Source organism: Engystomops pustulosus, chromosome 4 (assembly GCF_040894005.1).
Source record: "Engystomops pustulosus chromosome 4, aEngPut4.maternal, whole genome shotgun sequence".
In the NCBI taxonomy this organism is placed as follows: Eukaryota; Metazoa; Chordata; class Amphibia; order Anura; family Leptodactylidae; genus Engystomops; species Engystomops pustulosus.
The window spans coordinates 184,286,800-184,430,978 of NC_092414.1; the positions used below are offsets into that span (position 1 = coordinate 184,286,800).

Sequence of the window (144,179 nt, forward strand, 5' to 3'; positions counted from 1 at the left end):
AGTTACTATAATACGTGGGGTAATTCACAATGTTGTGACCACATACACCTCACACATCATGTACTGGTATAGAAACAGCTTCTATGTTATATATGAGAGGATTATTACCTTAGAAATCACTATTAGCACAGGACTTCATGTTTCCTCATTTATTTGCTACCGGTTATCCTACACATGGCAGTCATGACTGTAATATATGTCATCTCATTACACACTGTGGATATGTTATTCGGTAACATTCTTTTATATAACACTATGAACATGGCTGAGGGTGCGGTCACACGTCGCGTTTACCGCATGCGTTAAAAAACGCATTGGAATAGCTGGAGAGTGATTTGCCTAATTAAACACCTCTTAACACTTGTGTTTACAAAACGCATGCGTTAACCGCGATGTTAACGCATGCGTTAACAATGCGTTAACAACCGCATGCGTTAACCGCGATGTTAACGCATGCGTTAACAATGCGTTAACGGTTGCGTTTTGTAAACACAGGTGTTAGCAGCTGTTTAATTAGGCAAATCACTCTCCAGCTATTGCAATGCGTTTTTAAACGCATGCGGTAAACGCGACGTGTGACAGCACCCTGAAGGATTAACTGCTCAGGGTGCTGTCACACGTCGCGTTTACTGCATGCGTTTAAAAACGCATTGCTACAGCTGAAGGGATATTTCCCTAATTAAACAGCTGTTAACGCTTGCGTTTACAAAACGCATGCGTTAACATCGCGGTTAACGCATGCGGTTGTTAACGCAAGCGTTAACATCGCGGTTAACGCATGCGTTTTGTAAACGCAAGCGTTAACAGCTGTTTAATTAGGGAAATATCCCTTCAGCTGTAGCAATGCGTTTTTAAACGCGTGCAGTAAACGCGACGTGTGACCGCACCCTCAGGGGGATGTCACACATGGCATTTTAAGGCCATTTTTGGGCCGTTTTTAGTTAGTGCGTTTTCAGATCGTTAAAAAACGCATCCGTGGTGTTTTTTTTTTTTAAAGTCCGGTTTTCTGAATTTGCGCAATTAAAAACAAAAACTCACGTGTTTACGATCTGAAAACGCACTAACTAAAAACGGCCTAAAAACGCCATGTGTGACATCACCCTTAGGCCGGCGCCACACGTGGCGCTTTTGTCTGCGCTTGCAAACGCAAACGCAGACAAAGTCGCGCCCACCGGGGCCGGCCTCGGCCCGATCGCATCGGCGTTTCTATGGAAACGCCTGCGATCGGGAACGAGATGCCGGTGTTTTGCGTTAAATTAACTGTGCCGTTTTTAAGTCCATCAAAAACGCATGCGCTAAAGTTTTTTGAAAACTCATCTGTTTTTGACCAGTTTTAATTAAGATAATTGGTAAAAACCTGTCAAAAACGCATGCGTTTTTAACGGACTGCTTAAATGGACCAAAAACGAGTACAAAACGCCATGTGTGGCATCACCCTTAGGGCACTGTCACACGTTGCGTTTGCAGACGCAGACCAAACCGCGCCCACCGGGCGGTCCGCGGTCCAATCACATTGGCGTTTTCAATAGAAACATAGAGAAACGCCGATGCGATTGGACCGCGGACCGCCCGGTGGGCGCGGTTTGGTCTGCGTCTGCGTTTGCAAACGCAACGTGTGACAGCGCCCTTACAGTCTGCAAGCAGGGCTGTGGGGTTAGTAAGACAAGCCTAATACATTGTTAACGCATGTGTTAACAAATGTAAACAGTAATGTAATTAGGCAAATCACCTCTGCTCAGCTGTTGTAATGCGTTTTAAACGCAATGAAAACGCAGGACACAATGCAACATGTGAACGCGCCCTCAGGGCGCATTCACATGATGCGTTGCATCGGGTGTTTTGATGCGTTTTTGACGAAGTCAAAAGGCTTCAGCCTTTCTCACATGTTGAAGTAACAATGCATTTTAGCAAATGAAATGGAAATGCAATGTTACTTCAACATGTGATCAAGGTTGAAGGTCATGGAATGTGTCTAAAACGCATCCAAAGACACAACGCATCTTGTGAACGTGCCCTCAAGCCCTTCTATTTATCGAACTTAAGACTCCAGTTCCACCAAAATGGAGTCTACCTCCACAGTCCTGATTTCCTGGTCACTCTAGAAGCGGCACATGGAGGAGAGAAGACGCTGCAGTGTGGTGCAGAGTGGAGAAGCATTCCACTGTACATACAGCAATGATACAGCATGCTCTTTCTTTTCTTTTAAAGGAAACCTACCATTTGATTTGATGCATTATGAAACAAACATACCTTGAGAATGCTGTAGCTACACTGATGCAGGATCATATCTTGGTTAATCCCTGTGCTGAGTGGTTTTGCTGATAAAACAGATAAAACATTTTGATAATGAAGCTCTCTCCCTTCTATGGCTGCTTCAGCACTTGCTTTCCCACTTCTCATAGCAGGAAAGTTTTTTTTTTTTTTTTCTCTGCAGGAGATGATGATGATGACTTTTCCTCCCTGCCAGACAGAATAATCAATTGCTGCACCATCCCCCAGCTGCTGTGTGTGAGTGATCCAGCTCAGGTTGATTAGTCGTGCTTGACAAACTGCCATTTGTAATTCCAAGCTCCCTTGTGTAATGTGTTTATCTTGGCAGCCATGCTGATCCAGCTTTCCCAATGTCCTGAATGTTATAATTGTCTTTTCAGCAAAACCACTCAACTCAGGGATTAACCAAGATATGATCCTGCATCAGTGTAGCTACAGCATTTCATAATTCATGAAATCAAATGGTAGGTTTCCTTTAACAGTACGGTGGGCAATAAGGCCATTCAAATTAAAATTAACGGGGTTGCAACATCCCCCACCAGGGCCTAGCCTTTTCTTGGGTCCTGGAGGCAGCTGGGGCCCAGAATACCGGAGTGGGTGGCGGTTGCGGCCTAGGGCACGCTGTGGTCACAGTGCTTGGTATGGGGACCGGAGGGCTGTCCTACACACTGGCAGGTCTCCAGCAGGTGGTGTGTGCAAGAAAATATAGAGGGAGAGGCTGATGTACTGGTTCTTCCTGGGGCAACCCCCTAGTGTTTGTAATATATGTCCCTGGGTAATGGATGGGGAGCCCGTGATGGTGATACAGCCATATCCAGGGATCATATGGAGGCAACGTTCTACAAAATAACTTGGTCTTTTAACAGATTCCAGATTACTGGAGATTCCGGATTACTGGAGTGGTAATGAAGAGTGATCCTCAGGATTAGTTCAACACCCAGGTAGTAGATGCAGGCTGGGAGGTAGCTCTGTCCAATCTGTGGATGCTGCAGCTATGAGTCCTGGTATCCACTCCTGTGTGCTACACACTATTTCTCTGCTCTCTCACAGGATGTGCTCTACAGTGAGAGCTGAGGCCTGTGGTCAGAGCATGTGCTTTAAGCAGTCTCTGGTACTTACTGACCCTCTGGACCTGACCTAGCCCCTCCCTGTCCAGGGTTTTTTTTTTACCCTGGTCAGATGGTGGCTTACTCTTTTAGAACTCCCCCAGTCCCCACAGAGCATAGTACATACGCTGCCAAAGTGTTTTTGTATTAAAAATTGGTTTTACAGAAAAAAAGATATGTTATATTGTACCTTTCATTAGAATGTGCTGTGTAACTAGGCAGTTGCCTATTGGGAGGGGCTGGAAAGGAGCAGTCCCCCCCCACCCTTGGGAAACAGCTCCTCCATGTGACCTTTTCAAATATATGAAAATGCTCATCACTGGGCTTAGCGACGCCCCCTGCTCCTCTACTGCCTATCCCGAGTGTGGGGTGTTATTCATATATTTGAAAAGGTCACATGTTTCCCAAGGGTGGGGGGGGGACTGCTCCTTTCCAGCCCCTCCCATTGGGCAACTGCCTAGTTGCTACTGGCTACGTCCCCATTCACAATGTGGAGTTGTGCAGTATCCTCACATTTTTCACCTCCTAAGTCGGCATGTTTCGGCTATTTTGCAGATATGGTGTACAAAAACAGTGTGGAGGACGCATCTAGCTAATATTATAAAGAAAAAAAATCTATATTCTGTAGCGTTTTACAAGTTGTATGAAGATCCGGAAGGCGTTATCACATGCAGTACAAATGGTTATAAAAACGAGTTCCATAAATGTTTTCTTCTATTTTAATTCAAAGTATGTTTTACAATAGTATCTATATGCGTGAGAAAACCTTTAGGTTTCTAAAGAGGAAAGATATTTATCTATGCTCTATTAACTGATGCTTGTTGTGTGTGTATTTATTCAAATTCATGGTTACTCTACTATGATGCCCTTTCAACACGTATAGCCAAGGTGGTAGTTGCGAATAGCACCCTCTCCCTGTCAGGATCTGTCTGGTGAACCTGTGCAACTCACCCAGAAGATAATGCTTGGAGAACGTAGTGTAATTGCAGCTGTAGGCAATGGATAACTGGTATATGTAATTATCCAATTATGTATCTGTATTGCAAGCTGGAAGGTGATTGGAGATGTGCTACCACCTGACCAGGGGAGTATATAAACCCCTGCTGGGCGGAAGCACATGGTTCAGTCCTTAGCACATGGTTTGTCAGAGAAGTTTTAGTCTGCAGAGTGAGCAGCACACCTTCAGTGCTGCCACAGTCACTAATCCCTGGAACTTCTAGTGCCCCAGGCCTACTGCCTGGCACACGAGGCAAGTCCGGAGACTTAAGCCCTGAACTGCAGCTTCCACCACCTGTACTCAGTTCCACCTGAACCTCCCTCAGCCTGTATCTATTATCAGGCTGTATGTAACTTTCCTGCGGACCATTCTCCATGACCTTTCCAGCTTAAGAAATCTGGTGTTACCGGTTCTGGCCATTGCCTGACATTGAATAAAGAACTGTAAGTTGATCTGCACAACGTTGCTTCCGTCTGATCTCTGGAAAGGGCTGCATCACCCAGGGACTCATCCTACAGACACTGCAGGGTTGCTGCAGGGAGAACCAGTACATCAGCCTCTCCATATTTTTTTGCACATACCACCTGCTGGAGACCTGCCAGGCTGTAGGAGAGCCCTCCAGTCCCCATACCAAGCACCGTGACCACAGCGTGCCCAAGTCCGCACTAGTCAGCCACTACGGTATTCTGGGCCCCAGATGCCTCCAGGCCACCAAGAAAAGGCTAGGCCCTGGTGGGGGATGTTGCACCCTGCTTCACTGTGACTCCCATCCCTTCACCTGACTCCTCCTCTAATTGTTTTAGTCTTGTGCTGTGGCCATTTAGACACCATCAAATAAAGTGTTCCGTGCATCTTTTTGGGACACAGTGGGGCAGATTTACTTACCCGGTCCATTCGCAATCCAGCGGCACGTTCTCTGCGGTGGATTCGGGTCTTCTGGCGATTCACTAAGGCAGTTCCTCCGACGTTCACCAGGTGTTGCTGCTGCGCCGAGGTCCGCCGGAGTTCACGATCCTATTCCTGGTGAAAGTAAGCGCATGTCCAGCGACACTTTTTTTTTTTTTTTTTAATGCGGCGGTTTCTCTGAATCCGTCAGGTTTTCGTTTGGCCACGCCCCCAGATTTCCTTCGCGTGCATGCTGGCGCCGATGCGCCACAATCCGATCGCGTGCGCCAAAAACCTGGGGCAATTCAGGAAAAATTGGCGCAAATCGGAAATATTCGGGTAACACGTCGGGAAAACGCGAATCGGGCCCTTAGTAAATGACCCAAAGTGTTTCTTCTAGTTTGAGTTGATAAAGGTGACATGAGGGTTCATACCATATCCAAATGTCATTTAAAACAGTGTTTTCTGCATCAAAATCTTCACCAAATATCACAAATTTTCATAGTTTATATGGTTGAAAAAAGACACATGTCCACAAAGTTCAACCAAGGAAGGGAACGGATTGGATGAGGAAGGGATTTAGGGGAAACAATTTGATATAGCATAATCATCAATATTATTTATGTGTAAAAAGACATCTAGACCCTTCTTGAAGCTCTCTGCTGTCCCTGCACCTGAGGCAGGCTATTCCACAGATTGACAGTTTTCATAGTAAAAAAAAAAAAAAGCCATGTCGCCGCTTGTGAGTAAACCTTGTTTTCTCCATATGGCGACAGTGCTCCCTTTTGATTTAATCGGGAGCAACTTTCCACCATATTTTTTTTGTATGGACCATTCATATATTTATATAAATTAATCATGTCCCCTCGTAGTCGTCTCTTTTTCCAGACTAAAAAAATCTAGTTATTTTAATCTTTCCTCATAACTGAGACCCTCCATACCCCTTATCATTTGTGTGGTTCTTTGTTGTACCCTCTCCAGCTCCAGGGCCTCCTTTTTATGGACCGGAGCCCAGAACTGGACAGCATATTCCAGGTGAGGCCAAACCAATGCCTTGTACAGTGGTAATATTACATCCTATCCCGAAAGTCCATACCACTTTTGATACATGACAAGATCTTGGTGGCTTTAGAGGCAGCTGATTGATGTTACATGCTGTTATTTAATTTATGATCTACTAATACGCCGCTGGGTCCTTCTCAACAAGGGACTCTCCCAGATTTGCTACCCCAAGGACATATGTTTCCTGTAGATTATTTCCGCCCAGGTTACATTTATCCACATTAAACCTCATTTGCCAAGTGGATGACCAAACACAGTTTATCCACATCACCCTGTAGTCTATGAACATCCTCCATAGACTGATTTTGTGGAAAATTTCACTCCATGTACTAAATCTGAAGCTTGTGTCGGTGCTTTATGCTGTTTTGCCTTCATTTCAGGACAAGAGTCAAGATTCTCAGTCACCGAAAATGCCAGAGATGCCACCGTTCTACGTTACACCCCCTGCTGAGCTCCTGGGAGATGTTCTCAAGGAGCATTACAACAGCCTGCCCTACATGGCCTCCATCAATAAGATGAAGCGACTGCCAACTGGACACTACTTGTGTTTGGAGAACTTTGAAGAAGTTCTAGAAAGAAGGCAGGCCGCCAATGCCAAGGAACGGGAGCGGGTGAGGGCTTGCCACAACACACTAAGACACTAAGACGGCACAAGGTTTACAAATGCAGCATCTCCCCCCCCCCCCCCCACCTTTTGGGCTTGGGGCAGTGGCCTGGTGCTCGCCCGGGTCATGGTTGCCTAGTACACGTCAAACAAGTCTCATCTATGCCGCCCATGTGTCCAACAGGTGGCTTTCAAGAAAGGAGGCAGATGCTGCAGATGTATGGAAACCGTTCTCCCTGGGGCACTCCCTACGCACATGTGTGTAAGGATCCCCCGGTAGAGGGGAGGCCTGTGATGTTATAGGGCTTCCAGAGATCACACCGGAACAGTGGTTGTAAACATTAACTTGGGGTTCCTTTATTCCTGAACACAGAAAATGTAACAATCAAAGATAACAGTTCAACTGGTGCAGTCACTGATTGGATGTATCTGGCAAAGGGAGCTCACCAGGGTCTAACTGGGGTACCTGGGGCCCACCAGTGAAATTTATTTTGGGGGCCTACCTACTACTACATAGAAATAATCCGGGATAAGGTAATTTCTAATAAATAGCGGGGGCAGTGAAACAAAGGATAAGCTAATACCTTTCTACTTCTTCGTCTCTTGGTGTGAGTACAGCGCTGCAATGGTGATGTTATCATGGGGCATTAATGTTAGGAATTGTATAAGAATTACCACTGCTTTCCTGGGATTTCTGCTACTGGCTGGACTGTAGTTAGAGATGTAAGTGTAAGCACTCCACGCCTACCTACTAATAAGAAAATGCTAAAAACCTTTACAAGAACCGATGGCAATAACCCCACACTATAGCTATCCCACGTCTGTCTCTCTGACCCTGTGGATAGAACAGTACATGAGCTGAAGGATAGTTAGTGAATACAATACTGATCTGACACAGAAAGCAGTAGGGTCTAGTACCTCAAAGGTGACATGTCTTCTCCTTCGCGTCCAGAATTGTCATAAAATCTGGTTGTAGAGTTTTCCAGCAGATATCTTCAGCTCCGGGCAGTACATCCCCCTCACTGCGCCCCCCAAAATACCAAAGTTACTTCCGGTACAATGTCACATGGATACCAGAAATTTTCTACACTCTAAAGAATCTACTTAACAAACCCAGTGTGTGCCCCCAGCATATCAAAGATGACATTGTTACCCCCAAATACATTACTATAATACAGTCCCTGTATAAATACTGTACCACTAAAACACTATGGGGCACATTTACTTATCCAGTCCCTGTGCGATCCCCGAAGTGAAGTCTGCCGGGATTCGTGCGCCCGATATCCTGCATGTGTCGCTTCCCCACTGAGGTCCGCCAGAGTTCACCTTCTTCTTCCCGGTGCATGTGAGTAAATGTCTTGCAACACAATTTGAATTTTAAATGCCGCACTTGGTCCGAATCAGTCCGGTTGTCTGACTGACTATCGCATGAAAATCTGTGCCAAAATCCGATCGCGTGCACCAAAAAACCCTGTTAAATGCATCGCAAAACGGAAATGGCCTGGAAACCCTACGGAAATGCGGTCCGTGGACCCTTAGTAAATGTGCCCCTATGTGTTCTCCACCCCAATTACCTGATACATTGTTCCCCTGTGATTTTTTTTTTTATACATGCCCCCCGTGATTAATTAATTTACCCTTTTTAATGCCCCTTTATAATTGTTTATACAGTGCCCCTACTAAAGAAAGTGTTACACATTTGTGGTGCAGACAATTCTTAAATACATGTGCAAGCAGTTTGCACTAAAAAGAAAGTCACACTGGTGCATGGCCCTTCATAAATGTGTCCCCTGATGAAATTTAAATACTGGACAACCTCATTTACTATAAAAATTTCCCACCCCCCCAATTTTACATTCTGAACCCCTTTCATAAATTATATACTGGGCACCCTCAATATACTCGCTGGCCCCCTTATTATACACACTGGCACCACCACCCCCGCACATTATACACACTGTCCCCTCATTATTAATACTAAACCTGCTCCCCATGATTTTTTAACAAAGGGCCCAGCCACTCTTACTGACATAAGAAGAAAATAAAATGATATACTCACCTTGTTCTGTTGAGGTGGGAAGGGCTGCACGTGATGATTTCATGATGCGGCCGCGCATCAGGTGCCATGTACGGCGGAAAGGCTCCCAGCTGTGTCAGTCAGGAGAAGTGATAATACTCAAGCGGCTGGTTCCGGCCAGATTGAGTATTATTGCAGCCATTGGCAGGGGCCTCCTATGGGTACGAAAAGAGGCCCCTGCCATAGTGGAAGGAGTCAGGGCCCACCGGGGGATTCACCACCCTACCGGTGGGCCAGACAGACCCTGGAGCTCACAGCCTGGTATATAGGTAGCTTTAGGTTGGAGAGATAAGGAGCTGCGATAGCAGTGCTCCATGGCAGGCTCTTAAAGGTAGAGTCCTGATATCTGTAGGCCAGGTGTCTGGACAGCATGTCTCAGACACATGTGTTTCTTACTCCATCTTAGAAAGAACTGGAACTTTTACCGATTTGGCAAGCTCTGTGCAGCGCTGCGTAATCTGTGTTCGCTATATAAATAAATGAATTATTATTATTATCTTTCCAGCCACCAGGGAGTTGATATAAATCTCACCTTGGGTGGAGAGTTAAGAGATTATTCAACCAGCACCCTTAAAAAATACAAAATAAACATTAGTAACATTTCCTTCCCAGGCAAATTGTACATATTAAAGGACACTTCCTATAAAACTTTTCAGATTGCAGGATTAGCTGGCCAAACTTCTCCTACATCTTAAGGACATTGAAAGCAGATAAATGTACCCTGTCCGGCGGGCCTTTTACACAAACATATTACATTAATGTATGCCAAACCTTCAAATATTGGCTGTGCCAACAACCTGAAATGTGGTGGTGTGTGCACTTGGAGTCACATGATCAATCTGAAGTAAAAAAAAAATGGAATGAGTTTGCTTTCGGTCACAAAAAATTCGCCAAATTTTGCTTTTGAATACAGAAGACTGATGTCAGATCAGATACAAGTTCTTGGGTTAGAGTAAATGTAACGTTATAGTGATTTTACTAAATTATTATATGTGATTCCCCCTTTGAAAACAGACAGAACTGTGCTGCGCGCCCTTTTCTTTCCCAAGGTTATGGCATTTTCTGTTCTGAAAGTGTTTGACAAAAATCTTTCACTAGGGGTGAAGTGGGGGGAGACTAATGTCTGTCTGTCCACGGCCTCGGGCTGAGGCCAGTTAGCTTGCCCAGAGATCCCACGATGCCTTGTGTTCTCTTTGCCATTTTAGTATTAAATCCATTTAGTTTCCCACAAGTAAATCCACTGAACACTGCACAGTGTATATTCAGGATGTATATGGTGACTGTGTGAGCAGTAAGTGTTAATAGCTTATCTAGACAGAGCTGATACTGCTGATGACAAGGTGGAGGAAGTGAGCAGCATGAAGATCAGAGAGGGACTGTGATTCTACAGAAGTTTCTCTGACTGGGATGGAGGGACTGATAGGGAACAGCGAGATCTTGTACCCCACTATTCTGTGCAAGAGTCATCTGCATTCACTGTTGTGCAAACACTTCCAGCTGTGCTGCATTCACTGTTGCATGGCCTCCTCCCATGTGAGCAGGGCGCAGCAGCTCCTCACCTCCCAGGAAACCGACCAGAAACAAAGTGTAACAACATACCGTTTCATAATGTTTATCAGCACATGGAGAGGATGCAGCCGTTGCAGCAATGCGGTAATGTGAGGGCTATAGCAAATAAACTACTGCATATAGATAATAAAGATATTAGGCAAAGTTGTTTTACATCCCAAGAGCTATTGATTTGTGAAAAGTGTAAAAACCTTTACAGTTACTCTTTAAAGTAAGATGCACAGTAATGCATATATACACACCATCTTTTTTTGGTAATAATTCGCATCCTTACAGATCAGAAATATCAACAGCGGGTTTTCCAAGCTGAAGACAATCGTACCACTAATTCCCAAAGACAGAAAACCAAGCAAGGTGGACACTTTAAAAGCAGCCTCAGAATATATACGCCTTCTTCATGATATTCTGGAAGAAACTGGGGGATTTGAGGTAAGAAGTAGGACAGATCTGATCTGCCAAATCAATCCCTTTAAATTAAAGAATTAAAGGAAATCTACCTTCAAAATCAAGCATGAGAAACCAGGGACACTTGCTTGTAAATGCAGGCACCGTGACTTTGGTCATCATCTTATTTGTTATCCATGGCCTCCTTTCTCCTAAAATCAACTATTAAAATTATGCTAATTGACTACAAGGGCTCTGGGGGTGTTACCAGAGCACATCTGTGCTTCATCTTCACAGGCTTTTACACTCTCTCTGTTGTATATTGTTCAATCTTTTCTCTTCTGTATGTTCATTCCCAGGTGACGCTGAGGTTTTACCCTTCTTTGTCCATTGTTTTCGTTATTTTAGAAAGTAGAAGATGTTCCTGACGTAGAAGCTCCTGAGCGGTACCTGAGACCATTCCCTCTGAGACCTGAGGTCATGAGCTCCATTTCTGCTGAGATCCATGTTAAACCTCTTGGAGATATCCAGGCAGGAATGCCATTTATGGTGAAGACTGAAGACCCCACGGGTTTATGGAGGGCCTCTGGCATGTTTCCGGGCTATCTAGGGTTCTTACAGATTCAGAAGGATGGCAAACTGGTAGGAATATGACTTGTGTTATAACTAGCACAAAGCCTGCACCATTTTCTGCATTATTGTTTTAATATTCAAGATGATCATTGAAATAAGTTATGTTTTACATTTTCTTTTTAGGCCTTTCAGAGCAGTCGTTAGCCTTGTATCATAAATATATGGTGAGTACAAAGAAACAGCTGCTGTCTAAGTCACTAGAATCTGTAACCACTTGACATTTATAGCAGAACGTCATGAAGCCTGTACGGAGAGAGCTCACAGGTTGGCACCGATCATGTTGGTTAGGGTGTTGGCGCATAACCGCGCCCTACCCTTGGCGACCTAAATCGAACCTGTAAGCAAACCAACAACCGTTTCTTTCATGACCTAATGTGGTGGCCTCATTTAGAAAATCAACTCTGTGATCTAAATCGGTTGTATAAAGGCAGAGAGGCACTTCAGAAAAGCCCCATCACTGTGATTTATAGTGCAGTGTCAAAGGGCATTACAAGCCAGCTCTCCTGAATGATCACAGAAGAGGGGACACTCTAAGGAGGGGAGAGCTTGACTTCAATGCTGAGCTCTCTGCCTCCCTGACAACTAATTTACATTTTGCTTCAAAGTTAATTTTCTAAATGATGCCACCACGCTGGGCCTGTTTAATCCCTGAATTGAGTGGTTTTGCTGAAAAAAAAAAAAAACACAAAATGATGATAATGAGGCTCTGTTGCTCCTGTGGCTGTCCCTCTTACCATAATTATGCACTGCTCCAGAGAACGCTGAATTCACTGTGTTGTCCCTGACAGGCAGAAGTAATCAATCCCTGCACCACTCCCCCAGTGCTGTGTATGAGTCATCCAGCTTGGGTGATAAGTCCTGTCTGGACAGTTCAGAAACCTCTGTTTTTAGGCACCCAGCGTTTTTTCAGAAAAACAACTCTAATCAGTAATTAAACCAGATATGTTTCTGCATGATTGTAGCTACAGAATTCTCAAGGTATGTTTGGTTCACAATACATAAAAACAAATGGTAGATACTCGGGTGTCAACCCTTAACATGCTGCTGGCAAAGCTGCGGGGAGCATATAACGGCCAAAAAAATCCATAGAATGAAAGATTGGAGCGGCATTAGCCATAACGGTCCAATGTTCTTCTTTATTTAGTAAACTTATATGAACAAGTTAATACATCAGAGGGAAGGGAGGACACACAGGACATCACAAAAACCCCAATGGGCGTTTCGCTTTACAACACGGATTGTGTGCTTTCTGCTTTCTTACCTTGTTTCTCTATAGACTTGTATGGGGAGTTTTTCATGTGTGTGTGACTTGCAAAAGTAGAGAATACTGCGTTTCGGGCACATTTAAAAAAGGTCTGACATAACTCACTGACAATAGGTCAAAGTTCAATGCGAGTTCTGGTGCTCTCTGGTATATTATCAGAGCCCCACAGTGCTGCAGATTCACAGGCTATCACACTGTTCAGGATCACTTCACCTCCTCCCACTGTGCGCTGAAAACTTCCTCTGCTGCAGTGAGTTTATATTGGGCATTGACCCTGGCAACACCAAAAAAAGAGATTTCCAGCTTGTGAAGGTCCAACAGAATTCAGGATATATATACACCCCTGCCCTTCTCTTCTGGCTCCTTACCATAACTGTAAAAAAAATATTTTTAGAAGGAAGCAAGCCATGGATAACAAATAAAAAAATTGTCACTGTGCTTGGATTTCCTTCAGAGGCAATCTGAAAGGTAGGGATGGTACTGTCACCAGACACAAGAGGAGGTCTTGTTCCTTTATTGGGAGAGTCGGGTTTAGCAGATTGAGTGTCCTGCCACTGCATTCACATTCTCACAATTTTTGCTCCTTGGCGTAGTGGATTTTTTGTTTTGCTGGATCACCTGAGGAAAAACCCATTCTACTGGTTTTAACATTAAAAACATAAATGTATTCTTGCTTATTTCTTTATCGTTTGAGCTCCAATTTATTGACGGACAAGTGACACTAGGTGGCAGCATTGTACACATTATCATTTTGTGTCCTTTGGTTATTACTTTATAAGCTTTTGTATTTTTTTTCATTTAATGTAAAATGTTGCAAGGTCTGGAAGTTACTCCAGAATTGTGTAACATTTTAAACAAAGATAGAAGGTGGATCCGTCAGTGGCACAATTTAACCCCATGGTTCAATCGGCCAGAATATCCAGGTATAGGCTACATGCACAGCATATTGTGCATAGCTGTATAAGGGCTGAAAACAATGGACCCGTATTTTTTGGTGTCCTACTTTTCTCCTGTTTCTACCCCATATGGACGAAAATATGTTCTGTGTGTCACTCGTGTATATATATCCATATGTTCATATAAGATATGAAAGACCGGCAAAGTTCCAGTCAACGGATCTGCAAATACCTGTGTGGCATCAGTATTTTTTTCTCCGTTCTATGGATTATTATAGGAAGGCGCAGGCCTCAAAGAAGGGCAGGAATATGCCTAAATAATATGCTTTAAAAATAAAAATACATTAAAGTTGTGAATGTGGTCTAAAGATGCAAACCACAGTCTTTGTGGTCTGTTGTTTGCTGGCTGTGTCATTGCCGTGTGATGCCAGCTCATACACTGAAGGTAGAAAAGACTGCGGCCTGAGCCGCATTAAAAGGCATGAATAAGACCAGCTGTAAGATGTGTATATATATATATATATATATATATGACTTCTACATCAGCAGATTGCACCTACACACTAGCAATAGAAGCTGAAATGGACTGGTTTGTGCTGCATTTTTATGCTGGGTTTTTGTTGATGCTCAAACTGTTCCTTGCAAACCATGAATTCCATGTTGGAGTCTCCAGCAAATAATGTGTATGGTATTTGGTTAAATCCCATTTACTATATTATTCTTTGGATTTTACCATATATGAATTCACCCTTCTGCACCGTATACATTACCTTCTCAGTTAGGCTGCGTTCTCATTTGGTGTTTACATTGCATTTTGAAACGCAATACAACGGCTCAGGATAGGGGGATTTGCTGAATGACATTGCTGTTAACATTTGTGTTTCCAAAGCTCGCATCATGTTAACATTGTGTTTTATAAACACAAATGTTAACAGCAGTATAATTTGGCAAATCCCCTTCTCCTGAGCTGTAGTATTGTCTTACATATAGAGCATAGATCATATCTGGAATATTTTACCTTTTTACAAAACAGACCCATGTTTTATTCTTTCAGGTTCCTGTGGAGATGACATGAATTCTGGAGACATATATTTTCTTTTGTTATGACATTATTATATATTATTTAAAAAGAAATGCAAAATTGCTATATTAAGTTAAAATAAATCTATTTGTGGCAGCAGATATTCTGTATGTGTATATATTTTCTCCTAGAGGGTGTGTGGATACATAGGCGCATCGAGCACAATTGTCTTAGATACTTTCTTTAAATGGATACACTAAAAGATTTACAGGGGAAGGAGGGGTTTTTTGTTTTTTTTGTAAGTGGTCAGCCTAAAATCCAATTGGCCTGTATTTTATCCACACTACTATTACTGCTACGTTCTACCTAAATTTTCTCAGTACTGCAGAAATGAATCCTTCTTTGTTGGGTCTCGTGCACACAGCCACCATTCACTTCTATTTTGCATGGAAATTGGCCTCAAACGTTCCTGTTTTGGCGCACACATTTGTGTGAATGAGGCCGAACACGGTATCAATATAGCATATGTACAGATGGTCATGGTGGGTGAGTTCTGTTCCTCCAACTGTCCTCTGTTATTGGACATTACCTGAGAGCAATGATCGAGACATTGACACATTGGGGCTCATTTACTAAGGCCCCTTCCACACTTGCGTTGCAGTTCACGTCAGGGTGCAATGCGTGAAAAACTGACGTTTTTGGCTGTGTGTGTTGTTCGCGTTTTGCTTGTGTTTTTGGTGCGTTTTTAAATTGGTACTTCATGACTTTGTTTCACATCACCTAGCAACCCATCCGTTTGAAACGCATTGCAAAACGCATTGCACCTGCAATGCTCGCAAGTGACATGTGAAACGCAAAGGTAGAGCATGCTGTGATTTTGACACGGGTCAAAACAAAAGCATACAGGCACGGACAAGCCCATTGGAAACAATGGGACAGTGTGCAATGCAAGTTCTGCGCGTCAAAAGCATGTGCAGAACTCGCGCGTGAAAAACGCTAGTGTGGAAGGGGCCTAAGGGTCGGGCTACTCACTTTTGTCGGACTGTTTCGAGGATTGCACGGCTTGGACAGGAATTTAAAGGGGTTATCCGGGTTTAAAAATTTCTTTATGGCCGGGCTGGGGAGGGCTAGTTAAACATAATAAACATGGACTTACCTCCTCCGGCGCTGCCGATGTCCCGCGCCGCGGTCACTTCAAGCTTCAAGCCGCGCACAGGGAGCTTCCGGTCCGCGTTGTGGACTGCTCCTCCCATCCGTCCCTATCTCTCAGCGTTGTAAGCGCTGGGAGATGGTGCGCATGGGAGCTTCCGGACGGCCGGAAGCTCCCTGTGCGCCCTTGTACTGAAACCGGCGCACGAAGAAGACGGGCCGCGGCGCGGGACATCGGCAGCACCGGAGGAGGTAAGTACATGTTTATTATGTTTAAATAGCCCTCCCCAGCCCGGACAGAAAACATTTTTTAAACCCGGATAACCCCTTTAACAAGTGTCTGCACTGGGATTTTGGCCCACACAAAAATTATCCTTTAAGGATAATCCTACTGATGTTCGTTTGATAAAAAACACAATTTTACTTTACTGACCTCCATCTCAGAAAAAAAAAAATTTTTCAGACACAAAACAAACTTGTAACCTTTGGACCAAAGCATGGAGGTAAAATGGATAGTCCGCGAAACAGGTGGAAAGTTAAATATCATATGTATTTATATAGACGTGTAATTATCATGATCAGTCGGCAAGAGGAGGGGAATGGGTGGAAGAGCATGACTACAGGTGTGTATGGATTGTAGTCTGTTCCTATGGTGACACACATATTTACAAAGGAACTGTGGACACATTAAAAAAAAAAACCAAACCATCTTCTCAATTGCTTCACCTAATCTATGTCCCCAGCCGCAAGAATAAACCCAACTACCCCACACACTGCTTTGGGGTGAATTGTTAGCCTGAAAACTGCTGTGTATGAATATTTCCTATTTCATACTATTTCAGAACTTCAGCTAACCCCATTCAGATGAGAACAGGCTTCACAAATCCACCATGTGTGAATACCGCCCAGCACAGGAGATTAGATCTCGCTCAATTACTTCTCTACGTCTTGTGTAGTAACCGATATATTGCCGGCTGCATCTTTGCTCAGCGCTGTACATAGCTTTTTCCTTGTTTGTTTTTTGATGTTTCCTTTATGGAAATTTAGAAATAGAATTTGTTTGCGTATTACGCCATTAACCCTTTCCCTGCTGAGGATGCAGCCCTGGCTAAGGTTTGCTTACGGTAACCCTTTCATTGCTGCAGAGCATCGCTGGTCCACATTAGTGTCGGGGATATTCCCTGGTCTATTGTGATGAGGTTGTATGGAGCATCCCAGGGATGCTGCCGGGTGGGTGGGTGTGGTAGGGGGAGGGCAGACATAGATCACTGTCACTGCCTTTTGTTTGCCAGCTGTACCGAGAGAGGGGCTGGGCTTGTGCTCCATAGCCAGAAACCAGGAGGAGATAACATGGGCTTCCCAACCTGCAGGAGATAACATTCCCATTGCAGAGATTAAAGGTATGTCTCCATCCTTATTTGATATAACGTCTGATCCTGCGGTGTACGGTACAGATTTGGGACCAGATTTGCTCTATCCCTTCTTAACCTGCTGTGTACAGATGTAGTAGATTGATGCATGACTTATCTATTGATTACTTGTCCTTTATATATCACCTGCATATTCCGCAGGGCTGTACAGAGATTGTCATCACTCACATCAGTCCCTGTACTCAATAGGGAGGATAATCTGCTTCCCCCACCTGTGTAATAAGGCCATTTCCCCGAGAAGCCATTACATTCTCTTATATGAAGAATAGATCATGCTATCCCATTCGCTCTCAATAATTATTTTGGGTGGCAGGTGGGTGTATTTTTGTTGCCATTTTGGATTACAATCTGAGTATAAAAATAATAACGTTGCTGGGAAATAAAGCACCCTGCTGAGATCCTTTACATGAATGCAGTACCGACGGCGGCCACTAGGGAGCATGCAGAATGCAGAGGGATCTGCTCACGACAATAAAATGTATTTTATATTAGTAAAAATCACGACATGATAAGACATGCCCATATGCTTTGTTGTGAAGCATTTGTTGCATTGCAGTGGTCCTATGGTACCATGTAGTTCTATGTACTGGACCAGCACCAGACCTGGAGATACCTGCTGCTCCTGTCTAACGAGGGAGTATTTTATCCGCTGCAGTATCTGTACTATTTATCAAGACGTGAAAATGAATGTAGAGTCCCTTGTTAACCCTTAATTTACTGCACTGTAAAAAAGAGGGTGTGACCGTATTGGTCTGCCAACTGTGAATGCAACAGCCTGGATGTGACTGTATACTGGGAGAGACTGGTGCATTATTAAGCAATTTATTAGCTATTTATTGTGTCAGGTTGCTAATTCTTTTCTAAAGTTATGTTTTCTTGGGAAGTTTAAATGTTGGAAGTTAAAACCAAGATTACTGCCGTGCTAAATAGTTATCTGCGCAGTTATACAACAAGTTACGCTCATGTAGGTTCCTTTAATAGGATACATTTTAGGCTTTTGGTTCGTCTTCCATTAGACCCAACAACACAACCATTGGTCGGGGTTCCCAGTGGTGTGATGCCTATAGGATGAAATACGATAACTAAGTTGTTATATAAAATATACTGTATATAAAGTTTAAGTTCCTAACCTAAGGAGCAGAATTCTGCAAGTACCAATAACTTTTGGATAGTCGCTGCGCCTGTCTATTCTGGGGCCAGGGTCATATTTCTGGATGTGCATAGTTGTTTCGCCTGCAGCGTTGCATGAGGTCATCTGTTGCAGCGCAGTAATGGATTTCAAGGCTGTATCTCTTTAACTCATTACCAGCTAAGGATACATTTACTGGTAATACTGGACAACCTGATACATCCTCATATCTCACCAATATGGTCACTGAGAATTGTCTGTATAATAATAGAACTGATTCCCTTATGTCCTGGAACGTTTATTATTAGATACATCCAAAAAGGAGCTTTTCATATCTGCAACTATGGGAGGAGGGGGTAGCCTCAAGGTAAGTCTCTTGGCAAATTTCATGGTTATGCAGGTGAATAATCTCAACAGGTGTGTAGATAGTACAGGCAGTCCCCGGGTTACGTACAAGATAGGTTCTGTAGGTCTGTTCTTAAATTACAATTGTAAAATGTACAGTTCCAAATTTAATACAAATGCAAAAAAAAAATCCAATTTTTTTTTTTTTTTTTTTTTGTCTCTGACATTTGGATTTTAAAAATGTTGGATTGTCATAAAAAACAGGATTAATAATAAAGCTTAATAGCAGACACCTTTTTAATAACTGTTATAGCTGTTTATTGTAGCCTGGGCCTAAAGTACAGTAAATTACCAATTACCAAAGGTCCGTATGTAACTAGAGGTCGGGTGTTAAGTAGGGGACCACCTGTATTGGAAAATTATACAAATATCATAAAAATGAAACCATCTTGGATGGCTACAAATAACTTGGTGTATTACTTGGTGTATTAATCACAAGGGGTCTAACGATCATGTGATTGGGGTCCCTTAGTCCCCCATGTAAACAGAGCATAACACCAGATCTGTTTTCACATCTGCAGAGATCTAAGTCCGATGAAAATGAATAGTGTAGGGGTCAAGCTTGTGGGTCACGTCTACATTCACATAGACCCCCATTATCGTGATTCCTGGGGGTCACAGCTGTTAGACCTCCAGCAATCAAATGCTTAGGTGGAGTAAATACCCTTCAATGTGTAATAACATAGTTAAAGTTTGCAAGATCTTGCATCTGCAATACAGTCCAGCGTGAAGCCAATAGTCCACACCCATACAGACATTGATATGGATGGAAGCAGCTGGACATGGAGGACAAGCAAGGTTAATAGTCAGTCATATGTCACTGTACATGCCAGGTCAGCCATTCTAACTACATACATGTGAATATATTGCTCTTAAGAACAGTGTTTCTTAATAATGACTGTATATATTAACCCAATGTCATAAGTTGCCAGGGCTAATGGATTAAGAAGCCGGTAATGCAATATGTGTTCTTAGCTGTGGATATAGGGCACCTTCACAGGGAAAGCCTTGCAGAGCTTATACTACAAATGCTATAATCAATTTATTTATTTTTTTAAAATTTTTAGAGTTTTTTTTCATTCTGCCAGCAGGAAACGAGAACTCACCCCCTACTTATGTGCAATGAGCAATACATTATCCTTCAAGCTCCCCTATTCTCCATGTGTGTCACTGCCTATAGGAGTGGGTTACATATAATTCACCCTCCAATCTGACTCACTCGAGTTATTTTAGACGCTCGCCTATGTGATCTTCCCACGCAGCTGTGTGAATAGCAATCTGCCAGCTCCTCCTGACGATCCGAAAGTCTCTGCTGTGCGAAACCATCACATTGACTTTTAATTGAAAAATTAACACTTAAAAAAAGGGGAATGAGCTGGTCGTTCCTCTACACGAGGGCATCTGTGACTGTTCCTGGTGGCAAACCCCAGAGCACAGGCTTATTCCCTCTGTACCTTGGAGCAATCATTTCTTTACCTACTTGAGATTGTATGTGGAATATTCTCAGTATAGGATTTATACATAGAACTAGCTATTTTTTGTGTAGGTAATGGACTTGCCTGTATAATGCTGCACACTTTGACAAATAACATCACCCTCTAAGCCTGGAATAATAATTTTGTATAGCGCCATCATTTTCTGACTTTACAGATAACATATACAAATAAAATGAGACATTACACTAATATCAAATGAAACAATAGGAATGAGGGCCCTGCTCGTAAGAGCTTACAGTCTATGAGGATGAGGAGGTGACACAAGAGCTTACAGTCTATGAGGATGAGGGGTGACACAAGAGCTTACAGTCTATGAGAATGAGGGGGTGACACAAGAGCTTACAGTCTATGAGGATGAGGAGGTGACACAAGAGCTTACAGTCTATGAGGATGAGGGTGTGACACAAGAGCTTACAGTCTATGAGGATGAGTGGGTGACACAAGAGCTTACAGTCTATGAGAATGAGGGGGTGACACAAGAGCTTACAGTCTATGAGAATGAAGGGGTGACACAAGAGCTTACAGTCTATGAGAATGAAGGGGTGACACAAGAGCTTACAGTCTATGAGGATGAGGGGGTGACACAAGAGCTTACAGTCTATGAGGATGAGGGGGTGACACAAGAGCTTACAGTCTATGAGGATGAGGGGGTGACACAAGAGCTTACAGTCTATGAGGATGAGGGGGTGACACAAGAGCTTACAGTCTATGAGGATGAGGGGGTGACACAAGAGCTTACAGTCTATGAGGATGAGGGGGTGACACAAGAGCTTACAGTCTATGAGGATGAGGGGGTGACACAAGAGCTTACAGTCTATGAGGATGAGGGGGTGACACAAGAGCTTACAGTCTATGAGGATGAGGGGGTGACACAAGAGCTTACAGTCTATGAGGATGAGGGGGTGACACAAGAGCTTACAGTCTATGAGGATGAGGGGGTGACACAAGAGCTTACAGTCTATGAGGATGAGGAGGTGACACAAGAGCTTACAGTCTATGAGGATGAGGGTGTGACACAAGAGCTTACAGTCTATGAGGATGAGTGGGTGACACAAGAGCTTACAGTCTATGAGAATGAGGGGGTGACGCAAGAGCTTACAGTCTATGAGAATGAAGGGGTGACGCAAGAGCTTACAGTCTATGAGGATGAGGGGGTGACGCAAGAGCTTACAGTCTATGAGGATGAGGGGGTGACGCAAGAGCTTACAGTCTATGAGGATGAGGGGGTGACGCAAGAGCTTACAGTCTATGAGGATGAGGGGGTGACGCAAGAGCTTACAGTCTATGAGGATGAGGGGGTGACGCAAGAGCTTACAGTCTATGAGGATGAGGGGGTGACGCAAGAGCTTACAGTCTATGAGGATGAGGGGGTGACGCAAGAGCTTACAGTCGATGAGGGGGTGACGCAAGAGCTTACAGTCTATGAGGATGAGGGGGTGACGCAAGAGCTTACAGTCTATGAGGATGAGGGGGTGACGCAAGAGCTTACAGTCTATGAGGATGAGGGGGTGACGCAAGAGCTTACAGTCTATGAGGATGAGGGGGTGACGCAAGAGCTTACAGTCTGAGGATGAGGGGGTGACGCAAGAGCTTACAGTCTATGAGGGTTAAGGGGTGACACAAGAGCTTACAGTCTATGAGGATGAGAGGGTGACACAAGAGCTTACAGTCTGAGGATGAGGGGGTGATACAAGAGCTTACAGTCTATGAGGATGAGAGGGTGACACAAGAGCTTACAGTCTATGAGGATGAGGGGGATACAAGAGCTTACAGTCTATGAGGATGAGGGGGTGACACAAGAGCTTACAGTTTACTAGGATGAGAGGGTGACACAAGAGCTTACAGTCTGAGGATGAGGGGGTGACACGAGCTTACAGTATGAGGATGAGGAGGTGACACAAGAGCTTACAGTATGAGGATGAGGAGGTGACACAAGAGCTTACAGTCTATGAGGATGAGGGGGTGACACAAGCTTACAGTCTATGAGGATGAGGGGCGACACAAGAGCTTACAGTCTATGATGATGAGAGGGTGACACTAGACCGTACAGTCTATGAGGGTGAGGAGGTGACACAAGAGGTATAAGAGCTTGTATAATGGTCCAGACATTTATTATAAGCAATTGGTAGAAAAATAATTTAATAAAAATGTTGCTGCTTGAACCATCAGCCATCATATAAAGATATCAATGGGACTGCAGAGAAGCCTGGAGCTTATGGTGTTTGCTGGATAAAAAGCGAGTTAGTTGCAAGCAGTTAGAGAATGTGATAGGCCTGTCTAAAGATTTCTAAGAGAACATTTTGAAGCTTTGGTATTAGTCTGATAGACCAGGGTAGGACATTCGAGAGAATTGGTGCAGCTCAGGAGAAGTCCTGGAGATGTGAGTGAGAGGTTTGATTTTTAAGAAGAAAATAAATTATAATCTAAGATCACTGGCAGATCGAAGAGCATGGGTTGGGCTATAGACTGAGATGAAAGAGGAGAGGTAGGGAGATGCAGCATTTTGCAGAGCTTTCTGGATGTGGATGACTAATTTAAACTGTATTTGTAATGGGACGGGCAACCAGTGCAGTGAAATCCGTGTAGCATTTGGTAGACAGTGGAAAGACCAGTTCCATTTTGGAAAGATTAAGTCTCAAGAAGAGCGAGGACATGATGTTAGAGATGGCAGAGAGACAGTCGCTGGTGTTCTGCAGTAAGGTGGGAGTGATATTACGTGCACACTTCTAAAGCTGGGTAGCATCAGCACAGAGATGATCCTGACAAACAAATCTGCTGATAGATTGTCTAATGGGGGCAGTATAGAGGTAAAAGAGAAGAGGACCTAGGACTGAGCCCTGAAGAACCCCGACAGTCTGAGGAAGAGGAGAAGAGGGAGATCTGGAGAAGGAGACACTGGGTGCGGTCAGAGAGATGGGAATAAAACCAAGAGAGTGCAGTGTCCTTGAGGCCAGGGGAGGGAAGCCTCCTGAGGAGGAGCTGGTGGTCCATCGTATCAAACGCTGCTGAGAGGAGAGAATAGTCACTTTTAGATTTAGCAGTGAGGAGATCATTGGAGACTTTAGTAAGAGCAGTTTCAGTGGAGTGCATAGTACAAAAAGGAGATTGAAGGGGGTCAAGGAGGGAGTTAGCTGAGAGGTAGTGGGTAAGTCAAGAATAGACCAGGCGTTCCAGGAGTTTGGAGATGAAATGGAGATTAGAAACTGGTTGGTAGTTAGGAGCACTGGATGGGTTCGGGGAGGGTTTCTTTAGTAATGTGGTAACAACCGCTAGCTTGAAGGAAGAAAGACGCCAGAAGAGAGATTTTTAATATTTTAATGAGGTGAGAAGTGACCACTAGAGAGAGGGACTGTAGGATATGTGAGGGGATTGGGTCACTGGTGCAGATAATGTCGTGAGCAGAAGAAAGCCTGGATACTACTTCCTCTGTGACCGGCTCAAAGGAAGGGAGCAACCAGGGTGAGGTACTGGAAGGAAGGGGATCAATGGAGGGAATGGATTGGGAAACTTCCTGACAAATGCAATCAATTTTATCTTTAAAGTAGGTGGCCAGATCTTCAGCGCCAAGGTCTGAAACAAGTGGCTGTCCATCTGGTGTTCGTAAGGAATAAAGAGTATTGTAAGCGAGGTCTGCATCACTAATCTTGTATCTGCTCTGTTTGATGAGATGGAGGCAGAGTTATAGAAATAAGCAGAAATCATGTAAAGGTTGAATTCCTGCATGAGAATCCACAGCAAATAGTTAAAAAAAAAAAAAAATGAAAATATGTTTGGATAATTTGTTCCAGTACCCTGCTAAAGTATTATGCTCTGGATTTTGCATGCATAGAAAATCCAAGCATAATACTCATGTGGAAATTGCAAAAGAGCTTAAAGGGGTTGTCCTACTAAATATAAAGCTGTACTCAACTCCTCCGTCGCTCCCGGTGTCCCACTCTGCTGTCCATTGGAGCCATGCCCCTGTTTGTTTACAGGGCACGGAAGCTCCAACAACTTCTGGGCAACCGGGTACACCTATGTCCTTTCCCACCGCTGTGTTTGGCTTGTGCAAGGTTTAAAGGAAACCTACTAGAGATGAGCGAACACTAAAATGCTCGGGTACTCGTTATTCGAGACGAACTTTTCCCGATGCTCGAGTGCTCGTCTCGAATAACGAACCCCATTGAAGTCAATGGGAGACTCGAGCATTTTTCAAGGGGACCAAGGCTCTGCACAGGGAAGCTTGGCCAAACACCTGGGAACCTCAGAAAAGGATGGAAACACCACGGAAATGGACAGGAAACAGCAGGGGCAGCATGCATGGATGCCTCTGAGGCTGCTTAAACGCACCATTATGCCAAAATTATGGGCAACAGCATGGCCATGACAGAGTGACAGAATGAAGCTAGATAGCATCTAAAACATGCAATAATTGACCCTGACACTATAGGGGACGGCATGCAGAGGCAGCGGCAGCAGGCTAGAGAGTGTCATGGCGACATACCCTAAATGGACTCAGGCTTCAAACCAATGGGTGGCAGAGAGGAACCAAAGGAGGTGAGCAAGAAGTGCTCAAATAATATCGGTACATGATAAAAGTTTGCCAGTATATTTTGTGGATTACACAGCAGGGTGGCGACAAAGTTAACATGGAAGCCATGAAAACAACCCAAAATTCTGCCTGACACAGCTCGTTTGATAAGGGGACCATGTATGGAGGCAGTGAACTAGTAGTAGATTAAAGGTGCTGCAGTTAAAACTATGTTAGTTGGATCTTGGCATGGAGCTGGCGCTCCGCTGCCAGGCGAGCTTTCGCCAATCCAAGCCCCTGTCTCTAGGCTACTCCCCAAACAGCACTTTTGTATAAGATCAAGTGTAGTAGCGTTCTTATAAGTTTAGGATATGCCGGGTGAGGGGAATGTAAACAGATACGCAAGAAGCGCATGATGCGCATGGAGCTGGCGCTCCGCTGCCAGGCGAGCTTTCGCCAATCCAAGCCCCTGTCTCTAGGCTACTCCCCAAACAGCACTTTTGTATAAGATCAAGTGTAGTAGCGTTCTTATAAGTTTAGGATATGCCGGGTGAGGGGAATGTAAACAGATGCGCAAGAAGCGCATGATGCGCATGGAGCTGGCGCTCCGCTGCCAGGCGAGCTTTCGCAAATCCAAGCCCCTGTCTCTAGGCTACTCCCCAAACAGCACTTTTGTATAAGATCAAGTGTAGTAGCGTTCTTATAAGTTTAGGATATGCCGGGTGAGGGGAATGTAAACAGATGCGCAAGAAGCGCATGATGCGCATGGAGCTGGCGCTCCGCTGCCAGGCGAGCTTTCGCAAATCCAAGCCCCTGTCTCTAGGCTACTCCCCAAACAGCACTTTTGTATAAGATCAAGTGTAGTAGCGTTCTTATAAGTTTAGGATATGGCGGGTGAGGGGAATGTAAACAGATGCGCAAGAAGCGCTGAAATAATATCCCTAAATGGTAAAAGTTTGCAAGTATATTTTGTGGATTACACAGCAGGGTGGCGACAAAGTTAACAACTTTGATGTGGAATCCATGAAAACAACCCAAATTTCTGCCTGACACACCTCGTTTGATAAAGGGACGATGTATGGAGGCAGCTATATGGACGACTTTTGGAGGTAGCAATGGAGACAACGTGTGGAGGCTGCTATGGAGACAATTTAATTTGGATAGTGCCTGTATGTGGCAGTCCCAAACATTTTTCAAACCAGAGGAGCAGGTAGGTGGCCCTCCAGTAAAATGGGATAGATTGAGTGCCTGTATGTGGCAGTCCCAAAAATTGTTCAAACCAGAGGAGCAGGTAGGTGGCCCTCCAGTAAAATGGGATAGATTGAGTGCCTGTATGTGGCAGTCCCAAAAATGTTTCAAACCAGAGGAGCAGGTAGGTGGCCCTCCAGTAAAATGGAATAGATTGAGTGCCTGTATGTGGCAGTCCCAAAAATTCTTCAAACCAGAGGAGCAGGTAGGTGGCCCTCCAGTAAAATGGAATAGATTGAGTGCCTGTATGTGGCAGTCCCAAAAATTGTTCAAACCAGAGGACCGGGTAGGTGGCCCTCCAGAAAAATGGAATAGATTGAGTGCCTGTATGTGGCACTCACAAAAATTGTTTCAAACAGAGGACCGGGTAGGTGGCCCTCCAGAAAAATTAAATGCATGAAGTATAGCAAGAGCCAGTGGGCCCTGTCAAAAAATAGCCATTTTCCTCTGCTTTACTGTACAAAGAGGAGGAGAAGGAGGAAAATGAGGAGGAGGAGGAGGAGTGGATCAATTATTCAGGTTGAGCTTCCTTCACCTGGTGGAGATTGGAAATTCTGAGAAATCCAGCCTTTATTCATTTTAATAAGCGTCAGCCTGTCAGCGCTGTCAGTCGACAGGCGTGTACGCTTATCGGTGATGATGCCACCAGCTGCACTGAAAACCCGCTCGGACAAGACGCTAGCGGCAGGGCAGGCAAGAACCTCCAAGGCGTACAGCGCCAGTTCGTGCCACATGTCCAGCTTTGAAACCCAGTAGTTGTAGGGAGCTGTGTGATCATTTAGGACGATGGTATGGTCAGCTACGTACTCCCTCACCATCTTTCTGTAAAGATCAGCCCTACTCTGCCGAGACTGGGGACAGGTGACAGTGTCTTGCTGGGGTGACATAAAGCTGGCAAAAGCCTTGTAAAGCGTACCCTTGCCAGTGCTGGACAAGCTGCCTGCTCGCCTACTCTCCCTCGCTACTTGTCCCGCAGAACTACGCACTCTGCCGCTAGCGCTGTCAGAAGGGAAATACTGTTTCAGCTTGTGCACCAGGGCCTGCTGGTATTCATGCATTCTCACACTCCTTTCCTCTGCAGGGATGAGAGTGGCAAGATTTTGCTTGTACCGTGGGTCCAGGAGAGTGAACACCCAGTAATCGGTGCTGGAATAAATTCTTTGAACGCGAGGGTCACGGGATAGGCAGCCTAGCATGAAATCTGCCATATGCGCCAGAGTACCAACGCGTAAGAATTCACTCCCCTCACTGGCCTGACTGTCCATTTCCTCCTCCTCCAACTCCTCCAACTCCTCTTCTTCTGCCCATACACGCTGAACAGTGAAGGACTCAACAATGGTCCCCTCTTGTGTCTCGCCAACATTCTCCTCCTCTTCCTCCTCATCCTCCTCCACCTCCACCTCCTCCGATATGCGCTGAGAAACAGACCTCAGGGTGCTTTGGCTATCAACAAGGGAATATTCTTCCCCCGTCTCTTGTGACGAGCGCAAAGCTTCCGACTTCATGCTGACCAGAGAGTTTTTCAACAGGCCAAGCAGCGGGATGGTGAGGCTGATGATGGCGGCATCGCCACTGACCATCTGTGTTGACTCCTCAAAGTTACTCAGCACCTGACAGATATCAGACATCCACGTCCACTCCTCATTGTAGACTTGAGGAAGCTGACTGACCTGACTACCAGTTCTGGTGGAAGTTGACATCTGGCAGTCTACAATCGCTCTGCGCTGCTGGTAAACTCTGGATAACATGGTCAGTGTTGAATTCCACCTCGTGGGCACGTCGCACAACAGTCGGTGAGCGGGCAGTTGGAGGCGGCGCTGCGCTGCCCTGAGAGTGGCAGCATCTGGGCTGGACTTCCTGAAATGCGCACAGATGCGGCGCACCTTCGTGAGCAAATCAGACAGATTGGGGTATGTCTTGAGGAAACGCTGAACTATCAGATTTAACACATGGGCCAGGCATGGCACATGTGTCAGTCTGCCGAGTTGCAGAGCCGCCACCAGGTTACGGCCGTTGTCACACACAACCATTCCCGGCTTGAGGTTCAGCGGTGCCAGCCACAGATCAGTCTGCGCCGTGATGCCCTGTAATAGCTCTTGGGCGGTGTGCCTTTTGTCGCCTAGGCTCAGCAGTTTGAGCACCGCCTGCTGTCGCTTAGCGACGGCACTGCTGCTGTGCCTAGAGCTACCGACTGATGGCGCCGTGCCCACGGATGGTAGTTCGGAGGAGGAGGTGGAGGAGGGGTGGGAGGAGGAGGAGGCATAGTAGGCCTGAAACACCTGGACCGAGGTAGGCCCCGCAATCCTCGGCGTCGGCAGTATATGAGCAGCCCCAGGGTCAGTCTCGGTCCCAGCCTCCACCAAGTTAACCCAATGTGCCGTCAGCGATATATAGTGGCCCTGCCCGGCAGCACTCGTCCACGTGTCCGTGGTCAGGTGGACCTTGTCAGAAACGGCGTTGGTCAGGGCACGGATGATGTTGTCTGACACGTGCTGGTGCAGGGCTGGGACGGCACATCGGGAAAAGTAGTGGCGGCTGGGGACCGAATACCGAGGGGCGGCCGCCGCCATGAGGTTGCGAAAGGCCTCGGTCTCTACTAGCCTATAGGGCAGCATCTCCAGGCTAAGCAATCTGGAGATGTGCACATTAAGGGCTTGGGCGTGCGGGTGGGTTGCACTATATTTGCGTTTCCGCTCCAGCGTCTGGGGTATGGAGAGCTGAACGCTGGTGGATGCTGTGGAGGATCGTGGAGGCGACGATGGGGTTTTTGGGCCAGGGTCCTGGGCAGGGGGCTGACTAGCAGCTGACACAGGGGAAGGAGCAGTGGTGTGCACGGCCGGAGGTGAACGGGCTTGTTGCCACTGAGTGGGGTGCTTAGCATTCATATGCCTGCGCATACTGGTGGTAGTTAAGCTAGTAGTGGTGGAACCCCTGCTGAGCCTGGTTTGGCAAATGTTGCACACCACAGTCCGTCGGTCATCCGGTGTTTCCTTAAAGAACCTCCACACTTCTGAAGATCTAGCCCTCGCCGCAAGAGCCCTCACCACGGGAGCTTCACTAGTTGACAGTGGCGCTGATGCACCAGCTCTGGCCCTGCCTCTCCGTCTGGCCCCACCACTGCCTCTTCCAACCTGTTCAGGTCGAGGACTCTCCTCCGTCTCAGAAGCACTGTGTTCACCCGGCCTCTCAACCCAGCTTGGGTCTGTCACCTCATCATCCTCCGATCCCTCAGTCTGCTCCCCCCTCGGACTTCCTGCCCTGACAACAACTTCCCCACTGTCTGACAACCGTGTCTCCTCATCGTCGGACACCTCTTTACACACTTCCACTACGTCAAGAAGGTCATCATCACCCACAGACTGTGACTGGTGGAAAACCTGGGCATCGGAAAATTGCTCAGCAGCAACCGGACAAGTGGTTTGTGACTGTGGGAAGGGTCCAGAAAACAGTTCCTCAGAGTATGCCGGTTCAAATGGCAAATTTTCCTGGGAGGGGGCAGACTGGGGGGGAGGAGGCTGAGGTGCAGGAGCTGGAGGAGTGGGGATTTCGGTGACATGGGTGGACTGCGTGGAAGACTGACTGGTGGTGGACAAATTGCTCGAAGCATTGTCAGCAATCCACGACATCACCTGTTCGCACTGTTCTGGCCTCAACAGTGCTCTACCACGAGTCCCAGTAACTTCAGACATGAACCTAGGGAGTGTAGCTCTGCGGCGTTCCCCTGCTCCCTCATCAGCAGGTGGTGTCTCACCCCGCCCAGGACCACGGCCTCTGACCCCTGCAGTAGTTGGACGCCCACGTCCCCGCCCTCGTCCTCTACCCCTAGCCCTGGGGTTAAACATTTTTAAAATGAGAGTTATAACTTTTTTTTTTTTTTTACTTTTTTTTTTTTTTTTTGTGTGTTTTTTTTGTGTTTTTTGTTTTTTTTTGTGTTTTTTGTTTTTTTTTGAGTTTTTAGAACCAAACAATCCTATCCTATTGCTATGGCTATTTTCTAGCCAAGTATCAAAGGAAGCACACTACTATGCCAGATGAGATGACACTGAGTTATTGCCTAATAGAAATCCAACCCCTACTGAATTTTCCCACTTCAGCCTTTGCTATGGATATGTGCGCCACTAAGCGCAGAACACAGCGGTCGCAAGTCTCACTACAAATTGCTCAGAATTGGCAAGTACATGCACTGCAGAAACTACAGCCACCAGCAGATCAACCAGAAATCAAATATATAGAACGCTACTGTAGGCTTCAAGAAGCTGTTTGTATTCTCCTATGGCTATTTTCTAGCCAAGTATCAAAGGAAGCACACTACTATGCCAGATGAGATGACACTGAGTTATTGCCTAATAGAAATCCAACCCCTACTGAATTTTCCCACTTCGGTCTTTGCTATGGATATGTGTGCCACTAAGAGCTAAACACAACGGTAGCAAGTCCCCCTGCTAATTCCTCACAAAATGGTAAAAGATGCAAATTAAAATAAAAAAAGTAGAACGTTATTGTAGCCCTAAGAAGGGCTGTTGGGTTCTTTGAGAATCACTCCTGCCTAACAGTAAGCTAATAGAACACCCTAACGCTTTCCCTGACCAGCAGCAGCTCTCTCCCTAGCGGCATCCAGAGACAGAATGATCCGAGCAGCGCGGCCAGCGGCTAGTCTATCCCAGGGTCACCTGATCTGGCCAGCCAACCACTGCTATCGACGTGTAAGGGTACCACGTCATGCTGGGTGGAGTGCAGAGTCTCCTGGCTTGTGATTGGCTCTGTTTCTGGCCGCCAAAAAGCAAAACGGCGGGAGCTGCCATTTTCTCGAGCGGGCAAAGTATTCGTCCGAGCAACGAGCAGTTTCGAGTACCCTAATGCTCGACCGAGCATCAAGCTCGGACGAGCATGTTCGCTCATCTCTAAAACCTACCACTTAAAACTGGTAGGTTTATACACATATACATGGCACCAGCTCAGTGTGAGCTGGTGCCAGAGCATATTTTTGTTAGGGGAACAAAGCCCCTATCGCGTGCGCCAGATTCTAAAGTGCTGGAGAGCCGGTGACGTCACCGAGCTCTCTGGCACACGCGCGTCTGCGCAACTTGGCACGCATGGTGCGCTGTGCCCAAGTGCGGTGCGCCGAGTTATAAGTTAATATAACTTATAATTCTGCGATAGGGGCTTTGTTCCCCTAACAAAAATATGCTCTGGCACCAGCTCACCCTGAGCTGGTGCCATGTATATGTGTATAAACCTACCACTTTTAGTGGTAGGTTTCCTTTAAGTGTCCACAGGGACTGAGGTGAAGCAGGGGCTAAAGGCTAGAGGGGATTTAATCCTAAATATAGGTGTGTGTCAAACTTCTCATACATGGTGTATCCTATACCATCCTTAATTTTACTAATGACTATGAGATTCACACTACTGAGCATACAAGCATTGATATGTTATTTATTGCACATACGCTCTGCTATTAGTTTTGGATAGAGACCATTCCGATTCACAGTTCTAGGAATTATTTCTAACTAAATGGCAATTGCATCGTTGTGCCATCATCCAGTGTCTGTCTCCGTAATCAAAAATGCATAGCTAAATGCAAAAACAATGGTAAAAACGCAGATGTGTTTAGAATAGCGTTTTTTCCAGCTGTGTTTGCACTGCATTTTAAAACCTGTTCACATTATGCACTTGAATTGCATGCGGTAAGTAGCCACAGGTGTTAAATACACTTGTTGCTACACAATCTATGCCTACCCTAGCTCCCCTTCATAGGGTGGCCCGATCACATTGTGACTCTTATATTGTCGGTCCCCTCTCATCTACCTTCATATGGTGGTCTCATTTCTCCCTCATAATGTGGCCCCCTCTCATCTTCCTCTCATATTATGGCCCCATCTCATCTGCCCCCCATATTGTGGCCCCATCTCATCTGCCACTCACATTGTGGGCCCCCCATTTTTTTTCTTACATATTGTAGGTCCTCTCTTATTTTCCCCACTTATCTCCCAAACATATTGTGGCCTACCATGAGTGTATTTCACTTAGAAGAGGCAGAGTGATGGTATAGAGAGCTGACTGCTCACAGATGGCCATTGGCACTAAGGGGGTAACAAGACTCTTGCATATGCTGTATGTGATGTGCAATACCTGGTTCTTCTCTGGAAAGCCTAGAAGTTACTTCATTGTCACCTGTGTATAATATGTACTGTAGAGCAGTAAGGCAACAATATATCCCAGGATTTATTGGATGTCTTTTACCTATGAGACTGCACACAGCGCTGGCACTAATAGCCTGCGGCTTTCAGAATATGCCAGGAACCTGTCGCTCAATTTTCTTATGTTTTAGGAGTCCAAAGGGTAACCATTTTAAGTAGCAAGTTAAAATGACAAAAGATCAGACACATCCTGCCTAATGAATACTCTTTATTCTGCTCCATTTACACAAATTAATGACCCTAGTGGGAATTTTAGAGACTCATTAACTTACTGTAGACCTTAAATATCTGATTCTGAGCTGGTTTCTCCATGCATGGATATACTTGTATAAAGTGTTTGTTTCTGGCTACTTAAAGGGGTTGTCCGTGGTTAGAAAACCTGGCTACTTTCTTCCAAAAACAGCGCCAAACTTGACTGTGGTTTGTGCCGGTAATGCAGTTCAGCTGAATAGAAATGAATGGAGCTTGTCATAGTTGTCATACCGTGCTCTACCCACGGCCAAATGTACAGCCGTGTTTGAAGGAAAGCAGACATATTTTTTTAAACTCCTAACAACCTATTTAAGGCTGAATGTTAAAGGCATCATCAGTACCAAGTAATTGTGTGGTAACTGACAATACTAAATAAGCACAATAGAAGGTCTTACAAATCATACACTTAGTTGTATACTGTATTGATATAACTTTGCTTGGTCTTTGAAGCTATGATTTGGCCACTTTATAATAATAATGTTTCAGTACTGTGTGATGGCATTGATGTGTGGCTACTACTTTTCCCATTGAATCTTGCTTTCATGATTGTGAAGGACTGTGTAATTATGCAAAATGTAATTTGGTTACTTGTACTGATGAATATTTCAATGGTGAATTAAGTACTTTAAGTACCACATATTATAGATGGGGTAGACAGAGGAAAAAGTATTCTACAATCTATGGTTGAAGACTAATCTCAACCCTCCAACTATACCAATGTTATCACCTCCCTTACTGATTTGTGAGCATGAGAACTATACAGAATATAGTATGAATTATGTCATATATCTACGCTATGACATCAACGCCTTATTACATGAGGGACAGGCGTGTAAAGGTCAACTTATATGGTACTTTAGAATATAGCATGGGGCTACAGAATCACTATTCCCCCCCCCCCCCTTCTGTATTAATCCTACCTGGTTATTGGTCATTGAAGACTACTCCAGAAAACTAAAAATGTATTCTATTTTTTTCTTCTGATTTCTATATTTTATAAATAATGAGGAAAAATTATGAATGTATTTTTATTTAAAATTTTTCTGTACAATTTTACAAAAAATTGTCTTGCCCAACCCACGGGCTGTTTAAGCCAGGGGATTGCAGGACTGGCTGTGCACTATAGCTTTAAGAGGAGCACGGCCCGCCCCCGCACACCCTCCCACCAGGCACCAGTATCCTTGACCCTCTCTTAGTTAGCACAAGATCACCTGACTGATACTGGAAGCGGGGCCTGGAATGCTAGGTGAAAGTAGGTAGGGTCTAAGGTTCCCCGTTGGGCCACATAGTTTTTTCTCTCAACATACTTGTTTGTGCCTTTATTTCAAGCCAGGTGGGAAAGCTGGGTACATTAATGTTAGTATGGCCAGTCTTCCATGATATGCAAATGAAGCAGGTACAAAGGCAAGAAGTGAGTGCATGAGAATCGTACTATAGGAACGAGTTGTGTTGAGTGAAGTGCGCAGCTTCTGTTCTGGTGGACCAGGCATGGCCATTTATTATACAAATGATAATATTGTGATATCAACTTTTGGGGAAATTACAAACTATAACTTCAGAGTTATATAGTTAAATGGCTAATCCCACGAAGACCAGTTCCTTAAATATACTCAGGATAACAAAATAACACATTCTCTAATTCACTGTTATTAACAACATTTCACAGATAAAATTCCAACCTGTCTCCATCAGTTCTGGTGTTTACATTTTGGTTGTTCCAGGCTATGACTATAAAATCATGACTATGGTCGGCAGGTTCCTCTAGCTTCTTATACTGCAGGGGCAGGAGGCGGAGAATACTACTGACACTTTCTGTCCAGCAGCGGTGTGCAGACAAGTGAACATAAGCTCTGGATCTGAGGGGAGAGGGGGCATATAGTGCTGACTGTGTGTTTTATACGCGAGGTAGCAGAGCTGAGTGTCATTGTGTCTTATATCTATCTCATCTTTCGTTTTCTGTGTCAGATACTAGTAGAGTGTTCAAAAGCTAAATAAAAGTGTAGATAAACCTGTACCCTGATAATCTAAGCACATTGTCAGCACACAGCATCTCATAGCACAGATAGATAACGAAGTGTCTGCTTAGAGAGGCCCTGCCCACACTCTGGAATGTTACACTGACCATCACTGAGTGATGGGAGCTAAAACAGCAATAAAAGCAGAGGAAAAGTGTAAAGTAAGGGGTTAAAAATGATCTTTATTGTGTAAACCCCACTAGGGCATTAAAATTTGAGGACTTTCTTTTGTTGGCAAACACCTTTTAAAATTAAAAGTTTGAAATAATTGTTTTTTCGGGAGTTCAAAGTAATTTGTAATGCAATAACCAATAAAGATTAAATGCATCAAATACTTTTTGTCAGGTTTCAGAGGTAGTGGACCCACCACAAGTGATGCCGTAAGCCAACACCTGGGAACGGAGTCTAAGTGGCACCCGGTTTTCACCAGAGCCCGCCGCAAAGGGGGTTGGACTTCATGCTGCGGTGTACCATCAGGTCGCTCCACTTGGCTTGTGGTGGCGGCCAAGGCAAAGTACAGAATCATGAGGTTGAGGCAGACTTGTGGTCAGGCAGGAGGTCAGGACAGGCTGCACAGGAATGGAGTCAGGGACAAGGCAGAAGATCAGGACAGGCAGCAGATAATCAGAGTCAGGAACAGGAAATCACAATAATCACAGGAATAAAGCAGGGAAGCTTTCTCAGAGGCACGGGGCACAAAGATCCGGCAGGGGACACAGTAAACGGGCCGGTTATTTAACAGGGAAGGACAGCCAGCGCCAATTATTGGTGTGCTAGGCCTTTAAATCTCCGAACGCCAGCGCACCCTAGGAGGTGGGGATGCCCGCTTCAGAGAAAGAGACTGCCGGTGGAACCTCGGACAGGTTAGAAGGGCTGCTACTGAGATGAGGGGCACAGAGGCAAACGGGTGTGCCTGCATCCCAGGAAATCGGTCGCAGGAGCACCCATGACACTTTATGCAAAGATCTCATTTTGTCTGGCTTAACAGAGAAAGAGGGCCAGGCCCTGAACTAACCCGCAATCTCTGTCCCTGCCAGGCAGCAACTGGTCATTGTTCCCTACTGTGAGTATGTGCTCAGAACAGATGACTAATGAACATGAGACAGACAGACTGGCGAGGTACAGAATCATGAGGCAAAAAGTAGTCTAAAAATGAAGCGAGGGTCAGCAGAATAGAGAAGGTATAATTACAAGGATCAACATACGAGTTTAACCAGCCCTGAGTAAAGTGAAGAATAGTTATATATGGAGTTCCTGGACACTGCCCCAGCAGCTGATTAGTTCAGCTGTCCATCACTCAAACCACAGCGGACACACACACTAAAGCTCCAAGATAAAATCACCCAGCTTTCCAGAGAACATATACCCATCTCAGCGAAGTAAATAAACTGCAGAGCAACCCTGGGTATGGTTCATGAGAAACTTTTTAACTCCTATCCTTTGGGGTACATCTGTGTCGTGACTATAGTTGGGCTACAGTGCCTGCAGGGAGTGTGTGATTCTCTCGTATCATTGGTACGGACTACTTTAAACTCCCTCCTTTCTGTAACAATGCCTCCTCTGATTGGCTGCGGTGCCAATCGCAAGACTTACCAAGTAGTCAGTGCAGGAAGAGATCATCTGTAAAAAAAAAAATATATATACAATCCAGTAATTGTGATACATCTACCAAGTAATGGAGAGTGTGGATGATTGCTATAATATTATTTATCATTTTCTCTTAGAGCATCCAAATTATAGGGAACACATTAAATTAAAAGCAACAATATAACAGCTTATAAAATAGACTTTATTGATATATCTAAGGACAAGGACTACAGAGCAATAGAATTTGTCTGCCTTCATAGCACAGGGTTAACCCTGCTCCCCTGTAATGTCTGTCTGGCAGGCTGACAGACGAAACTGGAATTGCTGCATTATTAATTTTCATTTGTATTTACCACTTGGTTCCATCACAAAACATCCATTTCTCATTAAGCACGGATTGTCTGCATGCGGAAGCTGTTCCAATCCTATAATTATGTCTGTTCTTCAATCTTCTCGTTTCTCAAACACACATTTTGGGATAATTAGATTTTCCACTTAAAAGGCACAATGTGAGGGACTGACCACCTTAAAGAAAAGAAGAATGGTACAAAGCAACGTAACCATGCAGGGTCATGTATCGGTTTCTAAATTCATCCATACAATTTGCCATTGTAGTAGAGACTTGAACCCTCATCCTAAAAGCCAAGCAGGGGTAGAGTATAGCTACACAGAGACAATTTGCTGCATCCATTTCTGTAACAGTCCCTTTCATCCAAATATCTTACGTTGTTGAAACTATCCAATGTCCTGGTCTGGAAAACGTCTATGTAACCATACCTTTGTGTGTGTTGTTAATAGCAGCACGATTGTGAAAAAATACATTTATATTCCAGGACTGTAGCTGGACTTGGAGCACTGGGAAGTCTCCTCGCACTGCTGTGTTCTTTGATCTCTGCATTATACTGCTTCCCAGCTCTAATATCTAACCAGAAGCCTCCTACTGCTCTTAGGGTGCATTCAAACGCGGTAGGTGACCCCTCCTCCCTCTATAGAAAACAGCGGCGCACGGCCGTACACTCGCCGAAAAATAGAGCATGCTCTATCTCTTTGCGGTGTGCAGCCCGTATCCCCCGTGCCGCTATTGCCGTACATGTGGCCGAAAATTTGCAGCCGCATGCACGGCCCTGCAGACAGCAGTGTGAATGAGCCCTTACTCAGTCTATGTTCAGTGATGAGATCTCACACCACAGTGCACCAGCTACAATCCTGGCATATATATGCACTTTTCACAGCCCTGCTGCTACTAAGAACATGGCTACGCATATCTCCAAGGCTTTAATCGGTATCATGTTGACCATGGGTAAGGGTGCTTGGACGCACCAGAGACCCCTCTATTTTCCCTTTGAATGTTTGAATAAAGGAATAAATGTGTATAAAGCAAGTGAGCCGGACCTGGAATTACTTAGATGCTGACCTTCAGCGTTGAGGATTGATTCTACTACTATCAGCGTAACGGGGTGACCTGGAAAATCCTATTTTCATCATCTGCTTCCTAACACTGTCTGCAGCTTCACATGGTCACATACTGCTGGTTGACTCCCTTTCACAGAAAGATCCTGGAGCATACAATGATATATTGCCGCTAGGGTACATGTCTTCATCTTTGATACAATTACAAAAGCCCATTTACCACTTCACAGCGACCTTGTATGAGCCTGTCCCTACACTAAGGCCACTCATAGCGTGTACTGACTGGAACGTCTGGCCTGAACACTGAGCAACCACAACTCCCCTCAGCTTTCGGTTGTCAGCATGTATGTTTAGTTGCGGTTGTCAGCATTCAGGTTGGAAGTTCCCTGCGAGCACATGCAAGTTGGACGCATCACACTCGCAAGTGTATAAAGTTCTTAATAGGTGGCAAGAAAACAAATAGACAAAGTCTTTTTTTCAGCTCCCCAAACATTTGGACTGCCGATGAAAGATCAGACGCACGGAGAGAGAAGGTCGGGCCGCTCTGAGACAAATGAAACAAAAAAGTTTTGGGAACTCCAGCGGAGATCAAAAAATGAAAAATGGGAAAACGATTAAAAATGAACAGTTAATCAAACGATTAAAAAGCCATGTGCACATGGAGGCAAAAGAAAGCTATGACGTGTTTTGGAAGTTAATCCTTAGTCTTATCGGTGATTAACTTCCGAAACGCGTCATTGATTTCTTTTGCACCACAGCAACAGCATATGCCATATAGTACCGCACCATATAAACAGACCTTGAATACTCTATATAGTCACAGAACAGGTAGGGGACCACTAAAAACTCCTGGACGGAATAGGTCAGAGTGCAGGTACCATGCTAAAACATAATAAATTAAAGGAAACCTACCATGAGGAAGTAGATGTGATGGTAGATTCCTCCTGCACTAATCTGCCCTAATCTACTTATTTTAGTAATATATAAACCAACTGCAGAGGTTACTTGGGCGTGGATTAGCCTTAGGTCCCAGTGCCCGGCCAGGCTAGTACACGCCCCAGTAGCCTCTGTAGTTACTTTACATATTACTAAAGTTTACTAAAGTTTTTAACAAATTAGGTTCCAGGATTATTAAATTACAGATTAGGGCTGAGGAAGGCAGGAGGAATCTACCATCACATCTACTTCTGATAGTAGATTCCTCATGGTAAGTTTCCTTTAAGGAACTCGTCCCTTCCTCGTCAGGTGTAATGAAAAATAACAGAAAAGACCACGTTATTGGCCAGGGGTGTCCACTGGACATCATTGATATTCATCATACAATCCAGCAGACAGAACATTGGCTAATAAATGAGAGAAGGAGTGTAAGATTATTGTCCCTGAAGTTTATGACCTATTGAATTTCATTGGGTTCAATTTGAAAAAATGCTGTATGTGTTATTTATATGGTTATATTGGTCATCAATCTATAGTAGCATCAAAAGATGAGCCTTTATTTTGACCTATCCTTGTATCATCAGATCAATATGCATGGCCTTTCCCTGTGACATTTCAACAAGATGCTGTTGATGAGTCTGTTCCTATTATGTGTCAGTAATGTTTTGGTATAGGGAATGGGCCGTGGGTAGGACCGGCTCATTAACATCTTCATGCACCCTGTGGCTGCTCAGTGACACATGTAACAACAGTGCAAATACGGAAAAGCTCCGAGCAGTAGGACTAAATAAGTAAGGGATCATCAGGCCTTCAGAAATATTCAAAAATAATTAAATTGGCCAAAAGTGTAAAATAACTAGAATCGGGAATGCAGCTGATTTTTTTTTTCCCATTGGACGTATATGTCGCAATATGTCTGTTTACATGGCATATTACGATTACAGGTAAGGGAGAGTCTAAAATTATTTTTAAAAATTACAAATCAGGTTGGGTTTTGTAAAATTGGTATTATTGTCCAAGCTCACAGTACACAAAAGTCTTAAAGGGGTATTCTCATCTGGGCACTTACATTCAGTTTCACTAATCTGCCATATATAAACATTTCTTCAATTAGATGTTATTAAAAAAAAATGGTCCTGTGTGAAGATAATTTCTCATAAATGTAGCCATGTTGTCCCTTAGAAACGAGATAGTTTCCTCGGATACGGCCACGTCTGATAGATTGAGTGCACAAAGAAACAAAAGGTTATTGTATATAAAATGTCCTGGAGTTACTACATGTCGCACAGCCGTCCTGTGGTAATGATTGCTGAATCCAGGTGGTCCGGCAGGACTTTATAGCGAAAGTCTGACCACCGCTGCCAGAGTGTGATGTGGTTGTATCCGAGGAAGCTATCTGGTTTCTAAGGGACAACATGACTACATTTATGAGAAATTATCTTCACACAGGAACATTTTTATAATCAACATCCAATTGAAGAAATGTTTACAAATGGCAAATGAATTTAATTAAATGTAAATGCCCAGATGGGAAAACCCCTTTAAATTGGCCATTGACACCTCTGCCTCCTCCTTAAGTCCTGGTGCAAAGTTGCGTGATCATCTGGCCTATTAAAGGTACCAGACCCACTTACCCCATTAGTAATTAGCCAACCCAGATCTGCTTGGACTATCATCTAAGTCATGCCCCACAAGACATCTAGACATACCCTCCACCAGATGGTTGACATATTTTTAAATACGCAACTTCCTCACCTCTCTGAACCTTAGTACAGCTCTACTATGCCTTTCCCCCTCTGCACCCTAACACACAATTCCCTTGGTCTACTCCATGCTGATTCGGAAGGGGATGATGGACCCCCGGCCTACATTCCCTGCTGTGTGAGAACAGGAGCTACATGAATCAGTCTTGACTGAGCAGTGGCTAAAAACCCATGTCTTGACCCATAAGGAATCAGTTTCCTGCAGATTACAGATACTTAACTACAAGATACTTACCCAATGGTACAGAACCCACTTAAATAGCATAGAATGTTCCCAGAAGTCTCTGACTTATGCAGGTGATCCGGAGACGCGGTGAGCACCATGTCCCGACACATTCGGTAGGAGTGCCCCCCAATCCAGAATCTCTGGCAGGATATTTACCATCTGTATAATGATATCTGCTGCCAGAGGGTTCACCCTTCTCTAGAGCTGGCACTTCTATCCATGTTCCCTAGCACCAAGGACCTACTCAGGCACTTCATTATGGTCATGAGACAAATAATCCCTAGTCTATGGAGGTCCACTCAGGCCCCCCCTAGGGTGCAAGGGATAGAGGCCCTTTATTATGTCATGCAAATGGAGGTGTTGCGTGACATTGATAGGAATTACGAATCATTTTATACAACCTGGTCCCCCTGGCTTTTTTTTCCGATCCTCGGTTCCACCATTGAACGTGGCTACCAGAGTCTTGAGCGAACGATTAGAACTTCGACCAGCTCTGCGTGTCTCCACACTACCCCTCTGCCTCTCCTTCCTTGTGTCATGTTGTGTTTGTAGTGCCTTTCCCCAAACCAGTTAGACTACTTTGTGTGCTCAGTTATTGCTTTTACTGCACATTGTTGTTGTTGCCAATTCCATGTTTTATATCGCACTGTTTTTGTACCTGCAGTTACCGATTGTACCCTCTAGCCTATGTAATATGGTACACAAACCGATAACTGTATATGTCACTTGTTACTCTGCATTATTCAATACATTTCTATTGAACAATAAATTAGCCATTGAGAACAATTTATGTAAATCTAATTGATTGTTAGACAAAATACTCAAAGCCAGTGGATTGCATCTATCAGTTGTTTTACATCTGATCCAGACCATGGAAATATGGCTCTTCTGTCCCGTGTCTAGAGCTACAGCAGCTAAAAGCCAAAATGCTACATTTCACTTTTTGCGATTGTTCTGGGAGAAAACTGCTCAGGACTGCAGAACACATGTGAACGGGAACTTTATCAGACTGTCAGGCTTTCTCCAGCTCATTCAGTGATAGAAGCTGCTTAAAAAAGTGCAAAACAATTTGAATGAATGGGACATTGATATTGACATGGATTTTACTTGCAGAAAACCTGTATCAATCTCTATTGTGTAACTGGAGCCTAAGAATCAGTTAATTGCTATCCTGGAAATTACTATAAGCCAATTATTGGAATAAAAAAGCCACAATTTGTTTGGAGTCCGTGCTTGTCCTACTCCATAGTAAAGTATAAATGCCATAAAACATAATACAAAAAAAGCTTAATTTTATTTGTACCTGTAAAGTAATGTAAAATACTGGATTGTAACCACGACGAAAGACAACCCGATATAGTCACAGAATTTTGTGCAGGTTTTGTCTAGTTGCTGCTGTCCCCATTGAGCTGTATTCCGTATATATCTGTGCCACGTAATAAGTGGCCTCCAGGAGCGTGTCACAACTCCTCTCTAGTAGGAAGAAAACTCCCAACATGATGAAGGTTGTAGCCTCATAATAGCTCTATCACATGAGGTTGTAATTGGCAGACCACAACCCTTCACCTTATATAACCTATAATTCTAGTTTATAATATTTGTAAGTGCTCAGATTAGTTCAGCACTTTGGACAGCGCTCAATCTCTGAATAACTATAGTGACTGATAGTTATTAATGTTAATGGCTAATCCTGCAGCTGATCTAGGTCCAGCATATGCCAGTTTTGTGTTGTGGGTGCTCTGTGTCCGACAAGACAAAAAAAATGTGCACCTAAAAGAACGTGTTACTGCTTAGCCAGAGTTTGCGCCACAATTCTGATGCATGGCCAAACTGCACCAAACGCAATAGGTGCAAATAGGCAAATGAATTAAATTAAATGTAAATGCCCAGGAAAACCCCTTCAATTCACATTCTCCATTCTTTAGTGTGTCAGGTCGGATGCCGGTGCCCCCTGTCACTGCAGGCCCCATTGCAGCTGCTATGGCTGCTGCCACTGTATGTGGAGAGTCTATGAACCTGCTTACCCTTCTACATTTATGTGGTGGGTATATGAACCCACATAGACATTGAAGGGTGAGCTTGTAGCTGCTATTTCATATACCCTCCACATAGACGTAGAATGGTTAGTATGCATCTGCAGGATCATATACCCACAACATAGACGTAGAATGGTTAGTATGCATCTGCAGCTTCATATACCCACAACATAGACGTAGAATGGTTAGTATGCATCTGCAGGTTCATATACCCACAACATAGACATAGAGTGGTTAGTATGCATCTGCAGCTTCATATACCCACCGCATAGACGTAGAATGGTTAGTATGCATCTGCAGGTTCATATACCCACCACATAGACATACAATGGTTAGTATGAATCTGCAGCTTCATATACCCACCACATAGACGTAGAATGGTTAGTATGCATCTGCAGCTTCATATACCCACCACATAGACGTAGACAAGTTCGCCATAATATAGCATTACCACATGTATCATCCATCAGATACAGATGTAGAAGACTGCATATACTACAGGTCCATACTCCACTACATAGACAATATGCATCAGCAGGACTATTTCCCATCATATAGCTATAAAAAAAAAAGATAAGAATTGGTACATCTAAAGACCCACCATGACAGGGTATCCGGCACATAGCCTTATAACAGCAGGGGGTAGACTTTCGGCTGATTGTGTAGTGATGCTTATGGTAAGTAATGTGGACAGTAATCCCATACAGTAATTCTTTGTACTTGCTCTTTCATGGTTTCATTAGTTTTCCTAATATAACATGAATTTCACATCCTTAGAAAAGTCGCTGCTAGACGGGTCGCGATTCAGGGAACATAAAAGGATTATTTATACCTCAGGAGCTCTGCGGCCGCTGCAGGCAACATGCATCTAAAAGCAGCGGGTTATATTTGTATCTACTCCAGTATATGTAATTCATACATATGTATACAATGACTCATGTACAGAACATAGAAGTGTAGAGATCTGTCTAGCTCTAAGTGCTGGAGCTAAATAATATATACTGTATGGATACATATAATACAATCACTGTAGCTTTTATTGTAAGTGGAATTCATCATTATTAACCCAACCTATGCCGCTCCTCATCCTCTATCTGCCTCGTAAGAGAACCTTTTACCACTTCCTATGACTCCAATTATCTTAATTCCCATAAATATTGATCCACTGATTCCGATGCAGTTGAAATTTATTCTCCAGCCCCCTCTCATGCTGAGAAGTCAGTGCCATTATTTTCAGCACACAATGGGGCTTATTAACTAAGGGTTCCGTGGCCGCGGTTTTCCGATGTTTTCAGGGATCGCGCCTCCGGGACAGGTATTTAGCAGGCGATTGTGTCGCACGCGATCAAATTTAGGCGCAATCTTTAGGCGCCGGCTTTCATGCAACACAAATCGGGGGGCGTGCCGTCGGACGATCCGACCGATTCGGACTGAGCGCGGGATTAAACTTTAAAATTGTGTCACAAGATAATGCACTTACATGCACCAGGAAAAAGAAGGTCAATTTCGGCAGACCTGAGCGAGGAAGCGACACATGCAGGAAATCGGGTGCACGATCTTATTGAATCGCGCCAGAGAGCATCGTCGTCGGACAATGCACTTTCTGGAACTCCTCCGGACCGGGTAAGTAAATATACCCCAATAAGCAAATTAGCCCTGGCATTGTCCAGTGGGCGGTCCTAAATGGCAGCTCCACCACCCTGACACTAGGGAGACCTATTAGTACATTAGGTATAGAAACTAACTATTAAAAAAGAAATTAAAAAGTTGGAATTGGTGGGGGTGATGAAAGGTCATCTTGGATGAACGAGGCCATTTTTTTATCTCCATGTGAAGTTTCTGCGTCATTATGATTCATTTGTTGGTCCGTGAAAGAAAGTTTATAGTGTTTGGGCAGTAGATTTAGGGCTCTTTCAGTCTAGTGTTTTCCACGTTTGTATGTTATCCATGATTTTTGTGGTTAGAATGCTGAGGTGAGAAAAAAACGCAGCATGCACTTTTGTATGCCTGTGGACCATAGACTACCATACAAAAATTTTAGCACCTTCTTAATAAGGACGCTTACTTCTAGATCCATGAACCGTGACTTTGGTAATATTTGTTATCCATGGCCTCCTTCCTTCCAAAATGAACTTTTAAAATGAAGCTAATGAGCCAGAAGAGGTGTTACTCGAGCCCATTCATGTTGTAGCTTCACAGACTGTTACACTGTGCAGGAGCACCTTCCCATCCCACTGTGTGCTGAAGCTTCCTATGCTGCAGTGAGGTTACATCAGGAAGGGGAGAGGGAGACAATGTAGCAGCCTGTGAAGCTGCAAGATGTAGGGGCTTTGGCAACACCCCAGGAGCCTTTTTGGCTCAAGCATAATTAAAAAAAATGGTTTTTGAAGGAAGGAGGCCACAGATTACACATTTAAGAAGATTATTATAGTCACGGTGCCTGGATCTATGAGTAAGTGTCCCTGGTTTGTTATGCTTTACTCTGATGGTAGATTTCCTTTAATGACATTGCTGTATATTTAGGGTTGTTGAAAAATTTAGAATTAAAATTGTTTTTAAAGCATTCTTCCTGTGCCTAAAATTAATGTATATATTTTTGTAATTTTGTAAGAATTTTTTTTAATTTTCTCTCCATTTTGACTCGGATAACCACAAAATGACCAAACCTAAGTAAGTGGATGCATTAGTTTAACAAATTGCTCTGTAAGCAGTGTCCTCATCCTCCCATCAATCCTGAATCCTCTGCATAGAGATGTTCTGTCAGTCATTTATCTTCTTTAAGAGGATCCCGGGTGAAGTCGCAGGCAGAGCGCTGTATAATCCTGAGAGAGCGGCCTGTCCCGATGGGAGCCGCGTCTACCTAGCAACATTGGCAGCCGGTTTGCTCTGCCTTGGCAACAGCCAGGGTGCGCCAGCAAGTGATCTGTACTGCCCGGCCTGCTGCTTCTCTCTTGTATAATGTCACTTCACCCGCCATTAATTACACTCTCAAAATAACACATTCAGACCCTCGGGCGCAAGTACAACGGCACAATCCCCAAATGGCTTGCAAAATGACTATCCAGGAGCGCGATTGTGAGTCGTTGTGAAGGGTTACGCTAATAACATTGTTCTGTCTTCATTTGGTGGTGACTTTACATTTTCTCTGGACAGTTTAATTGTAGGCTTTCACCCAGTGATTCCCAGAGTTTTGCAGCTATTTGCTTTATGTGTACAAGGGTAGGTATTAAAGGGGTTGTCCCAAGTTTTCAAGTTACCCTCTATTCACGGGACATAACGGGATAACAAGGTGCTTAGTGAGGGTCCAACTTCTGGGACCAGAGCGCTGCGCTTGACAATTTCCGATGCTCCCATATTGAATGTGGCGGCAGAGCACATGCTTGTCTTTCCATTACACCTACTAGTGAGAAATGGCCCCCCATTCTATGGATTGCTGGGGGGCCTACTCTCTTGATAGGTGGGGATCCCAGCATCCCTTGGGACAACCTCTTTAATGGAAGTCTAAAATGTTTGGTCTACTTCAGGATTGGTCACATTTTGCAGCAGAGCAACTCCTTCACTTACCGCAAGTGCAAGTGTTTTTTGTCATCCTCATCCTAATTTAGAAGGCATCTGGCATCTAGCATGTCACATATCCAATAAACATATGCGCCGGTGGGTGTGCTCTGAATCATAAGCATGTGTTTCTTATGTGTCTCAATGTCAGTGTCTCTGCTTTCATAAAGAACGACACACTTATTTACCAGGACACATATGTACAATTTATATATGATCTGGAAGCAGGGGCATTGTTGCCCATAATGCAACACACAACTTCACTAGGAGAGACCTCTGCATGGGGCCCCCTTTATATAATATATTTGTATACTCACACATGTGAGTTACAATCACACACATTTATATACACATTTTATACACGTACAGCATATCCACACTATATACACACTTACAGTATTTACACACCACATATACAAACATACAGCATGTACACACATACATACTGTACCATATATACCCATGCAGCATATACACATTACATTTGAACACACACATACAGCAAATTTATACTTACATACAATACCATATACAGACATAGAGCATATACAAACACATACAGTATATACATGTATATACATACACTGAGTAGCTACACATAGTAGCTACTATGGCTGCTACCTCCTTCCTTCTAAAATCAACTTTTAGAATTATGTTAATGAATCAGAAGGGATCCTGGGGAGAATAGGTGATTCCAGAGCCCCTCTGTGCTCTGGTTTCTCAGGCTGTTACACTGCGTAGTTATCACTTCCCCCCTCCCATGTAAAGAGGAAATGTCCCTGGTTTATCATGATGGATTTTGATGGTGCATTTCTATTAAAAACGAAAAAGGCTGAAGCATTTCGGATAATGGCTTCTACATTTGGGTCTCTTAATCACATTATGAAATGCCTGTGTTTGAGGCGTCTCATATAACATTACATTGGTCGATAATGGTAAGTGAGCTGAATGGCGCACATCCTCTTAGAGAGTCCATAATGTGTCTCTTTATACAAATTATGGAACATCCTGTAATGTTTCTACCTTTTTGCTCACAAACAATAGTTCCAGAGAGTGGAGTAGGATGGGGACATAATCATGTCCTAGGCGCCCATTATGATGACCGCATACTGCTGCAGGTACAAGTTACATTGTGTGTAAGCGGGTGCGGGTGACTTCTGCTATGCATTGACTAGGAGGGTTTAACCTACTAAAACCGTATGTGAATTCATCCCAAGAAAATTAGGACAATGGGACAAGGATTTGATCATCCCTGTGATGCACATTGGGGTAGAGACAGAAGTGGGTCCGGATGGCCTCATTCTTTGTTTTTGTGACTATTTCATTTATGGTGCCCTCAATATCAATCTTTCCCTATAGAATAAAAGAGATTCCTCAAAATCTAATGTGGGCTGATGTTCGACCAAACTTTGACAAAATGAAACGGCCACAGAGATCTGGTAATTTTAGGGCCCCTTTATTGATTTCAGAAACACAGTGCCACACATAGAAGTGTGGCGGTGCCCGGTACTGCTACTCGCTTGTCACCTCCAGCTAAGATCACACACACAAGGATGTTTGATTTTGCTTTTTTTAAGATTCTCTTTGGGAGAGCGGGTTGTAAAAATGTGGGTGGAGTAGGCAATGACTTTATCTCACAAAAAACAGCCATCTGTCCTCCCTCTGTCACAGATTACAGAGTAGAGTCTCAGCAGAATGGTGACACATGTGATCCTGGGATGTACACATCACGTCTTCTCATGGGACGGCCATCTGAGCTCAGGACAGGTTGTCTGCACTAGACGGACCCCAATTACTTGGCCCCTTGCCTGTTATCCTATACCATGAGTGAGTAATTGATCAGTCGTGCCTATAGCATTAGGGAATATGGGGATGTGGGACACTAGAGCCTATGTAATGTTACATATTCATGTTGTATTGATGCAATATGTCCTTCAGATGTGATAATGCATTGAAATCATTTATACATTTTAGAAATTTATGACAGTTACCGTAAACCATGAAGACATTTTACCAACTACATGTGTATCACTGGGTGTTTAGGAATCCCAATTTGTAAATTACTTTGCTGATACAGTATATACTGCAAGGTTGGATTCACATAAAATGCTTTACTGAGTATTTGGTGTACATTTTTTAAATGTTATTTTTAGGGCGAATAAGGGTATAAGCAACACAAAAAATAGTGAAACTGCACAAAGTAGGATAAAATCACACATACAGGCACATGTGCTAGGGTTTTATGGCATTGTGCTGGCTTTCCTGGTGATATTTTATATACCGTATATATATATATATATATACATACATACATATATTTTTAATTTCTGTTTTTATTTCTGCCTTCCATGCATCTTTAGATTTTATGCTAGTTTTCTCTTTTAAACATTGCTTTATTTATGTTATTCTTTTGTTTAATTGTGTTTCAATGAGGTGCTCAAACACCACGTCATATTTTAATATTCAATGATCCCACGGTGACAATTTAGTACGGCATCCATAGTTACTCGGGTGTTCCACTATAGGATAGCAGTTCATCAGGCTAGTTTTGGAGTTGGAAGGGTTAAAATTTTAAGGAAGATTAGTCAATTAGAAAACATGAGTGTATGAAGTGCTATAAGATGTTACTATATAGCTCACATACAGAAAGCTAAGAGGCGTTTTCTATGCAGACTTCTATATAAAGTCAGTTCCTGCCTTTGTTCTGATTTTCCTTTATGTTTATCTTGCACATTTGGGTTTCACTCCGTGATTCTATATTATTTATGTTCCTTCAGGTCATGTGATGTTGGTTTTTTGCACTTCATACATGGTCATATCATATGAAGGTTACGTTTTTTGTTTAATTCATTTTTTTTTGTGTTTGCATCGATTTATTCTATTTTTTATTCATTATTTTATCTATTTTTGAGCTAGATTTATATGACTGCTGTATCGTAGACCGTCATGTATGTCTATGTAAAGCATTATGGGCAGTGTTGGACTTCATCACATTCCTTCTCTGTCGCTAATCTCTCCGCAGCTTGACAGTGTCCTACTTGTTTCACACCACATGGCGGTAGTTAAAAGCAAATGTTATCAGCCATTTCATGCCTGTGAGAAACTGCTGTCTACTTCTACTCAATGGACAATATTGGACAGATATCCCTTTGTGTGAATGGCCCCTCTCATCTACAAGCACTGATCCCTTCGTCCTTAGTGTATATCTATATGGGATTCCCTTTATTTTAAGGGGTGCTGTAGTCCCTGGGTCCATAATATGTGTCTTCTCAGTGTAATAGAGACTGTATATGTTATGTATTATGCATAGGTGGCACAGCGTGGTACAAATGGCACATTGTATATCTAGATCCTTTATATTCCTGATCCCGTACATCGTCTTTGTAAGTCAGGAAACACGTTGGCTGCCATTCAGGAGTAGTGACATATGAGGCTGGGATCAGCTGGAGTGGCGTGTGTCTCTTGGGTTGGCACGGTAGGTGCGTTTGGCTGGCATCAGCTGTGCTTATACTTGTAATGTGTGTGTGTAGGAGAGAGCGCTACGAGCATCCATCGCCTTCTGTGTCCTAGCAACTCCAGAGATGCTGCATCCCTGGAAGAGCGGGAGGAGGAGGCGACAGAGGAGTGGGAATTGTGCGGAGTAACCGCTTCACCGCCAGACCCAGGGCCTCATATGGTGATCTGTCATCTCATTACTGAAGATGGAGTCGTCATGCTGGATTTATTGTTCTGATCTCTTTAAATGTCACCATGGACAATACTAGACACATTTCACCCTGATAACCTTTGTCCTGTATCATAAAATGTCTCTATCTGTCACAGCAGCCATGCATTATGCCTGTCTGTCGTTTTAACCCTTCATTACTTGTGCAAATGAATAGCGAAGAGGGTGAGGTTGGTAAACACTGATGTGCATTGTCCGACCGGAATGCACTAAGATTGTGCGCCCAATATCCTGCATGTGTCACTTCCCCGCTCAGGTGCGTCAGAGTTCACCTTCTTCTTCCTGGTGCATGTAAGTGGTTGTTTTTGCAACACAATTCGAATGTTAAATCCAGCACTCAGTCCGGATCAGTCAGATCGTACAACGGCATGCCCCGATTTCTGTCGCATGAAAGCCAGCGCAGCTGCGCCAAAATCTGATCGCGTGCAACACAATCCCCTTCTAAATAGCTGTCCTAACAGTGCAAATCCCGAAAACGTCTGGAAGTCTGATGAAAATGCGATCTGCGGACCCTTAGTAAATAAGCCCCATCATGAAGACATCCAAGTTAGAGTCTCATAAATAAATAGAAAAGCGGATGCCCAAGGAAAATCCATATATAAATTACATCTTTATAAGTTCATCAAATACATAAAAACACTTAAAACAGCACACAAAAGTGCCTCAAGCAAACAAATGACCCCAGTATCCAACAATATACACACAGGGGTCCTGAGGAAGCCTGTGCAAACAGGTGAAATGCGTGGGCTTTACTTGCCCCCAGTACCCAGAATTGATATGTTGTCTACCTAGGTAACTATGGTGTTATTATTTAATTATATACTGACTGCATGTATACCACACTTGTGGATCTGTTATCTATTGTACTTATCTTACATGGTTACCACTATATGTGTGTATATTGTTGGATACTGGGGTCATTTGTTTGCTTGAGGCACTTTTGTATGCTTTTTTAATAGCTACATCCAGGGGAGTAACTAAAGGGGTAGCAGCGATGGGGCCCGTAGTTTCAGGTGGCCCGGCATCTGGGATATTGGGTGTATATATGCTGTATGTCTGTATATGGTGATGTGTACATGCTCTATATGTGTGCATATGTGATGTGTATATGTTGTATGTTTCATGGGTGCATATGGTGCAGTTTGAATGTGTGTACAGTACAGACCAAAAGTTTGAACACACCATCTCATTCCTAGAGTTTTCTGTATTTCATGACTATAAAAATTGTAGATTCACACTGAAGGCATCACAACTATGAAATTACACATGTGGAATTATATACTTAACAAAAAGTGTGAAAAAAAATGAAAATATGTCTCATATTCTAGGTTCTTCAAAGTAGCCACCTTTTGATTACTGCTTTGCAAACTCTTGGCTTCTCTTGATAAGATTCAAGAGGTAGTTACCAGAAATGATCTTCTAACAGTCTAGAGCAGTGATGGCAAACCTTTTAGACACCGAGTGCCCAAACTACAACAAAGACGCACTTATTTATCGCAAAGTGCCAACACAGAAATCTAATTTGTGATTTATACTCCCTTCTCTGTCACAGTTTTCATTGATACCAGCACCCTGGGGACACCAATAAAGCAGAAAATAGTCCCAGGTAGAGCTGTCACTTTAAAATAGCTCTGTGCACAGCAAGTCCTGGGCTGTTTGGGACTGCAGGAAGATACCTGGAGTCATCTCTGGTGATGGCCTGAGATGCCCACTGAAAGGGCTCTGAGTGCCACCTCTGGCACCAGTGCCATAGGTTAGCCATCACTGGTCTAGAAGGAGTTCCCAGAGATGCTTACCACTTATTGGCCCTTTTGCCTTAACTCTGCGCTCCAGCTCACCCCAAACCATCTCGATTGGGTTCAGGGCTGGTGGCGAAGTATGGTAAACCAAGTCTAGCAGTTAACAGACTGCACCATTCCTTTGTTGCGAAAAAACTGACATGTGCGCCAGTGTGCCCGGGCACCAATAACACCATGTGCAGCACACAAGTCACTGTCTAGTTAGCATTGTGTTTCATTCTATTTCCAATTTTCATTACCACCTAAAAGAAACAATTCTGTAGCATCCTGACTTGTAACTCTACAGTTTGCTGTTCCTCTATTCTTCCAAGAAATGTATAAGTTGACAACTAGGTCACCTCCACTTATCAATTAATTAATTTCCTTCTAGGAGGAGAAATGGAGATATGTAGACTCATTCCAGATTTCCTGGAGGATACATGTATTTACTAAAATAGACAAGCCAGAAGAACCTTTTAAGAACCGTTTTACCCTATTAAACTACCACCCCTTTTAGGTAGAGTATGTACGGTCCTTTTTAAAATTCCCTCCTTTATGTTAAAAATTGACATCAAAGTCATGTGAAAATCAACTGAGAACAGTCAGTTTTTGTTGAGTCTCTTTTAGGGGCTGGGGTGGGGTCACTTCAGACACACATATATTTGGCTCTACAGAAGCTAGAGCTATGATGTCATGATAAAGATGAAAATCCCATCATTCAAACTGCATGTGCTACAAAACCGTTGATACAGACATTAGTAATTAAGCCTTTAGCTGCCTATTTTGCAGGTTATGTAGCTCACAGAACTACAAGCCTGATGTGATTTCAAAGATGAGATTCTCATCTTTACAATGACTCCAGAAACATAGAGTAGCTGCAATAGAGCGGTATTAGTCATAATCTCTTGCTGCAGGTCCCTATTTACAGACATGTAAGAAAAGATACATAGAGAGTTTACAGACAGTACTAGAGTAAGTGATTAATCAATTGAGGAACATTCAGGGATTATTATTAAGGCAATAAAGGCACATAGACAATTTATGTAAAAGAGTTGCCAACCCCTTTAAGGTCTATGATTAAGAGTCTGCATTGGCTCAGATAGATGCCTTTTACTGTACCTTTCTGTAGTTGGTCTTGTTGGTCTAAAATTCATTATTTTAGGACATATAGATGATGAATTAGGTAAAAAATATTGGGGCACATTTACTTACCCGTCCGGTTGCGTCTGCCGATCCGGAATGTCCGATGAGGATTCGGAGCTGCCGCGATTCACTAAGATCGTGCCCTTTTCCTGCATGTGCCACTTCCACGCTCAGGTCCGCCGGAGTTCACCTTCTTCTTCCCGATTAATGTAAGTGCGTGTCTTGCGACACAATTTTGAAAGTTAAATTCTGCTGTTTGTCCAAATCAGTTGGGTTGCCCGATTTGTGTCGAATGAAAACCGGTGCCGATGCGCCACAATCCGCTCGCGTGCGACAAAAACCCCTGTGCGATTCAGGGCAAATCAGAAATATTCGGGAAACCCGACGGAAATGTGTCCGACGGACCCTTAGTAAATGTGCGCCTCTCTGTCTTATTTTTCTATTATTTAATATCTAACTTTACACTATGCACATTATCAGGTCTTTCAATCACTAAAGTTGACAAATGTCCAGCATATACATGGTTAAGTCCCTGGCCTGTCTGCAGACAGCACATTCAGCACAGCTCATAACTTGGTGCCAGTTACTCAGCGTTAGATTTATAGTATAATTTTGATGTGCTGAGGCGTGCATTTTAATGGCATGTGAATGAGCAGCTCTGGGACAACAGGCTGATCTCACGGCTTTAATCCTCTCCGCAGACCATTCTGATGGAGCAGGGAGGCTGGACCCGGAGGCTCATCATCATCATCATTGTGCTAAGTGCTTGGACCAGAAAGCGCCAGAGTGGTGTGCAGAGAAAGACTAATGTGGTTACATACTGCTCTTAGGAAGCCTAATAGCTAGACCTGGATTTACTTTAAGGTTTTCCTAAGCAGCCCTTTTACCTTAAAGGGGAAATCCATACAAACTGATCTTATGGCACTGTATGTCATAGAGGTCTTGGATGATCCATTTGGAGAAGCAATTTCTGGCACAAAAAATCTTATACAGGTGGTCTACTAGTTAAGACCACCTGGCTTACAGAGGACCCCTCTGCCCACTGTGACATCTGGTGAAGCTCTCTGAATGCTTTACTATAGTCCCAGGCTGCAATGATCAGCTGTAAGGCGTCTGTAATGAAGCTTTATTGATCATCCTTGGTCCCATTACAGCAAAAAATTTTGAAACTCCAATTGTCACTGGGGCAAAAAAAATATCTGTCTGGATCTACAATTATAAAATATACAGTTTTGACCTACATAGAAATTCAACTTAAAGAGAACCCGTCATGCAAAATAACCCCCCTAAACTAAATATATTTTCATAAACTGCCATTAGAGAGCATTGCCTCTATCCCTTCATTGTCCCTGTACATGCCTGTAAACCTAAGCAATGAGGTCCTAAAGCTGTATGCAAATGACCTGTGAAATGTCCAATGAAGCATTAGCATATTCAAGCTGTCCACTCTATTCATGAGTGGGAGGTACAGCCACACCCCCAGTGCATGACTGACAGCCTGTATAATGATGTGAGGCTGTATAATGATGTGCTTCCTGGTGCTGGTGGCCACGCCCCTGCAGCCTGTGTGTGCATGTGCGTGTATAGGAGAGATACAGCAGCTCCAGGCAGCCATGTTACAGCAGAACATGTCAGATTCATGTGTAGCTGATGTCTGTGTCTCTCACCTGTATATTAGGAGGATGCAGCATGTCAGCAGATACAGCACACACACTAGCAATGCTTTACTATACATTACACACAGACATGAGCAGGGGGAGGAGGGGGAACAGGGGTGACATCACTGCCTCTGACCATGTGACCAGCCTCATTTACATAATAAAGAATAGATGATTTTACAATGATTAATGTATGAAATAACTAGATAAAGGCTGGGATGGGATCCTTGTGAGCTGCTCCAACAGGTAGAGGTGACAGGACTAGTGGCAGAGACCTGATGACAGGTGTCCTTTAAGAACAAACCTATGGAACCTATAATGTATGTAACCCAGAGACTGCCTTATTGATTTTCCATAAAGTGGCAAAATTATTTGAAAAATCCCTAAAGACCCCATGGTATCCAAATTCAATAGACTAGAGCTGATTAATCATTATACATTGTGCACTATAAGTGAAGGGATCTGGTAGGTCACAAAGTCCCTCCTGAAGTCCCTACTCCATAATTGACCAGTGCTATGGTTAAAGCAGTTGTCAGGAGATATTGTCTGTGTAATGAAAAGTTATACAATTTTCCAATATAATTTCTGTATCACTCCCTTATGGTTTTCTAGATCTCTGCTTGCTGCCATTCATCAGGAAGCTCCATTGCGTACTACTCATTGGGGCACATTTACTTACCAGTCCCTGGCACGTTCCCCAATGGAATGCACTGTGCCGTGATTCACTAAGATTGTGCGCCCGATATCCTGCATGTGTCGCTTCCCCGCTCAGGTCCGCCGGAGTTCACCTTCTACTTCCCGGTGCATGTAAGTGCATTGTCCGTGTATAATCCCCTGTGCCGTGATTCACTAAGATTGTGCGCCCGATTTCCTGCATGTGTCACTTCCCCGCTCAGGTCCCCGGAGTTCACCTTCTTCTTCCCAGTGCACGTAAGTGCTTGTCTCGTGACACAATTTTAAAGTTAAATCCCGCGCTCTGTCTGAATCGGTCGGATTCCGTGCGACAGAATCCCCTTCTAAACAGCTGTTCCAGCGGCGCAAATCCCGAAAATTTCCAAAAGTGCTTTCCGCGGACCCTTAGTAAATAAGGCCCGTTATATCTTTATGCTCATTATATCACAGAGAGTTATGAGACCTGTGTGTTGTAATGAGTCGTGCACCTGTGGGACATCACATGACCATGGATATTTAATGAGCCGTGCACCTGTGTGACATCACATGACCATGGACCGATTTTTATCCACAAGAAGTAAACAATGAAACTTCCTATAGAATGACAGCAAGCAAAGATCTAGAAAAAAATTGCATTAATTAGAAAATGATATTATTGTTCTTCACACAAATATCAATTATTTACCGGTAGTGGTCAACCCTTTTAAATTTGCAGACCAAATTTTAGGGGGAAACTGTCAGCATTGAAGAAATTGTCATGGAAACAGGTGATGCTATGATTTCACATAAGATAAGAAGGAACCCAGAAGGATCTGGCCATGAAGGGGTTATGGAGTTTAGTAGAGATTTGCTGCATGACATTTCCAAATCTCACCCTGTATCTCTGTATGTAACATCGGCTGTCTCTCTGCTATAATCAATATTTGCCAGAATGCCAAATGTCATGCAGCTAATCTCATCATGGGATATTTCCTGAAAATGACTATAAAAATACAGTTATCCATCAATTCTAGGATTTGTTATCCATGGCCTCCTCTCTTCTAAAATCTACTTTTACAATTATGCTAATTAGCTAAAGCTTCACAGTCTGTTACAATGAGAAGGGCAGATCTCCCCTCCCCCTGCACATCCTGCTGCTGCTAGATTACACAGGTAGAGGGTTTGGTGAGACATGTTCTGCTCATTGTAATAGCCTGTGAAGCTACATCACTGAGGGGCTCTGGTAACACAACAAGTATCATTATTTTAAAAGCTGATTTTAGAAGGAAGAAGGCCATGGATAACAAATATATGAAGATTACCACAGTCACGGTGCCTGGATCTATGAGTAAGTGTCCCTGGTTTATCATGATGGATTTTGATGGTAGATTTCCTTTAAATCATTACCTTCTGTTAACTTTTTGCCACTGATCTGGTTCCTAGAGTCACTTTTACACCTAAGGCTGGATATACACCTCATATTTGTGCATATGTTGTAAGAACACGTCATATACATGTATATATCCACTGTTTATGTCTATACCATGGGATACATTGCCCGGCAGCAGCTGGCGATTGGCTGCTCCCGATGAACGGGGTGTTCCCCCAGTGATGTCACTGTCCTAATATGGACACTGACATCACAGGATCCTGCCATTTGATGTATGCACTCAGCAGGGCTGTGGGGAGAGATGCAATACACAGCATCCACTCCCCATAGCAGTCCATTGCCTCCGCTAAGTGCATACTTAACTCAGGCAGAGGCTGCAGGATGCTTGCTACTTCTTTCCATTCTGCATTTTCGGATGTACAGGATGTTTAGTGGCCAGATGGAGACAACAACTATGCCTCCGTCTGCCACTATTTGTCAATGTGTACACTAAGCGTATGTATCGGGTGAATTCCTGATGTATACGCTTAGCATATACAAATAACGTGATGTGAACCCAGCCTTACGGTCAAGTTTTAAAATTGTAGATTTGGAAGCTAAAGGCAAGAAATTTCCTGTTAATTTGGAATCACCTGCAAAATACTCCAATAAATGACTAGTATTAGGGTCTGACTTTGTCTCATCTGTCCATAGAACATTTTCCTACATTTTAGGTGGTATCAGGGAAGTTTCCGATAAGCCACAAAGCGTCCTTTCTTCCATGAACACCATTCTTTTTTGGCGTATGTTATAGTGGACGTATGAAAAGAGTTCTTTGAAGAGTCTTCAGTAGATCTGTTACCCTTTTTGTGACTCTAAACAATCTTCTTGAGAACAAATGTGCCAGTAACCAGGTTTTGTGTGCTTTTATTTAATGGGCCATTCATGAGTGAAATATACACATGCGCTATTGTTGTATGCTCAATGTACTCGGTTGCTTGTCTAAAATTGTCAATTGGATGTAAATCAGACCACATTGTATTAGTATAAATCTCCATGAGAATATTATTTATATACAGTACATCACTCCCCCCATGTCCTAACAATCTATACATAAGTTTTAGTTGTGTTGGGTTGTTGTAGTTTTGCAGCGGTTAAGCATCAGGTTTCTGACCACTGAACTAGATTTTGCCTTAAAGGAACCTACCACTTGAAGTGGCAGGATTCTGATGGAAATACCGGGCACCAGCTCAGGGTGAGCTGGTGCCAGAGCTTATTTTTGTTAGCGTTTTAAACCACGGTATCGCGGTTTAAAACACTTTTTAAACTTTATAGCGGGTGCAGGGAGGTACGCGCTCGGCGCTTACCATGCGCGCGGCTCTCATTCACTTCCTATGTAGCCGCGCGCACGGTAAGCGCCGAGCGCGTACCTCCCTGCGCCGGCTATAAAGTTTAAAAAGTGTTTTAAACCGCGATACTGTGATTTAAAACACTAACAAAAATAAGCTCCGGCACCAGCTCACCCTGAGCTGGTGCCCGGTATTTCCATCAGACGCCTGCCACTTCAAGTGGTAGGTTTCCTTTAATACCTACAAGATATTGTCATTACTTACCAAGAATTTAAAGTTCCCTAGGGACATTAACTTGGTGCTTAATTAATCGGTGATCAATAGTAACAATGATAAAAGCTCTCATGTCAGCTGGTAATACATTGGTAAACATAATGGGGCCTATTTACTAAGGGTCGTGGATTGCACTTTCGCTGGACTGTTTAGCGGTTTTTAGGGATTGCACGGCTCACACAGGTATTTAACAGGAGTCTGCACTGGGATTTTGGCACAGGTGAACGGATTTTAGCGCAGCTGCGCTGGCTTCCATGCGACACAAATTGGGGGGCGTGCCGTCAGAGGATCCGACTGATTCGGACTGAGGGTGGGATTCAACTTCTTCAAATTGTGTTGCAAGCCGAAGCACTTACATGCACCAGGAAGAAGGTGAACTCTGTTCACTGTAGCGGGGAAGCGACACATGCAGTTCTTTAAATATGTATTTTTGTATGGACATCCGTTTGGGTGCTGAATTTCTGAATTGACCTTGGTTCTGTTACTGTATTTTTTACAAGCTTATCACTGGATCTATGTACTAAGCTTGGTACTGGTGCTGTATTTATTTACAGAGATTGGTTCATGTATCATATATGGATTCTCAGTTCTAGGTTGCTCGGTGCTATTTTTCTGTATGAACTTTGTTTTTTTGTGCTCTCTTTCTGTTTGAGTTCTGGTGCACAATTTTTAGAATTCATGTCAGGCACAATACGAGGGCGGTTCAATAAGTACCCGTGTTAGAAATAAAGACACCATTTTTTTAAAAAAATCTTTTTATTTTTCAAGATAGTCCCCTTTTAGAAAGATACACTTCTCCCAACATTCCTGCCATTTTTTAACCCCCTCCAAAATAAAAGGTTTTGTCGAACTCTCCAAAATACGCCTCTGTCTCGGCGATGACTTCCTCGTTTGAGCTAAAACAAAAAATTCCGCGAGCCATTTCTTCATGTTAGGAAACAAGAAAAAGTCGCAGGGAGCCAGATCGGGTAAATATGGAGGGTGCGGCAGCAATTCATAACGCAAGTCATGCAGTTTGGTGGCGACAATTCCGGATGACTGTGCTGGTGCGTTATTGAACCAATATCTAACTGTGGTCATAAATGGCGAAGTGTCCCCATAAACAGCACCCAACTTTGCTTTTATCTCCTCACATTTTTTACCATCAAAAAACAAAAAGCGAATTACCGAACGGTACCGCTCTTTTTCTATCTTAGCGATAATCACGAAACACGTCTTACTCATATGGCTGCCAAATCCAAACTAACCAATCAATCAGTCTGCAACTTGTTTTGCTGACATTTGATAGATGGCAGCACACGATGATAACACCAACTTCCCTCAGGAACGCCCTCTGTCTTCAAACACGGGTACTTATTGAACCGCCGTCGTATTATACTTTGAATGACACTGTACATATTGAGTTAAAGGGTGGGTTGTTTATTTTTTAACTAGTGAGCGGAACAGTACGAGTTAATTACAAGAAGTAGTGTATATATATAAATTAGGGTTGTTCTGCAAATATGTAAAATCATTTGTGATATTATACCTAGGTATGGAGCCTGAATCCGGTGCCGTATTTATGTACAAAAATCAGTCCTGGTGCTGAATTTCTGAATTGACCAAGGTTCTGGTGTTGTATTTTTGTACCAAGCTTGGTTCTGGTTCTGTATTTATAACCTGATCTATTTTAATAATTCATGGCAGCCATTATATTATACTTTGAATGACAGTGTACATATTGAATTAAATGGAGTGTTGTTTATTTTTTAAGTGTAATTAATTTGGGAGACCATTTTAAAATTGTAATTACTTCCAGAGGTTCACCCTGTAAATTACCTGGTTCCAAATATAGGCTACCTTCAGAGCACACCTTACCTAAACATCATTACCTACAGCCTGATGTTATGTATTTTCTAGTATTTTCTAGATTATAAATTGTAATTACTTAACAGGCTTCCTCTGGCTTATTGTAGTAATAGTCTTACACACACCACTGTTTGAGGTAGTGCCGCATTAAGAGGGGATTTCATCTTAAGTTTACCTTAATATTCCAGAATTGAATTTACCGGCCAAGATCAAACAGGGTTTGATAAAGTCTTTCAATACCTACATTAATCCCATTGACCTGATCACATATTTTAAGGTGTTATTTTACAGGTAGTAATATAAAATGTATAATAAATTTGCATCTATGGGGGTGATATATGTATCTCGTATTGATCCAGTTTGTTTAATAACCAATATATTACTATGTATGTTATGGGTTCAGTCCAGGTTGGTCATTTAGCTCGTAAGATCACCATGCATCATTTATTACAGCGTGATGAGTACTTTTGATATTAGATGTTGACCAGTCTTCTTTTTAACCCATAGGACTCATGAGTGGTAGAGACAAAGGACAAAGCTAATCCACAAAGATGAGCAACCAAACCACCCCTGAGGCTGTGACCTCGCCTCCCGGAGAGGGACCAAGATATTTTGAGCGATATACAGAGAATGATCCAGAATACCTGCGAATTCGGAACATGGCAGCTGACCTGAGGCAGGATTTCAATGTCATGGAGCAGAAGAAACGTGTTACCATGATTTTACAGAGCCCGGTGCGTGTCAAATATATCAGTATGATGCATGTTGTATTAAGATATTCTGGTTATTGGATGGTGAGGCTCTACGGATTCATCCAATGGAGATTTCCAAATATTACTGGTCAAACATCTCGGTGGAAGAACGAATGGTTTTACAATAAATAAGAAGGGCTCCAGTCTGCTTTTTAAGTTCTAGAACCCAGTACAACAAGCCTAAGTGTTTCTCCTCGACAAATGATTTCCCATCCCTTGCTTCACGGTCAGTCTTCTAGATTATTTCCAATTCTTTGAGTGGCTTCCACCACCCAAAATAAGATATGAACAAACTAGGACTGTTAGGACTTGACGTGCTTTCTCCAAAGGCTTTTTATCATGGTCTGCATGTATCATATCTAGCCATTACACTTTTACTTTACCTCCATTGTAAAAGTCAACCCTCTTTATGTTTTTAATCATGACATTACCTTCTAATTCACTTGGTTATTCACCAGATTCTTCAGAATATGGCCCTATGTATTTAGATTTTTTATATGATGAATTAACAATGAGAAAAAAGGGCGATCTTGCGGTATTTTATTATGCTATATTATGCTTCGGTACTTGTTTTGTTCTCATCTTCACTTTTTACATGTGTTCCCTTGACTTTCAGTCTTTCAGGGAGGAACTAGAAAGTTTAATTCAGGAACAGATGAAGAAAGGAAACAACTCCTCCAATATCTGGGCTCTCAGGCAAATCGCTGACTTCATGGCCAGCACTGCACCATCTGTCTTCCCCACCTGTGCAGTCAGTACGTTCTTTCACTTTCTCTCTAGGGAGTTGGGAGAGGGAGGGTGACGATAGTGAGTGTCATTACGTTGCTGAAAGTTATTTAAGGTAACGTCATTTGTGGAGGAAATTTACAGGAAAGGATTTAAAGTCACCAGTCACCCTGAGATATCAGCTATTCACAGAATAGGATATAACTAGCAGATCGGTGGGGACTCAGGATCAGGGATCTGTCCCCAAATGATCTAATAATGATGACCTTTCCTAAGGAGAAGTCATCAAGGTCAAAGAAATGGAAGAAGGAATTGTATTGTTTAATAGATTTACCATGTGTAATACAGTATTCTTAAAAACATTGTTGTTTCTGTATTTCATGTGTGAAAACCTAAGCTTCATTTTGCAGACTCATCCATGGTGGCGCCAATCAATGACCTCCACTGCAATGACCCTGTACCTTTGGCAAAGGGTGAAAGGCTAATGAGATGTAAACTCGCCAGCATCTACAGACTCATGGACCTCTATGGCTGGGGACAGCTTAATGGCACTTTTGCTTCAGTGAGTAACTGGTTTAATTTATTTTTTTCTATATTTTGTGTTTACTGCTCGGGTCCCACATTCCTTCAACATTCCAAATATAAGCAAAAAAAATCAATTAGTCCCTTAGTGATGTAACAGAATGTCCTAGGGGTAGCACTTGAAGTGGACTGATATTTTAATGATCATTCCATGGATTAGTGATTTTATTGACTATTGTACAAACCTTTTAAAAGGAATCTGTCAGCAGTTATGCAAGCCTCAGGCAGTGTTAGGTATTGTCCCATGAGAGCTTTATAACAATGCATTTGTGTGTTAGTAGTGACAGGACTGGAAAAGTGAAGTTAAAATCCATCTCTTGTAAGGGCTCTAGGTGGGTCTTTCAGCCTGAAGAGCTTTCTGCTCCCTGCACTTTGCTGCTCTACGGCCCCTCCCCTCTGCTATGAGTCGGAAATGTATCAGGTTTGGGAATTAATAATTACAGCAGTCACTCAGAGCAGAGGGGAGGGGCTGTGAAACAGTTCATTGCAAAGAGCGGAAAGCTCTTCAGGCTGAAAGAACCACCTAGAGCACTTGCGAAAGCTGCAAACCTGGATTAAAAATTCACTTTTCACTGCACTGCTGCTACATATGATTACACAGCTCTCCAGGGCTTATACCTAGCACAGGCAGGACAGGATCAGAGTCAATAACAGAACAGGTTGCACAACAGGAATTCACAATACACAATACAAGGCATCAGACACAGCTTTCTCTAAGGCTATGAGACACAAAGATTCGGCAGGGGACACGGGAAGCGACTGGATATGTAACAGAACAATTATCGGCACTCTGGCCCTTTAAATCTCCGAAAGCCGGCGCTTTTGGGTTGCAGGAGCAGCTGTGACATATACCACCGAGGCGATAGGGTTTATGTTTTCTTTTTTCTAATTTTTTTCTAATTTCATGCTGTTATGTAACATTTTCTCATTCCAGATAAGGGTTAATAAAGAACAGGATCATTTCTTAATTAGTCCGCGTGGAGTGGCTTCTAATGAAGTGTCCGCATCTATCCTAGTAAGTATTAAACTAACCAAATGGGGCCAATATCTCTGCTGTAGAATACCTGAAAAAATTACGGGGAAGACTATGTATGTTTCATCTCAGTCATTTCTTTTATACTTGTGCAATTTCTTCCACAGGTGAAAGTAAATATTTTAGGGGAGATGGTAGAGGTTGGTAGCTCCAGCTTTGAAGTAGATACCAGAGACTTCAGCCTTCACTCAGCTATCTACTCAGCACGGCCAGATGTGAAATGTATCATTCAGCTCCATACAGCAGCTACTACTGCGGTGAGATCAGTGGGGGGATATTGTATAAAAACATACTTCCCTAAAGAAAAAGGTGGACCATTACTGGTCACAGAGATCTCCTACTAAAGAAATACTTCTGCTTTGTTGTAGGTATCGGCAATGAGATGTGGCCTCCTACCCATCTCACATGATGCGTTACTGGCAGGAGAAGTAGTGTATTATGATTTCAATGGGGACATGGAAGACGAAAAGGACAGGATTGAACTGCAGAAGTGTATGGGACCAACATGCAAGGTTGGTCCATAACATTTTTCACTATGTAGATGATCAGTTCTTTGATCCAAACAAATAAAATTATTCTCAGGACCAACCTTTCATCAATTCATAGAAAACAGACCCCATTATTAGATGAGAACATCCTTTGGTACTGTGGTGAGCTTATCCAACCAACCACGGCTGATGTTCGGCTAATGTTTTTGGCTACCTTTACTATAATATGCCAATACATACATTTTATCTGCTTTGACAAATTGTGTTTTTTTTTAACATTCTAGGTCCTTGTCTTGAGGAATCATGGGGTTGTTGCTCTGGGTGAATCAGTAGAAGAAGCTTTTTATAAAATTTTTCACCTGCAAGCGGCCTGTGAAATCCAGGTAGAGTATATGTTGTGATGTAAATACTGTATCTCAACTGAGAACTAAGGGTTCATTCACATGGATGTATGGGGGACGTATCTACGGTCGCAAGCTTTCGGCCGTACATAAGTCCCCCATAGACAGGTGCACGGAGCGATACTTACTTCTCCGTACACAGGGAAAAGCTAGGACATGTCCTATCTTCCCCCATGTGCATGGCCGTGCGCCGCGAATCTCTATGGAGAGGGGAGGAGTCACCCCGCCTCCTTTCCAGCGCACCAGACATGTCCGTGAATGCAGCCTAAAGGAGTATTCTTATGTATAGTATTTTTGACACATTCACAGGATAAGAAAGATGTGGGACTCACCTCTGGGACCTGTAGCACTCTTGAAATCTGAGATCAACCAACCTTATTTCCATTGGCTAGACTCAAAGGAGATTTAGCCGTGCATGTGCAATGACTCTCTATTCAGGTCTAAGGGGGCCACAAAAAATCATCTCACATATGAGATAGCTGCATCTATCATGTATTTATGACATATCCATATCTCAAAAATACAAGATAATATGACATATTTCTTCTATAGTGTAAATGGTCTCTGCCAATCTCTGGGTATGTTAGTTCAACTTTGAGACACAGGTTAACTACTTCTACTCTACATAAACACAAAGAGGTTTAAAGGAGTGTACTGCTTCAATGTGATATAGTATATTGAAGCAAATAGAGGTATAGCTTTACACTCCAGTACTGTAAGGGCCCTTTTACAAAGGCAAATGAACATAAGTCATGTGATGGTCAGTGCAAAATTCCAGAGTGTCTACTCTCTAAGTATACACTTCATGATCCCTCTGTGCTATAAGATGCTGGGTGCTGACAATGTGCTTAGATTATCAGTGTATAGGGTTTATCCACACTTTTATTTAGTTTCTGAACCCCCTACTAGTATCTGACTCACAGAAATAATGATGAAACTAATCAGAATCTTACTGGCCATAGTCATGAGTTTATGGTCATACCCAGGGACAACTAAAATGTAAACACCAGGACTGATAGAGACAGGTTGGAATTATGGCCTTAGTACATTAAAGAACTTTGTCTTCGTGGGAATATCCCTTTAACTGAAACAAGCCTTGTCATATGGCATTCATGAAGATATTCCATGTCACATTGTACTAAATCATAATTTTAGTCAAGTCAGATTGAATTAAATTATTGTAAGAAATATAATATTGCTCTTTGGTTAAAGTATAAGTTTGAATCATTTTGCTTTTCAACCCTTGTGTTTTAGGTTTCTGCTGTGCCTAGTGCTGGTGGGCCGGAGAATCTCATCCTGCTAGATCGGGAAAAATACCGTCCGCATGAGGTGGGCACGGTTGGCTGGGCCGGCAGCATGTTTGGACCCATGCAGAAGAGCAGGCTGGGTGAACATGAATTTGAGGCTTTGATGAGAATGATGGATAATTTGGTAAGTTTTCAAATATGAATGACACCAACTACTCTACAGAGGTTGAGTGTATTAAATTAAGAAACTATTGTCACCGTTGCTGATTCCAGCACTGCTGCTCCCGTTCCTCTGGCTGGGACTTTTTTTCCCAGGCTACAGCGGTGATGTCACACAGCTAATCGCTAGCTCAGTGGTTACATTTTAGTGACATCATGTTGATTGTATGCGATTGCTGCAGCTACTGACACATGTTATTGTCATGACATCTATAACATCTGATCACAACAGCCACTCACTGCAGCACACAGGACCTGTTGATGTAGTGTCAAAAACATGTGATGGTGATGACACCAGAGAAGCCGAGAACAGGAACAGGAGTCCTGGTATTGGCAAGTAACAATAGCTTGTAATTTTAATGATTGGCACTGGCCAGCCATCTGCCCTGATAAATTGCCCGCCCCTTCCTGTGTCCCCTGCTGGATCTGTCTGCCTCTGAGAAAGCTTTCCTACTGTTACCCTGTGCGTTTATAGTGATTTCCCGTTGTAACCTTAATTCCTGTTCTTGACTTCGCTCCTCTGCCTCCAGCCCTGACCTTCCGCCTGACCCGACTATGTCTCTGCCTTACGATTCTGTACCTCGCTTTGCTACCACCGCGAGTAAAGTTGCGCCTGGAGCGACCTGCTATCCCTGTTATCCCGCTGAAGCAAGTCCAACCCGGTGGGCTCTGGGGAAAACCAGATGCCACTTAGATTACGTCATCGCTCGCGGTGGTTCAGTGAGTCCACTACCCCTGATCCTGACACCCTATACATGGGGCAAGTCCAGTAACCCAGAAGCAAAACCTGCATTTATTATGGGCCAGGATAGCAGCTAACTTGCTGTTTGGTGAGGGGCTCAGTGATGGGACCCCCACAGATCATGAGAATGTGCGTCTGTTAGAGTCTCAGGGTGCATGTCTGACTGGCTGCTACATCCTTTTGGGGTTCAGCCGGTGTACAACGGCCCACTTTCTTATTATCTGTGGGGGTACCATCAACAAGACCCCCTGTGAATAGGAGCTAACTTGTTGTCATTGGACAACCCTTTTAAGACCAAAAAGCTGGAAAAAGCACCGATAACCAAACTTTTCTATATTGGTCATCATTAATTCTGTGATTGTTTTGTTCCTATTTTATTGAAATAATATGTCGGTCGTTTTTTAACAAAAATGGAAACCTGTAATAATATTAAGGATGCAATCATTTCAAACATGCGACCCCAAATGCATGATATTTAGTAAAATGTGATTCATATTCCATAGGGTTATCGTACAGGTTATTCATACCGGCACCCATTTGTACAAGAGAAGATGAGACACAAGAGTGATGTGGAGATCCCCGCCACAGTAACTGCATTTGTCTTTGAAGAAGAAGGAGTCCCTCTTTCAACATTAAGACAACATGCCCAAAAACAGCAGAAGGAGAAGACCCGCTGGCTGAACACGCCCAATACTTACCTAAGGGTTAATGTGGCAGAAGAGAATGTGAGCAGCCAGAGGAGCAAGACCACGGTGAGAAGCTACCTGACAGCAGGGGAGTTATTCTTAGTAGAGTAAAGCGGCTCATACAGAAGAGTAACAAAAAAAAAAAGTGCTGTGACAATGTTGACCACTAGGTGGCTGCCCTGTGGATAACTCACTGTTGTATTTGTAGATCTACATAGAACAATGTTACTTTTCTGCTCAGTTTTGTTCTTTTTGCAACAATTTTTCGTTACCAAGTTACAAAGCAAAAATATCTGGTGTAAATAATTTTATATGGTTAAAAAAATTCATGGAAACAGAGATGACCAGGTCCCAGGATATATATACTGTATATACAAAAGTCCTGCCCCTAAGTCTCCAAAGTGTAAAAATACCACCCAAACCCAAATTGACCACCACACAATATAATCAGTAGTGGATCAAAATATAGGCAGTTTGGTAGGTAGCCTGGGGCCCAAGCCTACAAGGGGGCCCATGGCCACCCAAACCACCCACAAAATGTTATACTCAGAAGGACCTTCACCCATGAAATTCTCCTACATCTGTTCCTGTTTCTAATAAACATGTACACAAGAGCCATTTCAGGACTTTGAAGGTCTTCCAAAGTACTTGAAATCGGAGATTGAAAGCAGGGAAAAGGGACACATCCTCCATTCCCCAAGGGGACTTGTAGGGGTTATAATTCCGAATGCCCAGTCTTAATCTGCCCCTGAATATAATGGCCACCGCAATGCATAGTGGCCTTTTCAGGTGCTCCTCGCAACCAGTGCCTTACCGCAAGTCAGAAGGAACACTGTACCACGGATCTAGTGGTAGCCAGCACCAGCCAGCTTAAGCCAAACCATTAGCAGCACACCACTGTTAACGTAGCATCGGCACTCTACTGAACTACCCCCTATGCATGTCTGTCTAGCTTACTGTATTTTTCAGACTGTAAGGCGCACCGGATTATAAGGCGCACCATCAATAAATGCTTGCTTAAAAGTCTAGGTTCATATATAAGTTGCATCGGATTATAAGGTGCACCTGATTATAAGGATGAATGACCAGCAGGTGGAAGATCTGTGCACAGTTCAAGGCAGCTGTTAAGCACCTTGAATGGTTCATATATAAGGTGCACTGGACTATAAGGCGCACCTTTGATTTCTGAGAAAATCAAAGGATTTTTTGTGCACCTTATAGTCTGAAAAATACGGAATATTTATTGTTATTGTCATTATTGTATTTCATACTGTAATTGTTTCACCTTATGTGATGTCATGTGCTCTTGTTAACCTGTACTGTCCTGTAACTGTTTGTTTGCAATTAAGAACTAGTAATATGTAAGAATGCGCCTCTCGTAGTGTATGTATGAAACTGTAATGTTAAGCCTGTCTCTGTGTGTAACAACTACCGGATCACTATGTATTCCTCCAAGAGGATCAATAAAGAGCTATCGTATTGTATTGTAAAACAGTATAAGGATATGCCCCAAGTGCACCTGGAGATGCAACTATCGTGGAATATAAAAATAAATTCACAGTCCTACCGCTAACCTACTAGATACACAAAATTATATTTAAATATCTTTTTTGGGTCTCTTTTTGTCTTGCCAGGGCAGCTCTACATCAAATATACTAAAAAAATGCACCAAATGGATTTCATTGTAAAAGGTTAAATCAGTGGTAAAAATCTACCGTACTTATTGACATGCTGTAGGCTTAAAACCTGCACCGCAAGTCACTTTTCTCAGGTCAATGATGGAACTGAAATAACAGACCTTTAGAAAATAGTGCACACACATCCCTGCTCAGCAAACATCTGCTATACATATAGGTCCACCTATTTATCCTGTATCTACCTGGAAGAAACCTATAGATGTGTTATATCTGGTACTACTTTTATATATTCCACTGGTCACTGGTCGGTAAGCAGAAAGCATAGATGGTGGCATGGGTGCACCTGCCAGGAGGCGAGTTGAGCCTCTTGCCTCAGTTAGCATTCCCTGCAGCAAGATTGGAGACAGCATCAGGGGCACAGTTATCTGCTACAAAGCAGGACCTGCCACTTAAGAATAGTTCACACCTAATGTCATCTTGGATGTGAGACACTGCATGGAGAACCCACTTACTAAAAAAAACAAAAAAAACGGATACTTTTCTATTGCATGAGACAGAGAGGACGCCGTTCTATAGCTCGCCTGGATAGGGGTGCCAGGTGTTGGACCTGTAGTGTTCACTGCCCATTGTTCCGGACAAGGTAATACTTGCTGCATTGTGTGTCTTCACAATCTGACATTGACAAGTTCCTATTGCAAAAATAAGTAATTGATATTTTAATGCTGGACAATCCCTTTATATCTCTTCTGTTGTATATACAGACCTGATGCTTACCCATGAATCATCATAGTTACGGTCTGTAACCCCTACTATAGCCTGATCCTACAGCCCTTACATCCTATCAATCGCTTACGTGCTAATCTGTAAATTTTTATCCACAAGAACGGATTTTTTGCAGTCTGAAAAAATCATGGAATACATACAATTAATTGGGGGCAGGAGACTCTAGAAAACTGATGTTTTGAAACAATAAAAAAAAGTTAACTAAAGTGGAAATAACCTTTACCAGAAATTCTTACTAAAGCAGTAGATTTCTAGGATAACTGTGATGTGGGATATGTCCATGTAATAAGTTATTATACTCTCTGAAAAAAAGAGCTTATAAATATGCTAATGAACCGTAAGTGCTCCAGAGGGCATCACCTGAGCCTCTCCAGGTTCCGGCAGCAGTTGTAATTATCCACCCCCCCTTCCCACCAGAGCACTCACTACACACACACCCCATGCGATTTTTCAAGGGTGCATTCACATGTGGCAGTGACGCATGCATTTTCAAATGTATCAGAAAAGCTGAGAAGAGGAGATTTGCCTGATTACATGGCTGTTAACTTAGTGTTAACAAACACATGTGTTAACATATGTGTTTGTTAATACTATGTTAACACGTGTGTTAACATTGTGTTACTGCATTCCTTTTGTAAACATAATGTTAACAGCTAAATCTGGCAAATCTCCTCTCCTCAGCTGTTCCACTGTGTTTGAAAACAGATGCGTTACTGCCACGTGTCCATGCACCCTGACTGTTAGGTCACAAGCCATCGACTTTCAGCACATGCGCAGCAGCTCCCTTGCTCCACCAGCTTCAGGTTGGGGTTTACAGTGTCTTCGGCCAGCAGTGCTGGACACCTACACAGAGCATCCCTGAAGCCGATGGAGGAAGGGAGCTACTACATAGGCGCTGAAAGTCGTCTAGGTTTTCCCCCTAAATACATGAGTAGGTATGATATTACAATTATATCATATAATATTATATAAGATATTGAAAGTATTTTAGGTGTAATGGCGATAATTGCTGATCTCATTACAAGCCACATATCACTTTGATTTTTAACACGTTAGAACATTGGATAGTTGTCTAGGATGGTCTTACAAAGAGGTTTGATTGTAAGGTCCCAAGACCCTAAGGGTGAAGACACACATGGTGTTTTTGGGCCGTTTTTGGGCCGTTTTTACTAAGTGCGTTTTCAGATCGTTAAAAACGCATGCGTTAAAAAACGCATCCGTTTTTAAAAACGCGTGCGTTTTTTGAAAACGCATGCTTTTTTGTCAGTTTTTCCGAAATTGCGCAATGAAAACTGGACAAAAACGCATGCGTTTTCAAAAACGCATGCGTTTTTAAAAAACGGATGCGTTTTTTAACGCATGCGTTTTTAACAATCTGAAAACGCACTTAGTAAAAACGGCCCAAAAACGGCCCAAAAACGCCATGTGTGTCTTCACCCTTAGTCCCGACCCAACTGCATAACTGTCCCTAGATTACACTTGTGTGAAACCAACAATTTATTACTTGCGCCACAATGATCTGTTCTGTCTCTCATACATTTTACAGTGGATGAAAGCAGATGAAGTGGTAAAGCCAAGCAGCGGGATGCCCATCCGTATAGAGAACCCCAATCAGTTTGTACCTCTCTTCACTGATCCTCGAGAGGTTTTAGAAACCAGAAACAAGGTGGGTCCATATAGTTCAGATACAACCCACATCATTTTTTACAAGAGCTCCTTTAGCAAACCGACAGATGCCACATCTACACCTGATTTAAGTCAGACTACAGACCAGGACCTATTTTGCATGACACTTTTGAAGTGGAATACAAAGCAGAGAATGGGGGTCATTTACTAAGGGCCCGATTCGCGTTTTCCCGACGTGTTACCCGAATATTTCCGATTTGCGCCGATTGTACCTGAATTGCCCTGGGATTTTGGCGCACGCGATCGGATTGTGGCGCATCGGCGCTGGCATGCACGCAACGGAAATCGGGGGGCGTGGCCGAACGAAAACCCGACGTATTCGGAAAAACCGCCGCATTTAAAAACCGAAAATGTGTCGCTTGGGAAGAGCTTACCTTCACCTCGGTGTATTCCGGCGCGTTCAGATGATTTTCAGATGGGGTGTGATCATAATATTCCCAACATCAGTGGTGTCACCATCTGTTCCACAAGCACAAACCCATCATCTGTAAAATAAGTAAAGACCCAAATTCTTCAAGATCTTGGAAAACCCCTTAAAAAATACTGACATACGAAATACCAGATGGATGATGCTGCCACATTTCCTCTAGTAAATATTTGTTTTCTATTTACTCAACAGATTCGGGAGCAGAATCGCCAAGACGTGAAGTCTGCTGGTCCTCAGTCTCAGTTACTAGCCAGCGTGATAACAGACAAGAGCAGGAGTCCGGTAGGTACACGGTCAGCTTGTAGTCTCTCAAATCATTCTGGAAGAATTTGAGCCCACTTTTCTTTACAACTTTACTTTAGTTTTTTTCTAAAGATTTTTGGGCCATCATTTTTACATAGCTCTCTTAAGGTCACCCCACAGCATGTCAATTGGTCTGGATTCAGCATTCTTTGTCCTGTTGCATCACCCAGTTTCTGCCAACTTGTAGATGGTGGATGGATTGCCTCATATTTAATTTAGAAAAAACTCTAGAATACTGTCAGTGTACAGAGGAGTTCATGGTCAACTCAATGGGGGTCATTTACTAAGGGCCTGATTCGCGTTTTCCCGACGTGTTACCCGAATTTTTCCGATTTGCGCCGATTTTCCCTGTATTGCCCCGGGATTTTGGCGCACGCAATCGGATTTTGGCGCATCGGCGCTGGCATGCACGCGACGGAAATTGGGGGGCGTGGCTGAACAAAAACCCGACGGATTCGGAAAAACCGCCGAATTTAAAAAACAAAAAGTGTCGCGGAGCTTGCACTTACCTTCACCAGGAATAGGCCAGTGTACTTGCATTTCAGCGGACTTCAGCGCAGCAGCGCCACCTGGTGGACATCGGAGGAACTACCATAGTGTATCCAGGCCGGACCCGAATCCACTGCAGAGAACGCGCCGCTGGATAGCAAATGGACCGGGTAAGTACATCTGCCCCACTGACTTCATGGTGTCCAGGTCCACAAAATCTCAGATGAAACTTTGCAAACTTAAGCTGCTGCCATGTTCCTTTAAGACTAAAGAGATTTTTTCCTGACACCACTTTCAGAAAACCCACAATTGTTTGGGGGGAATGTGTCCACCCTTTAGAACTTTCTTCATTGTTTTGGATTTGGGAGTAATCTTTCTAAATGTAGAATGACAAACCTCTACCGTAATTTTAAAAAATGGCATTATAACCCTGGGCAGAAACAATCACTTCTATTAGATCATTGCCGATGTCTTTGCTTGTACTCATTTTGGCCAAGACACCCTGACCAGCAAACTGCCTTATCTTCTGCTTTTATAGAAATGGTCACACTTGTTGAAGTTCAATTATTCGATAACATTTGGTTATTTTCTTACAATCTTAATTTCTATAGAAGATGTAAGGATGTACAAAATTTTTCATGCAATACCTCTGCATTTTGGACTTATTTTGTAAAATAATCATTGACAGTGTGTAATCCGTCGCAGCTTCAGCTCGTTCCTAAAAAGGAGGGCTTGTAAAGGGGCTTTCTAATTCATAACATATTGTCTGTAGGGAAATTTTATATGTGGACTACAAGGAAATTCAGAGCTAATAAGATAATTTGTATGGATTTATTAAGTCTGCAGACAGTAATTTGGCTTCAAAGACTGAGGCAGAACTAAAGGAGCAGCCAGCAGAAGAGGTCTCACCAGAGCCAGAGCCGCCTAACCCTTTTAGTCAGCTAACAGACCAAGAGCTGGAAGAGTATAAGAAAGAGGTGGAAAGAAAGAAGCACGCTGTGGGTGGTGGGTATAAGTCTTCCACTTTATATTCAACCAAGTCTTATATGTATATATAGCATGGAAAAGACCATACATACTGATATAAAAGCAAGTTCAACCATGTGACTGCTGACTTGTCTGCATATCACTGATAACTGGAATTTTCATCTGCCCTTAAAAGGGATTTTTGTATAAAAATAGGAAAACAAATCAACTCTTCTGATGGTCCTTTGGTTCATGTGGCAGTTCTCTCCAAACCTTCTGCTCCCGTTGGACTGGAAGAAAAAAAAAGAAAAACTTTAAAGGGAACCTGTCATGAGGGACCTCATTTTCACTAAGGACAGGTTGCAGAAGTTTATTAAACCTGCAGTGCAAAAATGCCTCTCTGCCTTTTCTAATAATTTGCATTATAGTATAATTGTGTGTTATAACTCACCTTGCACCCTGACAAAATCCTGGTGTAGTCACAGGGGCTTGGCCTTGGTTTGGATGCATTTCAAAAAGCAACATGTGACTTGTCTGTGCTGCTCACTCCTCAGATCTTAGCCCCCACCTTTGTGCACCTGTACAGCTCCTCCCTTCTGCTCCTTCACAGAGGACACAGCCTGGTGAGATGACATCAGCGGGGGAGGGACAAGCTGTACAGGAGCACAAATGTGGGGCTAAGATCTGAGGAGTTAGTAACATAAGTCACATGTTGTTTTTGAAAATGCATCCAAACCAAAGCCCAACCCCTGTGACTACCCCAGGATTTTGTCAGGATGCAAAGTAAGTTATAACACACAATTATATTGTAATGCAAATGCTTTTTTGGCAAGGCATTTTTGCACTGCAGGTATAATGGGCTTCTGCAACCACCTGTCTTTAGTAAAAATAAGGTCCCTGGTGACAGGTTCCCTTTAATAAGCAGAACTTACATGTTACACATTATCACCCACTGCAGTTAAGCACACCCATGTGTTACTACAGTATTGTACAACATATTAACACTGTTACTATGTTAATATAATATTTCTGTGAACAGAAAAAGAAGGAGCAGATGATGAAACTCAACCATCACTAGTGACACCTCCTACTTCTCCTGTAAGGAGTCCAACGAAGAACACAACTCTGATCGTGTCTCCTTCCAAGTCTTCTGAAGGTACGTTTCTAAATTTATGCACTCTACTTATGTGTAAAGCCTCATAGTCAGACAGCTATAATCAACATTACTCAATCAAGAGGCCAAGTAAATTGGCAATAACATTGGCAAATTTGGTGAACATTATACCAGCAACAAAGAAGCGGCCAGAGTCTGCAGGCCGGTTGGGGGCTTCACTTGAGTCTCCGATGTTGGTGTAGACTCACTCTAGAATATACAGCCTCAGGCCAGATCCATTCGGTCTTTCTGTATTTTACATCAGTATTTTAAGCCAAAATCAGAAATGGTTCAAGGACCTGTATGAGCTGCAAATATTTCCAATCTACTTTTCTGTAGGTTCTACTCCTGGTTTTGGCTTACAAATCCTGACCAAGTGATAGTGGCCTTAATGTGAACACACAGATTCCTACTATTACTGTTACTTCCAGAAATCAATCTTTACCTCTGTCCTTTCTTCCCCCTCAGCTTTATCTGTACTCATTGTGATCATACGTTGTCATTGTGTTGTGTTGTGTGTGTGGCCACAATGTTTCCCTTCTCTTTCCATGTGCTGTCTCATGCCAGGGGTCACCTCAGACTCTGAATACCTGTCTCTGTAGTAAGTATAGACGCCATGGCTTGTGATTTTTCAACCCTTATGCTTCTGCTCCACCCCCCCAAAAAAAAAATCACCTTTTTAAAAACACAAATATTTGGTTGCCATGCAAAGCAAGAGCTTTTAGTTATATATTTACATTCCTATCTATTTATTGTATATATCTACAATATCTATTCATCTATCTCCTACCTATCTATATATCTATCTATCTATCTATCTCTTATCTATCTATCTATCTATCTATCTCTCTATCTCATATCTATCTATCTATGCATCTATCTATCTCCTATCTATCTATCTATGCATCTATCTATCTATCTATCTATTATCTATTAATCATCTATCTATCTATCTATCTATCTATCTATCTATCTATCTATCTATCTCCTATCTATCTTTATATATATACTTACTTTTTCTTTTGTAAATCTAATCCAATTCCCGACACTGGTTACATTGTAAATATAATCAGAATTCTTCTCATTGCCTGGTACCCAAATAATCCAAATTTCAGTATATCATCCCCTTCTAACAGCACCTCCCCTTCCTCTTCACTGTAATTTGGAGGACAGTATGGACATTACATTTTCCTCCTATATGCATGTTATTAATGTGGTATCTAATGCCACAGGCACAAGATGACTAATGCATTCCTTTTCATCTAACACCCGGAGCAGCAATAACACTTATTAACTCAGAGTCATGCTGTGTATACTTATAGCTGCCTGCTTTGAAAATGAAGCTTGAAATTGTGGATATTTTTATTGTGATAAAGTGTATCTTTGCCTCTGTACATTAAGTTACACTTAATGGAAGTGACTTTGCAAATATTTACTGGCTTTTTATAAGGTTAATAGTGAGTTACGTTAAACCTATTAACACTCAGAGCTGCAAACACAATTCTGGTGAGCTCTTTTCTGCCGTTTGACCTTATTCACACAGTCGTGTGCTTGACCGGGCCAGTGAAGCATTCGGCCAGGTGGAGAAAGGAGGGGGAGTGAGCACTACTCACCACTCCCCTCTCCATTGAAAGTCGCCTTGATCACAGTGCGGTGAGACACAGCATGCGCACCACACACCGTAACCGGGTGCCATAGACTCCTAATCTGACCGTGATCTGGCTGTTATTTGTGCAAAAGTATTAAGCACATGAAGAATGAGAGGTGCAAAAAATCATGGAAAGTCATGACACAAGCTGAAATCTATTAGTAATTAGAAAGCAAATCTATCAATTAGTAAAAAGTAAAGTCAGCTGGTTCAAAAGAGAAGTCATTACCAAGGTGACCCAAAAGAATCATCTCATCAATATATTTATTTAGAAAATTAGTGACATGTCCAATATTTATTTCATCCGCTGCATTATGGGAGACATTTCAAATTCTTTAAACGTTTCAGGCCTGAAGTAGCATCTCTAACAGAGTGTTTCTTGCTGTACTGCATCATTATTTGCTCCATCAGACGAAGAGATGGATGGCAATGTCTGGGTTGCAGGTGATTGATGATGCGGTGACGCGCGTCATGTGATAATATGATAATAATCATGTGTTTCTGCATGTGGACTAAAGACATAATGCCTGGATGACTTAACACTGTAGGACAGACAAATGGAAGTTTATAGGAATAGAAATGAAACTTTATGGTCTTTTATGGACTCATTCATGGTCATTTCTGGGGCATAACTTGATTTTATATGCATTATAGTTATAGGGATAGTTACAGATTTTGTAGGTTACCCCTCTGGCCATTTCTTAAACCTGGGTTACAACCAAGCCGTGGGGCTTTATTATCTGTGTTCTTATACAGTAACACACACCCTGCTCCTGTACAGCTATACACCAAGGCAAATTTCCTATTCCAGAGTCAGAACAAAATGTGAACTCCTGCAGGAGCTGTGATGGAAGCCATATTGGTCGTCACCTAACTTTTTAAATATACCTCATTTTATAGTTAAATAGTTAATTGTTATTGTAAAAAATACATATGACCATCAAGTTCAACCAAGGAAGGGAAGGGATTGGATGAGGAAGGGATGTAAGGGAAACATTTCTATATTATAACAGGGACATTAATGTTATTTTGATGAAAAAAGGCATCTAGGCCCTTCTTGAAGCTCTCTGCTGTCCCTGCTGTGACCAGCGCCTGAGGCAGTCTGTTAAACAGATTGGCCACAGTCACCTCTGGTGATTAAATCTATTTGCTCCAGACGCAGACAGCTCCCCCTTGTCTTTTGATTTGATTTAACTTGGAACAACTTTCCACCATATTTTTGTATGGACCCTATTGTTTGCTTGTTGATATTACAATACCCAGACCTTGTTAATATTAATGCCCTTTCCATGTTGTATATTTCTTTTTAAAATAACAGAGAAAAAGGAGACAGCTCCAGAATCTACTGAAGCCACAGAAGAGAAGGTCCAACCGGCTGTGGTGCTAAATGGCAAAGAGGAGGATCAACCTCCTCCGGATGAGACACCTCCTAAAGTCACTGAAACCCCCAAGGGGAAAAATGAGACAGTGCCCAATGCCTCTCCAGAAGGGTCTCCCACTAAATCACCTTCAAAAAAGAAAAAGAAGTTCCGCACCCCGTCATTCCTCAAGAAAGGGAAAAAGAAGGAAAAAGAGAAGGCAGAGTCTTGATCTCCTGATTCTTGAAACTGTTCTGTCACATGAGGTGGTATACAGGCTCCTTTGCTCTCCAGGCTGGGGAAGTAAAGGGAGCTCCATCTACTACTGCTAAGTATGGACTCAAGAATTTAAAGGGGATGCTTATTCCTGAGGTGTCTTTTATAGGGGATTTGTAATGCCTGTGCCCATACAGCACACCATGTCCACCGATTCTTGGGACAGGTAACTGTCTAACTCACCAAGAAAATACATTTTTATAATCCTCCACACCTTAGCCGGCTTCTTCGCAGACTCCATCGACAAACAACATTACTGGTTTTGTGTTTCTTTTTAAATATTTTTTGGGGGGGAGTATTTGAGATTGCAACGTGTTTATTTTAGTCATGTGAAAGTGTTACAACATGGCTGCCGAGGGTCTGTCCTGATGAAAATGGCGCAATAATAATCATCAACTAGTCACTACCACACGCTTCTATGATTTCTGTAGGGCAGCAGATACCATTTTATTATTATATTTATTATATATTTTCTGTTCATGGTGATGTCAATAGATTACTTTGGTCATAGCACTTAGGCATACAGGAACTTTTACTTAAAAGGGTTATAAAGATGAAAAAAATAAAACTCAAGCCCCACTTGTGTGATGACTAATCTAGACCCCATGGAAAGGTTTTCCTATAATACATCAGTATCTCATGTGCGTGTTCTCTGCAGCCCCCCGGAAGCATGGCAAGGTCCGGTTACAGTTCAGACACTGGAGCAGCTCTATCTTTCCCCTCTCCAGCTGGAAGTTACAGCATAATCTTAAGAACCAATCAGCAGTTCAGTTTCACCCAGCCAATCATCTGCATGTAAACAGAGTATATTGTAACATGAGGTCATTGGCCACCAAAGTCAACTCACTTATTTCTAGTGCTAATCTTCTCATATGGTGTGAAGACTTCTCTGGTCGGACATAGAAGATGTGGTTTTCATTGGCATAAGTTGAGGCAAGTAATCTTCTCTTCACATGGTATTTACAGGGAAAGCTCTGTAATGCTGGATTTTATCACTTTGCTGTTTACAATCCCTTTAAGCAGAGGTAGCCTAATATTCATATAAGCAATAAGTGAAAATAAGTCCTGAATATCATAACGGATTAACCTTCTCAATATTCCTAAGAGATTGAAGGATCACAAACCTCCAGCAACATGTTCTGCCCAACACGGCAATGGAAATTCTACACATAGATAGTTCATTTGACAATCATTCACAGTTCAAGCCGGTGTATTAAAATCTCCAGTTTGGAAACCACACAGTACACAAACAACTCTTGGTCTCATGGGTGCTCCATGTAATGCTGCATTATGTGGTGGCTCGGTAAGGAAAATTCAGGTGGCCAACAAGCTTTCATGTGGTCCTCTTAAGGCTAGGACATACCATTGAAGAAGACTATGTGGCAGAATGAATGGATTTGGTTGATTCCATTAACCTTTTACAATATGGACAAGAACGCAAGGAGCAAGGGACCGCATTACTGTTCAAGGCTCATATAAAGGGTGTAGAGAGGAAAATGCCAACGTGCTGGTCCTGGGGACAGATATAGCGCCATACAGGAGGGTGTAATTTGACTACCACCTTGGTCCCCCACTATGGACCTCCATCTTCATCACATTCTGAAGTTTTTATTATTCCTAGCATCCCTATGATTCCATATTTTCACTCCAGAAACATATTAGAGCATACATTATAGTGCATCAGTGGTTGCATATATATATACATGTATGTATGTATGTATGTGCATGTGTGTATGTAGAAACTCTCTACACAAGTATGGTGCATAGTAAGGAGAGATCTTAATAATCCAGATTACTCTGCTGTTTACATACACTTTGTATCCATCAATTTGTAGCTTTTGGGACCAAACCGAAAGTGTTCTACACGCACGCGTTTTTGTAATCGTCAAAGTTTACGTCACATATTTATGCTCTGCGTATACAGATCCATGCATGGGACTGTGGCTTGTAAAACCTTGGCTTTTTCACATTTCATAGCAAGGATATTTACTAGCAGTACTGTATGCACTGGTTTAGAGAAGCCAATATCACTATTCAGGGGTTATGACTGCACCTTGGGTACTTTATCTTGTTAGGTCCTATGGCATATGGCTAGAGAGCCACAAAAGAAATCACAAGAGATCCATTGATTGAATGTAGGTCCTAGTACTCAATTATGGACAACCATTTTGTGGAATCTGGCTACCCCAATATGCGCTTGTTGATGGGGTTGGTACCAGGCATTGTGCGGCCTGGGTGTCATGGTTATTGCCAATGACTGAATTGATGCTGGTTATGGGTTTGAGTGAAGGGAAGAAGCGTGTATACGTTACCATAAACTAGGACTATGTCTCAGGGGGGTCTTACTACTCACTAGTCTAGTCCTGCCTTATTCATAAGACGCTGGTGGCTCAGCCGCTCTCCACCTCCTCTGTCCCCTGCTGAGCGTGTCGCTAAATATTCAAGCTCTTTGCGCAATTTCACCCGCCCTTTGCCTGAATGAGTCCAATAGGATATTATCGTGTCTTGTATTCCACTTGTCTGACAATCGTAACAATGGTGTTCTTTAGTGTCTCGCTCCTTTCTGTATATAATCCTCCACAGATGACATGACTTTGCTATTGTGATATCTAAAGACAATGTACATAATCTCTCTTTTACTGCACGGGCCCCTCTCGCTGTGTTCATCTACTGGAGACTGCTGTACCTGCAAAATAAACTCAATTCACGGTGGGATGTTCATCCTTGGTGTCAGCTTTTTTTTCTTCTTGTATTTGTTAGTGCTGATAGTCTAACTCTTACACCATGACACACTTCTGGTTGCACAGTACTTTAGTACACTCTTACTTTACTTTACTTAGTACACTACTTTACTTTAGTACACTTACTTTACTTTAGTACACTCTTACTTTAGTACTTTAGTACACTCTTACTTTAGTACTCGAGTACACTCTTACTTTGATACTTTAGTACACACTTACTTTACTTTACTTAATACTCTATTTTACTTTACTTTAATACACTCTTACTTTACTTTACTTAGTACACTACTTTACTTTAGTACACTCTTACTTTAGAACTTTAGTACACTCTTTCGTTAGTACTTTAGTACACTCTTACTTTAGAACTTTAGTACACTCTTACGTTAGTACTTTAGTACACTCTTACTTTAGTACACTCTTACGTTAGTACACTCTTACGTTAGTACTTTAGTACACTCTTACTTTAGTACACTCTTACATTAGTACTTTAGTACACTCTTACGTTAGTACTTTAGTACACTCTTACTTTAGTACTTTAGTACACTCTTACGTTAGTACTTTAGTACACTCTTACTTTAGTACACTCTTACTTTAGTACACTCTTACGTTAGTACTTTAGTACACTCTTACTTTAGTACACTCTTACTTTAGTACACTCTTACGTTAGTACTTTAGTACACTCTTACTTTAGTACACTTTTACGTTAGTACTTTAGTTCACTCTTACGTTAATACTTTAGTACACTCTTACTTTAGTACACTCTTACATTAGTACTTTAGTACACTCTTACGTTAGTACTTTAGTATACTCTTACGTTAGTACTTTAGTACACTCTTACTTTAGTACACTCTTACGTTAGTACTTTAGTACACTCTTACTTTAGTACACTCTTACGTTAGTACTTTAGTTCACTCTTACGTTAATACTTTAGTACACTCTTACTTTAGTACACTCTTTCGTTAGTACTTTAGTACACTCTTGAGATACATGGACCAAATCTACACAAGGAGGCTTCAATGATTGCAGGAACACAAAAGCGTTCCAAGACTCAGACCCTCACTGATCCAATATTGGTAAACTTCATGAAAGGGGAACCCAGCAGGTACTGTTAAAGGACATCTACCACCAGGATAGAAGATTGTAAACCAAGCACACTGATATACTGGTGTGTGCCCCCTCCACAAGGATCTGCTCTTCTTTTAGCTTCTTATGTCCTGTTTTTCTTTTACAAAAAAAAGAGCTTTTAAAATGAGCCTGAGGGCCTTAGGGCTCAGTAGGTGTTAATGGAGCCCTGGCGCTTGAGCTAATTTTTTCATAAAAACATGGGCATAAGAAGCTAAAAGAAGAGCAGATCCTGCTAGAGGGGGCACACACCAGTATGTCAATGTGATTGGATTACAATCCCTGATCCTGGTGGTAGATTTCCTTTAAGATCACAAGAACGAAGACCGCTTGAATGAAGTCCTTATGACCCGCAGGTTTTCAAGCTATAGCAGGCTTTTACCCTGTGCACTGATCACAGAGGTGGATTAAGACTGCCATGGCCCCCGGGCTGTATGTATATTATAGCCCCTATAAGTCTGGAATCACTTCCTACATATGGTACTATAATCAAGCTTCTTGGGGAATGGAGGATGGGTCCCTTCTGCCTGCAGTTTCAGGGACTTTGGAGGACCTTTAAAGGTCCTGAAATGGCTCATACAAGTACTGTACAGGTATATTTGCAACATCCCCCACCGTGGCCTAGCCTTTTCTTGTTGTGTGGAGGCAACCAGGGTCCAGAATACCGGAGTGGCTGGTGGTTGCGGCCTAGGCACGCTGATGTCATGGTGCTTGGTATTGGGGACCGGAGGGCTGTCCTACAGCCTGGCAGGGCTCCAGCAGGTGGTGTGTGCAAGAAGACTGAGAAGAGGAGAGGCTGATGCAGTGGTTTCTCCCTGAGGCAACTCCTGAGGTGTCTGTAGAATGAATCCTTGGGTGATGGATGGGGAAGCCGTGATGGTAAGAAGCCGTATCCAGGGATCAGACAGAGGCAATGTTGTGCAAATCAATTTACAGTTCTTTATTTAACAGCAGGAAACGGCCCAAAACGATAACGGCAGAATCTCCAGCTGGAAGAATCATGGAGAGCTGGTCCACAAGAAGGTTTACACGCAGCCTGCAAGAAGGTTCAAGCTGGGCTGGTGCAGATGGAACTGAGTCCGGGTGGTGGAGCTCAGTTCTGGGTTTAAGTCTCCGGACTTGCCCTGGGTGCTAGGCAGTAGGCATGAGGCACCTGAAGTTCCTGGAATTAGGACAGTGGCTGTGGCAGACTCCAGCTCTGACTAGACTGACTGACCATGTGCTTCCGCCCAACAGGTGTTTATATACTCCCTGGTCAGGTGGTAGCACCTCTCCAATCACCTTCCAGCTTGTATTACAAGAACATAATTGGACAGTCACATATTACAATGTTAACTGTTGCCTTACCAGGCAAGTGGCTGCTGCTTCAATTACTCAGTTCTCCAACACCTAGAAACTTCCTAGAGAGATGATCATCCCCCCTAACAGCTCCTGACCTGGTGAGGGCGCTATTCGCAACTACCACCTTGCCCATGCATTGGGAGGGTTGTTGCATATTGTAAGTAGGAACAGAAGTATGAGGATTTTATGGGTGAAATATAACATTTGGTGGGTATTTTGGCTGGTCATAGGCCCCCTAGAAGGCTTGGGCTGCAGGCTACTTCCTAAAGTGCCTGTATTACAATCCACTACTGACTGATCAGCTGGAATGAGAGACCAACATTTCTCAGATCCATCTTTTTCAGACAAGTGGTGAGGTTGTTGAACAGTAGACATCAGACAACATCCTCAATTTGCATAATCTTACCTTCTTGATGTTGCAATTTCAATATTGATAAGTAAAGGGTAAGGGATTAACAATAAATTAATTTTCTCTGCAGCTTAGCCCCTGTTGAGGACATTCCAATGATAGTCTCTTATTGAGTATGCGTGCACATGTGGCGTGTACATTGTGAATTTTGAAACACAACACAACAGCTTAGGCGAGAAAATTTATTACAAAGCGCAAAATGCAATGTTAACATGATGCTAACTTAAGTGTTAACATAGTGTTAAGGTCTGGAAAACATTTTTTTTTTTTCAAACACAAATGTTAACAGCAATGTAATAAAGCAAATCTCCTTTTCTCAGCAGTTGTATTGCATTTCAAAACACAGTTGGGGGAATTCATTAAGTCTGCTGTTTAGAACGTCGGTCTTCAAATTTCCACCCTGTGCCAATATTCACTTAGAGGCTCCGGCCTGTTAGTGAATATGGGCGCAACCTCCACCATTTCCGATCTTTAGACCAGATCAGAACTAGCAAAATGTTGCTATATTCTCCGCCACTTATTCGCCCTCCGCCCACCATACTCCAATCCTGGTCTCCGCCCCGACACGACCATAGTGGTGAGTGAGTTGGAGAATCTCCAAAATCGGGAGTGAGGGGGAGATTCATATGGTTTCTCCACCAGAAAACTGCCCCAATGTAAACGTAATGTGAAAGCATCCTTAGGCCAGGGTCACACATCCCACTAGTGTTGCGTTCATAACGAGACACTAGCACACAAGGGACAAGCCTCGGTTCGATCGCATATGCGTTTGCATATTATTTAAATTGAAGACACCGGGTCCTGGTTATCGATCGCATGGGTTTCCCTGGAAACACATATGCAATCGAGCCTAGGCCTGCCCCTTCTGCACTAGCATTTCGTTATGAACGCAACACTAGTTGGACTTGTGACCGCAGCCTAAGGGTGATGCCTCGTGTCATGTTTTTGGACCGTTTTAAAGCATGCGTTTTCAGTCCGTTTAAAAACGCATTTGTTTTACAAACGCATCCGTTTTTGACCGTTTACCATGTGTTTGGCTGCTTACAACTTGTTTATCTTTTAAGTCTAAGATGGACAAAAACGGATACGTTTTAAAAACGCATGCGTTTTTAAACGGACAGATTATGTGTGGCATCCCCCTAAATGTTGGATATAAATCACCTGATAAATCCACTTTCTGTCTATGGCATACCACAGATACCTGCATTAGAAATGGGTCATTCGCGAACAGTGAACCCCGCCCCTAATCGGCTTACCACGCCCACTTTAACTCAATTATTTTGGGTTAAAAGTGGTGTGGAGGGGGTGACTGACTGGACTCAGACTCCCTATTATATATTTAATAGGGAGCTGTTAAGGAGTCAGAAGAGCCGGCTCTTCTTAGTGAGCGGAGCCTAATGATCCAGAAGAGCCGAACTTCCCATCACTAACCTGTATGTCAGCCGAAAAGTCCCTATATCAGGTGTTATCTCACTGGTGACACAAGTATGTCCTGGAGCTCAACAATGAAGGGTAAAGTACAGCGCCGCAGAGTGTGGTGGAGCTATATAAAAAAATTATAAATAATAATTAATCACTATATCAGGTATATCATTATTTATTTTGTATATTAATTACTTATTAGAAAATAAACAATGATTATATCATGGATAATTAATAAATGCAATTATATATATTAATATTGTTATTATTTATATATATATATATTTTTTTAGATTAATATTATTGTTTTATATATTAATGATATATATTTAAAATAATTATACTTTTTTTATAAATTATTATAAATGTAATCATTATAAGAAAGAAACGGACGGGAATGTAAGTGTTATAGCCTCTTTAGCCACTAGAGGCGCTCCCAGCCTGTACGCTCATAGACTTTTCTTGTATGTCACATTGCACTTGTCATACCGGAACCACACATGTGTTTAGCTTCCTGCCGGAACCTTTGTATTGCGCACTTGTAGTCCGGGGGAAGGGTTAGGGTGAGCGCAGTGTCTGGAAGCTTCCAGGCTGTGTATCCGGTGTGGGGAGAAGATGGGTCGCAGCCGGAGCCGGTCCCCGGATAGGAGGAGAGGTGAGAGCTCGGTGCTATATACTGTAATGCAGGGGGACTCTTACTATCTCCGGGTGTTACTGTGTCGCCATGGCGGTGCAGTGACTATTCTCATTCTCCTGTGCACTCCATATGGAAGATGGGGGTTATGTCTCTCTATAGTATCAGACACCTATGGCGCTTCCCTGCATCACGGCAGGAGGTGAGGTGTTCACGTAATCTGCACAGGGAGCAGGGCCCGGGGTGCGCCATCGGGGTGTGTGCCTTATGGAGCATCACCAGTGTATGGATCCGCAGGGGTCTTGGGCGCATCCGCATGGGGGTGACTGAATGGACAGGAGCTCCCTGTTATACATTTAAATGGGAACTATCACCAGAAGGCCATTTTTAGCTGATGACAGCTTCCCCCAGATACAGCTGTATGTTATATCGTTATTGAAATAATCGATCTCGGATAGAGGGGGGTTTGGGTGCATTTTAAATCCTAACGTCTGCTCCGGGATGCCTCGGCCCCGTTGCTCCTTCAGCCATTTGCACATCCTCGATCTCTTCACCTCCTTTCTGCTGATGTCGGCTCACAGCAGCGGCGGGCTATTTTAGCGCTTGCGTGGTGAGTCCTCCGGCATGTGTAGTGAGGTGTTCTCAGTGCTACGTCCTTCAGCCGTGTTGCTAAGCAGGGAGGCGTTGGCGGTAAGCAACACCCTATACAAGGGCTCCCTCGCAAGAATAGGTTGCTGTTGCAGTGATCCGGCGTCAGGGGGAAGGATCAGAAGAGAGAGAGAATGTGGGAGTGGCTGAATGATCCAACTCACTAAAAAGAGCCAGACTTCCATCACTAGTTCCTGGAATCCCATATACAGTGAATGGATGAGCTTGGATCCATGCTCCACCTGCCACCACTGGCTCCCCATACTAATGATTGGTGGGGACCAGAGGTCACACTAACATTTTTCCAGAAGGGTAATAATACTCCTCTCACCACTTTTGGAGGAGTAATTTCAGTCGAGGAGGAGTATGATATTTTCAGTAATACAAATGTGTAACTCCTAGTCGTATATAGTGTTAATAGACTATTGTTCCATATGTTTCTACTCTGTAATGTCTTTTTTTTTAACCGTATATGTCTCCTTTGATTTGTAAAGCGCTACGGAATCTAATCGCGCTATTTAAATAAAGATTATTATTGACGTCTATTTATACAAGAAAATTGTTACAACTCCTTTTTTTTTTTTTTTTACTTGAGTAAATCGGCCTCTACAAGCGTCGTAGAGGCGCTATCGCGATCTCTGGTGGAGGCTCCTCCAAAGATACATAAATAGGGGATAAATATTAAAGTTGGTTCAATCCTTTTAAGAATGAAGGGGCCAAAGTGCACGGGAAGCTAAGAAGTAGATGTATTCCTAGGGACGTTCAATTCTTGGGTGTATTAGGGTCAAGGGTGTCTTAAATAAAATCATGAAGTGAATTGGTGATACATCCTCCCCACTTCTTGCGAGAGTGTCTCTTCTCTGGGCTGTGTTTTTATGCTGATCTGATGACCTTTTTCACATCTGCATTTGTTAATATCTTGTCTCTATAAATAGTGGATTGAGTGTGGATGGAGTCTGTGTGGCATTTGTCTGATTGACTTGTGTGGGGGAGTCTAGAATGGAATGAGTGCATGTTGCACGTGATTAGCCGACCTGCATGTAACCCTATTGATTTGAATGTCCTCAGTCAGACCTGGTATACACTTATCTTCTGAAGATTTGGGCTTTCGAGCCTTCAAGTAGACACCTTCCACTTTCTGTAATAAAACGTTAACTTAATAAATGTTTCCTACAGAACGCAGACGTTCCAGATCCGCTTCTAGAGAACGTGAGAGGAGAAGAAGAGAGCGATCTAGGTCACGGGAGAGACGGAGAAGCCGGTCACGCTCTCCACATAGACGCCGCTCCAGGTATTGAGATTATTTATCGCACTCTAATTACCAGTATTTTTTTTTTTTTTTTTTCTTAACCACAGACCTTGTATTATGATTAAAGATGAGCGGACCTAAACTTTGGGGGGCGGCATCTCTGCTTAACCCAGACATGTTGCTTGATGGGCTGATCTAGCAACTAGAGTGGCTACACCTGCCCAATCACAGCCATGTCTAGTTGCTAGGGGCATAAAGGGCAGTCTTTTTTAAATTTGCCCAAGACTACTTTCAGCTGCATGAAAGTCTTGAAGATCATTTTCCTACATCTTACAATCTAATTATTGTAATATATAAAGAAAAATATTCCCCATCAAGTGGCTGGACTGATCATACCTGTGTCATAATGAAGCAGAACTAGACATCAGTAGCGGGCAGCAATACCTCAGTGGTAGTATCATACATGTTATTACATAAAGCTTAGCTGATTTTGAGGTATATGAGGGCTTTGATATCCCTGTTTTTTTGGTTATCAGGTCTCCCCGCAGACACAGGTCCTCCTCCCTCTCACCTGGAAGGCTTAAGGAGAGGCGCGATGATGACAAGAAAGATGGAAAAGCAGTCAAAGAGCGGCAGATTGCAGGTAAACGCGCACTAGAGAAATATTAATTAAAAAATCCTTAAGTAAAGGTCTCTATCAGTTTAGGATGAGTTCTAAAAAACCAAAATTCCTGAAAATAGTGGGGGTAGAAAAACTCTGCACAAACATCTATGATAACAGTACATGTGTCTTACAATTCTTTCCTCTCCTTGATTAGGGGGAAGTGCTGTCTGTCTATAGGGACGGATCATTCTCTTCCTACTGCATGAAAAGGCCATTCTTCTGGTAATATTTTGTTTTCTATCTTTCCATTTTTTTTCTGCAGCGGAGGATCTTGAAGGAAAGACGGAAGAGGAGATTGAGATGATGAAGTTGATGGGTTTCAGTACTTTTGACACCACCAAGGTAATAACTGCACATTTTAGTTTGTCCTTTACTTTATTGAAGATAGGCCAATGTTTTGTGGTCTTTTCTTAAGAGTTCAAGCGTACGGCAGGACCCCGGCTGCAGGGAAATTCTCCCATCTAGGAAACGCTAGGCTTACATATTATTCTTAAATGGGTTGATCCAGGTTTATAAGTTATCCCATATCCATAGAATAGGGGGCTCAAAGTGGTTGGTGAGGGTCCCAGTTCTTCCACCCTTTCCCCCTCTTTGATCATGAGAAGAGACTCCTGCAATAGATTGGAGATCCTGTTCTCGCCTCTTCATTCACTATGTAAGTCATAACAGGATCACAGCGGTTCCGATCACCTTGTTATCCCCTGTCCTTTGGACATTGCCATTAAATGTTTTGGGACATTACTAGATAAGATGCAGTAAAACAATGCCAACTTTTTGTGTGGTGGAAGAACGACTGATCCTAGATAACTAGAATGGGGGTCCTATTCCACTATGTGGGCCTCCTAATTACAGTAGAAAACTTGAGTTCAATGACTAAATTGAATGACCGTGTGTATTCTCAACCTGCCTCTTACATATTGGGGAAAGAATCAGTAGGAGTCTCGGCAGTTAGATCCCCACATATCTGTATGTTATCCATATGAGGATACACGTTTGTTCAGCCTGTTCCATGATCTGCTACTTCCTGTCACATTAGGCCTGATATTTTCCGTGTCCTCCATATTGTCAAATTATTTCCTGACCGTTTATTTTCTGTTTTTCAGGGGAAGAAAGTAGATGGATCTGTTAATGCATATGCCATAAATGTGTCTCAGAAAAGAAAGTACAGGTAAGCCCACCACCTTATAAAAATAATAATTATAATAATAAAAATTACCCCATTATGTTAGTTTCAGTTTTGGGCCTGTGCTGGAACAGCAGTTCTGGAGAGGTAATCACGGGACTCCAATGAGAGGTAATATCCCTTGTCCAATGAGGCTACTCATTGGATGTAGCGGGTCCTACAGGCCAGGTATCAGAGCAAAGTGGGAACCGGAGTCAGGTAAGTAAGTGTGCATGGGAATGCAGCTGTAGAGAGCTTGGTTTTTGCAGGACAGGTTGTGTTTGTTTTTTTCCTTAGGCCTGTTATTCCTCCTGCTGGTAACCTTTTTTATGTTTCACAACAATAGCAGCCTTCAGAGGTTGCATTAACACTTATGTCTATGGCGCCTGTACTGGCAGTTTTACTCCTTCATAAAAGTCTTCTCTGAAACCGCATAGGCTTCGTAGGCTAGTAGCTGGGGAGCATTGAGGACAGCATCACTCTGCTGAGCTTTTGGTGCAGATCCTGACATCTCCCTTCATACAGGCACTGGTGCGAGGAAACTGAGGAGCTGTGGTGTGGAGGCTACAGGACCCGCTCTGAACATTAAGTATGGCCAATCAGAGGCTGTATCTGCTCCTCCCCCGCATACTACAGTCAGGTTAAGGAGATTGAGCTACCAAACACACACTCAACTTTGATACAGCCCAGAGTCATATGTATGCAAATACAATTCTGACCACATGAGATCAACCAGGGACTGGGGATAGGTGCTGTATGTTACTGTGATCAATCTCTAAGGAGCTGCTGGTCAGGAAGGACTATGAAAATACACATAAGCTTCAACTTTGAGTTCAGGCGATTAATGAGGGCACATTTTTCTGTGCAAAAGCTCTGACCGGATAAGCCAGACACAAGAGTGGCCACACAATCTGAGGACGGCAAGTGCTGAAAACTAGTGAGTAGTAACATCAGTGACAGATCTGTAAGAGCTGGTTAGGCAGGGGTGGTATGGATGAGGACTTCATTGATGTCACTGTAACAGTTAATTCAGTGCCAGCTCTGCAGTCTGGCCGGCAGATGGCAAGTCCTTACATCATAATTTGGCATAATGCAAGACTCGCCTTCTGTTTAATGTATGCAGTCCATGGGATTTGGCCGACACTCGCGCCCATTTCCACGTGCAGCACTCTATGTGTGCAATCGACATGAGGGCAGCCAATCAGGAGCCTGTAATCTGGTCGCATAATTTGCGGCCAGATCGCGACCCCCCATACCCTTTTGTCTCCTTGGCACAATGCTGTGAGCCCACCAGTTGCATGTCTTATGGAGGGAAGCCCATCGACCCTCCTTCTCCCGATCCTGTGCTCGCCCCGGCCTTCTGAATGAGGCCTAAGGGCTAATTTAAGAAATCCCTATCAGGGCTCATCCGTCATAAGCATAAAGAAGCACTGATGTTGTTTGATGTAAAGTTATACAATTTTCCAATCTACTTTCTGTATCGATTCCTCAGTTTCATAGAGCTCTTCTTGCTGTCATTGCTTCATTGCATACTTCCTGTTGAAACAACTCCATGGTCATGTGATGTTACACAGGTGCTCGACTCGTTACAGTAATCAGAGTTATCTGTGTGACATCACATGATCAGGGCAGATGCCTATCCACTGGAATTATACAATGAAGCTTCCTATAGAGATCTAGAAAGGCATAAGGAATTGATGCAGAAAGTATTAGAATATTGTATAACTTTTCAATACACAAACAATACTTATTGACTGAAAGTGGACAACCCCTTTAACACTCACATAACCTATAATATACATTTGAGCACTTTGTGTTTGGTTGTAGTTCATAGTTGGCCGTGCTACTTTTATCAGCCCATCTGCAGTATTAGGCATGTGACATAATACGCAGAGGACCGAGTATATTAATAAAATTTCCTGGAACATCTCTGTGGGAATTGTGGAGAACAACAGCGGAGCTGACACGGAGGCCGCCCTGAACACCCGCTTACACAATGGTAACCAGGCAACACCGCCAGGCACACGGAGCGAGAGCACATGTACAAAAGATCAGAGGAAATTGGATTCCCATCATTGTGAGCACATAAAGTACTCCCCATGGGGTTAACTTCTTGTCTATGAAGCATGGCACATGTGGATTTCTTAAATGGGTTCTTAACACTTGCTTCCCCTGTGCAGACATCCCCGTATAGAGAAAATACGCTTCCACATCATTGCTGTAGTCGAATGGAGACCCAGTAGTGTAATGGTGAAGAGTTTCAGGCAGTATTCCTTCATTACACATTAACCCCGGGTATCTGGGCTTTCTAGTGCTTTCTGCTTGTCAAAGCATTACAACACCACAACGGCCCACGGATTATCAGGGGGTCCCATGGGTCAGACCTAGACCCTTCAAAAAGTGATGGCTATGTACTCATGTCAGCCAGTTTCTTTGCAGCGCTTGATGGTTTTTGCAGATGCACTTGGGGACACATTCAAAGTTTTTTCAATTTTTCGGACTGACCTTCATTAGTTACAGAAATAATGGCCTCTCGTTTTTCTTTACTTAGCTGCTTTTTTCTAACCATGATACAAATTCTAACAGCCTACTGAGTAGGACGATCAGCTGTGTATCCACCTGACTTCTGCACAACACAACTGATGGTCCCAACCCCATTTATAAGGCAAGAAACCCCACTTATTACACCTGACAGGGCACCTGTGATGTGACAACCTTTTCTGGTGACTACCTCTTGTGTCTAATCAAGAGAATTACAAGAGTGTGCAAAGCCGTAATCAAAGCAAAAGGTGGCTACTTTAAAGAACCTAGAATATAAGACTGATTTTGTATATAATTCCACGTGTGTTAATTCATAGTTTTGGTGCCTTAAGTGTGAATCTACAATTTTATAGGCATGAAAATGCACAGTTGACATCGGGCAGGGAATCCTGGGGTTAGCTGCAGAGCAGGGACCACGTCATCGGGGAAATATCACCATGTGTCCATATATGGTTTCTACATCTCCCAGGGCTTCCCCAGACACAAGGTCTCTATTTAATACAATTACATTTTTTTGGGGGCAAATTTTTTTCTCTCCCTGTCTGCACATCTGTGAAAAAAAATGGACGTGTGAACAGACCCATAGGAAACAGTGGGTTTGTTTGCCATCTGTAAAAAAGGATAGCATACGACATCAAAAAATGCCTGCCTACATGAGCCCTAAATTATACTATTTGGTATACTATTTTATATTAACATTACCAGGACAACCTTTACAACACATATACTACACGGTCAGCACTAAAGCTTCTCCTCGCAAATCACTGGTGACCATTACTGATCACATGTGTTTCAATGGAAATGCAAATACAATCAAACTGAGCCCCGCCCCAAGACTTTTGCTTTGCATTTCTATTTGCATTGTAAACGCCCCATGTGACCGCAACCTTAACATACAGATAATACTTTTTTTTTCGGTATCGAGTATCACAATACTTTTCTGGGTATCGTATCACACTCAAAATTCTGGTATCTGGGCAACCCTACTACTGGAAGCAAACCTGTCAACAGGAATGTCATTTTAGCTGGTGACGGGTACCAGTAGCCTTTGCAATGCTATTTTGCGTTATCTGCAGTGTGTGGCAAGTCCCAAGGAGCACGGAGGAGGCAGCAGCCCATGTCTCAGTCTCCTCAATGCATTTCTCCTCTCCACTTTGTCCTGTGCATTGAGCAGGCAGGAGAGGGAGAATGCATGAGGAGACAGACTGCAGCTGGTTTTCCCTGGAACTTGTCACACACTGCTGTCAGGGAGCCAGGTAATGCGAAATAATGTGTTATAAGTACTGAAATGATTCAGAATGCTGACCAAGGAGTTTTTAAAATCAGCATAACATAGGCTATTGGATCCTGTCACCAGCTAAAAATGACATTCCTGGTGACAGGTTTGCTTGAAGCCTACATATAACCCACACCACATTCTACATTAAAAATGATATTGTCCATCTTTATGCAGCAGCCCTTTCCTTCTAATCCTGTAAATGGTATATGTGCTCACCTAGAAGTGCTTGGCCTCCAGCTTTCTAACAATTATTTTTTAGCGGTGAGAGACTAATGGTGAAATTACTGTGTTTCTTGTGTTTCTTCTCCAGACAATACATGAACAGAAAGGGAGGGTTCAACAGGCCTTTGGACTTCATTGCATGATACAAGGAAGCTCCATGTACAGTGTGTATACTGGGGGACGTCTACTGGTTGTTGTCTCCATGGCATGGACCGGCATCGCAGGAAACGTTTACTGTAGTTATACCCATGCCGCCTGCAGCACAGTCCTCACACGTAGGTGGCTTTGTTCTAGCTGTTTAAGAACTTGTGCAAGTCATGTCTAAGGATCATATAGTTTTTGTTTTTTTGTTTTCCTTTTTTTTTTATTGGTAAATGTCTGTGTTTATGATGTATAATAAAGGTGTTTGTTTTGAACCAAATGACATCCATGCCAACTTTCCCCAATCCCTCCTACCATGTCCTTCCCATCACATTATTGAAAATTGTTATAGAGAATATGAAAGATTGTATCTGGTTTAAATTCGTAGTTTATACTGTTGAAAAAAGACACTTGTCCATCAAGTTCAACCAAGGAAGGGAAGGGATTGGATGAGGAAGGGATTTGGGGGAAACAATTCTACCAATTGAACCAGTCAGATAAACTAACCCACACTAAGTCTTATTACACAACAGTACAACTATCCATATATTGTTCTTCCCCATGCCTGTAAAGCTCCTCAGTCCATAAATTGACTCGCCATCTATCATTCTTCAGCCACGCCTCCAGCTTCCTGATTGACAAGGGGTGTGCTTTCTCCCCAACTGAGTCAACTTGGCTCTGCTACATCATTTTAACCCTCTGTGTGACTCGCTGAAGAGAGATTGGCTTCCTCATGCACCCTTCTCCGGAATTCTCTTACTCCAGACATGAAGCTGACTTCTTTCTCTACCTTGCTTACCCCTTTTCTCACAAATTTCAACGAGTCACACAGCCAACGTGTTTCCTTCCTGAAGAGGGGGAATGAGCAGGATGGACATAAATATGCCAGAGAAAAGATGGGACTCACATGGGGTCACTTGCATAGATGGGGAGTCAACTTTATGAACGGACTAGAACAGAACTTTATAGACCTGGTGAGGAACCTTTTATAGGGCTTGGTCAATGTAATGTCCCTACTGAAAGTGAACTGGTCACCAGGAATGTCATTTTTAGCCAGTGACTGGTTCCAAGAGCCTTTTATCTTTATTTGACAGGTTCCCATTGAAATTAAAAAAAAAACATTTTATGCGTTTTATACACACTTGTTGCATTATAATAAGTGACGGTAAGTTCACACAGAGGAGAAAAGCTTGTGCAGAAAAGCTAAGACTGGGCATCTGGTTTCTGCCATATTTTCTTGTATCCTACATTGGGCTGTGGGTCCCATGATGGTTTTCCACAAAGATAGTGGCAAATAGAGCAGGGCACCAAAAAAAAAAAAAAAATCTTTGTTCCACTCTGCAGTGCCACCTTCAGGCTGGGATGTCTTGCACAGCCTGGTAGAGTCTGTATGTATCAAGCCAAAGGTTGCTTCTCCCCATATGACTTTCTGTTATGTAAGTAATAATCACATTACACGACTATACACAACTCTGCTCAGCTCTAAAGGATTTTATCAGCTCTGGTTGTTCAAGGTTGGAGATAAAGTTGAGCATGTGATAGAGTACATATACCTGCATGGAGATCCTACCTGTGAAACTGAGGTCATAGACTCATGTGAGGAATGTGGAAAATGAATGGTGGATGTGTTCAGATGCTGACTAGTGTGCACTGGGCTTGCTGGCAGAACCTCCAATGGACCAGGGGTACGTGCACAGGGGAGAATTTCACTTTTAATTTAAAAGAAAAAATCTGCAAAATACAATTGACACGCTATCGAATTCTACACAACAAAAACCTACAAAGATTGCCAATATTTTTAAAATTCCTCATTAAACAATATGCACTCCTATTACTGTAGTTTGCAAAAAAAAAAAACCTTAAACCGTAATCTTTATCAGTTCTGACACTAATTTAGTTTCATGTTCTCAGTGCGGGGATCCAGATGCAGTACCTGTATTCTCCTGTAGAGGTCAGTATTGTCTGTGAATCTATAACCACAAGTCAGGGAGGAACCTGTAAGGGCTTGTTCGCTCTACCTTACAGTGGACTTTCCCCTGAAAATCTATACATGGGCTGCTCTGTGTATATAGCATAACTGCAGTCATTTTGCCCCAAGTCCTATGTTTGGGTAAGATGTGGTGTTTTCTCCACCCAACCTTGTCCAATTTTATTACATTGAAACTGCATCGGTGATATTCTGGTTACGTACAAGACAGGTTCTTTGGTACTGATATTTTACAATTTTAACTCTAAAGAAAAAAAAATTATCCCTGTGACAATTGGATTTTCTAGATTTTTTTTGCTGTCATGGGAACAAGGGTTATCAATCAAACTTCATTAGACACCTTACAGCTGATCATTGCAGCCTGGGACTAAAGTAACATCCAGAGACTTCACCAGAGATCACAGTGGGCTGAGAGGTCCATGTGTAACTAGGGGTCGTCTGTAAGTCCAGTGTCCTTAAGTAGAGGACTGCCTGTACTGAGTACAGTACTCTTTATAAAGATTTATTATATTAACAAATAGACACATCTGAGTGTAGTGACTCCCTACAGAACACCTAGTACTCCCCACTACTCAGCCAAAGAAAGGAGGAGCTTGTAAAGGAATGGGCAAGAGAGCCAAGTACTGCACTCTGCATTCCCAAAGCATGACCCCTGATCCATCCAAACTCTCCTGGAACATGGACCTTTGACAGCTAGTGCTTTCTATGGGTCTTTTTCATCCTTGGAGACATATATTATTCAATAATTATGGGTGTGTTTTTTGTTTTTTTTTTTAATTTGGACCCTACTATAGAGCAAGGCCTTGTGCAGACAACCGTATATAGTATTAGCCCATAGTATACATACATATAATTCAAGTCCATGCAAATGAATTTTGTAGCTTGGGTGGGAAAGGGTTAATGACAACAGCTCTCGTATTGTAGGGCAATAAAGGGGTTAATGGGCAATAAAAACCACCTTTATAGTTTAGGGCAGGGATAGAGTTAATGGGAACATCCTTAGTGGTATAGGCAGGTGAGGGGTATGGAATCCCCTTTGTGTCCAGGGACACACAATTGTCTGATTTGAATGATACAGAAGAGGAGTGATCGCTTTTGGAGGCTGAGTCTATTTGATGGTGAGTTTTGGAGAATACTAGTTTTCTTCATCAGACGTGATGTTATCTGGAAACTAACAGTTCACAGCTTTTATACACATTATACAGTGATCATCATAGGATCTTAACCCCTTCCCAACGCGCGCCGTACTAGTACGGCGCGTGCCGGGTCCTGGTGCATGGAGAGGGCTCGCGGGCTGAGCCCTCTCCATAGCCGGTAAGTCTTTGCTGCATATTGCATAGTGCTAGCACCGATCACGGGTGTTTTCACCTCGATCGCCGCCGGCAATGCTGCCAGCGGCTTCAAACGGGGAGCGGCGATCCGTCGCCATGGTAGCCTCGGGTGTTCCGAATACCCGAGGCTACTTCGTGTTAATCCATGCATTACAATGTGCTAATTGCACATTGTAATGAATGGGGAGTAAAATCCACATATACTGCCATACAGTAGTATGGCAGTATATGATAGGATCGTGCAGACACACTAGGGTTAGAGTACCCTAGGGAGTCAGAAAAATAGTAAAAGTAAAAATAAAAAAAATTATAATAAAAAAACGAAAAAAATTAAAATCACCCCCCTTTCCCTAGAACGGATATAAAAATAAATAAACAGTAAAAATCATAAACACATTAAGTAATGAAAACGCCATCAAAATTCGCAAAAAATGGCACTACCCACAGCTCCGTACACCAAAGTATGAAAAAGTTATTGGCGCCAGAAGATGGCAAAATAAAAAAAAAATATTTTCATTTTTTTAAATGTATAAAAACATTATAAAACCTATACAAATTTGGTATCCACGTGATTGTACCGACCCAAAGAATAAAGCAGACATGTCATTTGGGGCGCTCAGTGAAAGCTGTAAAATCCAAGCCCACAAGAATACGTCACAAATGTGGTTTTTCACCATTTTCACTGCATTTGGAATTTTTTTCCCACTTCCTAGTACATGCCATGGAATATTAAATACCGTCACTATGAAGTGCAATTTGTTACGCAGAAAATAGGCCATAACACAGCTCTTTATGTGGAAAAATAAAAAAGTTATAGATTTTTGAAGTTGGTGAGTGAAAAATGGAAGTGAAAAAACTAAAAAAGGCCAAGTCGTTAAGGGGTTAAAGGGGTATTCCCATTACAGCAAATTAATGTTATTGATTGTATTAAAAAGTTATACAATTTTTCCAATATATTTTCTGTATTAATTACTCACTGTTCTTTAGACCTCTGCTTGCTTTGATTCTATAGAAAGCTTCTATGTTTACATCAAGTGGATAGAAATCTGACCAGGGTCACACAGGTGCACGGCTCGTTATATCCCACAGCTCTGATTACTCTGTGCTACTAATGAGCCGTGCACCTGTGTGACCTTGGTCAGATTTCTATCCACTGGTAGTGAACATAGAAGCTTTCTATAAAATGACAGCAAGCAGAGATCTAAAGAACCATGAGGAATTGAGACAAAGTATATTGGAAAATTGTACAACTTTTTATAATACAAGCATTAACATAAATTTGCAGAATTGGGAATACCCCCTTAACTTTTTATTTTTTAATTATATACAGGACCATTCCAGTTACAGGCAGTCCCCGTGTTACATACAAGATAGGGTCTGTAGGTTTGTTCTTAAGTTGAATTTGTATGCAAGTCGGAACTGTATATTTTATCATTGTAATCCCAGCCAGAACTTTTTTTTTGGTCTCTGTGACAATTGGATTTAAAAAAATGTTGGGTTGTCATAAGAATCAGGAGTAACACTAAAGCTTCATTACAGACACATTTGTTGTTACAGCTGATCATTGTAGCCTAGGGCTAAAGTACAATAAATTACCATTATCCAAAGGTCCGTTTGTAACTAAGGGTCGTATGTAAGTCGAGTGTTCTTAAGTAGGGGACTCCCTGTATTTACAAATTAAAAGACTAAAAAAAACTTGTGAGGTGTGACAAGAGCTCTGGCTCTTATGTTAGTGGCCTCCAGTTCATACTTACTAGTGGGACATTGTACAGACATAACACCACGTTGGAAACCCTAATCCTATGTACCTGCTGTTATTGTGGGACAGGTATATTGTTTCCTGTGTGAATGTGCCGACACGTCCTACACCAGGGTGAGGGGCTGTTTTCTAAATGATTCTATAGATGCACATTGGATCCTTGGAGGACGAGCATAATTCTTTCTGAGAACATGCTTGTAATCCAAATTGCTTGTATAATCAAAGCAAGTTTTCCCATAGGAAATCAAGTAAACCAGACAATTGGTTCCACAATGACGAATACATTTGATTACAAGAAATCGCTAGTATATCAAACCAGGTTTTTCCATAAGAAATTATTCAAATGCAGACAATTTGTCCTTACACGTTATTTCTTATACTTTTTCCATATTGTGTTATACAATTTTGATCATGCAATGTTTGTATTATGAAATTTTGCTTGTAAATCAAGTACAATTTTTGTAAAATTAAAAAAGCTTATAGACAGGGTTAATTGTAATCCAAGGTTCCACTGTATAGTGAATTCCTGGCCAACCCCTTTAAGTGATTATGGTCTTTGGACAGATGTGGTGCTGACATAGGCAGCCATGCTAGTCCTATACATTTCCTTAGTGATGACTGGGCCTGTGGGGTGGACATATCCAGTGCACGGATTCACACGTCAGTCATGCAGAACATGAATAAACTATGCACACAATGTTTTACCATGTTTGTCAGATGCAGCCCACACACACATGGGTGTCTTCCTGATCTGCGTTGCTTTCTTCAGCCCATACTGGGCTTTAACCCTTTCTAGATTGGGGGAGGGTAAAAATTGCCAGAAATTCTGCAATGAGAACGTGTTCCCTTGTATGATTGTCAGGGACAGAATGTACCATAATTTGTTAAACAAAACCTGCGCTGGAGATGGAACATCCCGGGAAATCGTTCCTTTGAGACTTTAATACTTCAGTGGAAGTCATTGAGTTAGTAGAAATTGTAATATTTGAAACACAGAAGAGAGGCAAGGCCTGGATTTAGATGTTAGGAGATGGTAGGAACCCCACGTGTTTGCAAGCAAGTTTTTTGGGTGGCTCCATTATGGTTGCATTATATTAGGGGATAACTTCCAAAACAGTGAGGGTCCAATGACTCTTGGGCCGCATGCACAAGACCGTATGGGTGACGTATGTACAGCCGCAAGCTTGCAGCCATACGTATGTCCCTCATCAACGGCAATGGCAGGACATGTCCCATCTTTCCCCGTGTTATGGTCCGTACACCATGCATTGTTCTGGAGAGGAGAGGGGTCACCCCTCTCCACAACGCTGGATGTATTCTCCCCCGGATACGGTGCGACGGGTATACGTTCATGTGGCCTTAAAAGAAAGAAGAAGTTGCTCTATCATACAGGGATGCTTCATTCATTCTTTGCTGGAGCGATAGTCCCATAAAAGTTAACGCAGCCGCTGCATGGATGCCATTTATTCATACAAGTGACCGCTGTTCTTGTGATCAGTGAGATTCCTACTGATACCTGGATATAACTAGAATACCCTCCTAATCTGTTCTTATTGCCCTGGTTGATTTCATCTTCAATTTTCCACAATGCTTCACCTTCCTCTCATCTCACTCTATCGCCCATCTTCTATCTGCCAGTGATTTCAGATTATTTTCTTCCTTAATTTGAACCTCCCACTCTTCTCCAGGACTTCTCCCGAGTTGCACCAATTCTCTGGAATGCCCTTCCCTGTATTATCAGACTAATACCCAACCACCAAACATGCTCTGAAAATCCATCTCCTTAGGCAGATCTATCACATTCCCTACCTTTAGAAAATTTTAACTCTCTTCAACTACCCCATCCTGTGTCCTCTAATAACAACAAAAACCAACTACCTGCCTCAGTGTCCAAAGCCAAGCGTTGATTAATGGGATACATGCTAATAGCAGCACGCACCCTCATCACCAGGCTGTGGAAATCCACAAGGGCCCCTCATATATCCGACTAATGGCTTTTGCATTGATTAGAAGAACTTAGCCGATTCTCACAATACAGACACGGCCCCTCCGTGATTTGGGGCTCTTGGCTGACATTTAAACAATCACCTGCATTCTTAACTTGCTTCTACCCCTCTGCCTATACCTCAGGATAGATGGCTCTTAGCAGTCGTCCCTCCAGCCTGAGCACACTCGACGGAAGAGTGTGCTCCCAAAGTTACTCTCCCCCTACCCCCAGTGATTGCTGGTAATACTCCTAGTAGGAAGACTTCTTACATGACTTGATCTATGCTCTTTGTTCTCTCACTTACCCTGCTCTTTGCCAGGTGGCAATGCATACTATGTTTTTATGTCTGTATGCCTTCACACTGAAAGTCTACAAGTTTGTATTGAGATATATCACCTATTTTCAATTCTATGCGATGGACGTATGTTTCCCATATTCTGTATGTAACTAGCATTCAATAAAGAATGATAAAAAAAACAGATGCCAAGCTCCAGGCTTCTCTGCAGTCCCATTGATCTCAACTCTGTATATAAGATGGTGGTTGGTTTAAGAAGCAGTATTTTTAATTATTAAATAGTTTCTATTCTGTTCCTTTACAAGGAATGGCTGGACCATTATACAAGTTCTTATTCCTCATGTGTCATGCTCGTAGACTGTACGCTCTTGTGTCTCCCCTCATCCTCATAGACTGTAATCTCTTGTGTCACCCCCTCATCCTCATAGACTGTAAGCTCTTGTGTTACCCCCTCATCCTCATAGACTGTAAGCTCTTGTGTCCTCCCCTCATCCTCATAGACTGTAAGCTCTTGTGTCTCCCCCTCATCCTCATAGACTTTAAGCTCTTGTGTCTCCCCTCATCCTCATAGACTGTAATCTCTTGTGTCACCCCCTCATCCTCATAGACTGTAAGCTCTTGTGTTACCCCCTCATCCTCATAGACTGTAAGCTCTTGTGTCCTCCCCTCATCCTCATAGACTGTAAGCTCTTGTGTCTCCCCCTCATCCTCATAGACTTTAAGCTCTTGTGTCTCCCCTCATCCTCATAGACTGTAAGCTCTTGTGTCACCCCCTCATCCTCATAGACTGTAAGCTCTTGTGTCACCCCCTCATCCTCATAGACTGTAAGCTCTTGCGTCGTCCCCCTCATCCTCATAGACTGTAAGCTCTTGTGTCACCCCCTCATCCTCATAGACTGTAAGCTCTTGCTTACTAGGGTTTTTGTAACGTTCATACCTTCCACATGGATCTGTCTGTACATGGTGGAATAATATCTCCCCAACTATCATGGACCGAGTACAGAGCAGAGGAGAAGACTCCAAGCATCATGGTGACATATGATATAAGGAGTCCCTCGCTGATTATAATTTGGCACTGCTGTTTTGTGGAGCAGTAGGGACTCCTTGTATCATATGTAACTATGATGCCTGGAGTCCCATCCTCAGCACAGTCCATGATTCACAGCCCGAGCACAGAATTCTGCAGGAGCCCTATGTAGCATCTTCTAATGCTATTCACACACAAAAAAATACCAATCAATATTATTGAATGTCTTTATCATATCCCAAAATCCTGATGTCCAAAAGATAAGTACTGTATATTCTTGGGTATAAGCCGACCCAAGTATAAGCTGAGGCCCCTAATTTTACCACAAAAACCTGGGAAAACCTATTGACTCGAGTATAAGCCGAGGGTGGGAAATGCATTGGTCACAGCCTCCCCAGTATATAGCCAGCCAGACCCTGTCCCCTAGTATATAGCCAGCACCTTCCCCCCAGTATATAGCCTGCCAGCCCATATTCCCCAGTATTTAGCCAGACCCCTGCCCCTGTATATAGCCGGGAAGGTGAGTTTTGATAAATTATTTTTACTCAAGTATAAGGCGAGTTTGGGTTTTCAGCACATTTTTTGCGCTGAAAAACTAGGCTTATACTCGAGTATATTAGGTAACTGGTTCTGTTCACACTCTGCAGATGTGCATCAGACATTAAATTGACGGCAAACTTGTCCCATACATTAAAATGCAGCTGTATCTCCAGGAAGTGTCAGCAAACCTGTGAATGGTTTGGGAAAAGGTGACAAAATTCTTACGGCAAATCTCCCAGGTGTGAATTTCCCCCTTACAGTTCCTTCATTTTATGGTAAAATGCATTAAAACACATGTACTTTGTTCCCAGATTCTGGGAACATAAATCCAGCTCTTCCATAAATCAGGAGCCACTGTTATGGCACCTGCTAGTTCTGGGCTGGCCTGGCCCCAGACAATGTCCAGCCCCTTTAAGGGGATGCCCACCACTGATGTCCTGCTCTCAGGCATCTTGCACACTGACTGCAGCAATGTTCACAGTCACGTGGAGGAGCCCCCCCCCCCCCTTCTTGTACTCGTCACGTGATCTGTCAGCCAAGCCGATGACGTAATGTCATTCTATTTCCAGAGACAATACATGGCTACGTCACAGAGGGGGGTCCCTGCCGCGCTCCGCCAGTGACGTAATCGCCTGCAGCACAGAGAGCGGGTTATCCCTGCGCCATAATACAACTACATTTCTATAATAAACTAACGCATCTATAACGCGTATAGCAGCCTGTCAGGCAGTATTATTATTACTAGTGTAATATTAGTGTGACATGCTCGGGGTCCGCCGCACACATCAGCACAGGCACCTATGATCGCCCGCTGATCGGTGACCACATAGCTAGCAATCTATCCCGGTGATGACGTCACTACTTCCACGGTTCAGACACATTTTCCGGAGCGGACCAATCAGATGGACAAACAGCTGAGTGGGCGACTACATCCACGTGTGGGCGTGTCCCCGGCACTACACTGCCCAATTACAGCCAAAGTCAGTTGACAGCAATTCCTGCCCCTCCCTACAGATGCTCCATTGGTCGGCCCCATGTGTCACTGAGACCAATAGCAAGTGAGGGCCGGGTTCTGTGCCGTGGAAGCGTGACCAATCACCTCCCGCCACTGTGCCAATGGGCGTACCTGCGCAGGCGAGCAAGGGGCGTGTTTTGCGGAGCAGATAAACAACAATCCCGGCGCTTCACCCATAGACTCGGTTACTTAGACACCGGGACCAGACTATAGAGGACACAGAGCGGGCAGCCCGGCGCACTCTGTCATATCCCTCCGCCAGACATCTGTCACCACCTCCACCGGTACTCCGTGCCCTGTCACCACCACTTCTCTCTCCTCCTCCCCCTGGTGCTGGAAAATGGCGGCCTCGGTCTGTGTCAACATCCAGATGCTTCTGGAGGCGGCGGAGTATCTGGAGCGGAGGGAGAGAGGTGAGAGGGGAGATGAGTACACTGCGGGGGGTGGTCCTGTCACCTGAGCCCATCAGGACTCCTCATTACCCACTGATGTATATATACAGCCTGACGTGCACATCTAGATGTACCTCTATACATGCACAGCTCTCCTCTATAGGTACAGATATACATGCACAGCTCCTCTATAGGTACAGATATACATGCACACCTTTCATCTATAGGTACCTCTATACGTGCACAGCTCTCATCTATATGTACAGATATACATGCACAACTCTCATCTATATGTACAGATATACACGCACACCTTTCATCTATATGTAGAGATATACATGCACACCTTTCATCTATATGTAGAGATATACATGCACACGTCTCATCTATATGTACATGTATACATGCACACCTCTCGTCTATAGGTGCAGGTATACATGCACACCTCTCGTCTATAGGTGCAGGTATACATGCACACCTCTCGTCTATAGGTGCAGGTATACATGCACACCTCTCGTCTATAGGTGCAGGTATACATGCACACCTCTCGTCTATAGGTGCAGGTATACATGCACACCTCTCGTCTATAGGTGCAGGTATACATGCACACCTCTCGTCTATAGGTACTAGTATATTCATCTATAGGTACATGTATATTTCTGATCTCTAAATAAATGCACACCTCTAATGTGCACATACGTATACTTGCACACCCTGTAATCTATGCATACATAGGTAGATGCACTCCTCTAATCTATAGGTATACACACACATACATATGTGCACACCTGTAAACTATACATACATATATATATATGCATTCCTGATCCATATATAAATGCACACCTCTAATCTATACATACATTTATACCTGCACGCTTTTCTTCTATACATACAAGCATATATGGATGTATAGGTGACCTGTACCTTTATAGTCTATAAATGTATCTGTCATGTATACAAACACATGAATGATATATATATTAGTGCGGATTTATATTTGCACAGTCCCATGAGCAAATAATCATCCTTGAAGCAGCAGATTGTCTGTGTGTATATAAATGTATATGTTTATGCACTAACCTAGTAGAGGAGATATCTTGAAATATTTAAAATATATTTGTCTTTTGAATGTATATACACATATACCCACAATACAGCGGCTCACATCATCCCTTATGTATAGGAAGACCGGCATCATGTGTATGGAAATGACATAAACCACATCCAGATGTATCTCTTCACATCATCACGTGTGTGCACATGCCTGACATGTGGAGCGTGCATCTGCTTGTACTGTATCATGCCTGCCTTACACATGTGGAGCGTGCATCTGCTTGTACTGTATCATGCCTGCCTTACACATGTGGAGTGTGCATCTGCTTGTACTGTATCATACCTGCCTTACACATGTGGAGCGTGCATCTGCTTGTACTGTATCATGCCTGCCTTACACATGTGGAGCGTGAGTCCCCTTGTACTGTATCATGCCTGCCTTACACATGTGGAGCGTGCGTCTGCTTGTACTGTATCATGCCTGCCTTACACATGTGGAGCGTGCATCTGCTTGTACTGTATCATGCCTGCCTTACACATGTGGAGCGTGCATCTGCTTGTACTGTATCATGCCTGCCTTACACATGTGGAGCGTGCATCTGCTTGTACTGTATCATGCCTGCCTTACACATGTGGAGCGTGCATCTGCTTGTACTGTATCATGCCTGCCTTACACATGTGGAGCGTGAGTCCCCTTGTACTGTATCATGCCTGCCTTACACATGTGGAGCGTGCGTCTGCTTGTACTGTATCATACCTGCCTTACACATGTGGAGCGTGCGTCTGCTTGTACTGTATCATGCCTGCCTTACACATGTGGAGTGTGCATCTGCTTGTACTGTATCATGCCTGCCTTACACATGTGGAGCGTGCATCTGCTTGTACTGTATCATGCCTGCCTTACACATGTGGAGCGTGCTTCTGCTTGTACTGTATCATGCCTGCCTTACACATGTGGATCGGGCATCCGCTTGTACTGTATCATGCCTGCCTTACACATGTGGAGCGTGCATCTGCTTGTACTGTATCATGCCTGCCTTACACATGTGGAGCGTGCGTCTGCTTGTACTGTATCATGCCTGCCTTACACATGTGGAGTGTGCATCTGCTTGTACTGTATCATGCCTGCCTTACACATGTGGAGCGTGCATCTGCTTGTATTCTATCATGCCTGCCTTACACATGTGGAGCGTGCATCTGCTTGTACTGTATCATGCCTGCCTTACACATGTGGAGCGTGCATCTGCTTGTATTGTATCATGCCTGCCTTACACATGTGGAGCGTGCATCTGCTTGTACTGTATCATGCCTGCCTTACACATGTGGAGCGTGAGTCCGCTTGTACTGTATCATGCCTGCCTTACACATGTGGAGCGTGCGTCTGCTTGTACTGTATCATGCCTGCCTTACACATGTGGAGCGTGCGTCTGCTTGTACTGTATCATACCTGCCTTACACATGTGGAGCGTGCATCTGCTTGTACTGTATCATGCCTGCCTTACACATGTGGAGCGTGCATCTGCTTGTATTCTATCATGCCTGCCTTACACATGTGGAGCGTGCATCTGCTTGTATTCTATCATGCCTGCCTTACACATGTGGAGCGTGCATCTGCTTGTACTGTATCATGCCTGCCTTACACATGTGGAGCGTGCATCTGCTTGTATTGTATCATGCCTGCCTTACACATGTGGAGCGTGCATCTGCTTGTACTGTATCATGCCTGCCTTACACATGTGGAGCGTGCATCTGCTTGTACTGTATCATGCCTGCCTTACACATGTGGAGCGTGCATCTGCTTGTACTGTATCATGCCTGCCTTACACATGTGGAGCGTGCATCTGCTTGTACTGTATCATGCCTGCCTTACACATGTGGAGCGTGCATCTGCTTGTACTGTATCATGCCTGCCTTACACATGTGGAGCGTGCATCTGCTTGTACTGTATCATGCCTGCCTTACACATGTGGAGCGTGCATCTGCTTGTACTGTATCATGCCTGCCTTACACATGTGGAGCGGGCATCCGCTTGTACTGTATCATGCCTGCCTTACACATGTGGATCGGGCATCCGCTTGTACTGTATCATGCCTGCCTTACACATGTGGAGCGGGCATCCGCTTGTACTGTATCATGCCTGCCTTACACATGTGGAGCGGGCATCTGCTTGTACTGTATCATGCCTGCCTTACACATGTGGAGGGTGCGTCTGCTTGTACTGTATCATGCCTGCCTTACACATGTGGAGCGCGCGTCTGCTTGTACTGTATCATGCCTGCCTTACACATGTGGAGCGCGCGTCCGCTTGCACCTGTGCTTGTCGTCACTATGTGTCTTATTGTCGCATGTTAAAGCCTGATCCGACAAGAAGACATGTAATTGCACCTGTGCATTACATCATTGCGCGGGCACATACCGGACGTGTGGAGAGCATATCTGGCTGTGCTATATATCATCATCTCTATACACATGTAGAAAATGTTTCCATTTACATGTACGCTGCCGTCTTATGCAGTGAAATCATGGAGACTCCCCATCCAATATTGTATTGAAAGTGGTCTTCTCATAGAAGATGAATGATTGATATAGAGCGACGGGATCAGAATAAGTTGTTCTGCAGCAGCAGAGGTTTCCCTATATACATACATATATATAATGGATGTATGTGGTGCAGCCCTCTCCTCCAGATTGCTTGGTGTATGATGCATGCAGGAGCAGCATTATTTCTGAGCAGATCCCCCACTGCTGCGCTCCATCCATGACCATGAGTGTACATGTGAGTGATGCCTTTTATATGCCCTGTTAATCACGCTACAATGTCTCATTACCATAAAGGCTGCTCAGGCCCTTGATTCACTGATGATGCCAGGCTCCTCACCCCAATGTGATGCCCATCTCTGCACATGATTCCTGGCATCTCTACATATAGGATGCAGCTACACCGGGGGTTAATGTCTTCCCCATAAACACATACACAGCCAATCCTAATCCCATCTAGACTTGGCATTGCCAGGCGCTGGCATTACCCTGAAAGCATTAATTACCAGGCAGCATCACTCCATAATAGTTGTTAATTATCCTCCAAATATTTTTCCCCTTGTATCGGACGCCTATTATTATGTTAATATAGTGAATGCAGCAGTGTGGTGCATGGAAATGGAGCCGGAGCCCTGACATATAAGAGCGCTGCTAAAAATAGAGGGATTTGCATTTAAAAAAAAAAAAACCTGTGATCTCCTGGTGGATGTGGGGGTCTGCAGTGTGGGGGGAACGGGCAGGAATCATTATGTGTGTGAGTTACTCCCGGTCACAACAGATTCCAGAGGGGGGAGGGGGATGAGGATAATGCTGTGCTGTGCAGCAGGAGGATGTCTTGTGTTGTTATATTTCTATTTATTTTTACCTTTTTTATTTATTTATTTATTTTAACCATTTTATATTTTTATAATAACACATCAATATTGCTTGAAGGCAATGATACAAGGCACGTGGCAACGCTTAAATGAGAATTTCTGATTGTCATGGGTCTTACAGCAGTACATGACCGCACAAGTCGTACGGATGGATAGATAGATGTGAGATACCATAGATCGGTATTCCATAGATACCAGATAACGTTGATAGATATTCAGTAGAAATTTGATTGATAAGAGATCCTCCAGATAGATGGATATTGGATATCGTTGGTATTCGATAGATCTATCGTAATCGTAGATAACATAAATGGATATTAGAAACGTAGTTATGAGATACTGTAGATATTCAATAGATATTTAATTGATGGATATGAGATTCCATAGATATTTGATTTATAGGTGTGAGATACTGCAGATAGAAACAGATATTAGATAAATATGAGATAGAAGGATTCAAAGATCTGAGATACCGTAGATAGCAAGACAGATATATAGAAGAAATAAGTAGATAGATGTATTATGATATTATTAATAGAGATATATACAATATTTATATTCTCAGCCAGTATTAAGCAGAATTCCATTACATTGTGGGTACCGCAATACTCTTGTGTAGAACCTAAAAGCAGTCCCATTATTCTCTGTAGGATGAGGGCAATGTAGAATCCTAATCGCAGTACCCTGATGACACCCATAAAACCGCTGCACATACATACATACATACGTCTTCATTCTGTGATTGTGCTACCAGGTGACAATAAAAAAAATCTGCAACACTAACACATCACAGAACACTGATTTTGTGCAATATTTCTACTATCTGACGGACATGGCTTAATAAATATATATATATATATATATACAGGCAGTCCACGGGTTACGTACAAGATAGGTTCCATAAGTTTGTTGCTGAATTTGTATGTAAGTCGAAACTGTACACTTTATAATTGTAGTTCTAGACAATTTATTTTTGCCCCATTGACAAATTTTTTGCTTTAATTGAACCAAGGATTATCAATAAAGCTTCATTACAGACACCTTACAGCTGATCATTGCAGTCTGGGACTATAGTAACATCCAGAGAGCTTCACCAGAGGTTACAGTGGGCAGAGGGGTCCACTAGATGCAATGACCCGTACACATATGAGAGTGGCTCATAATATCTCTGGTTAGGTGTGGGGGATCAACTTTAATTTGGAAGTCTTACCCCCAAGGCCTAACAAGATTATACACATTCTAGAAGTATCTGGGTCTGAGAATAACCCAATCTGATGCAGAAAGGTTCTGTAAATATGGGATACATGAAGCGAATTCTATCTAGCATTGTTATTATAATGGTGGTTGTTCTGCCATGTGCCCATACTCACCCTGTAAGCATCATCATATTATAGCTGCATCTTGTCAGTTTGTTGTTGTGTTTTCTATATCTTATTATCTACATTAAGATTTTGAGTAACTACATTGCATGTCTTATGATGTAATTCGGCCATGCCATTTTTAATTTTTTTTACTTCTGCAGAGAGAACAAAATTTTAACGTGTTATTCCCCCCCCCCCCCCTTGTCTTGTGTTGTACACAGAAGCCGAGCATGGTTATGCTTCCATGTTGCCTTACAATAGCAAGGAGAGGGACAGCTTGAAGAGGAAAAGCAAATCGAAAAAAAGCAACAGTAGCAGGTAAGCTCGGCCCTGTGATGCGCTCCAGTCACTCGGAGTTTCGTTCTCATGCGATCCACATGTGACATTTGGCAGACCGCACACCCCCCGTGGATTTGTGCCTTCATTGAGAAACCTCTTGTGATTCCTGCTCTTTATGTGAAAAATGTGTCTGAGCTGTTAAGGCGGTGAGAATGAAAAGCAGATTGGCCTGGGGAGTGAAGAGAATAGGAGATGACACGTCTCAGGTATAGTGTGAGGAGACAGCGGCTGCTGAAATGTATACATTAAAGACGGAGAAGAATGAAAACAATAGAAAATAAATAAAAATATGTCCTCATGGCCATTAACCATAGAGGGACCTGGTCCCTGTTAGTTATAGCCTGTTAGAATAAGCCCTAAGGGCACACAATAAGGGTGATGCCACACATGGCGTTTTGAAACCGTTTTTGGTCTGTTTTTAAGCAATCCGTTAAACGCATGCGTTTTTATTGCGCAAATTCTTAAAACCTGTCAAAAATGGATTTTGGTGCTGGGATCTCTCTACGTTTTTTCAAGCATTATTCAAACATTCCTGATTTCACAAATAGAATAATGACCCTTTATTTTCCATGTGCTTTTTGCCTTTTTTCAAATGATCCGTTTATCAAATTCTCGTGCCTGTCTTACTTTTTTTTTTTTTTTATGATCAAAGAGGTCCCCCCCAAAAAAACGATATGCGGTCAGTTTCTTTTCACAGCCGCCTAGCTAGTCTTAATCCATCACTTTTTTTTTTTTTTTTTTTTTTTATGGTGGACGTGAAGAAAAAGGAATAACGGATGCCATTCAGACGTGAAAAAATTGGTCTGTATATAACAGACATGCCTTTGAATAAGCCCTTAGTATTGTGCCATTGCTTGGTACATGCTTTCTTTTTTTTTTAAAGGACGTGTTCAGACAAGGAATTTTCAGAGCTGAGATTTGTGCAGTCAGTAGATTTGTATTTTACATGGAATAAACTCATTCTGTGACCTTTTTGGTTCCAAAATCCATGTGAGAACAAGTCGGCCTATATTTTTGTGCAGTCCCACTGTTATTTATTTATGCAATCCCTCCTGATATGGCGTGTATACATCGATTACCAAATTGTTTTTCCACTCCTCCTGTTCACATGAATGGGCACTGTGCTGCAGTTACCTGACTCGGCCTGTACACAGAGAATGGAGCTGTTCTAATGCCATTCGGGACAAGCTTATTGGACATTGCTTCTCTGATGTCTTAATAAGTCAATGTATTTATATGTCATACCAAAACCGCCCTGCCTTTCACCCTACTATGTGTAATTGATATAGTAACCAAAATTTAGGCTATTAAAAGTAGAGGGAGAGGGGAGTGAGGTGTACTGAAACTATTACTTTTAAGATTCTGAATGCTAAATGTGTCTACCGTATATTGTTTTTCTTCATTTGGGACATGTATGAGTGTGTAGTCCTGGCCCACATAGGGCAAATGTGGTTCTGCATGATCAGTCCGTATTCTACAATATATATGTTTACATAGCAATATAAGGGCAGCTGTTGAACCTACTAGTGCCTAATAGTGGACATGGTGAAATGACAAAGCCTCCATTAGACATCATTGAACAGATCTGTCCTGGTCTAGTTGCCCTAGCAACCACCCAGCTGAGGCCTGTTTTCATAACTGAAGCCTGTTGTAGAGTACAGGCAGCTGGACCCAAACCCATCCATAGTGGATTTTCAGAGGGGCTACAAACACAAAGTGACTTGTCCTGGCCTGTACTATGCTCTCTACATTACCGTGTATGGGCTTTTTTGGAATTTCCACCATTATTTCAGCACTTATTCCTTTGCTAAATATCTGATAAAATCACTTCGATGTTTTTTGTAAATGAGTTTTAACAGAAACTTCTTTGACTGACAGGTGTGAATATAACTGGTGGGGAGGATTGTGATGCTAAATAGGAAAGCTACCATTGTAGCCCCACTTATCACAACACAGCTTTCATTGTGTATAGTGCTTTCCGGAAATGAAAGATCTGCTCTCATTGGCTGCTATAAGGCTCCCTTTTACATAGTTTTATGAAAGTTCCACACTTCCATGGCTTTGGTGTGGTGTTTTTTTTTTTGTTTGTTTGTTTAAACATGTGTTTTCGGTGTATTTTGAATCTGTATTTTTGTTTTGTTTTTATTTTTATTGTTTTAATGGTGGAGTTTGATGTTTTTTGGGGTATAAGTAGAGTTGGTGTTGTATTTCCGAGCAATGGTTTTGGTGTGGTGGTGTTTTTTGGGTTTTTTGTTTTGTTTAAACATGTGTTTCGGTGTATTTTGTATCCGTAGACAGTAGGGTTTTTTTTGTTTTTAGTTTTTGTGTTTTAATGGTGGTTTGATTTTTTTGGGGTGAAAGTAGAGTTGGTGTTGTATTTCCGAGCAATGGATGGCACTTTAACTAGTGTGGTTCAATTGGGGACTTGATACAGGGGAAAAAAAAATGCTACTGAATAATGCTTGTAAAAAATGTATAAAAAAATATGCAAGTGGGAAAAAAAAATGTAATAATAAAACATTAGAAGAACAATAACAATGACAGGTGCAGAACGTGGTCTAAATATATTGGTGGAAATGTATTGAGACCAGAAGTGACAAAAAAACATGCAAATGATAAAAATCAAATAAAATATTGTAGTGTTTGTGCCTCCTTATAAATTGCTTGTGCTGCCTTTGCAATATTTGAGTGAGGGTAATGCCACACATGGTGTTTTTGGTCCGTTTTTCCCAATTATCTTAATAGATAAACAGGTTGTAAGCAGCCAAACACATGGTAAACGGACCAAAAACGTATGTTTAAAAACAAACCAAAAAACGCTATGTATGGCATCACCCTTATTTATTTTTGTCATTTGCATTCTTTATATTATTGCTTATATTACTATAATGTATATTAGTATTTGTTTAGCATTACTAGATATTTTTTATCAGTCAGGATTTTTTTTTTTTTCCCCTCCTGTTCAGCATCCTCTCCCTCATGGCTTCTTGCTAATGTATGGTAATGGTGAATTGTTCTGTGATAACCATGGTAACATGAGGCAGGAAGAGACACATAGGCCGCGGTGTTGTTGCTGTCGCGGCCATGTGCGTTGCCGGAGCCTGCGATTTAGGCAGCGTGTCTCTGAGGTGACAGATGACAAGGTCACTCGGAGTTCGGGTCTAATGGGACATCTCTAGTGAAAATTGTCACAGGCAAATTGGTTGTGTGAAAAGCACTGACATGACTATAAAATGAGGCTTAGTGACATGGAAATGGCTTGGCTGATATATTCACAGGTTTATACGACCTCTCCCCACATATAAATCCTAATTGTCTATTGCCGACCGATACCGGTCGCCAACTACCGCTGCAGTGACACAAATTACTTCTGACAGTAACCATAGGAACCACATTTACAATTTGCACAACACAATAAAATAGGTTAATGGATAGTAGCACTGCGGCACCTGGTATATGCAGGACCATGTGAGGATACACTCTAGGACAGGAATATATGTAGCTGGAGAGGCCATTACCGTATTTTTCGGACTATAAGGCGCACCATCAATAAATGCCTGCTAAAACGTCTAGGTTCATATATAAGGCGCACCGGATTATAAGGATGAATGACCAGCAGGTTGCAGACCTGTGCACAGTTCAAGGCAGCTGTTGTCTGTAGGTACAATTCATATATAAGGCGCACTGGATTATAAGGCACACATTTGATTTTTGAGAAAATCAAAGGATTTTTTTTGTGCGCTTTTTAGTCTGAAAAATACTAGAACAATACAAATTCCTGTCATAGAAGTAAAGTTTCTGATAGAATTTTATTGATGGCATGCTCGTCTTGTAATATATCATTTACATTTATCAGGCCGGTGGCTGGAATAGGAACTCATTCGATAGGAGATGTAAGACCTCTTAAAGGGTTTGTCCTATAAAGACCCCAATAGCCGACCTTGTGATTGGCTAACAACCAGGCCATCATCTTTAACCAATGGAATATGCTGACTATGCATTTCCTCCGCCGCAAGGAAGGACATTTCAAATCAGATGCCCAAAGGGTGCAAATTGGCCATGTAAAACGGACATTTATCTTCTCTTTTTCCCCCTTTTGTGGGCATCTAGATTTAATGTCCTCACATGACCGATCCGATTTATATTCTAGGCAGGGTAGCAGGTCACTGACCATATATCTGAATCACACTAGTGACGCCCTTAAGACAATACAAGCATTTTTTACCAATTAAAGTGATTTATGAATGTATTTTGCAATGATTTTTTTTTTTTTTTTTCCATTATTGATTTTGTACCTTTTCCCAGAGGACCTCATAAATAAAGCGACCTTTGTCCCATTGGTGCACTGTAGGAAATTCTAAATCCTACTGTCCAAGCCCCGGACACCAAAGTAATGAAACATGGAGGAATACTGTGATGTTTCGTAGGTTTTGCACATGTGTATGATACTAGACCCCTGCATTTGGAGTGCAAGGATACCACATGGATATTACTCACATGATCTGAAAACACCCAGGTCACCACGTCCACAGTTTAACCAGCGGGAGCCCATCAATAGTGGAATTGACTAAGATCCTATTTTCTTCTAATCTACATCTTCATTGATGGGTCTCCCTGTCGGATCTGGAGATGGTTGTAAACTGCCTTAGTCTACTTATCAGTGGTAGATTGACATCTCCCTGAGTCACTATGCTGTAACCTACTGCATGCTGAATGCCGCTGGGACACAATAATAAAATATGATTGATAAAATAGTACTAAGGTAAATCCAATAATAAAACACCAACTCTATACGTAGAACGCATCAATGGCCTTGAACACAGAAGTGGTATTTACTAAGATTTGCAAATAATCCAGGCTTAGTTTTCTTATAGGAATATTAGCAAATTAAAGCCCGAAGTAGAAATTGAACTGTGCACGGCCGGTTAGAGGGTCTGTGCACAAGGGAATGATCTTTTAAGCCATTGCCCACTAGCAAGCTCAGTACGAGAAACTCACTCCGTGTGCTTAAAGGTTTTTCCAGACCGAACCTAGACTCACTGAACTGAATCAGGATGTGATAAGGAATATTTTAAGACCCCCGTTTATTTATTTTGTGTGGTACTTGATTTTCTATGATTAATGTAATACACATGGCCATACGGAAGTGAAACATCTATGTTGTCCAGATTTTTAATAGGACACCCTTGACTTTGGTTTCGTAGCACCCTATAGTGGTACATGGAGCTATGGGGACTATAGGGATTACAGTACACTCTATATTGAGACCTAAGACTCCACTTCAGCTCTACATCCAGTGAACCATCGTGATCACCTTGACTTTAATACAGTAGTTGGTGCGCAAAGGTCTTTTGTCCTCCTCATAAAAACATATCGTGACTGAACTGTCCCAGTAAATACAGGCGGCCTCTAGAAGTTAGTCAGGGACTCATGACCAATTCTTTCCTTGTTTTTCAATGGTATCATCTACGTAACAAGTGTCATTCTCATACAGTCCTGTAAAAATGACATCTGATTGTAATCCTAAACCTCTGGGCAGGATTGTCATCTCTGTGGAATGTGTCTTCCCATTAGAACTTCTGAGCTTGAAGCTCGGCCGCCTGTCCTGATTCTAAGCGGCTTCTTTCATTGGCTCTGTCCTTTAGTAAATACATGAATCACCCCATCGAAACACCAGCCCTTATTGTATCACCCACTCCTTTCTGCTAGCCATGTTTTTCAAGTTTACTCACGTGTCGCCTGAGATTTACCAATAATTGCTGTCAGGTGGTGGATTTGCAAGGGAGGAGGAAACACCTTAGAGGGACGTGGGGACATGAGTTGTGTTTTTGTGTGTGTTTTGTCTACAAGAATTGCTTCATGCTTGAGAATGGCTACATGGAGATAGCCGAAACGTTGTATGTACCACTGGTGAAATAAAATATCACTTTTGATCACGGACTGCTGCTTCTCTGCATTTAACTTTGAAGAGAAATCCAGTCACAATCTCCTCCTGATATGTTACATTACATTGGGGAAATTGTAGACCAACCCATTGTCCATAATAAATGGCTTAAATTGTCTCCCTCTTTCTTTATTGAGAGTTTTGTCTTGTAAGGCTTTTTCCATTTAAGAACTTTTCAACCAAAATACTAAATTTTGCTTCTACACAAGTCCTGAACAGTGATCATACCTGGTCACCTCCTTTCTTCTCCAGGTGCCTCCATTGTTCTATTTGCTTGCCCAAATTGCGTCTCTACTAAAATAGTCAGTCATTACTTCTTCCGGGAAGCTCCATCTATGTCACTGGCACAAGCTTTAGCGTTGTTCTAGCTTGGAGCAAGAGGTAGACGTGTCGAGCAACTTTCATAGAGATGTCAACGGCCATTTTAATTGAGGCCCAACCAGGGATGGGTGAGTAAAGACCTACATACCTGAAGTGGAAGTTCATGAATTGTACCTGATCTTTAGTCAACTTTTACATTCTGGGTGATAGTCCAGAAAACTGCATAGAAAATGTCATGATAAATTGACTTATTGTATAGAAATATCAATAAGATAAGTTATAGTAGTTCTCCAACCTGAAAATATATATAGTGGTCTACAAAATTCACCAGATTTGGTGGTTGAGTCCCAAAATGCATATAATATTTACTGGATTGTGAAGAGTTGATGACCCCCAGTGATGATGGCTTCTTGGATCTGTGACTGTGGTGCACGGTGGCCATAAGCCTCTGTAGTAAATATCCGTACATGTTACTTTTATATATTCGATGGAGAGTCGCTCCCCCCTAGAGATTACTGAGCTGTATTTAGGAGCAGTCAGACATGGTCCTCTGATAACATTGACAGAAGGGGTCATCTGTGCCATGACTGCCTTTCACCCCAATACTATCGGCTCATCTGTTGTGATAAGAAACCATTGAGCGATTGTGCACAGGGCGTCCGTCTGTAGAAGCTTCTGTCTTCACCTGATCTGGTGGATGTCACATTTTCTGCACGGCTGCAGACTTTATTAACATGACAAAACACAACTGTGTCTGACATGTTGAGTCCTTATGTCTTAAGCCATGTTGTTGGTACTGACTGCACACAAAGGGTCTTTTTGGGGTTTGGATACAAGCTTTGTTGTCAGAGTAAGCTATTTGTCAGCCTGGAGGGCTATTGATCTGGAAACACCACCATTGAATGTCCTTTCATATGATAATCTGGGAAAGGGCTTTCTATGAATGAGTAGCTATGGACTGCTATCTTCCCTAGCAAAAACATGTGTTGCCTACTTTTGTTTTTGAACATTTCTAAGGTCATATTGTGATTTTGTTGGTGCAACGCTGCTATAGTGAACCTTGTGAATGAAAACTTGGCCTATATAATGCATCGCAGACAATTTGGATTCGTGCACGCTGTTGAGTCATGGGTGGGTATTGCACGTCTTCTGCTCCTGCTTCAATTTTGTATTGTAGTGGTTGGAAGCTGTAACCACACCGTACATTTTAGTGGGTTTTAATCCAACATGTGGATAGGACTTGGTAATGCTGTGCAACACAACAGATTATCAGTGTGTCCCAGCAATGTTTTATAATTCAATAAAATTTGAGCCACTAAATATGAGCACAGTTTGGCTTTAAAAATACAAAGGAGTATTCAATCTGTTTGCAATATTCCTCACACCACTGTATTAGGGATAAATGCTATACCTGACTTAGGCCTGATATTGCTAAAAATCTGTGGCCCGTGCTCAGTATCCTAAATGATGACGTAGGCCAGAAATTCGTGTGTGTGTGTGTGTGTGTGTGTGTGTGTGTATGTGTGTCAATGGCACAAGGCTCCTGTGACGGCCCCTTTTTTCTGCTCTGAGTAAAAGCTGTAGCAGGCTTCTGGTGGAATACTACAGCAGTCACTCAGACTGGAGGGACTGGTGGCAGCTCATTCCAGGGCTCTAAGAGTAGACCCGTTGGAGGACAGGAGCATGTCCTCACACTAGTCTGCTCTTCATTCTTTGGATTAAGCTGCTTCAAGTGCTCCAAATCCAGCTACAATCCTGGAATATAAATGCATTTTTCAGTCTTAACAACTTGCACAAAGGTATGGTTCATAGTAGATATGCTTAGAAAAAGACATCAGTCCATCAAGTCCAACATATTAGGTATTCTCCCTGGATATCTGTATAACTAACACTGTCTGAAGCTCTGTCGATCCTGCTGACAGATTCCCTTTAAGTGATTTGCTTTATTATGACAATGTGATGTCCATCCAATAGCTACTTGGAGCATCCAGAGATGTGTAAAGCCCATTAGAGCAGCCCCATGGGTGATTTGACAATGACAGGACTCGGTAGTTAGTAAAACCTCTGGGGCTTATACCTGCCACATGGTTGTGGAGATCCGCAATGTTCTGGTTTCACCATTGACCACGTTACACATTGATATCAGATTTTTACTGTGGACTTGCAAGTCTTGTGACTTTTCTCATACGTTCAAGGTTCAAACACAACACCATTGTATTATTGAAGCAAACAGTAGCCTGTCCTCCTCGGTCTCTGCTCAGTATGGATTATAGTAATGATTCTGCCTAAATACACCGCGCTCCGCACTCCTCTAGTAACCGGTTCACCCACACACGGCTCTGACATTAATCCTGCTCTGCCTTTAACAAGTCCACGTTTCTGATATTGAAATGACTGTATAATTGTAAGCCTAATATTAGTGAGGATGTGACTAACTCATTGGTTATTTTTGTATTTCAGATCAACCCATAACGAAATGGAGAAGAACAGGTATGTCTGGTCTTTGTACATGTGTCTTCACCATCACCGCTGCTTCTTCCTTCTTGTCCTTAGAAGTCCTCCCCGGTGGCTTCTGAGGACCACACTTTGTCCATTATACATTCTACTTGAGTCATCTAGAAATCTAGTTTTTGTGTTTGTATTGATGGTTTTGTTTTTTTTGCTTTTCACAATTCTGCCCCACCCTGATAATGACCATAATTATTGGATAGAAATTTGTGTCTTCTCTCTCTACTTCAAAAAAGTTGATCTGCAGGATCTGGTCTTTACGGGAACACCTTGAGTTTTTTTGTTTTGTGCAGTATTGTGTATGTATAGTCAGAATATCTTAATAATAAATAATCATTATTATTATTATTATTATTATTATTATTATTATTATTATTATTATTCTTGCTTGGATTTGTCTGGATTAGGGTTTTTTTCTATATAAAAATAACAGGTAAACTGTAATCCAGTTCAATGTGGCATCGCCCATCAACACCGGCCTCTATATGACTACGAGGGTAGTGGGTCTGCCTTCTTGATGTGACCCTCCGGCAGTGGTGTGAGATTCTGCGCTGGGCCAGAGCGCCAGAGAGAGGTCCATAATCCTAATCCAGGAAAACCATCCACTGTCCATAAGATAGTGGGATATTTGTTTGGGGTCCTGAGCAGTAGAAATGTTCCATATGGAATGAAGCAGATGCAAAAACAGCTCATTAAGTTCTATGGGACACTTTAAAGGACCGCTGTCCAGGAAATCCCATAGAAGTGAATGGACTATAGTTCAACCTTCTAGCAAAACAGGGGGCTTCTGGTCCCCCATTCTCTTAATCCCTTGGGACCCAGTAGCAAGTAACTATTTCTTATATTACCAACCTTCTTAAAGGTGTTTTCTAGCCCCATCATATTAATTGTATAGGGTGTTACCAGAGCCGATACATGCTGCAGCTTCACAGGCTGTTACTCTGTCACCCCCTTCCCAATGCTTCATGTACTCTCACACATTGGGAGGAGGCTAAGTGCTCATGCACAGTATGACAACCTTTGAAACTACAGCAGGGTATCCCTGATAACAACCAGTTAGGAGCCCTTTAACTTTTAAAATTATGTTAATGAACGTAAGGGTCTCCTCTGCGTTTGTGACAAGAGCCACCAAGCTGCAGTTTCAAAGGCTGTTGCACTGTGCACTCCCCCCCCCCCCCTCTTACACTGTGAGACTACAACAAGCAGTGGGGAGGTGGAGCAGCATGTAGCAGCTCTTATAACACCCCTTATAGCTCTAATGGCTCACTAGCATAATTTTAAAAATTGATATTACAAGGAAGGAGGCCATGGATAAGAAATAAAAGTAGATTACCAGAGTCACAGTGCCTAGATCTAGGTGTGCCAGGGCATTTCTATCAGATCTCATGGCATTACTCGTGGGAGCCCTTAATAACCGGGGCATAGCAATGTCATGTCACATTCATGGACTGTGCATGCCTTCTTCTCTAGACGTCTTGTTAGCTCTTCTCTGATCTTCTGTTTTTCCTTTCTAGGCGAGCTCATTTGCGGCTATGTCTGGAGAAGCTAAAAGTATTGGTCCCCCTGGGTCCTGAATCTAATAGGCATACCACACTAAGTCTCTTAACAAGAGCAAAGTTGCACATTAAAGTGAGTATGAGTCCGGGTCCCACTGATCCACACTACATGGCGTCTCCTCGCACTGTTTATCATCTTGTTTTATCTTCCATAGAAACTTGAAGATTGTGACAGAAAGTCACAGCACCAACTAGAGCAGCTACAACGCGAGCAGCGGCACTTAAAAAGGCAGCTAGAAAAATTTGGGGTGGAAAGAATAAGAATGGACAGTATAGGGTCGGCGGTGTCCTCTGAGAGATCAGATTCTGATCGGGGTGAGTTTACTTGGAGGTTTTTTGTTTTTTTTTTCAGGTTATTGACCTTTCCTATGGATAGGTCATCATTGTCCAGTGGGTGGAGTCTGAGCCCACTGATCCTCAAGCTCTGGATCTAACATTGAAAGTGAATGGGAGATGAGTTGCACTTACCTGGCTCAGCCACTACGTACAGGCACAGAGACGTACTGCTGTCCATAGCCCTACATATCAGGGGTTGCAGGGTGTCTTATATTGACCTTTCCATAACATAGATCAATAACTTCCAAAACTGCTTTAATGGAAATCAACCATTAAAATCCAGCATGATAAACAATGGACACTTACTCATAGATCCACACACCGTAATCTTCTTATATTGTTATCCATGGCCTCCTTCTTTCTACAATCAACTTTTACAATTTTGCTAATGAGCCTGAAGGGCTGCCCTTTTTCCTCTGTGATCTGGCTTTACAGACTGCTACAATGTCTCACCTTTCCCCTCTGCTCCCTCAGCACTTGTGCAGTGTAAAAGCTTTTGAAGCCCCATCACAGAGGGGATAGAGTAGTCCTCCTGGCTCATTAGCATACTTTTAAAAGTTGCTTTAGCTTCACAGGCTGTCTCCCCTCCCCCTGCTCCCTCAGCACTTCCTCTACCTCTCACAGTGGGAGGGTGAAGTGCTCCTGCACAATGTAACAGGCTGTGTGCTACAGTATGGAGGGGCTCTGGAGGGCGCCCAGAGCCCTTCAAGCTTTCTAGCATAATTGTAAAAGTTGATTTTTAGCAGGAAGAAAGCCATGGATTACAAATATAAGTAGATTACCACAGTCAGTGTCTGGATTTAGAAGTATGTGTCCCTGGTTTATCATGATGGATTTTGATTTTGATTTACTTTTAATTTGTATCCTGTTTTATATCCCACAAATGGTTATTGTATTTTCTGCTCATAAGAAAAGAGAAGTGTACCTATCTTTCTTTGTTTGCATAAGTATTTAACACATGTAAGTCCATGAGGCACTGTCATTTATCTTATCATGGGGAAGTGGCATCTTTCTCACCTTACGACAACCCATAGTTCCCCTTTCCTTTCCTACAGGCTGTGTGGAAATGTTCTGATACATGTTTACTTAGAAATCTGTGTAGATGGGGAGGAGGGGGATGCAGCTGCATGACGATATTACTCTGTCTAGACCCATTAATACTCATTAGATGTGGTTTTTTTTGTCACCCGCAGAAGAGATTGATGTGGATGTGGAGAGCACAGACTATCTAACAGCAGACCTGGACTGGAGCAGTAGTAGCAGCAGCGCCAGTGACTTGGACGAGAGGGGAAGCCTGCAGAGTATTTGCAGCGATGAAGGCTATTCCAGCTCCGGAATCAAAAGGATAGTACTACAAGACAATCCCAAAGCCAGTGTTACCCTATAAACCATCCGTAAGAGAAGGTGAGAGGAGGGGGGAGAGCTTTCAAGTGTCCCAGCAATTCTTCACCCTCCTTCCCAGTACATCAGAGACCGTCTTATCTAGTTCCTGCGTTCACACCATATTCTTGCACGTAAAAAAAAAAAGTCCACTCAGACTTCCCAGCTCTCTGTTTGTTGCTTCCCTTCCCTTGAGCTCCTGAGAGGTATGTGGGTGTCCGTTTACATTTTAAGTCACACGCTATCCCATCAGCCATTGTCCTCCAGGAGACCACATTCCAGAGACACCACGAAGCACTCAAATAGGAAATATATATATATGTACAAGAGGTGCAACAATGCAGCAGTGGTACAAGACTGTAGACTGCACGTGTGTGCTGTATCCGTCACCTCCACCAACTAGATCTGACCAAGCACAGAGGTTCTGCCATCCCCTGGACACACACATCTGGGAGCGCTATGAAGGATTTATGGCGAAAGCGTCTTGCTTCAGTTTACAGCTATTATACTATCCAATCAGAAGCTGCCAGGAGCCTACGGAAGAAGGGCCACGTTGTCTCGATTCATGCGATCCTGGCTCAGAACAGTGAGAATGCTGCTAATACATATAGATGTCTATTTTATTTTCACACACTGAACCCAGCACACTCTAAAGAAACGCAGAGCTGGACCTCTCTGGCTTATTTTTTGGGAGATCTCTAAAGCCACTTTCTTGTCAACTGTTCTTTCTGATTTTTTTTTTTTCCCCATGTTTTGGGTTGTTGGTGTTTATTGTGGCTCTATGGTAATGGAGTCTTATCTACTAATGGTGTATGGGTCATGGAAATCCTTGTTTCTAGCAGTAATTCATTATTATTAGCTTGTACCCCAGTAATCGGCCAAGCCAAAGTTGGTTGTTGTGCCAGAGCAATATATGTCTCTCCAGATGATGGAGGACCGGAAGTCATATTATGTCTTGCCATCATTGAAGGTTGGAACCCCTTCCCAGATCTGGCATGTTATCCCAGAGTAATGTATGGTTGTCCCAGATGACTGATCCATAAGTCCCATCTTGTCTTGACAATGTCTTGCCATCATGGAAGGTTTGATTCCTATCCCAGATCTGGCATGTTATCCCAGAGTAATGTATGGCTGTCCAGATGAAGAGGAACCAAAAGTCCCATTATGTCTTGACAATGTCTTGCCATCATGGAAGGTTGGAACCCCTTCTCCAGTAGGCTGTAACCCTTCCAAAATCTGGCATGTTATCCCTGAGCAATATATGGTTGTCCAAGTTCCAGAGAACCAAAAGTCTCATTATGGATTGACATCATCTTAGTGCAGGGAAGGTTGGGATACGTCAGTCAAACCCTCTGGAGAGCCATGCATTGTATAGGTTGTTTCCTGCAAACTGTACATCCTAATCTTATGCCTGTCCTTTTATTTATTTTGTTGTGTTTGTCTCTCCAATCTCCATCCCCCAGAAAACTTGCATCCATTCAGAGCACTTGGTACAAAGACAATAGCAGCCTTGTCTGTGCAGTTCCTAGAACAGGTCGTGCTTCGAACACAGGTTTTACAACCATCCTGCAAATACTATTTCACTAGGCCAGATATCTACAACCCCCAGCAGTGGATGCCGCTTACACAGGGCCCAGGCAGAATTTTTCTTTCAGTTGGTTCATTTTTATTATTTTCTACCTCATAGAAAGGCGAACAACAATTGCTCATTGCAGGATCTAAAAAAAATATCTTGCTTTTTACCATGATAATAAACCAAACGTGAAAAGTGTGCCCCTACTATCGGTCACGTGTGGCTAAGACTGGGGAGTAATGGCGACCATGTGCCCCTACTTTTATAGTAGAAAAGATGGGTAGGCGCAGTAGTAATTCTCCGAGAACATCCGCTACTTTTTTTTTTTTTTTTGTCTAGCCATATCTTGAAGATCTTCTTCACATAAATTTTAATAGTAGAAAAATCTGATTACTAATGCAGGCAGAGATGACGGGACTGGTTGGTGTACATCATCCGGGTCCTTTTAATAGTCATTGCCCGGCAGGTGTCTCCAACCAAATTTGCCGTAGATCACTCCGTTTTTTAGCTCAAGGCTGAAAAGTGTCACCAAATTAAAAAGTATTCTTTCAGCTTAGGTTTTTAGAGGGGATTAAGCCACTGCCACACTCCTCTGAGAACAGGAAGATCGGGCATGTTGCAATCCAACAGCCTAATGCTTCTCTTACCAGACTACTGCCACCTGCATAAAAGATAAATGACTTTGACCATAAATCCAATTGGCAGCAGTGTATTTTTGTGCCATAGTAATCAGATTTTTTTTTAATTAATTTCTTGAAGTCCTGGCGTCAAACCAGTACTAGTTATTGTGTGTTTCTAGTGGCCCTGTTAATATTTGGCCTTATACCGTGCACACAGACTCCTGAGCAATAATCTAGAGTAACTTTACACTGAACCAGTAAAGGGATTCCTGCTTCTCCCCGTCGCTCCATACCGTTCATTTGCCCATTGTATTAATAATATTATGTGGTGTTTTTATTCTTTTAATCTCTTTTCTTCTACAATTTCTCTCTTCTAAACACATATGATATAAACCAGCAATGCAGATTTCCTAATCTTTTCCCCCCCAATCTCTGTTGCATCCGATGACTAAACTTTAGTGAAATCCCACAACCACAACTAAAACAGAATTGGGCCATCACAACGGTCAGCACAAAAAAAAGGGCTTACAGGAAAACTTGCCTAACTAATAAAGCGAGGCTGACGTCAGTCCAGACTAAGTATTCTATGAGTATCTCTACAGCAGTTCAGGTACCGGCTATTTTCCCCCGAGTCATCCATAATCTGTGGGCGAGGTTTCTCTTCCCGCTTGAGCCCCCCCCCCCCCCCCTCCCAATAACCAACACATCCATCCCCATCTACTCTGCTTGAGTTTTCTACCTTTCTAGGAACACCTTAAGTTATGCTACTAAAAAGAAAAAGCAAAAAAAAAAATTGTAAAAAAAGAAAGCACACCTAGTTGTAAATAAATCACATTAAATCTATTTATTCATGTTTTGTATAGCTAATGTATTAGAGATTCTTATGAATTTGTGCTTTTATAAATGTTCTCCAAACTTTTTTGTATGTATATAAATATATAATAGAGATCTCTATCTGCAAATTATAAGAGTGTGTGTGCCCTGCGGCGCACGAGACTTTAGCACACCTTTTAACTACTCTATAGCGTTATCGTTTTTTTTTTTTCCTTTCCGAAACGGCGGCGTAGTGGTCTTAGAATCCATTCGCCTTGTCTGCCAGGCATGAGATAGGCAAGATTACCATCGGCATGAAAATCTTCTTCTAGTTGTCTGTCGTTGCTGCTCTTCTATGTTAAGTTTATCAGCACTGTCTACAATCGGCATGACTATGCCTCCCATTGAGACGTCGATACAGCATTAAAAGGCTCAGGGGTGACGGTGCCAGCACTGTGCCAATTGTCCATCAAAAACACTACACCATATCCAATCCAGCCACAAGAGTGGGGGGGTTAAGGATTTGTTTTTGAGATTAAAGTACCTTGTCCTGTATAAGAGGAGGTTTGTAGCCATTTGGGGGGATCTGGAGCAATATTCATGTGAATGCAGCTAAGCAATTCAACGAGCGTTGAATTGATAGACGGAATATTGGTTGAGTCTTCTACAATATGGCCGCCTCTTCCCAAGAGGTCCAGTATAAAATGGCAATAGTTTTATTTGTTTTCTTATTTTCCAAATATGCTTTACCCCTTTTTGTATTGTGTTTTGCGTTGTGTGCGTCTGCTAATAAAACAATGGATAACCCCTTTAGGTGGTAACTTTTTGTTGGCCATTTACTTTCATGGATCATTTCATGGTTACCAAATTTATTAGCTATTACTCATTCTCAGGGACAACAGGATTAGTAATGTAAGCAGGGAGGGGGGTATATTTGCATGCTACAATGTATGGCAAGAAACACAGATTTGGAGACGGGAAGTTGATGTTGATTTCAAGTCCCGGTATCCAATTTTGTGTTTTCCATGCCATGGTGATGCATGATGTACCTCACCAGCCTGCGTATTGATGCTAATGAAACCTACCCAGTTATGTGCCTCACAATGTGCAATAATCCACAAAGGTTGAATTATTTTCCTTTTGTTTTGAAGATTTTTGAACTATTTACTCCAAAAAAAGCTGAATAATCTGCGGCTTACAGGGTCCACTTGTAGCTTTTCATGTCGCAACATCAAACAGTGTTTGTAGACAACACCCTGCCCCTGACCAGTCGTATACAATTGGGGACGTACACAAGATTTTTAAGCTTTTAAGATAAAAGCAAGGGTGATTTTACCTTGGAACGGCTCCTTTGATAGTGAAGGACAAAAAAATTTCCAGTGAATAGTCGTTAACAAAATTTGATATTCCGCTTGGGTTTTAACCACTTTATATCAGTGGAGCTGGATGAAAGGGACAAACTTGAAACTAAAACTGGCCTTGGACATCCAATAGTGATCACCCATGTTTTTTATCGCCATTTCCATACATGTGTACACTAAATAAAATGTAAGATGGGTTCCTCCCTTAGTCTAGCGATCATGGGCACCTTACGTTTTCAAAGACGGCCATCTTGTGGGCAAAACTAGTGTTCCGTGGCAGCAATCTGTTCCATCGACTCTTCTGCTCCAAGTTTACTTTTGTTGTCAATTAACCTTCCCATTTATCATATACATCTTCAAGAATATTGTCACAGAGCTCTGTAGAACTTCCAAAAACCTCTATCATTAACTGGAGATTTCCAATATCTTGAAGAACATAACCTTTGTTCTGGAAAGCGGTGGGATTTTTCAAATTTTTTAGACCAAGGACCAACATGTAGCCTATGAAGGGTCCTGTGATTACTAAACCCCCACACACTGTTCCTGAACGGGAACTCTAAGCTTTGTAGTTAATGGATGTTTTTCTTAAGATCTCCCGAGCCCAAGGCCTTTAGACACAACATTTCTTAAGTGGTGACTTGCGTAGGCAAAGAAAAGTAGTTAATATTAACTTTACACAACAAGCACTGCTCCCTTCATGTCTGGGAGCCATTTTCCCCCTGTAATGCCCACCAGTATCACCAAGTGTTATCGGCCAGTGACCTACAGGAGCAGTATGAAGGTCTGCAATAACTACATCCAAGCTCCGTGTTCTCACTGTGGAATGTATTTTCCAACGGATCACAACAGTGAATTTTTAATATGTTTGGTGCAAATTCAATGTGTCTTACATCCTGGCAGAGTTTCTGTTTTTGTTAATTGGAATTTTTAAAACCTTTCAGGCCAAAGGATCGCCTACATTCACTGTGCTGTGTTTTAAGAAGTAACTCTGTCCATGTGCACAAATATAACGGGATCAGATTTCCGATTCTAGAAGTTCCGATCTGCCTGACCAATGGGGGGTTGCTGTTTTTGTGTGGGCATTTTTTTTTAATTTTTATTTATTTATTTTTTTTTTTAGTAAAACCTAAGAATATGAAACCTCTTAGACCCACATCAGTGAAACAAGTGTTAAATGATTTGGGATGGGAAGATTTGGGCCAGTTGAAAAAATTAGAACCTACAATTTCATCCGTAAAAAAAATTTGGCCCAAATATAGATAGATATTATATATTATATATCTTTTGTCATCCGGATGGAATAAACTTGTAGTATTTTTGCTTCTTTGCTCAATAATAGTTTGAGTGTGATCATCTCATGATAAAATGATGAACCCCATGATCGAATCCCGATAGATATCTACAAAAAAAAAATTGAAATCCCAATTGGTTGATGTCCTACTGTAAAGACACATAAAAAATGATTTTTTATTTATTTTTTTTATTTTTTTTTTAAATATCTGAACTTTTTAATCTAATTTAATAGATATTTTATTGGTTGACCCAGTGTCCTCGGCCACATGTCTTTTAAGATCCGTCATGATTGCTCGCACGTTGGAATAGGTGGACATTTTTTGGTTTTGGGGCCTTCAAAATGGTTTCATATACAATTTTTGGGCAGTGTTTGTACTTGATCACTTCTGGCAGGGAGGGTTCCTCTCATCTCCCTATGGCTTGCCTGTCGTGTATGCTTATTATGTAATCCGCCATGATACCATCCATCTACATATTCGTTTCTCTGCCTTATGATCTGACATCACATCCTGACTGAGTGCAGATCATCGTCAGGCCATTACCATCCTTCTGTTTTAAAGTGGCAATCGGGCAGCTAGGGACTAAGTTCCCACTTTCGCCTAAATTTTAACACTTAGGATTGGTAAACAAACAACAGACAAACAAACCCCAAAACGATATGGCACTTCTGATGGCGCGTTATCTGTTGTATTTATAGCTTCGTCTATAGTTCGTCTATAGCTTTTCTTTTTTTTTTATGTTAAATATTTCTCTATTTTGTGAATGTGTTCTCTATGTTGTATTCAGTTTTAAAAGATGAAATGAAAATCTATATTGTATCTGATCAGTTTTAAGTTTAGGCAAGTGCCTGCAATTCTATTATTGCATAATAAATTTCTAAAAAGTCTCTCGATTTAAAGCGCATTTTCTACCAAAACGTATTTCTTGAAAACGCAAAGTTTGTTTGTGACCTCTTGCAAGCTGTTCTCCATTTATAAATGTGAATTACCGTGCCTCGGTGGTAGAGCAAGCTTCTTAATAAATGCAATCAAATTTCAGACCCTCGACCCCCAACACCCCTTATACGATATATTGAGTGTAAATGGCTGGTATTGGTCTACCAGTGGATCTCAAGTCCTTCTCTCTAGATATGAGCGGAACTGAACTTAAAGTTCGGGTGTGCCCCGAATTACGCCCATAATATTAGCCATGGCCATGACTTGCCTTGGGGACACCCCTGGGCGATCATAGCCATGGCTATTGGCTAGGGGTGTTAATATGCTGCATTAGCTGTTCGAGAGCCAGTCCGGCACTATGTCCGGGACACGCAGGGTGCACCCAAACGGGAAGTTCAGATCCTCACATCTCCTATAACCATTGGTTGCCTATGGCTTACCACTCAATGTATTGGTGGAAATTCATTGCTGCTTATTCCGTGTACGTAAAGATTTACAAATCCCCCCCCCACCCCCCTTTTTTAATAAAGATTTTGAAAGGGTTTTAAAAAAAAAATTTGAAAAAAATCAAACTGTGTGTATATATAATGGATGCATTTCTATAGTATGTTTTAGGCTGTATTAACGTTATTTGTCCCTGTATTGCAAAGTTCTATTGTCCAGCAAAGCAGTGCAATATTTTTAATGTGTAATAGACCGTGATCTGTACTAAGGTTGTAGAACGGGCCGCCGAATCGGTAGAGGCTACAAAGCGGTGACAGTCGTGTGAATCCTGCAGCTCGCTAGATCCAAATATTTCTTTGCCATGTTCACCTACTTTGTTAGGCAGCCATATTTATTATCCTTTCCTCCATCCTATCTACGACGTTACCTTCATGTTTTTTTTGTTTTATTTTTTTTTTTGCCAGTCTTCCAAAAATAAAAAATGCAAGTTTTTTAAAAAGCAGCAGGCACGGATATAGCGTGTATAGAATCTCCATTAGTTGTTTCCCACATGTCTGTATTAATTCGTTTTTTGTATCGATATATTATCTATATATATCGATTTTTGTTTAATTTTTCTCTCTATTTTGAGCGCTGTGTTGAGATCACATTATGGTGCTTTTTACTGCATTCAGCACATTCATTTTTAGAATCTGCGTTTTAGAAGATAAAAAAGAAAAATACATAAAAACTTGCTGTGTATATGGAAATACTTCTGTACTGTTAAACTGTTGAAAAAATGAAATAAAAATATTTAATTACTACGGTGACTCTTGTAGTGTTAGTAGTGGTTGAGATTTTTTATTTATTTTTTTTTTATTTAACTAATTATTTTATTTTTGGGTGACCTACAACTTGATTTGTTCTGTGTAGCCATATTTGTGCAGCTTTAAAGGGACTATGTCGCCACTAAAAGAGGGGCACACTAGGGTAGGGTATGACGTTTCGAAATGTGACGCCTCAGGTCATTTGTGTATGACTTTGAAGTCGAAGAGGGAGTGCTAGAGAGGACATATCATACCCTACCTGAGTGAGCTACTAATTTAGTGGGGTAAAAGCCCAAAGGGAACCTGTCAGTTGTTCTCTCACTGACATTGCTACCATTTAGAGCAGCTCACTAGGATACCACACCAGCCTTTATGCAAATGAACTGCTACCATCATATGGATGAATTCGAGCCAAGCAGAGACTTCCCTGTTATCCTTCCCATCCCCCCACTCATTTCTCTGTGTAAAATATAACATTATATTTGTAGTTTAGTTGCTGCCTGTGAGAGACACAGGAAAGGCAGCAGCTACACAAAGTACCCAACCTCCCTTCCCCATACATCCTGTAACCTTCCCTCAGCACACAGCCTGCTCTAGCCTTACAGACAGCAGCTGAATCTCTTTCACAGGCTGCTGACAAGTTCTGTTAGAGGGAGGAGAACAGAACTGAGGGGATGACAAAACAATTTTCTGCACCTCCCGGTACCAGGAACTATAGAGCTCAAGCAGCTATGATGTGGGGTCATCATATTGGCTGACAATCAAGTACTGGGAGGCATGGCTGTGCAGGAGATTAATGAATAAGCAGGACTCGGCCTCAGTGAAGATGCTGATCGGACTACCCTTATGTCATTTGCATACAGCTCTAGGAACTGAGTGTTTATGTTTACAGGCATGTACAGGGACAATGCTTTCTAAGTTTCTGAAAATCCTATTTAGTTTTGGGGAGTTGATTTGACTTTTGGGTTCCATTTAATACAAAAACATACCTTAGCAGTTGAGTAACCGCTTTCCTCATGACCCCACATACACATCTATGTTCTGCCGGGGTGAATGTGCATTTGCTTTAAAAGTAAGGAAGGGGGGGGGGATCCACTGCCAGTCACCTCTGTCAACAAGTCTCCCACATATATATATGTGTGTGTGTGTGTGTGTGTGTATAATATGGTCACCTGGTCGGCTAAATTCATTACAGAACCGAATTGTGTTTCTCTGCCCTTGGAATACACATGGTAATGGCTGGTAAGTATTGCTTGTACAGGTGTAGCATATAAATTACAGGTAAGTCCCAGCAACCCATACAGGTGGACCACGCATAACACATTTTATTCATATTTCAGTGATTATTCAATTGGCCAAATGTTACAACTTCAATCTAGTGAGAACAAACTCTTTTGTAACAAGTCGGTCTTTTGCAATCTAACACTAATTGGAACTTAGTAATTGTGGTTATCAGGTGTCTACAGACTTCTCTTAGCAGCATTTATGTGCAATAATGTTCCCACAATGCACAGCGGAAATGATGCCTCTAGTTACTGGGTAAAGAGCTGGCCAGGTCTGATATACTACTCATCTCTGTTCAGACAGGCCAAAGTCTCTAGAAAGTATTGGGTTTATTTACAACAAAGAGTGTCAAATCATAACCACACCTTTTTTTTTTTTTTTTTTTTTTTCATTGTTTTAGATATAAAAAGTGCAAGTGATAAAAGTAATTTATGTTAAATACTTCATTATCTAAAGCAGCTTCCCTGTCCATATTTTGCCTCTACTTTCTCGTGTAGTGAGTAGTTTAAAGTTCCATACCCAGTATAGAATTAAGGGGATATACATCATAGGTCAGTGTATGATTAAGTCCAAAGGATATATGCCCTGTGCCTTCCCACTCCACCAACAGACACACCCCCTTGGCATGGAGGTGGTGTAAATGGAATAATAATTGTAGTCCGGGCCAGCGCCAGCATTGGAAATAGCTGGGCCCACAAAAAACTGTATTTAAAGGAAACCTACCACTTGAAGTGGCAGGTTTCAGAAGAAAACACCGAGCACCAGCTCAGGCTGAGCTGGTGCCGGTGCTTATTTTTGTTAGTGTTTTAAACCGCGTTATCGCGGTTTAAAACACTTTTTAAACTGTATAGCCGGCGCAGGGAGGTACGCACTCTGCGCTTACCATGCACGCGGCTCTCCTTCACTTCCTATGTAGCCGCGCGCACGGTAAGCGCCGAGCGCGTACCTCCCTGCGCCGGCTACAAAGTTTAAAAAGTGTTTTAAACCGCGATACCGCGGTTTAAAACACTAACAAAAAAAAGCACCGGCACCAGCTCAGCCTGAGCTGGTGCTCGGTGTTTTCTTCTGAAACCTGCCACTTCAAGTGGTAGGTTTCCATTAAGAAATCCATGGGGGTGAGGTGGGCTTTATATAAAATAACCATAAGGGGCTGTTTGGGATGATAAACTAAGGGAATATTGTAGGGAACAGGAAACTGTTTTAGTTTCTGAATAATGCCGCAATGCAAGTTTGCTGCAAAAGGGGCCAACTGAGACTCCGTTGCCCAGGGGCCTCCTGAAACCTGGAGCTGACCCTGATTGTAGTGCCTGGCCGTTTGCAAAACTAGTGTACATAGTCTTGATAAATCTCAATCTTGAGTAACACTTTCTGTATCTAGAGAATGTTCCTCCTGATGATTCAGTTCTTCAGGTAGATTCCAGCGACTGTAGGTAAGGAGATAATCATTAGACACTTTCTTAGCTGTCAGTGGATACTGGACTGAAAGCTGATTTACAGAAATCCCTCATATAAGGAAGAGAGGCAGGGGGGAACGGACACAGGAACATATTTCTTAAAAGCAACTCTACCATTTGATTCTATGTATTGTGAACCAAACATACCTTGAGAATGCTGTAGCTACACTGGTGCAGACACATATCTTGTTTAATCCCTGAACTGAGTGGTTTTGATGAAAAAACTATTATAAAATTATGATAATGAGGCCCTCTTGCAACTAACTAATAGGCAATGATAATTTGCACATTGCAATTTCTAAAAGCCCTTAAAGGACATCTACCGGCAAGATGAAAGATGGTATGCAAATGAACCTGAAGGGCTCCAGGCTCCATTAACACCTATGGAGCACGAGGCCCCTCAGGCTTATTTGCATAAAGTCCTTCATCCCTGCTCTTTAAATATATGTTAACTCTGTGTGTCCCAGATATTCTTTGCTTTTAGGGCACCCTTCATTGGTTGCACTTTTCTAACATTCGTTTAATGGGGGTACTATAATTACCCTGGGGTTGTTTTGTACATGAGTGCTGTGGTTAGCCTAACCATCCTAGACGGTATTGTCTATATCCGTGTCATTCTTCAAGACTCTGAAATAATAGACAGAATTGAGCATTACATTATAAACTTCAATAGCCCTGAGCTACAATCTAGAACTAGAGACTGAACAAAAGCAGAATTTGGCGAATCTTCTTTGTCCGTAACATTAGCCCTTAGCTGTGGTCTAAGTGAATAAAGGAGTCTTCTAAGAGCTTCATTTAACTCACGTTTTCAGGAATCCGACATAAAGGACCTTTACTTCACTAGACCTGAATTGACTATAATATGCTACCTGCTTGTTAGGATTGACAACCACCTTGAGAAGTCATGCGTAGAACGTGTTCACACCAGGAAGTTCAGAACCACCTTGAAGACCGTGAAAATCTCCTGGGTTGTTTCTGTATTTATTGCCTGCAATAATGTTTATCTTGTTTAATCCATCCATGAAAAACCAGATCTCCCCCGCTGTCTGCTCTTTCTTTGGTTGATGGGTAGTAGATGGGGTTAGTCACTAGTTTTTACAGGGACTGAGTCACGACCATACTAGACACACAACCTTGATGGGTTTATGAGCCTTGTTATATCATTTATGGACACTGAGGATGTGTGACGTCTCTGCCCTGCAGTCCGTGCCAGATTGGTTACATAGGATATATTTAGATCTGTCTACATGCCTTTAATCAGCAACTTGTCAAGTCTGCCCCCAGAATAAGAAGGGGAAGTAGGGTCAGATCCAGCAGATGTAGAGTGACTCAGGACTGGTAGATTGGACACTCCAGTATAAAGACTAGAAAAGCACACTCCTTATGTAGATGTAGCATAAATATCTTACTAGTCCTCACAAAACTCCTCTGGATGTGGCCGGGAGTGTGTATAGATTCTACTATAGGGATTATATACATATTTGTCAGAGGACAACATACCGCCTGCAGATAGGACATTGAATACAATCTGCCCAGCTCCTCCTGCTCTATAACATTCTGCCTGAAGAAAGGACACTGCTCAGCTCCTTCTTTTCTATAACCCATTGCCTGCAAATAGGAGATTCCATACACTCTGCTCAGCTCCTTCTGCTCTATAATATGCTGCCTGCAGATAGGACACTATGTACAATCTGCTCAGCTCCTCCTGCTCTATAACATTCTGCATGAAGAAAGGACACTAATCTGCTCAGCTCCTTCTTCTCTATAACCCATTGCTTGTAGATAGGAGATTCCATACACTCTGCTCAGCTCATCCTGCTCTATAACATGCTGCTTGCAGATGGGCCACATTGTCTTATCTGCAGTTAGTGTCCTATTTACTAAAGTCCCTGCAGCAGTTTCCTCTCTGACTTTGCACATTCTTCCTAGTGTAAACTGGCTCCCCCTGCACTATACTCTAAATTCAGTTTGCCCTGTTCTTAGTAAATGTACCCCAATATGTACAATCTGCTCATCTCCTCCTGCTCTATAACATGCTGCCAACAGATAGGACCCAGATCTGCTGAGCTCATCCTGCTCTATAACATGCTGCCTGCAGATAGCACACTGGGGCACATTTACTTACTCGGTCCAGAGGAGATCCTGAAAGTGCATTGTCTGACAACAATGCACTATGCCGCAATTCACTTACATCGTGCGCCCAACTTGCTGAATGTGTCGCTTCCCCGATCAGGTCCACCGGAGTTCACCATCTTCCTCCCGGTGCATGTAAGTGCTTGGCTTGCGACAAAAGTTAAATCTTGCATTTTGTCCGAATCCATCGGATCGTCCGATGGCCCGCCCCCTGATTTGTGTTGCATGAAAGCCCGCACGATTGCCCCAAAATCCGATCGCATGCAACACAATACCCTTTTAAATGTGGTGCAAATCTGAAATCGGCGGAATATCTGACGTTTGTGCGGTCCATGGACCCTTTGTAAATGAGCCCCACTGCGTACAATCAACTCAGCTCCTCCTGCTCTATAACATGCTGCCTGCAGATAGCACACTATGTACACTCTGCTCAGCTCCTCCTGCTCTATAACATGCTGTCTGTAGATAGCACACTATCTACACTCTGCTCAGCGCCTCCTGCTCTATAACATGCTGTCTGTAGATAGCACACTATGTACACTCAGCTCAGCGCCTCCTGCTCTATAACATGCAGCCTTTATGACCTCTGGAATCCGACCTATACTAAGAATGAAGGGGCAGCAGAACAGAATGGAGCTGTGTGGTTTCCCCTGCTCTGTGCGTGGCTGTGTTGCTATTGTTGAGGTTTTGCAGTGCTAAATCAATACTGTATCAGTCTTGCGCTTTTCACTTAACAAGTTGGGCGTGAGACCCCACATTAGGCACTTTTCCAGCATAATATGTTATACTGTGTGTATATGTCTTTGTCTTTCCTTTTACAGTACATCTATTTCTTAGTATCTTGTGACCATATAATCCATATTTCACATGTTTTCCCTATCTGTTATCTGGCCTCAGGTGACACATCTATAAAATGTTATGTAAGAAAATGTACAGCTCAGGTAATGTAAGGTGAGGGTGAGGGGGACGGGCGAGCTCCCTCCCCATGTATGTACAGGGCATTTTTCCGTGCTGAAATTCATGTATAGATGAAAAACAAACCACTTGTCCCACCCTGTCTGGCCTTCCCTACCTGCTGTAATAGGATCCGTCTGCTGACCTATGTATTTCCAGCATCTGCGTCTACTTATCACAAGATGTCTAATGTTTGCTGTTACCATGAAGTAACACAACAACACACGCACATACAGATCAGCCATAACATTAAAACCACCAATGGACATCCTTAGACCTCTGATGGTGTCCTGGCACCAAGACGTGAGCAGAAGATACAGGAAATCCAGGGTCAAAATTAAACGTGGATAAACCAGGGACACTTGCTCATAGATCCAGGCACTGTGACTGGTTATCTTCTTATATTTGTTATCCATGGCCTCCTTCCTTCTAAAATCAACTTTTTAAATGATGCTAATGAGCCTGAAAGGGAGAGGCTGATGTACTTGAATCTCCCTAGGGACAACCCCTTTAATGTCTGTAGTATGAGTCCCTGGGTAATGGGTCGGGCGCCCTTGCTGTTACAGCCGTATTCAGGGAACAGACGGAGGACACGTTGTGCAAAACAACTCACGGTTCTCTATTTGAACAACTGCAGGCAATGAGCCAAACGTTTTGGTTACAGATGCCGGATTGTTGGAGATTCCGGATTACTGGAGTGGTCATGGAGAATGTTCCTCAGGAGTAGATTCACCAGCCTGGTAGTAGGTGCACGGTGGGAGGTAGCTGTGTTCAGGTATAGAAGCTGCAACTTTGTCCTGGGTGTTCTGTGTGTGGCACTGGAGGTATGAGACACTATCTCTCTGGTCACTGACAGTCTGTGCTCTATATTGAGAGCTGAGGCCTAGGAGCTCCTCATGTGGTGAGAGCTGGGTTCTAAGAGACCTTGCCCCTTCCTGTCCAGAGGTAATTTAATTAATTTGCCATATGTAAACATTTCTTCAATTGGATGTTATTAAAAACAATGTTCCTGTGTGAAGATAATTTCTCATAAATGTAGCCATGTTGTCCCTTAGAAACGAGATGGCTTCCTTGGATACGACCGTCTCGCACTCTGGCAGCAGTGGCCAGACATGTGCTATTGAGTCCTGCCTGACCACCAGGATTCAGCGATCATTACCACAGGACGAAATTTGCACAAATGACACAGTCTTGTTTCCAAGGGACCATTTCACCACAGTTATGAGAAATTATCTTCACACAGGTACATTTTTTTTAATAACCTCCTAATTGAAGAAATGTTTACATATGGCAGATTAATGAAACAGAATGTGAATGCCCAGACGAGAATACCCCTTTAACTCTTGCATGTTTAGGCAGGATCTACTGCTGTCAACCACTGATGACCAGGTCTAGAGCCTTACTGGAGTGTTCGCGACTCCCTCTGTCAGCTCCTAACCTGTAAAGGACACTGTTCGCAACTACCCCTCTGACCATGTATTGGCAGGGGTGTTGCAGAAGTCAACATCTTGATTTCTCTTTTATATTCTTCTCACCCTTTCTAAACAATTTTTTCAGTATGGCAGTGAGATCCACAGCCATGATTGGGTGTACTTGGTGGGTAAGGTAATGTGCCATGACACAAGTGACAGAGAGGGAGCCAGGTGGCCACTTTTATATGCTTGATATTTTAGTGTTCCTATGTAGGTAGTTTTTTTTTTTTTGGTGCACATTTAACATAGAGCATGGGACACAATTCTGTCAGGCACTGCATGATAAATGTGGTGCACGGTCCGACTGTGCAGAATTTTGTGTCGTACCGGGTATAGTGCAGACATGTTATAAATACATGTGCAAGCAGTTTTCACTGAAAAGAGCTTGCAAAGTTCTCTTATATGGGGGTGGGTGATCCCTCATTTGGCTTTCTTGCAGCGATGCCATATTAAGCATCATGAAAGATATTCAAAGATCCTGGAATGTATGTGTATATGTGCATTGGGAGCTAACATACAAGTATGAGGAGAGCTGCAATGCAATACATATACATTCACCTGCCACTTTATTAGGTACACCTGTCCAACTGCTCGTTAACACTTAATTTCTAATTAGCCAATCACATGGCAGCAACTCAGTGCATTTAGGCATGTAGACATGGTCAAGACAATCTCCTGCAGCTCAAACCAAGCATCAGTATGGGGAAGAAAGGTGATTTGAGGCCTTTGAACGTGGCATGGTTGTTGGTGCCAGAAGGGCTGGTCTGAGTATTTCAGAAACTGCTGATCTGCTGGGATTTTCACGCACAACCATCTCTAGGGTTTTCAGAGAATGATCCGAAAAAGAAAAAACATCCAGTGAGCGGCAGTTCTGTGGGCGGAAATGCCTTGTTGATGCCAGAGGTCAGAGGAGAATGGGCAGACTGGTTCAAGCTGATAGAAAGGCAACAGTGACTCAAATCGCCACCCGTTACAACCAAGGTAGGCAGAAGAGCATCTCTGAACGCACAGTACGTCGAACTTTGAGGCAGATGGGCTACAGCAGCAGAAGACCACACCGGGTGCCACTCCTTTCAGCTAAGAACAGGAAACTGAGGCGACAATTTGCACAAGCTCATCGAAATTGGACAGTAGAAGATTGGAAAAATGTTGCCTGGTCTGATGAGTCTCGATTTCTGCTGCGACATTCGGATGGTAGGGACAAATCTGCGGCAACTGTGTGATGCCATCATGTCAATATGGACCAAAATCTCTGAGGAATGCTTCCAGCACCTTGTTGAATCTATGCCACAAAGATTTGAGGCAGTTCTGAAGGCAAAAGGGGGTCCAACCAGTTACTAGCATGGTGTACCTAATAAAGTGGCCGGTGAGTGTATATGTATGGTCTTTTTGAGTGGCCTTGGCCTCTGGCAACCATCCAAGTTGTCACAGGTCCTGAAAGGTCAATAGTAATGGATATTGGGATGTATAAACACATGTATAACTAACAAGATAGAGAAGCTGCGTTTATATCTTTTTGTGTCCTAGAAACAAAGATAGGGATGAAAGCTGAAAATTGTACCCCCACTACCCTCTCCCCCTAGGGCAGTGGTGGCGAACCTATGGCACGGGTGCCAGAGGCGGCACGCAGAGCCCTTTCTGTGGGCACCCGGTCCATCACCCCAGCACACCAGACAGAACTCAAAGGATCTTCCTGCAGTTGCAAGACACTTTAAATATACTGCTTTTAGACATATTTTGATACTTGCTTCTCTATTTAGAACTGTAGGAAGAGGGAGAATGAGTAGATAGGGCCGAATTATTTTTGGAGGACCTTCTGCTGGCCCCACAATTCTCTGTCTACAGAGGGACACTGGAAAGAAGCTAAAATGATGCAAATTTTCCATCTTTCTACTGTGTTACTGTCCTCAGGAGGCCAATTTGATTGAAAGTTATTGAAGAACAGGGAGCAATTTGGAGCAATTGAATATTAAAAACTTCTGCTTTTATAGAGGTGGTCACACTTGCTGATGATCAGTTAATCATGATCACTTAATTAGCGCACTTGCTAATTACCCTCTTAATTCCTATGAAACATTTTATAGGGAATTTTAGGGATGATCCTGAGTTGAACTGGACAAAATTTTCCATGGTCATCCCATCCTGTGGCTACATAAAAAAAGTGTTGGGCCTGTAATGGCAGTCATGTTGATGTCACCCCACCTTTTGTAGCTGATATAACTTAATATTAACTAATATTATAATAAAGGATTTGCTGCAGACAAACCCTTTAAATTTAGAGTTGTGCTCTCTATGTTAGCGTTGGGCTTGTAGAGTACATAGCAGAGTAGTCTGGCGTGCGCTGGTGACATGTAGCTGGAGGTGCTGTATTCCTACACATAGACTGTTATGGAAATGTGCAAGTTTTTTTTTTGTTGTTTTTCTGTAATATGTGGAACATTCTTTGTAACCACAGACAAATATTTTGCGGCTAACTTGGCACGATCTGTTTGACATAAAAACACCCACCACCCCACATAAAGCCCAGACAATGTTCTCTCCTTTGCTGTCACAGCCTCAGGCACTAGAGAAGGTTACAGTGCACCCGCACAGGAATAGCATCGGGGTAAACTGAGGTATCCTGACACATAGCTATGTGTAATATGCATAGGGATGGATGGTGCAGAAACTATGTGGATACATGAGAACCTGCGTCTGGCCAGGAACATGGATAATTCATACCTGCAATGTATATAGGCTATACGTTAAGTGGGAGATAGAGTTACAGATATAGAAAAGGCCTGTAGATATATGTATGTCTATACTTAGAATCTATCATATATTCACCTTGTGACCACACCAATGTAATGTGTACACAGCCTGAACTAATAACTTCTCTAAATCTGTCTGGACAAGTGAGGAAAGTAAAAGAAGACCCAACACCTCTGCTGACTTGTCTTATTCAATACTTGTATCCCCCATAAATATTCTGGAGGGGCTTTTCCTATATTTTGTGTTGAAATAATTTGACAAATGGGCGTTACCAGTACCTGACTATTATTAACTTATGTATAGATCTATCGAAAGAAAAAACGAGAAATAAAACAGTGTATTTTTCTAATACTTATATGGTGGGAAATATAATACTACTATTCACTTAAACAGACATTGCTGGTGTCCTGTTGATTAAAGGCTACCTCCCAACCGTCCCCAATCCAGCAGGACAGTCCTGCATTTTAGGGTCTGCCGCATGGTCCTAGCTGGTGGGAAGTCTGTTCTAGAATACATTTGTTAAAGGGGTTTTTCCCACGAACACAAGTTAGGCCTTATCCACAGGATAGGGTCTTACTTGCTGATCAGCAGGGTCTCAGTGAGGAGACCCCCACAGATCCCGAAAACGAGGGGTCCAATGGGGTCCTACATACCTTCATTGGACCCCTTGTCACTCCAGCAGACTATTGGAGCAGACAGCCGCGCATGACTATTCTGCTCCATTAATCTCTATGGAGCTGACGGAGAACGGTGAGCGCTGTGCTCAGCAATTTCCGTCAGCTCCATAGAGATTAATGGAGGGGAGCGGTCATATGCGGCCGTCTGCTTCATTTGTCTGACGGAGCGACATGGGGTCCAACGGAAGTATGTGGGACCCCATCAGACCCCTCATTTTTGTGATCTGTGGGGGTCTCATCACCACATGCTGCTGTAGGAAGCCAGGTAATGTGAATTAAACTTACATAAAGTACTGAAATTATTCTGAATGCTGATTTTTAAAATCGGCAGAGCATAGGCTATTGGAACCAGCTAAAAATAACATTCCTGATGACAGGTGTGTTTTAAAGAAAATCAGGGCATTATAAGTATGTGGAAGGGGAAACTAAAATGGGGGGTATAATAAGTGGGGGACACAGAAAATGGGGCTTCAGTGGGGGATACAGAAAGGGCTGGATTATAAGCAGAGGCTTTGAAGGGGTCGTTATATGTGAGGGTGCTTCAGGAAGGAGGGGCAGTGTAAGTTGGAGGGGCAGCGTATTATATATGGGGTCCAGAGGAGGGCATTATACAGTTTGGGGGCTGGCTACAGGACAGGAGGCATTTTACAAGAACTGGGGACCATTAAGGGGACACTTATACTATGCAGAAATACTTTGGGGTGGGAAAGGGGGCTTTTTATAACACACCCAATGTCCTTCATTCTCACTCAAACACATTTGCAGGTATGTTACAGGGGTCGTCACATATTACCAACCACCTGAGATCAGTGCTGCCCTCTTACCACACCCTGACAAACCATTGATGTTAGCAGGAGATGTTGGGGGTGACATATAGTATAACGTGGCAGCTGTTTAGATGCTTTGCCATCCATTTAAGAAGAGCTGAAGTTCACCATAAAAGGATGGGCGCTTACAGATAAGTTGGTAGATATGAGTAAGGGCTTGTTGTCTAGTAGAGCGGCATAGACCTACTTTCCTCTGTCTGCTATGCACTTACTTTCTGCTGCAGGCCAAATAAGCACTATCACTGCTAGACATCTCCTTGCCTGTATGTAGCATATGATGAGGGTAATATCCCTGCCCCCATCCCAGCCTATAAATATGTCAGGAGAGGAGAGGTGTTATTATATTCACAATATATATCGCATCATTTTATTGCAATCAATATCTTTTCCATTACTTATGACCTGCAAAGCACAACTATGACAGATTAGGCTTTCCTCTATATCAGGACATGCGACCTACTGTTCCTATGTACATCCTATAGATCTGTTACATATACAGGCAGTCCTCTAATTAAGGACACAACTTACAGACGACCTCTCTCCCCACTGAGACCTCTGGTGAAGTCTCTGGATACATTACTATAGTCCCAGACTGCAATGATCAGCTGTAAGGTGTCTGTAATGAAGCTTTATTGATAATCATTCGTCCCATTACAGCAAAAAATTTTGAAAATCCAATTTTTACTGTCATATAAAAAAAATCTTGCCTGGAGTTACAATTATAAAATATACAGTTCTGACTTACATATAAATTCATCTTAAGTACAAACCGAAAGTAACCTATCTTGTACGTAACCCGGGGACTGCCAATTTAGGGGAATTGAAAAAAAAAATTAAAATAAGAATAATTTTCACTATGGTTCCATCTGCATCTGTATTTTTACTTCTAAATGATCTTAAAATTAAAGTTGGCTCCATATTCTGGCACAGATAACAGAACGTCTATTGTCTGATACTTCTGCACGTGTACATATGGCTTGTAGCTATATGCTGGATTTATGGCTGTACCCTATCTACTGGAACTAAAACATATTCTTAATATTGGGGCATGGATATTTCCTATGGTCTTTTTCACTAGCAATAAGAGAGCAGAACATAAGAGCAGGACATAGGGGGGGTCCATTCTACCTAAGGCCTCATGCACACATAGTACCAAAAATGGCAGCTAATGCATGTCTGTCATTGACTTCTATTATCCACCGTCAACTTGTGGTGAGCACACGATGGCTCACCGCACGGTCATGCTGCTAATTATAGAGCAGGTCCTATTCCTTCCCTGATTTGCAGAAAAGGTCCCAAAACATGTGCATTTGGCATTAGCTGAATATTACATTGTTTATACCAAGTTATAGGAGACTGTAGGGACTTGTAAACTAAGCCCAACATATTCAGGCTCTTGCCCCGGAATTTTAAACCTTTGCAAAACAAAACCAGCCATCAGTGGACACCACACCGTGTTTCTTGTTGTGGGTATGTGGGGGGGCCTCGGTCCTGAGGGCAGAAGGAAAAAGGCCCCTCCACGTGCCCCCAATGCTTTTAAAACCACGGGGCGGGCCCCAATAAGCCTGCCCAAACCAGCCCCTTTTTGGGACCGCCTAAAGAAGGGGCCAATTGCCTTTTTAGCCACCTTCTGCACCATCACCGTAAATCCCCTACAGTCCCCAGCCCCTTCTCTATGCGATTTGGGGCTAATGATAGCAAGCTGATCTGTGCTGGGACCTGTTCATACAGCTGGCTGGAACGGTTGAATATATTTTGTGCCACTCCATTCAATAGTATAGGAGTGTCAGACATTGCCGAGTACAGCGTTTGGCTCCGGCACTCCTATTCACTGTGTAAATGCTCATAGCCCAGCGCTGTACTAAGCAATTTTCGACACCCCTATACTATTGAATGGAGCATTCAGGACACATGCTCATCATGCCACTCCATCCATGAGTGAAAACAGGACCACAGAGGATGGTGGGGGTAACAGCAGTCAGACCCTCATGAATGAGATTGGAATTCCCTGTCCCTAGGAAGATAAGTGGGGATCCAATACCCAGACCCCGGACTGATCAGCCACACTGGCTTCCTGAGGGGACAGTACACTATATAGCCATTGGGGCACATTTACTTACCCGGTCCAGTCGCGATCCAGCGGCGGGTTCTCCGACGCTGATTCGGGTTCCGTGCGCCGATATTCACCATGTTTCGCTGCTGCGCCGAGGTCCGCCGAAGTTCACCTGCTTTTTTCTGGTGTATGTGAGTGCTTGATCTTGCGACACAAATGGCTTTTTAAATTCCGCGGTTTTTCCGAATCCTTCGGGTTATCCGGTGGCCACGCCCCCTGATTTCTGTCACGCGAAAGTCGGTGCGATTGCGCCAAAAATCGATCGCATGCGCCACAATCCCATGAAATACAGCGCAAAGCGGAAATATTCGGGAAAAACCAGACGGATTCGCGGCTGCGGACCCTTAGTAAATGTGCCCCATTGTGTTTATAGTGGTTGTGTTGGGAAATTGTCGCAATGCTTCTATTCACCCCTTTTAAAGGGCTTTCCAGATCACTATTAAAGCCCCTGGATTGCATGAATGGGGAACTTACCTCTCTCCTGGACCCCTTCCCTGTGTGCGCTATGCCTCGTCAATAACTTTGTCTGGGCCAGAAGAACCAGTGAGTGTTGTAGCCCATCACTTATTGCCCATCACTTAGAGCCAGAAATTTGCTATAAATTTTTTCTTACAGATAGGTAGGATTTTTTTATATTTTTCCAACCTCCTGCTCACCAGTTATGGGACAGAGGATAGGGATGAGATAGCTATCTGCCCTGTCATAAAAGTCTCCTTACTTTACAGGAACTGACATGTAGTCACTCCAGCACCTTTAATGACCTACTCATGATGCATCTAAATCCCCAAATTTGTCCCATAAGTTATGAGAAAAATGTAGCGGGCCATTCTGATATTGGATTTCCAAACTGAGAGACAGAGAATGTATCTATCATATTGCAATCACCTTCGGCTATTTGTAAGAATAGACACGTTATTACTAATGGTGGACTCATTTGGTGGAATCTCAATTGAAGTTCAATGACAAATACCACATACATGCGTGATCAGCTCTGTCTTGTAGGTCCTTATCAGGCACTAATGGTCAGGGATCTGAATTT

The 144,179-nt window shown here is 42.8% G+C and overlaps 4 protein-coding genes across 11 annotated transcripts in view; all 4 read left to right on the top strand.

Annotated features, from left to right (window-relative positions):
• Window positions 1-14,930, top strand: part of FIGLA (folliculogenesis specific bHLH transcription factor) — a 15,756-nt gene extending 826 nt beyond the window's left edge. For 3 of the 5 annotated variants that reach the window (XM_072144567.1, XM_072144568.1, XM_072144569.1), the window contains exons 2-6: window positions 6,702-6,932; window positions 10,848-11,000; window positions 11,364-11,597; window positions 11,712-11,752; window positions 14,803-14,930. In XM_072144567.1, the coding sequence (XP_072000668.1) occupies window positions 6,702-6,932; window positions 10,848-11,000; window positions 11,364-11,597; window positions 11,712-11,732 (639 nt within the window). In that variant the 3' untranslated portion in view covers window positions 11,733-11,752; window positions 14,803-14,930. Of the gene's footprint in view, window positions 1-2,634; window positions 2,736-6,245; window positions 6,295-6,701; window positions 6,933-10,847; window positions 11,001-11,363; window positions 11,598-11,711; window positions 11,753-14,802 lie in introns of those variants that run through there. The other 2 variants (XM_072144571.1, XM_072144570.1) reach the window with 2 other exon arrangements.
• A 2,243-nt stretch (window positions 14,931-17,173) lies between these two features.
• On the top strand, window positions 17,174-80,229 carry ADD2 (adducin 2). 2 transcript variants are annotated; one of them, XM_072148841.1, is made up of 15 exons: window positions 17,174-17,318; window positions 60,414-60,640; window positions 61,275-61,413; window positions 61,795-61,946; window positions 62,901-62,981; window positions 63,107-63,256; window positions 63,368-63,511; window positions 63,772-63,870; window positions 65,143-65,319; window positions 66,600-66,848; window positions 70,749-70,868; window positions 71,508-71,597; window positions 72,947-73,112; window positions 74,113-74,229; window positions 77,193-80,229. In XM_072148841.1, the coding sequence occupies exons 2-15, from the start codon at window positions 60,458-60,460 to the stop codon at window positions 77,462-77,464; spliced, it is 2,139 nt and encodes a 712-aa protein (XP_072004942.1). In that variant the 5' UTR covers window positions 17,174-17,318; window positions 60,414-60,457; the 3' UTR covers window positions 77,465-80,229. The 2 variants fall into 2 exon arrangements, with proteins under 2 accessions (XP_072004942.1, XP_072004943.1); XM_072148842.1 differs by lacking the exon at window positions 17,174-17,318 and adding an exon at window positions 47,788-47,940.
• Window positions 80,230-85,042: 4,813 nt separating this feature from the next.
• Window positions 85,043-93,354, top strand: SNRNP27 (small nuclear ribonucleoprotein U4/U6.U5 subunit 27). Its single transcript, XM_072148843.1, has 6 exons — window positions 85,043-85,198; window positions 87,002-87,116; window positions 87,611-87,717; window positions 88,001-88,080; window positions 88,842-88,906; window positions 93,031-93,354. Exons 1-6 carry the CDS (start codon window positions 85,159-85,161, stop codon window positions 93,083-93,085), a joined length of 462 nt encoding a protein of 153 aa, XP_072004944.1. The 5' UTR covers window positions 85,043-85,158; the 3' UTR covers window positions 93,086-93,354.
• Window positions 93,355-102,665: 9,311 nt separating this feature from the next.
• Window positions 102,666-129,472, top strand: MXD1 (MAX dimerization protein 1). 3 transcript variants are annotated; one of them, XM_072148845.1, is made up of 6 exons: window positions 102,666-102,989; window positions 109,468-109,564; window positions 118,311-118,340; window positions 119,873-119,987; window positions 120,070-120,229; window positions 121,444-129,472. In XM_072148845.1, exons 2-6 carry the CDS (start codon window positions 109,491-109,493, stop codon window positions 121,635-121,637), a joined length of 573 nt encoding a protein of 190 aa, XP_072004946.1. In that variant the 5' UTR covers window positions 102,666-102,989; window positions 109,468-109,490; the 3' UTR covers window positions 121,638-129,472. The 3 variants fall into 3 exon arrangements, with proteins under 3 accessions (XP_072004946.1, XP_072004945.1, XP_072004947.1); XM_072148844.1 differs by lacking the exon at window positions 102,666-102,989 and adding an exon at window positions 102,996-103,437; XM_072148846.1 differs by lacking the exon at window positions 102,666-102,989 and adding an exon at window positions 108,021-108,047.
• Window positions 129,473-144,179: the final 14,707 nt, after the last annotated feature.

Bases quoted from the DNA above. Each gene is read 5' to 3' on its own strand.
- ADD2 (XM_072148841.1), top strand. From the start codon at position 60,458: ATGAGCAACCAAACCACCCCTGAGGCTGTGACCTCGCCTCCCGGAGAG. The intron at 65,320-66,599 runs GTAAGTTTTCAA...CATATTCCATAG, and splicing joins TGAGAATGATGGATAATTTG to GGTTATCGTACAGGTTATTC. The intron at 66,849-70,748 runs GTGAGAAGCTAC...TACATTTTACAG, and splicing joins GCCAGAGGAGCAAGACCACG to TGGATGAAAGCAGATGAAGT.
- SNRNP27 (XM_072148843.1), top strand. From the start codon at position 85,159: ATGGGTCGCAGCCGGAGCCGGTCCCCGGATAGGAGGAGAG. The intron at 85,199-87,001 runs GTGAGAGCTCGG...TGTTTCCTACAG, and splicing joins GTCCCCGGATAGGAGGAGAG to AACGCAGACGTTCCAGATCC. The intron at 88,081-88,841 runs GTAATAACTGCA...TCTGTTTTTCAG, and splicing joins GTACTTTTGACACCACCAAG to GGGAAGAAAGTAGATGGATC.
- MXD1 (XM_072148844.1), top strand. From the start codon at position 103,365: ATGGCGGCCTCGGTCTGTGTCAACATCCAGATGCTTCTGGAGGCGGCG. The intron at 103,438-109,467 runs GTGAGAGGGGAG...TGTTGTACACAG, and splicing joins TCTGGAGCGGAGGGAGAGAG to AAGCCGAGCATGGTTATGCT. The intron at 109,565-118,310 runs GTAAGCTCGGCC...TTTGTATTTCAG, and splicing joins AAAAAAAGCAACAGTAGCAG to ATCAACCCATAACGAAATGG.